At 40.9% G+C, this 143,530-nt stretch overlaps 3 protein-coding genes across 4 annotated transcripts; all 3 read left to right on the forward strand.

Moving 5' to 3' along the window:
- Positions 1-6,778: 6,778 nt before the first annotated feature.
- On the forward strand, positions 6,779-73,286 carry SMG1 (SMG1 nonsense mediated mRNA decay associated PI3K related kinase). Its single transcript, XM_034065245.1, has 63 exons — positions 6,779-6,880; positions 15,885-16,048; positions 19,933-20,088; positions 24,859-24,995; positions 27,160-27,218; positions 27,965-28,178; positions 28,940-29,065; positions 29,159-29,231; positions 29,875-29,972; positions 31,550-31,723; positions 32,768-32,992; positions 33,735-33,836; positions 34,262-34,531; positions 35,107-35,237; positions 35,953-36,114; positions 36,600-36,718; positions 37,426-37,513; positions 37,596-37,697; positions 38,917-39,057; positions 39,366-39,565; positions 39,853-40,049; positions 40,747-40,914; positions 41,745-41,899; positions 42,974-43,119; positions 43,893-44,094; positions 45,629-45,738; positions 46,163-46,310; positions 46,610-46,769; positions 47,449-47,569; positions 48,253-48,501; positions 48,809-49,093; positions 50,063-50,207; positions 50,491-50,629; positions 50,922-51,152; positions 51,250-51,427; positions 52,212-52,373; positions 52,679-52,896; positions 53,080-53,234; positions 54,170-54,392; positions 55,298-55,544; positions 56,128-56,357; positions 56,906-57,154; positions 57,545-57,683; positions 57,771-57,880; positions 58,234-58,452; positions 58,883-59,073; positions 59,693-59,865; positions 60,245-60,524; positions 61,225-61,497; positions 61,627-61,861; positions 63,329-63,555; positions 64,744-64,894; positions 64,981-65,170; positions 65,371-65,840; positions 66,835-66,972; positions 68,128-68,280; positions 68,642-68,821; positions 69,039-69,266; positions 69,710-69,921; positions 70,140-70,246; positions 70,941-71,120; positions 71,275-71,381; positions 72,035-73,286. The coding sequence occupies exons 1-63, from the start codon at positions 6,792-6,794 to the stop codon at positions 72,110-72,112; spliced, it is 10,989 nt and encodes a 3,662-aa protein (XP_033921136.1). The 5' UTR covers positions 6,779-6,791; the 3' UTR covers positions 72,113-73,286.
- A 6,060-nt stretch (positions 73,287-79,346) lies between these two features.
- On the forward strand, positions 79,347-86,263 carry ARL6IP1 (ARL6 interacting reticulophagy regulator 1). The gene is made up of 6 exons (XM_034065301.1): positions 79,347-79,454; positions 81,538-81,671; positions 83,344-83,463; positions 84,051-84,168; positions 84,822-84,906; positions 85,157-86,263. The coding sequence occupies exons 1-6, from the start codon at positions 79,407-79,409 to the stop codon at positions 85,273-85,275; spliced, it is 624 nt and encodes a 207-aa protein (XP_033921192.1). The 5' UTR covers positions 79,347-79,406; the 3' UTR covers positions 85,276-86,263.
- Positions 86,264-86,726: 463 nt separating this feature from the next.
- On the forward strand, positions 86,727-91,594 carry RPS15A (ribosomal protein S15a). Of its 2 annotated transcripts, none has more exons than XM_005143391.3 (5): positions 86,727-86,817; positions 87,927-88,064; positions 88,248-88,327; positions 89,946-90,031; positions 91,459-91,594. In XM_005143391.3, the coding sequence occupies exons 2-5, from the start codon at positions 87,932-87,934 to the stop codon at positions 91,550-91,552; spliced, it is 393 nt and encodes a 130-aa protein (XP_005143448.1). In that variant the 5' UTR covers positions 86,727-86,817; positions 87,927-87,931; the 3' UTR covers positions 91,553-91,594. The 2 variants fall into 2 exon arrangements, with proteins under 2 accessions (XP_005143448.1, XP_033921538.1); XM_034065647.1 differs by lacking the exon at positions 86,727-86,817 and adding an exon at positions 87,122-87,140.
- The last annotated feature ends 51,936 nt before the right edge of the window (positions 91,595-143,530 follow it).

Raw genomic sequence — 143,530 nt, forward strand, 5'->3', positions numbered from 1 at the left:
CGTGGTCTAAGGACAGCTGTGCAACAAGGAATCAGGCAAAAGTGTGGTGTAAACTGTGCTCTAGGAAATACAATGATAGAAGAGAGAGATGTGCTCTGTTAAAGGGCTCATCCTGCTTCAAATAATGAAGCTCCCACCAACTTCAAGCTCTTGAATTCTTCTATAGCAGAATTATTAGACTTAACATTATGTTGTGCTCCAAGATCCCAACTAGATCAAGGTCTTACTGTACTAAACATAAGGAAAGATGTCATTTCTGCCTAGAAAGCTTTACAATGTACAGAGTTTTATAGATTAACATGTTTTTTGCAGGACGAATCACAAGTATTGGGGACTAAAAAGTATCCATTATATGTAAATCACAAAAAAATGTAAAGGAACATGTCTGTACATCCTGATGAGATCTTCTGTCTTCCTTCTGTTATCTCTGATTAAATTCTGGGGTTTTCTCTGTAAACATGCAAAAACTGAATTAAAAGAACTTTATGAAGCCTGCAAAACCAAAATTCAGGTTGACTAGGAATAATGTATGCTTTTTATGCACAAGAATGCGTACTATTTTTTCATCCTGGCCTGGAGATGAGTCAAAGCTGCTTACTGAAGGAAGCTGTGGTTTGTGAGGCTGTTGTTAGAGAAACTGGCAATTGTAGTGATTTAGACAGGGTACAGGAAGATGATTTGATGGTTACGATGCATGTATGTTATTTGGGAAATCAGATACTCTTTTACATAATGCTAGACAGTCCTCCCACACCAAGCTTTTCAAAGGCTCAAATTAATACCAAGTCTTCATGCTGAATATATCTGAAAGTAGAAAGCAATTTATTCTCATTTGATTCAGCTGGAATTGTGTCATTATTTCAATAATGGACAAAGGCTTTCTCACAGAAATAACATGCAATAACAACTACGCAGGTGAAATTTCAGCCAAGTAGTGCCTGAGGCCTCAATTCCCCATATAGAGACTTTGAACCTTCCTGGGTTTGCTCTAGATAGTGCCAGGTGACTGCAGCCACAGGGATGCTCATCCTCTGCAGTGCCAAGCAGAATAGCCATGGCTGAGCTGGAGCAGAGCAACTCCTGCTGCTGCTGCCCGAGTTTACCCCAGATTTATCCATACACCATGAGTGAAGGAGTCCAACTCATGCTCTCATACTATGTTTTTTCTCATAAAGGCTGGTTATTGAGCTGTCACTTGAAATATGACCTAAGTGACATCTCTAATGATATCATCAAAATCTTTTCCAGAGACTTCAAGGAAAGATAAGAGAGGTAAGGATCTGGTAATGCTGAGACCTGAAACACTTTCAAAAACAGGTAGGGAAATAAGCCTAGAAAAAGCAGTTAAAATTAGTGGAGATTAAAGGATAAATACCCTGTGGGAGTTTACTCTATGTTTCACCTCCTAATTGTTAGACCTCTTAGACCAACCTTTCTTTTAATTTTCATAGCACTCCACTATCAGCAATAAACACCAAAATGAGATAAATTAGCAAGTTGGCTTGATTACACCATCCAAGCAAATTCTCCTGGGCTTATTATGCCTTAAGGGCTTGACACTTTCCTGGCAGCCTCTTTCAAGTTACCCCTTCAACAAACACCACATAAACTTGGGTTTGCAGAGCATGAAAATTTATGTGAGAGAGCAGCTATATTAAGAGATGGAAATTCTCAGATTCACCAGAAAGGTGAAGTATCAAGTACATGATTAATTTTTCAAAAGGACTTCACAGTATAATAGTCTACTGGCATCCACAATAAAAGATAACTGCTTCCTGCTTCCACTTTGTCTTTTTCTGCAGTGCAGTGAATGCCAGCTCCATTCCAGCACTGTGCAGCATTTCATAATATGCAATTGCTTGTGAGTCCTGATTCAGCTTTTGCTCTTGCAGGATGCAGTGCTTCTCATTAAGCTTCTGCCCAGGCTCTCCAGAAATAATGCAAGTAGCACAAATTTCCTAACAGATGCCAGTCAAAACAGGGAGCTCTTGCAACAATATGAACTAATCTGCAGCCATGCTCCTTGGCTTGCAGATAACAGAACATCTCGGGCAGGACCTTGGGTACTCATTGAGCAGAGGGAACTGCTGCTTGTGGCACACATTTTATTCAGTATGAGTAAAAGCATACTTGATTCTTGGCCAGCACTGTCTACCAATCAGACATACAACTGTTCCAGTCTGATTTTCAGAGATGTTGAGATTTTTTTTTAACTGAGTTGCTATGATGCTGTCACTTTAACTACGTAACACACTGCATGCAGACTGTGACTTTCCTCCAAGGCATTCTGTGTGGCTTCCAAAACTCATAAGAGGATTGCTATAATTTCTGCTCTCCTGAAGACCAGCATGGAAACTACTGCTTTGGGCTGTCTTGTCAGTTTTACTCTGGCTGAGATTTAACAAGTGTAATATGGCTGATATTATTGACAAAAGAACTTCACTTTTCTACCGTTTTTTCCTTGGACTTTTCAAGACCTAAATATTTAAAGACCTAAAACTGTTTTACACTATGTATTTGTCAGGTCAAAGTAACTTAAATGACTACGTGCTTAGGGACTAGTCACTTAAATGGACGTATTCAGTTTATATATTATATATAACTGTTGTTGGTAATACATAAATGTTTAGGACATTTAAGGAAGCACATAGTTACTAAACAGAAAATGAAAAAACAGCTTATACACACAACCAAGGACTTCTGTAGTCTATGATGTAATAACACTATAATGAATGTCTGTGCCAGGAACTCAAATATTTACTCATATACTGTACATAGTGCTACCTTACCTCGGAGATGTAAAATGTCTTAAAGATGCAATAGCCTTAAAGAAATTCAGTAGAGCAAAAAAACAAGTTCCCAGAAAGCTAGTGTATTTGTTGCACTGATGTAGGGGAATATTGTTCAGTAAAGTTATCCTCTAAAAGACCTTGAGGAAATGCAGCAGATGGTTCCATGTCCTATCCCACTTAAATTCAAAGTGGGTTTATAAACACTCAGAAAAAGCAAAATACTATTTCCCCCAGTCTTTTATGTAAAGAAAAGAAGATAAAAGATGTTTTCTGTTAGTATTCAAATCACAATGCATTTATTACGGAATTCCAAAATATCAGATTGACTTTTTTTTCATTAAAAAAGTTTTCAACACAAAACTGTAGAGTGATTCAATATGCCTTGCTATTAGGACTATTTCTAAGTTGTATTTCTGTACTGATACACCCCATAGGGTATGGAAAAATTCCAGTTTGGGATGAAATAAGGTAGACCCCTATATAGTCTGCAGCATTTGTCTATGATAGACAGTATCTGTGCTCCGCAGTACAGTCTCCATAGATCATTACACCTGCCGACATTTTTAATGAAGAAAACAGTAGGAGTCCTGCGGGACCTCCTGTGCGTGCACTGATGGCTGTGCCTGCACAAGTACAATATGTTCTGGACACCCTGGGCTCTCTATGCCTGCACAGATTGGCCATATATCACATGTGTTTTGAGTCTGCTGTGTCCAGAAAATAGTGTATGCAGCCACCTACCTGAAAATCTGGGAGGTTATTGATAAAAATAGGATTCTGCCATTCAAGCAGTAGAATTGGCAGGTATGGGGAATAACTGTTCTAGGAATCCTTTGTAGTTCTTAAGAGGTATCCATCTGCAATATACAAGCTACAGGATCTTGGCATCTGATACTTCTCTGTTCTAGTTAAATACTCTTTTGCTCCTTGGCTTCTAGAGGAAGAAATAGCATCCCTTTCCCTCTCGTGGTTGGTGATTGTTTTTCTCTCAATCTGTAGCTTTGTTTTGCATCAAAGCGAGCCAAGGGCCAAAAGTGATTTGTAATTCTCAGAACATGCTGTTTTTTCTAGATGTACTGCTTAGTAAGGAAATAAACTAGTAAGTGATAAAAAATGCAACATGGTGCTTACTGCCCTGTTTTAGCACATTAAATGTATACAATCTGCACTTCATTCCAAATAAAAATAATGCTCAGATTAATACAGCTTTCTTTCATATATTAAAAATAATCATTACCATGAAGTATAAAGAAGGAAAAGTGTGGTTCACAGTGTCTGTCACTCCAGAGTTCTGCATTAATATGGATGCGGACAGTTTGATGGAGTGGATTGAGCATACACCCATCAGTGAGAAGAGAGGCAGACCTCTGTTATTGTCATCGACTCATTCTGAGACGCAAAACTCGTTTTTCAAGTTCATATAGTTCTATTTTGAGAGGGCTCCAGATTTAGACATCTTATTTATTCATTTTTTAATAAGACTCAAGAATCTACAGCTCCAACTGATGTCAGTGCCAGCCACTGAGTATCCAAAACTGAAGTCCCAAACTTGAGGACAGAAAATTAGAAGGTAGTTTTGAAAACCCTGGCCTCACCTTCCCTGGGCTTCTTCATTCAGAGTGGAGTCTGAATAGCCTTATCCATCTTTGCGAAGTGGCTGTAACTGAGAAAGTGCTATATAAAGAATTATTGCCCTATCTCGGAAATCTTGATGAGCATTTTCACTATTAATAACATTCAAATTTCACGATATAATCATCCTTGTAGAAACAGATCAAGTATGTCTTCTCATTTGGCAACTATAGAATATTTTACAGTTTTAAGGCTGTGCACAACAGCAGTTTGGAAAGCCAAACATCACTGAGCCATTTTACAAAGAGACAACTGCACTCAAAAGAGGCATCTGCATTATACCACACAGACTGCACCAAATTCACGACTAGAATACAAGATTTCTGATACAGAATTTACAATACCAAACACTAAATCAGGCAGTTGTTTGTCATAGTTTGCCAGCTTTATTTCTTACTTTCCTTTGCTAAGTTAATATGAAAGGTAGTTAAAAATACATTCCTAGTATTACCTTGTCCCTCAAGTGATTTACATTGTTACTGTTGAGATACTACTCAGTCATCAAGTAAGAAAAATCACCGGATGCATCAACAAGGGCAGGGTCTGCTAGACTTTGTTGTAAATGGTGAGCAAATTTGTAGCAGGTATTTGCTGCATACTGTGTAATTCTGGATCTTGATTATAAAGAAAGGAAAAAGATCTATCATGGTTCGTGGAATTGATTGTTTTTGCAAAACTGAATCACTTAAGATTCACAAGCATGCGTCAGTTGAAACAGTCTGATGGGCACTGGGTCCTAGCACATTAAAATGGCATTACGTTGCAATGAAGAGCCTCAAGATACAATTCTTATTTGTCCTAGAGATGATTTTTAAATCCGTACATGTCTTGCACACATTGCTTATGGACTCTAAGCCAACAGGGGTGTACCAGCAGGATGGTGGCTGTCCAGCAGAATCCAAGGGAGGCGGCAGGATGCCATCTGTCTTAGCCAAGTCACCACAGGCCCATGGCACACAAGCACAGGGGAATTTTAAAAGTCCCCTCAGGTCTTTCAAGTGGTCTCAAATCTAGGATAATGTACTTAAAAAGAGGTTTTCTGCTCAGGTCTCTTTGCTGAGTATCTCACTAAACTATTCTAATTTTTCATAACTAAGGAAATATTCTGCAGTCAGGAATTGGATTTATCAAATCAGCTAATGTAAGTTTCTGGTGTTGCAGGAAAAAGTATGCCTGACACAGTCTTCACATTTTTGAAGGGGACCCCAAATTGAGGAGACTTAAAAGTAAACTCCCCTTACATTTCCTGACTTCCTTTTTACAGATAGGCTTTCCCCACAATGGACATCTAGCAATGTGGTGACTGCTTTACACAGAGAAGTTATCTGGGCTTAGAAAGACACTAGTTCACTATTCCGCTTTTGAAATGCATTTTATCAGCCGTGAGGAAGAAGGGAGGAAGGAGAACCCGTTGGGGTTTAGTTAGTGTCTAGCATGGGATTAGTCTGTTTTTTGCTGACCATTGCCAAACATCAGACTTCTCCTTGGCAGTCATATATAGGTGACACATTCCAGTGGTAAGAAACGTGGGGATGAAGATCCGATCTGAAGGATGCAGCTCCCCACGAACACCCTAGCAACATGTGGGGCAGCACAGACCCACATCCTCCTAGCAAAGAGAGATATTCCCTCATATCCTGGGGTCCTTGATCCCCTCAGCACCCAGGGGCCCAAGCTCCCCTCAGAACCCACTTCTGGGATCCTCTGGCTCCCCTCACAGCTGGAGCAATGGGAGCCCCCCTTTCCCTCATGCTCTGCACACGCTGGTCCCTTTCAGGGTGCAGGGATCCCCTCAGTGCGCGGGAACCCCCACACCCTTTCACGCTGGTCAGGCTGGGATCCCCTGGCCGCCCTCACGTCCAGGTTCCCCCCACAGCCGAGGGGTTGGGAGCCTGCCTGCTGTCACTGACAGCCCACAGCCTCAGGCTCTCCTCATGCCCGCAGGCTGGGAACCCCTGCTCCCCTCACGTCCCGGGGAGAGGTGACGATGAGACCGCCCGCTCCCCACCACCCCACACCGGGCAGGTCGCCGCCCGAACCCCGCGGTGCGGACAGCGGCGGGGAAACCCCTCCCGCGGCTGCCGGAGGCGGAGCGCCGTCACCCCCGCGCCCCGTCCCCCGCCCTCCCGGCGTGCCCTGCGGAGGGGGCGGGCGGCCCATGTCCGTGGTCCCGGCATGCCGTGCGCCCGGGCAGCAGCCGGAGCAGCCGCGGCGGCCGCTTCCCCTCCCTCCGGTGTGAGACAGCAGCCGCCTGCGGAGCGCGAGTGAGGAGCCGCCGCCCACGCCTCAGCTTCGCCGCTCGCCGCCGCCTTCTTCGCCCCTGCTGCGCGCCGCTGCCCGGCCGGCCATGCCGTCTCGGGCAAGGTAATGAGCCGCAGAGCCCCGGGGTCTCGGCTGAGCGGCACCGGCAGCAGGCAGCACTACCACCCGCGGGGCTGGAATGACTGGCAACCCAGGTGGGCAGGGCTGGGGCAGGGGGCGCGGCCTGGCCTCATGTGAGGCGTGGGGCTGCGGGGCTCCACGGCTGGCGGCTCGGCTCGGCCCGGCCCCGCCGCCGGGCCTGGGGAACGGAGCGGGGCTGTGCGGGCCACGGCGGCTCGGGGCGGCGGCGGAGACACTTCCTGGCTGTTGGGCCTAGTTTGGGGCGGGCCGGCCGCCGGGCCTAGGCGGCGGGGAAGGGGTCGGCTACGGCCGTGCCACGGAGGGGGATTTCCGGATCCGTGTTTGCCGGCGGGGCAGGGACCGGGGCAGGTCTGTCACCGCGCGGGGCTCGGCGGGACCCGGGCCGGGTTCCGAGCTGGCGGGTTCCCTTTCCTCCCCGCGCTGTCCCTTCGACCCCTCGGTCAGCCTCTGCTCGGGGCGGTGTAACGTACTGGGCTGATATCCGGTGTGTGCCCGCAGGCAGCGGCTTCCCTCTCTCTGCGTTTCACGGTGGGAGACACTTCCTTGGGAAGCTGAAACGCTGGGGGGCCTGCAGCGGGGTGGAGATCAGGGGGTGGGCTTGATAGCCGTGTTCCTTCAGTCTGGTTCCCAGCTGGCAGTTTATCAGAGAAGAACAGAGGCTGCAGGAGTACCCGTAGTCTTCTGAGGGTTAATAAAATAGTACGGGGTTATTAATGAGTTTGTGTTCACCTAGGGAAAGTCGTTGAGCTATAAGTAGGCTGGGGTGAGAGCTTATACAGTGTGTTAGCTTTTAAAGTGTGTTTATACGTGATACCTCTTAGTAAGTGACAGAGTCTGCTCACTTAAGTCGACTAGAGATAGTGTATTTCAGGTCCTGATCGATATCTGATTAATAAATCTGATGGCAATGTATTTTCTGTACTGCTCAGCTTTGTTACTTTAAGAGTCTAAATTGTCATATAGGAATTGTAAATAAATTTGGTATTTCTGGTGAAAGATTTGGCGCTTTTTTAGTGTTTTTGGAAGTTTAACATAATATGGCATCCTGCTTTAAAACTTCCCAGCGAAGAACAGAGTGGCATGTGTTTGGGAATGTATTTACAGATGACAGTCACTGTCACATGTAATTTAGGCTAGGAAAATTGGGTGGATGTGAAGGTAAATCTTCAGATGAAACAGATGTAACTGCAGTATTTACTGTGAAGCAAGCTTTCTTTTTGCTCAAACAGCAGCTCAGCCTCAAGGGTTAACACTAGAGGCTGTTCTGTTCTTAATGGTGTGTGGGGCATGGTTAAGTTCTAATTTCTTCCATTATTGAACTGCTTGGTTTAATAACTTACAACTTGAAAACCTCCATGGTGACGTTTCCTTACAACAGCTGGATTTTTGGTGGGGGAATTAAGAAGTCTGGTCTCTCTATTACTCCTTAAGTACTACCTTGCTTCAGATATGTGGGCTGCAGTCTAACTCTTGATCTTCCAACCTGGAAGAAATTGGATATACATCTTATGTCTTTGCAGTGGAGAGCTTCTATAAATGCTTTCTGGCTGGGTATATTAATTTGTCACATATTCTGTCCTTTAGCCTAAAAAAATACATCTTGAAGTGTCTAGGAAGTTCACCTTTTCCAATATAGCTTTGTCTTCAATAGGTTCAGTTGTGTTAGGGGGGAAAGGAGCAGTGTAGCTGCAGAAATGCTTTGCTTAGTGATAAGCCTGTTTTAAGAAGTTACTGTTAGTTCTATGTCTGACTCTGGTCCGTGCCCCATGATGTAGTTTGGTGCCTCCTTAGCTCCCAAGTACAGCTGCTGTAAGCTGGGCTGCTAAAACAGTTATCCCAAAAGCCACAGCAGGAAACAAAAATCTGAAAGCACTAGAGGAAGTGTGGCGGACAAGGGTACCTTCGTAGCATGGATGGGGCCTAGTTCTGTTTCCATCATGCTGTGTGTTAGAGCTCCTGCTAAGAAACAGGTAACACCTCTTTGCTGCTCCTGTCACTTGTAAGGATTTAACTTTGTCTTTTCCTTTAAATATTATTTTTTTAATCTGGTGAGAAAGCCCAGGAATCAGGAATGGTCACAAAGTCCCAAGCACAGAGCACATTTTTCCCTATATGCTATGCTCAGTTTTTTAAAATCTCAAAAAGATAGCTTTGGTGATACAGAACCTGTGAGTCGTCACTAAGATCTTACAGAACTACACAGAGATTAAATCAGTCTTTGTTGTTTTGGCGGCAACTAATTTTTTAGAAGTGATTCAAATGCAGGGTAGGAAGGAGCTCTGTTACGTAAAACTGGCAGTGAGTGTTTCTTTTTCATTGATTGTTTTGAATGTGCTCTTGGACAAACCCCACAACACAGAATATACCCACTTATTCTTCCCTTCCCCTTTCTTTTCTGTTAGTTTCATTTAACAAGGGTGATGTTGCTAGTAAATGCTTTCTTGCAGGGTGTGGAAGAAGGAATGCACGTGGCCAGAGTAATGAAAACTGCAGTAATGGTAGTTGTTTCAGGTTCCTGAAAGGGAAACAAGGAACTGCTGATGCACAGGTGTATCGTCAGATGAATTGTGTTTTCAAGCACGCATTTTTGTCTCTGTCAAGAGAACCAGATTGATTGTCATTACTAGGTCTAGATTCCTCTCAATTTTTAGTAATAGTAATCAGCACTGGGACTTGGGGGGGAAACACTGTGAAACTGAAAGTTGGAGCACACATTCTTCTTTAAGGGAGAGTAGTTTTTAATTGCAATCTGATTCTTTTTTTTTCTTTGTGCTTGCATGAATGCAGTAATATCTGTGAGATGCACATGGGCTGTTTTTCCTATAGGATGTGTATTGACAGTAGATTACAGAGGAAGATGTTGTCCTGATATGTATGGGCATATTAGTTTGTGTATTGAGGTGTACCGGACCCTAAATTAACATCAGCACAAAAACTTCTTGGGTAAATGTTGGATGTATATGATAACGAACAGTGAGGGGTTTTTTTGAGAAGGCTTGATAAGATCTTGTTCCCCCTTCTTCTAATCTTTATAGCTTTCTAGACTTTTACTTCTTTTCTTCTTTTCTTTTTGTTTGCTAAATTTCACTGCATTTTCCTTGATATGACTTCTGGGGGAAAAAATAAAATCATATCAGTGTGCAGAGTTAATTTGGTAGAGTACTGAAGGCAAATTACATACTGAAACAAGCAATACTTCCCTTTGATAGGAAATGCAAGTTTCACTTGTTTAGGTGCTACTAAGCAGGTGTGTGTGTGTGTGTTCAGGGTGGCAGGGTAGCAAGTGCAGGGTGCACTATGGCTTTCTTACTCTTAAGCAGAAGCGAGAAAAGGAAGATAAGATTTTAATTAACAGGACCTCTCTGTCTCTCTTGTCATAATGTAGGTTAGCAGGGGAGTATATGGAAAAGAGAAAATGGTTCACCTCTGAGAAGTTCCAGAAGTACCTTACTAAGTTCAGTACTGAAAATTGTTCCTGAAAATAAACTATTGTTCTCATGCAATGTGAGTGTTATGAATTACTAATTTCTGTTGGCATGGTGCCTACCAAGCCAAGTTACCGCCTAGGTCCCCGTGGGTCTAGACATGATGAGACAAGACAATGAAATATGTCTCCTCTTCCAGGTAGCTTACAACCTAAGCAAGAGAGTGGTATTGGCTAGCACTTCATAACTGAGGACAGGTACCCTGTCTTTAATTAAAGACAGGACAGGAGGCATTGGCAGAGAGCAGAGAAATTAATCAGAGCAAATGGGCTAAGAAAGTGATAGTTAGAACAGTTCTTTTTACATGGCTGTGAAGGGCAGAGATATATATTACAGAAGGCAAGCACTAGTTGTGGATATTGTCTGTTTATAATGCTGGATTAACACATTGAATGACAAGCAGAGTGATAGTAGTGTAGGAGACAGACTGTAATTCTTCCCCATTTGCATGTATAAGGAATGAAGAAAATGTTTGTTAGAAATTGGCTGAAATCTTAGTTTGAACAGGTCTGTAACTGAGAGATCTGAAAGTTGACAACATAGAGGTGTTTGAAGATGTCGCTGAAATTAGCTGAGAATGGGGGTAGTGTCATGAAGGATGGAAGTTTGTAAGACTTCTCCATGTTGTCAGGGATAGTTGAGAGGGGAGTGTGCAATGAGGAGGTGCATGGGGGCAGAGAGACAAAGAAATTATCTGTGATGTTGAAGGCAGTTTAGAAAATCAGATACAGTATTAGTTGTGAGGTGCCATTACGAAGAGGTCAATGGAAAGCTTGGGAAGAGATTCAGTGGACTGTGTGGGAGGTGCTGACAAGAATGGGGTCAGCTCTGAACTGGCAACAAGTAATATTTGATCTCCTTTCACATGTGAGTGTGTTGAATATGGTGATAAAGTTGGAAAGCTCTCTCAGATCAAAAAGTTTTTTGGGTAGAATGGGGGAGCCTAAGTTTGTAATGTGAAAGCCTTTGTTTTTCATGTGAAGACAGAGGAGAATGAGATGTGAGGAAGATGAAAGAAGTTGAAAGTGTATCAGTGGGAACCAGAAGGAACTTGGAGGATGAGGTCTTTTGTATAAGAGCTGTACTAGATAGGACCAATGATATAGCTAGCATATTATCTTGTATCCAGAAATGACTATCAGAAGATGGCAATGGAAAAACAAGGACAGGATGCATATATGTGGTACACTTCCTAACATTCCCTCCCAACCTCCACCACAGGACAGAAGGAAACTGGTGAGGTAATGTGTAAGAAGGGAGTGATGCAGAACTTAAACTGTGACTGCAGGTAGTTGTCCAGCAGTGGAGATGGCAGAACTGCAGTAGGAAAATAGTTGTTATTTTACTGGTGGAAAACACTAGTAGGCTACTTGCACTCTCACTGTGCTCTCTCAACACAGAAGTTGAAACAAAAGTAGGCTTTGGGGTGGGCTCAGCAGACATGGGTGGGCAAGATGGACCAAGTGTTGATAGAAGAGCATGGCAAAAGAAGGCTGTCATAGCTCTGTATGCCAGTGGAAGAAAGGTTGAAAACTTGATTGGAAGTTGTTAATTGTGTGGATACAGTGGCTCTTAAGTTTTAAGTGTTTTATTGATAAAGATTTTAAGTAATGAAGATTTTTTTTTCCTGCATTATAGCAAATAACCTTGTCAAATAGAGCAAATAAGCCAGTAAAATTGACTGGCTTGAACAATAATACAATTTATATGATGGTTTTCTCAGAATAAATCTCCCTGGTGATTCTGTACTTGGAAATAAAATTAAGTGATTTGTGTCTCAAAATAATATCCATATGGCAGGGTCACTCTGAAAGAGCTGCAGATAATGAGTAGTATATAGCAGATTGTTTGTAACAAGTTTCTTGGGTAAAAATTCTTAAGGCTTCCATTTAACAGAAAAAACAGGATATATTTTTGATTGACCTATATTTCTTAGAGACTTTTTTTAAGCCAGTTCCTCCATGCTTTCTTCAGTTATACAGGTTAGCTAATCAAAGCAGGCCAATGCTTCTGATGGAATGAGTAGACACTTATTTTTGAAAAGTCTAGCTTTCCTTTTGTATGTGTGTTCCCCACAGAAAGAAAAGGTTTGGGTTTAGGGAATTGTAGTGCCCATTTCTGCTTATTTACGTAGGTGAATTATTTTCTTTCTCTGATGCATAGAGGCATGTTAAAAACCACCCTGCAGAAAATGGAATGCAGTCTCTTCTGTGTAAATGATATTGCTAAACCAGCGTATGCAGGAAATTGGTGCCAGTGTTGGTTCCCACCTGGAACCAGGCACAGATGAAAACTGTCATGGGAGCTCTTGAAGTACTTTGTTTAGTCCCCATCAAGGAGCTTTTCAGGTGGAAATAAATCAGAGTAGCATCATGAAGTGGCAAATACACTTTTGCAGCTACAGTGTAAGGTAATCATAGACATGTTCATCCTTTCAGTATCCCATTCCCACTTTGTCTAATACCACATTTGTATTTCAGCTTATGTGTTGCTAACATTGTACCTTGTAGTTTTATTAGTATACAATGTTTGCTCAGGTTTGTGACAATGTCAATGTATGGAACTGACAGATTTGTTGTTACATAGACTTATTTTGAAAGATGATGCCTTAGGTCTGTGACATAACCTGCCATCTGCTTGGCACAATGTAATTAAGATGCAAATACTGCCATGTGAACAGATAAAGGCTCTCCTGAAATGCAGGCATGAGTTGGGGTAGCTGGGAGTACAGTTCTTCCCATCGGCATGTGGGATGGCTGCAGTGTACCTTAAAGGTATACTGGAGGGAAGCTGAAAAAGTAAGACTTTTTGACAAGTACCTGTCCGTAGAGTGGCTGCGTTTTGAGTTCTAAGTGGTAGTCTTTCAAAATCATGAGGACATTACTGACATGAAAAAAGGTGTGTTTTTCAGAAACACATCTGAAAATTCAATGTGACAGGTACTCAGGTTGTGTGCCCAAGTCTTGACAAGCCCGTACCACGAACCCCCAGCATGCTGAGGCAGGAGCCTGCAGTACAGTTTGCTTCCCACCTAAGACATGGTGTGCATCCCTGAACAGCTAGAAAGGCACAGGCCCAAGAGGGGTTCAGAATCCTTCTTCAAAGCTGTATGGGTTTAGCAGCCAGTTGGATCATGAAACATAATTCTCTGGAAACAGTATCTTTCTACAAAGCAGATTTTTTCTCTGCCTCAAAGAAGGGGTGTAAACTGCAGGATATCTAAGTTATACATTTATTATAGTGGGAGCAATGTTTTCATTGGGAACTATTGTGTCTTGTCTTGATACATAGGACAACAACTGTACATTTTTAATAAAATTGTGCTTCCCTTTTAGTCAGGTGATGAAGTGTGAACAGGTTAGCCTGCAGAAAGCTGTTGCCAAAGACAGAATGAAAAGAGCATGTGGATTTTCTCAGGGAAACAACAGGCTTATGTATTTTTACCACAATGGAGAATCTTCCTAACTGTTCAAAGGCTGTGCTGCAGGAAGGGAGGTTAGCTGAGAACACGTGTAGTCCTTCAGTTGATTGGGATATGCAGAACAGTCTTAAAAACTGTGCGTTTAATCAGTTTGCCTTCAGACTTAATGCTTGACAATTGGAGAAGGTACAGTCAACAGCACGTTGCCTTGAAAAAAGCAGTGTTCTTTGGGGAGGTACACTATTAACCCATCAGTTCTTAAATTTATCAATTGAAACCTTGTCAGTCTGTTTCATTGAAAGGCTAAAATAATTTGAATCCTCTGTAATAAACTCTGCTTCTCCTCAAAGTGAGCTGGAAGTCTGTTTTACGGCAGGGAGAAAATCGGGGGGCTCTAGCTGACTGGAAAATTTGCACATGGTTTAGGCACGTTTAAAGTCCGTATCGTTTGAAGGTACGGTGCAGAACTTTACCATTCAACATTACTTAGGTGAATGATGAAGGTCCAACTGCATAAGTGTTGCTGCAATCCTAGTTGACTGTCATAAGCAAAGACTTTTAGTAAGGCTTTGCGTCTTGAGTAGCATAGCCTATTTTATAAAATAGGCCAAGCAGTGCTCAGTGACAGTAGATACGATGCCACACGGAGTACTGAGCAAGAAAGGGTCCTATTGTGTATATCTAGAGATTAATTTGCTTATAGAGCAGAAAGGAATAATACCTGCCAAGCAAACCTGATGTCAACCTTTCACTGTAAGAAAGGGCAAAAGCACAATTTTCTTCTTTGGAACCTTGTTCCAAATTATAGTATATTGTCTTTTAATATTCGCATAAAATATGTGTGTGGGGGTGCTTTCTATCCCAGTTGGCTTTGCGAATATCAACCCTTATGGTATTACTCTTCCAATTTTACTGAGGGCAAAGTATTTGTGAAAATAGCAACTAAGTAGTATTCAACTCCTTTTCCCTGAATTTGTCTACCATGACATGTAGTCACAGTGTTCTTTTGAAACGTAAAAGTGAAAGACTTCTTCCCAAAAACATGTGGTGTTTGTCCTTACATGAGTTGTAGTTAATCTACAAGAATGAAAAGGAATAATGGTCTTTCCTGCTTTTTCTTAAATAATCAAATGAACTATCCAAAGACTAAAATAAAAATAGCAGATATTTAAAGTTTGCTTAAAGGAGAAGACCTCTGTAAATAATTTCAACAGTGTGATTCCAAATATATTTGAGTCAAACAAAATTCTGTGGATTTTTCTATTGGATGAGCATTGTTTTACTGGTTTCAACGTAAAACCTCCAGTAGTGCTTGTAAGAATGTGTTTAAAGCGATTGGTTGAATGTGGGTTCCAGATTTTCATGTGTGCAAGTTTCATGTACTAAAGTTACTCTATGTTTAAAAATGAAATTACATAGTATATCAGTGAGAGCTGGTTCCATAATTTTCACCTTTTTCCTTAGGAGCTTATTCTAGGCTATGAATCAGTTTTCTAAGATGAGTGATTTTAACTTAATATAGGTTGGGTTTTTTTAACTCAATTTTTATCTGCAAACATTTACTCTGAAGGATAACAACTCATAACTTACATTCCAGGTTTTGCCACAGTAAAGCCTGTTCTTTTGTTTTGCAACTTTTGTTTTACAAAACTTTAATGTGTGATTCCTATATTGATTACCAGTGATATGTTAGTGATACCTCCATCTAATAAGTGGGTATATTACTCAGTAAGGCCCATAGCATAGTACATAAATGTTCATGTGCGGATTAGTAATGACTCACAAATGGTAGACACTGTATTGCCTAGCTGTGATGTATACGTGTACATAGTTGTATTTGATTTTTCACTTTTGGGAAGTAATTTTTCCTTATGTAGGCCTCCAACTGGAAAGAGACTTGATAACATCCTGAGAAAAGGCATTGGCCCACTAGAATACGTTTCCTTTGCATGTTACTGTGATAATGAGTCAATTGAATAAATTCTCATCCCAGTGTGAATTTAGGGTCACTTTATAAGCAACAGGTTAGATGTATTTTCCTGTGTCAAAAAGCCCATTTGGGATTGTCATTTAAATATGTTGCATTTATAAATGAATGTGAATCCCACTCATGTTATACCCCTACATAAAAAAATATTTTTCTCTTTATAGAACTGACAGTGCATCAGCTGACCAGGACAATTTAAAATACTCTTCATCCAGAGATCGGGGCAGTTCTGCCTCCTATGGATTACAACCCTCAAATTCAGCTGTGGTGTCTCGACAAAGACACGATGATATCAGAGTCCACACTGACATACAGAATGAAGAAAAAGGTATACAGATTGCTGTTTCATGTGTAAATTGTGAGGGGATATTCAGAGAAAGGCAGTAAACTTGAAATGGTGGAGATTACTTCCTCCTCCCCCCCAAAGAAAAGAAAAGGACTATGAGCTGATAACAACTCATTGCCATAGTATCATTGTGCTGAGAGATTTATCAGGCACCAAAGAAATGTGGTTGATATGAATAGTGAGAAAAATATGCAATTGCAATAAGACAAGAATGTAAGAGAAGGCTTGATGCATTAACGGAATAAGCAGTCTTCCCCTAAAGAACAGGATTCTGGATGTGTCAGTCTCCAGGCTGTAATTTCTTCCTGAATACTGTCTAGTGCTTCTGGTGATGAAAATTGACTGCTTGACTAACCTGACACATTACCTACTGCAGCAAACTGGAATCTTTGTTTGGAATAAAATCTATAGTTTCTCATTAATGGGAATTTCTACTTTTATATGCCTTAGTCAGACCTCTAGAAATCATATGATGGAGGGTTAATACAGACTTTTTCCTTTTTTTTCCTTTTATTTTTTTAGTATGGAAATACTTTGTTTAGAAAATAGCTAAAATTCAGAATCATCTCTCTGCTTTATTAGAAAGGAGTCTATATTCTGATTTTTCTTTCTTTTTAAATTCCTTAATACGGGTATTAAATAGGAGCATTTTTTTGCGTGCAGAGTCACTTTTTTGACTATGTAAATCTTCAAGCAGACCAGACTCAAAAATCTCACAGGAATATCAGTGTGGGAGTCTTTGTTCAGGAACAAAAAAGGCATTTGCACTCAGTTCTGTCCTATAACTACCTGTAAAGAACTGTTACATCTTAAGGGAAGTTACCTTAAGGGAAGTGGGTGTACTGCTGTAAATTTATATTTTTGTAAGTAGGTGTTATTAGTAAGACACAAGAACATGAAACAGGTACTTGTTTATCTGCATACCTTGAGAACCTTAGGATTTGGTTAACTTTAACAGCGAAACTGCTTGAAAAGTGAGTGTATTTGTCAATGTGTCTGCTAACATGGAGAGTTTTACTGTTTCACAGACTAGCATAGTAGGTTAATCTTACGCTTTGAAGTAAGCTAGTATTTAAAGAATGTACTGGTAATACATAGTGAAATAGTAAGTTTCAGCTAAATTTAGCAAGGTAGTCTGTAAAGTTGCTGGGGAAGTGCCATTTGGAAAGAAAAATGCACCTATTTCTCCTTGAAATACTCTATCTTACAAGTGCTGAGCTAGCAGAGACATGCCCTGTAACTACGCTGTTTTGTTCAGGTGTGACTTTGAAAAGAGATGATTAGGGCATTCTGTACTATAAAACTAAATTCCAGATATTTCTAGTTCATTTTTATTTTTGGAAAAATGGATAAGCTTACAGATGCAGAATAGTTTCTTTGTTTACTAAGATTTTTCAATGAACCAGCTGGAGTCTGCTAGCATGAAATTTTCATTTTAAGAACTTCTGACTTTTCTGTCCTGGATAATCATGTGCTGTAAAGTGCCCAGAATCCTTGAGAAGAGGTTCCATCCCCTAACCCCCTCCCTCCGTTTCTGATATTGATAATAAAAATTACTTCTAACTTGCTAATTTCTAGAAGTTGTTCAGGTTTGAAAACCTCTAAGGAGGGAAGGCTCTATAAAACCTCCCTTAGCAGCCAGTCTAGGGCTTTGCAGCTCTGCTGGTAAATGTTTTCGCATACCCGTTTTGAATTTCCCTTGTTGTAGGTTGTGACTGTTGACTGCTGTCCTTTTGCTCTGCATCTGTAAGATCAGTCTGTCTGGTTTTCCCTTTTTTATTACTACGATTTTTAATAGCCCTTCACGTTAACTAGTGAAAGGGTAAAATTATACCTCTCCCATTTGTCTTCTCTCCTTTATAAAACAAGACAGAGGAGTTAAAAGATTTAAGTTTTTAAAACTAAATAGAAGGCTCTTGGGATTTTACTCCTCAATGAGATATTTGCCCTTCCTGTGACACTTTCTTCTCTTTAGATTTGTAACTGAAGTACTCAAGAGTCCTTACTGCTGAAAGGATACTGCACTAGTATTTGTATGCCATGGTATCTGCACTTTTATGCTAAAATTATTAACAGTGACATAGCTGATCATATCCTTATTTGGTCTCAGATTTGACACTTAAAGGGAAATTAATAGAATTTATATATATCAAGATTTTCGAAAACTTTTTATACCAGGAGATATCTGAAGAGAGTTATAACATTTACAGCCTTATTGCTGAAAAAAAACCCACTTTTTAAATTACTGTAAATGACAGTTTGTTTTACATTGTTGCTAAAGATGTACATTTACATGTCAAGTGAGAGAATATAGGTTTGTGTTCAGTTCATTTAAGAAAATGACAAATATGCTGTAGCAAATTCTACATGCCTTTGCAGATAACCAAAAAAGCTGGGATATTTTCTGTGCTAAAGTATAAAGTAATTTTTAAGAACTGCAGTAGTATATGCTAGTATGTACGATAGTCTGGTTTTGATAGTTGATGTCTGTGGTCTGAATGCATGAGTAGCTGATGTCTTCATTTAAACTGATTTCTTTGTTGCTTTGAATTTTAGTAATACACTTCTGTTCAGTCATAATTCTTGTTGTTAGAAATAATTTTCTTCATAGGACAATGTTGATAAAATAATGTTAAAGTATCATACATATTAGTTTATGTTTAAAAATTGGGTTTAATTTTGTAAATGCAAATAAACACAGGTTATCTTTACAGTATTTGTAACTAATTACAACTGAGACTTTGGATAGGATTTTCTGTAATGGTAGGATAGTTCTGTTTGTTTAGAAATGCAAACTTCTACCAGTAGCTCGCAGCTTCTTATCAGAAGTTTTGCTTTCAAGATGATGTTCTTTACTAAGATCCAGATTCACCCTGACATTTGAAATAGTTTCTTTTTAGCTATCCTGTAGGTTGCCTGTTTTTAGAGACTCTCCTTTTCTCTCCTTTTCCCCAGGCTTTCCTTTATAAACTGATGCAGGTGGAACTGTGGAAATACCTTTTCTGAAAGAAGCCTTGCATATCTTTTGTTGTTCTGGGTTGTATTTTACCAGCTGATTCTTCTCTGTCTCAGGCAGGGAGGCACTTTAGAAAGCTGCCTGCACAGCTGCCTCAAAAGTGAGCTGTAGTACATTGAGTGAGGACTTGGGCAGGCTCAGGGGATAGTTTTACTTCTCTACAGTACTGAACAGAAAGAACCTGCCCTCACAGTGGTGTGGCAGACTGGAAAAATCTTTGGTTTCAACATTTAAGCATATAAAATCTTGTGGATCTAGTTGTAAAAGTAATAGAATTGCTCAGAATGACACTTCTATTGCTGATTTGTATTGTAACCAAAGATATACTGTGTGTATTTCAAGCGGGAGAATGTAGGGTTGAGTTTAATTAAAGTATTAGTGTGTGAAAATATTGACCCTTGTATGTTTAGGGAGAGTTGTTCAATCTGTACAGAAAATGATCTGTGTTTTCTTTTAAAAGCTTTTTCCTTTTTTGTGTTGACCATTTTACTGACCCTGGGTGGTGGCTTTATAACAAAAGCGGAGTAAAAATTATTCTGCGCAAAGAGTTTGACAAGAAGGGCCCTGTAAAATACAGAGTCAGAAGTCATAATAAGAAAAGCCCAAATGCAAAAAAATCAGTGTTAAACTTCATTGTAATAGAGATTTTTTCATATGTTTCAAAAAAAGACTGATAGATTCTGAGTATCTGACCTGGAACCTTACAGGGTGTAACAAAAACATTTTTGCATGTGAGAGTGAGGAAGGTGGTAGAAGTTAGAGCTGCGAATTTGCATATGAATTGAATAACTTGTACTACTAAATATGTGGTCTGATTGCCTGTTTTAATCTCCTCTGTTTTTTTCCACAGGTGGCTACAGTGTCAATGGAGGATCTGGGGAAAATACTTATGGTCGGAAGTCGTTGGGGCAAGAGCTGAGAGTTAACAATGTGACCAATCCTGATTTTACCAGTGTTCCGCATGGGAATCGTGCTTTAGCCACAAAAGACATGAGGAAATCACAGGGTAAGGATACCACAGATTTTCAGGAAAGAAGGATCTCTTTTGGCAACATATCTTGTTCTGTAAAGAATAACTAGATGATCTTAAGGTCCTTTCCAATCTATGATCCTATGATTAGGCAATCTATATGGATTTTATTTTTTGTAATACATGATTAGATGATGTTGATGGAAACTGTCATCTTGTATTTACTGTTCCTGCATTGAGACTTCCTCCACACATTAGACAGATCTCTCAACTATATAGTTTATGCTGTCAATCTTTCAATTTTGCTTAAATAGCTTTTGAACCCTTACACAGGTTAGCCAAATTTGGCAAAGAGATCAAGGGCTTCAGGAAGGAGAAGGTACTCTTAGATTTGTTGAAAATCAATGCCTGAGTAAAAAGTTGTTAATTAACAAGTCCCTAGTGTGGGAAAACCTGCAGTGGTGAGGTCAAAAGTTATCTGTTCTCACTGGCCTGCAGGTCAACTAGTCATCACCTCATACCAGCTGATTAGTCAGTAGATGTGCACTCCTGAACCAGCTACAATTCATGCTCCCTCTTGCTCAGCTGCGGATTAGAGGCCAGGAAGGAACTGGAGGCATCATAAGAATGTGGGCAAGGTCTTGAGATGTAATGAGAGGAAATCTGGAGTTTCAAGAGGGTACAGGAATGCTGGGCACGTTTTTGAGAAAGAAGGCTTCACTTTATCCACTATTTGGGTTTAACTTACAGGGTTTTTTTTAAAAAGCAAAAGTTTTTCCAAGGGCTTTTGAATTGAAATAGAAACTTAGTTATGACTAAACACTGTCATTTATTACATCATTTAGTATAAGTGGTAGTTGAGCCACTGGCAAAAGCTGACTGCTTTATGCCATGCAAGTTATAAACATATGCAGACATGGTGTTTCATCTCAGGAATTTATGTTTCAGGAGATACAAGTGAAAGAAGAGTGAGTGTGCTTTGCAGGTAGAACTGAGGTGCAAATGGTGACATGACTGTTGCAAAAGCCTGATCCTTGGAATGGGTTAAACTCAAGATTTTGTAATCCCATTGTGGCATCCTGATATAAAAATTATTCAGTCCTTGTAGCACCCTGAATTACGTCTCCGTAGAAGAAGTAGAGAATTGTCTAATAGAGAATTATATGTAAATAATATTTCTGGTAGTGGGCTTGTGCATGAATTTACTATTGGTAGCGGCAGAAACTGTTCTCCTATGTATGAGAGCACCTCATTAAGCCTTAAAATGTTAGGAACTGTAATTTCAGATGATTGAAGCTGCTGCCTATGACTTTTGTTTTCTGTATGTGTTGCGTCCTCTGTCTGGATGTTGGTTTTTCAAGAGTTTCTCCTTTTTAACTGGGCTGTGTTTGTGATTGTTGGCTTTGGCAAGCCATTTTTATTTTTCATATTGTCCTCAAAATACAGTGGGATTATGTTACAACAGGATCTTTTGTATTTGTTTATATTTTCTTGATTGTTCAGTGTGAGCTTTGAGCAATTCTTGTAATGGTTGTCTGAGTTAGCACGTGGCTGAGACCTTGCTGATATTTCACAAATGGAAGTTAAACAGGTGTTTATTAGCTAGTGCTTTGATTTTAGTATAACATCAGTTGTGCTCTTGGTTGGCTTATTCTTTTATTTTTAGGTTATGATTATGGCTCAACAGACAGCTAACATTTACTCTCTTAGGGAGTAATGCCAATGTTCATCAGATATTAACTGGATGCTGCTTTTAGTAGAGAGCTTTGAACAGTATGTCTTGTTCTAGCAGCAGTTAATTGTGTGTTTCATACCAGTAGCCTTGGTAGTGGTAGCTTTATTTACGTAGTCCTGATTTTAGGATTTTTTTTCTATGTAGAACAGCACAACCATATTTCAAAATAAATTACAGCTTTCCATGAAGAGATTACAAACAAAAAGACAAACACTGAGAAGACAACACTAAAATGTTGCAAGTTACGGATTTAATGAATTCAAGGCTTTTATTTGTTGTTGACTTTTCATCTAACACTGAAGAGTCAACATTAGGCATAGGAGGGAAGACCTTACAAAGGGACCTTACAAAGATCTAGAATACCTTTATTAAAAGTTTAGTAAAACCAATTTTCAGTGTTTTCCAAACCACTGCATCCTGGTTTGCCCTTCAAGAGCAGTATGTAGTGACCTAACCCCACTGTGCCAGTGTAGCTTCCCATGTGCTTACTGACTGGCAGAGATCAGTGCAAACTGGAAGTGACAGAAGTGATGCATACTGTGCATTTCAGGTCACTGTTAGTGTTGGTAGAGTGCAGCTGTAGGAATATTGTAGAATAGATTTTTCTTACGAGGCACATCTCTTGTCTTGGAAAGGAGTATATTATGTTGTGGCAAATGCATTGAATTATTCAAGGACAGGTTCAGATTGCTGTTTTGAGAAGCTTCCTATAGAGACAGTCTAACAGTGAAATAAGTTCGTGTAGATTTGGATCAGCTTAAGCGTTCAAAATACATTCAGTAGTGTAGAACACGGTACTTGCCTAGGAGAAGAGTTTTCACAAGGAATTATTCATGAATAGCAGTTGCACTTTTTATTTTGTCTGCTGTAGTCTGTATTCATTTCCTTTGTAACCAAGCTTTAAAAGAACTTCTATTTTTATTTGCATATGTTTTGTTTCTGAACTATTAATTAGAACTTTCAAAAAAGAAAAATGTTTTTCCTGGTCTGGTGATCTGCTGCTGCCCAGGTTCTAAAGAGAATGGTAGCTACGGTACAGCCCCGCACAGGCTGCATTCTTCCTGGTAGTCCTTTTTCAGGGCTCGCCAAATTTTCTGGGTGGGTAACTGCACCAGGTCTGTCTTTCTGGAGCTTTGCTATGTATTGGCAGGCAAGCCTTGGACTACACCTTCTAGCTCAGCTCTGGGCAGAAATAAAAGGAGATCTTTAGATGCAAGTGATCATGTATCAGGGATTGTAGGCATTAGTCTGGTACCATCACTCGAGAAGATGTCAGATACTTGCTTTAGGTGTCTTTGCTGATCATGATTCCTTGTATGTTTCTCACCAGACACGTGGCTTCTTGTCCCCTACTTAAGACTGTGGTTTCCACATAAAGAAGCTTTATTCTTCCTAAATGGGCACATATGCCTTAGTCTCCTGTAAAATCCATAGCATCTTAAAAGAAGTGCTCTTAATACCTGTCACATAACATTTCAGCATGTCTTGTGTAGTTGTGCTAGCTAGGAACAAAATGTAGATTTGATCCTTCAGACTTACTGCTATTTTAATATTTGCTAAGCCTGCCTAGTTTTTCAGGATGTCAGATGTCTTCAAAACTAATTGCTTAAACTGATGGCTGGCAAGAAACAGATTATCAAAGCTATTTTACTCATACACTCTTTTAAAAAATAAAGATGTGAAAATAAGGTTGAGGATATTCTTCATTACTATAATACAGTAGATATGCTCTCTGTAGAAGATGTCATGACCTGTAAGAGTTACTGGCCTGTGTGTGGATTCACAGAATTCTGTAACATACAAGGACATAAAGGTTTTTGTTTCTTAAGTTTCTTTATTGCAACTTACTACAAATGACCACTAGTAAAGGAAGTATATACTTACAATTAATAGTTTTTATGCACACCTATACGTACTTTTCAGAGCCTTACTGGTACAGCACTTGCCAGATTTTTCCCAGGAGTGGGGTGAATTGGTGACAAAGTCTCACTTCAGAGATGATCTGCATCAGCCTGGAGTCAGTCAGGCATTCCCAGTCAGGGTCTGTTCTGTTCAGATCTTGCGTAGTGAAGTCTTTGCAGGGGAAGCTATTGGAGAGAAGCTTCATTTTGGGTAGAAAGGGAGTTATTTTTATCCTGTTGGAGACATAAGGGGGTGTAGGGTACAACTGCCTGGAGCCACCAGTAGCTTCTGCTGTTGTTTTTCACCTGGAAGCAGGCAATAGATGGTGCTGTTTCCTGTTTTCTCAGACTAATATTTGCTTTCTCAATCTGTTTTACCCATTTGAGCAGCCTGCTTTCTAAGGGTGTCTTCCACCATTGCTGTGTATTTTTCATGTCTCCAGACAGTAAGTTGTTGCTGTTTCTGGGTTTGTCCTTATTTAGGGTATGTTGGGATGTCTCAGGTTCCTAGGTACCCAGCTGCCCTTCAAGGATGCTCTAGGTTCCCAGGCCAGGTTCTTGGGCTGGCAGACATCCAGGCTGGCAGTCATCATCTTCTGTCAGTGTTTTTCCATTATAACCTTCCCATTATAAGCAGGTTGCCTTTATGGCTTTATCCCAGCATAAGATTGATGTGTAACATACTAGACAAAAGAACTGTCTGTAGTTGTCTTGAGTGTTCGTATAAGAGTCATGGTGACTAAGAAAACCTCATCATGTTCCATGAATCCTCTAATTTTAATCATCATGGAACATCTAATGTTAAACTTCCAACAGAAACTTTTTTCCTTTTTGCAAATTAGGGAAATGAATTATTCATATGAATTCATTGTAATTGGTACCTAAGGGAACTAAATCCAGGATTTTGTGTAGAAGTAAAACAGTTCTGCTTAGTTCTGGATATGTTCTACCCAGGTACTGGAGAGTCCACTGGAAGAAATTAAATATTATGGTAGGTAAATTAGATTTTTACATATAATTTTCCTCTTATTAGCTTTAAAATAAACCAGGTTTTATCTTTTTGCGTTTTTTCTCCTATTATGACTTTTCAAGTGCACAAATACATGTTTCAGACAATACAGATCTTACTGATCAAGTGCTGCAGACAAATAAATGCCTTTTCTTTTTCAGAGCGATCGTTGTCTTATTCTGACGAGTCTCGACTGTCAAATCTTCTTCGGAGGATTACTCGGGAAGATGACAGAGACCGAAGACTGGCTACTGTAAAGCAACTGAAAGAATTCATTCAGCAACCAGAAAACAAACTGGTAACTTCTACTTTCCCATAGCACTCATTTTATAAAGCTGTCTTGTCAAAAATCTGTATATTGGGATATGTTTGTGAGGAATATCATATACAAAGAATTTCCTTCCATAACAAAGCATATTCCTGGATTGCATGTCCTTTTTCTGACATTGAGGAAAGTTTTTTTTGCTTGATTACTTATGACATACTGCCTTAAAGCAAATTACTGAATGCATGAGCTGTAGGCATAAATATGTTATGCATGTGGGGTTTTTTGACTGGTCTTAGCGATATTCTCTGGATCCTTCAGCAAGGAAATAGAAAACTCATAAAATGTGTTGTCTTGTTCAAGAACTTTCTGTATTTCAATTTAAAAATATGCAGATATTTAAATAGTCTTGTGAATAGCTCATCTTAGAGTTATTCAGCTTTCTAGCTGAACACCTTTGTATGTGGACTCCCTTTTATGGGAGAGAACAAAATGAGTCTTTGTTTTCATTACATCTCTTTTTTTAATGGGTTGTTGAACTAATATCCTCAAGTGTTTCTTAAGGGTTGGGTGGGGGAGAGTATCCTGCTGTGGATATATGTTTTTACACTACTTAAATGAAGTATTTATTTTGTCTGACACATTTTACCCCCCACTGTTTTGGAGAGCTTAGGAATTCTGCAAGTATTGAAAAGGCAGGAAGTGATGGTTTAATACCCTGCCACTCATTTACTGGCAGTGCTGTGGTTTTTCATTTGTGGATAATGTGTCTATCCATATTTATAAGAAGTTGGTTCATTCTGTCATTATATATTAATTAACTAGTGTTAATTGTGCTTTTTTTTAAAAGGCATGGTAGTCAAATACTGAGACTTTTATATTCTGTGCACCTAGGTATAAGCAGACCATGTGCAAGCTTAGCTAATACTTCAGCTTTCCTCTGCAACAAATCCTTGTTAGTACTGTGGAGTATATTTGTTCCTCATTTTTCTTTTTATAACTGCATTTTATTTAGGTTTATTGGTATCTCAGATACTAGAATAGTAATTCCAGTATGTTGTAACTCAGTGGTGACAGTCTTTGTTAATGGTCAGAATGCTAGAAGTTTGTCACTGAGAAATTTTTCTTTAAACTTCTTCCAGTTTGGTAATGAGAATAAGATCAGATGCCAAGTAATAGCCATCATGTCAAGCCTAAAACTATAATGGACTATAATAGCAGTATAAAATAGCAGTAGCTCCTGCAGTTCTTGACACTATAAAGTGTAGTTTCATTCTCAGGGTTGAAATGAGTGTTCAATGAAGTGAAGTAGTAAAAGTCACTAGCCAGTGGCATTGTCATGTAACGGCATCGTGCTCCAGCTTCTAAATTGTGTAGGTACTTCTCTTACCTCTTTTGTGGATACCAGGCACATTTTTAAAACATCCTTGTGAGTTCTGAGGGGCCAAGCATGTGGACTTCTTTCCAATCTGCCCCTCCTACCCCTGCAGAAGAGTGATGTTGCTCAAAACTTAGCAACAAAAACTAGATATGAATCTTTAACACAGTAGATGTTATCTTGCTGAAGAAAATAGAACAAACCTTTTTATTAACTTGTCAAGAAAGCCTGTTGTTAATATCTTAAACAGTTGCAGCTAATGTATGATTTTGCAACTCAACTCACTAATGTGGAGAGGGTTTTTTTACTGTATGTTAGGAAAACAAGTATTTCTGGTTACCTTTGCTGAGAAACACTGGTTCATCAATAATGTTTCATCCCCTTAAATAATAGTCCATTTCACTGAAATTCAGGTTTGCCTAAGGAGAAATTTTACTACTTCAGATAGTATTATCTGATGAATTAAATATTTAGCTGACTCAATTGGCTATTAGGAGACTAGGTCTTCAATAGATGCTACTGATGAGCTGTATCATGAGTTCTGTATTTGTGGTGTAATGTTATCAGGAAGAACTAAACATAGAGCAAACCCTGAAAGCAGGCTGCCAGTGTATTTTTGTGGCTACTGTAAATGAATATAAAATACAACATGTAGGATAATATTGCAGTATTGCTTAATATAGTTCATCCTAGTCTGCAATGGCCATGGGAAACATAATAGCATTCTGTTAGCAAACCACTAACATGGATGTAAAGAGTACCTAGTTTGCAGAAGTTGTCATGCCATTATTATGCTTATGGCTTTTATGTATCTCATAGGTACTAGTTAAACAACTGGATAATATCCTGACTGCCATTCATGATGTACTCAATGAAAGGTAAGCTGGAAAAACTAAGGCTTTTCTGAAGAGGAAAAATAATGACAGTGTTAGGTTTGGATTTCAATATAGAAATGAAATGGAAGAAGGAAAGGTTGAAAGAAATTCATTCACTAACTTTGTGTGGATGTGACATTGCAGTAACAGGACAGAACTGCGGGAGAGTTAAGACTCTCTTAGGCATATCAGCAATACTGTTAAACTATCTAGAGTATACATAACACAAGAGAATTCGAATGCACACCTGAGGCTTTCATGTTGTAGGCAATACAAAGTCTGTCTCAGCTATGTTTAGTCACCTGGGTGTAGTAGTATGCTGCTGTGGTTGTCTAGCTGGCAAATTGAATCTCAGTTTTTTACAGCCTGATCTAATTGATTTATATGCAACTAAAAGCATATGTAGAGGGAGCTCAGGTGTTGGGGGGAGCTTTTTGCTGTTCACTGTTACTACCCAAAGTCATCTGTGTGTTAAGAATTTTCCTCTTTGGATAGTGTGTTTGGAGCAGAATAGCCTATTCATTGCATATTTTTATTCAAGTTGCTTCATTCCATACAAATAATTATTTGACAGGATTTTTCAGATTATTAATTTTTATTTTAGCTTCATTGCTGCTGCCATTAAGTATGAGAGAAGCAGTTTCATTCATGCATATATTTTTCTGCTTTAGAAATGTTCTAATTTGTTCATTGTTTATTCTGCTGTCATGCTTGGAGATTCCACTTGTTTTTTCTCTCCCAAAATGCAGTAGCAAATTGCTGCAAGAACTGAGACAGGAAGGAGCTTGCTGTCTTGGACTTCTTTGTGCTTCTCTGAGCTATGAGGCTGAGAAGATCTTTAAATGGATTTTTAGCAAATTCAGCTCATCCACAAAAGATGAAGTTAAACTTCTTTATTTGTGTGCAACCTACAAAGCACTAGAGACTGTAGGAGAAAAGAAAGCCTTTTCGTCTTTAATGCAGGTAAGACTACAAGTTAAAACAGGATTATTAATGGTTTTTCCAGTGCAAGGCTTGAATCAACTTTTTAATTGGAGTGAGTGATAAGTAATGCTATGTTGACATAATGCGTAAATATAATTACAGCTGGGAGGGAACTTTCTGACTGCATGGGATTCTTTGGTTCTGATAACATTACAAAGGAATGTCTGGTCTTTGTAGGACAACATATATTTTGATGAAATTTAAGGGGAAGAGTCTTGTTGAGACCAAAAAGAGAATTTGGGTAGAATGGTGCACAAACCCCAACCTGATAATTGCTTTGTACTACCTCTTATTTACAATTTAGAACTTGAATTGTGTTCAGATCTGAGAGGGAGTAGGATGTTTACAGACAAATCTGGTCCCCTGCTTCTAGTTCTAGGGTCTGTGATTTTGTGTGTAGAACAACTAGGCCCAGGTCTGCGCTCCAATTTAATAACTACTTTACAGAGCCAAAAAGCTTCAGCAAGAGAAGCAGGAACTTAGCTGGTTGGTCTGTGTCCCTAGCACTAGAACCTGGGTCTGCTGTATTTCAAGCAAATGCCCACTTTATTATTTTCATGCAGTATATGTTATGCTTTTTACATTTTTCTTCCTTCAGAGAGTATTACAGTGTTTCTGATGAATTGAAATAATTCACTAAAAAGTGTTCAACACTGAGTAAATCGGTGCCTAATACAGTAACTTTTTCACACATTGTTTTAAGGAAGTGAAATATATACTGGCTTTGCTTTACTTTTTAGCTTGTAATGACCAGCCTGCAGTCCATTCTAGAAAATGTGGATACACCAGAGTTATTGTGCAAATGTGTCAAGTGCATCCTTTTGGTGTCCCGATGCTACCCACACATTTTCAGCACCAATTTTAGGGTAAGCTTACTTCTTACTCTCTATCTTCTTTCTCACATGGAAATGTGGGTGCAGCAAATTGGGTAATTAATCTTTCTTCAAATTGTTTTCTAGGACACAGTGGACATACTGGTTGGGTGGCATATAGATCACACTCAGAAACCTTCCTTGACACAGCAGGTGTCTGGTAAGTTTGGCCAAGGAGTCACTAATGGTGATACGGATTTACTTACATGAGTCTGATCCTACTGACATAGAAGGTAACACAAAACCAAGATGACTTTCTGGCTACGTAACAATAGATTTTGTTCCTAATTTTTTATTACAATTGCATTTGCCATTTTATGCTAGAGCTGGAAAAATGGGATGCTTTATTCTGGCTAAAGTTATGCATTGTTAACTTCTTAACAGTTGTAAATAAGTTTACAGATCTTAACATATTCTCTGTGGAAGAATATATTTTCTCCTATGTACTGCTAGAAAATCTTTGTGATAGATACTGTACTGGCATTTAAGAAGTTGGGAAGTTTCTTCCTATAGCCAGAGCAGTTGTCTTTGAGTTGTTCACATCAAGTCTGTTCCCTTATCACAGCCCTAGATTCCATCATTAATGTTTAACTGCTGTGGGGCAGGACTGAACCTCAAAATGAATTTATCAAAGGGATGAATGAGGGAAATACGATTTACTTTAAAAACTACATTTTAACATTTTGATGCAGATGACCTTCTCTTACCTTAGCAGCTTTTACCGCAGCAATACGCAACTAAGATTTAGGTTTCATGTGTTACCTTGTTCTGCTGTTTTAGTTGCCCTGTTTTTTTTTATATAGGATGGCTGCAGAGCTTGGAGCCCTTTTGGGTGGCTGATCTTACTTTTTCCACCACGCTCTTGGGTCAGTTTTTAGAAGATATGGAAGCCTATGCTGAGGTAAACAAGAATTCATGGTATATACCGGAGTGAACTATTACAGATTTCCTAATAAATCTGTAACTGTGATTCTGATGGATGTATCACATTTGTGCAAAATAAAATTATATGGTTTTTCTGGGGAAAAGAGGATCAAATTACTGAGTATACTAAAGACATGTACAATAACAATTGTACACTAATCCTCATGAACTACTTACATAAGATCATAGCCAGGCTTTCAGCCATTATTTGTTGAGAAGAAGATGATATAATAAAACTGAAAACAACCAAGTAGGAATGCCTTAATTTTTAAATATCTGCAGTAAAGACATTTCCCAGTCTTTTGTTGGTGTTTTCTCCAATTGTCCAGCTGCAGAGTTTATCAGAAGTAGTGACTGCTGCTGGAGAGAGGGATTTTTGATGCTTCTGGAGATTAATGATAAATTTGTCTTTTTACTAAAGTAACAAATTATACTGTGCAGGAAATAATGAGGCAGGATCTGATAGAACACCAAAGTATATTGATGTAACATACTTTGTTTTGACTTTGTAACCTTTGCCTAGGTAACAAGAGTGTAAAGGTTATGTGACGCTGGCATTAAAGGAAGAGTTTTGGATTTTAGGGAGGAGTGTTGCTTTTTTCTGAAGGTGCTCATATATATATATATATGCTTCTAACTACGTCATGCTATATTATATGTGTTAGCATGCAGTTCCTATAGGTGAAATTGTACTTCCAGCTAATCTGTTTCATTCAAAGTAGGATAAATGATTTGATATTATTAATGTACTTATGTATACATAAGGCTTCTGATGATACAGCTTAAGATTCACAGACCTTTTTGGCATTGGCAAGCACACAGAAATGTGCGTGTGACTGTAGGCACAGAGTTGAAAGTGATTAGTCAGGGCAGTAAGTCGCTGCTTATCAACTTGTCTGCTGAACTGGACAACGTGTGTATTCTTAGTCATGGAAGAGTTTTAAGATAACACATTAACTTAAATCATGGAGGAGGTGGTTCCTCCATGTGTGTGTTTACCTCACACTGGGGTAGACCAAGGCTATATCTATACTAATGAGATCAGTACGTCTGGAATGTTCCCAGGCACTGATGCCAGCTGGCATGAAGTAGCCTGCCAGTAAACTCATGATCTCCAGATCAAGATAGCTACATGTAGACAGTGTGATGGGAATGGCCACTCAAAGGTTTTCACTCCAGTTTGTGGATGGGAATTGTTTGGCAGAGTGGTAAAAGTGTGCAGACACCTGTACATTCAGCAGTATGAATGATCATGTTCTAGGGGCCAGGAACATCATGAGTCTGTGCTTTAATTTACAAGATACAGCCTGAGTACCCCTTTTCAGTGGGTAAACTAATGAGCAGCATCTCATTACTGCTCTGTGGCTTGCTCAGTGTCATTGTGTGACTCTATCCCATCTTCACATATATATGTAAGGTTAGAGATACTGGATAAATGTATCTATAATATGTCTGTAAATAGATAAAATCTTTTCAGTCTCATACTTTGATCTTTTATATGTGTATTATAGCTGTTAATGATGTGTACTGAAATAGAAAACTTCTGTGCTATAGGACCTCAGCCATGTGGCTTCTGGGGAGTCTGTAGATGAAGATATTCCTCCTCCTTCAGTATCTCTACCTAAACTGGCTGCACTTCTTCGGGTTTTCAGTACTGTGGTGAGGAGTATTGGGGAACGCTTCAGCCCAATTAGAGGACCACCAATTACGGAAGCATATGTAACCGATGTAAGAATTCAAGATTTTCCTTCTGTTTTTTATTGCTGCTGACATGATTTATCACCATACAATGATGCTATTCACTGTTGAGTCTGTTAGGATTTTGTGACTCATATGTGAATATGTATATGCTCAGCTTTGAGCAAATGTATTTTTATTAGGTATTAAGGTATAGATTGTGGTATTGGTACATGGGAGGAGTATATAGCAGAAAGTAACATTTTTAGGCATTTTAACTTCACATAGCTAGGTTTATGCTTTTGTTATGTCTTTGTAACCATAATGTTACCTTTATTGAGATTGCTATGACGCTATAAAAGCTGAATTCGTGTTATGAGTTTGACTTTATAAAACGTAGGGGTCTTGTCCATGCTGAAATTGTATCCACCAGATCTGATGGCAAAGTCCTCCTGTGAAGTCCTTCCTATGTGAAGTATAGGATGGTGTAAACTTGGAATAAGTATTATATAATATTCTAAGTAGCTGCTATACTTCTGTAACAGAAACCATAAAGGGGTGGATGTTAAATGAGAGAAAATAAAATAAAAAGAAAAAAAAAGAAAAAAAAAGTAAAAATATTTGCAGTCAAATTCTTGTTGCTGCTGTGCTGCACAACAGGAACTTACGCCTTTGCAGAGTCTCGGGTAAGAAAGTGTGTGGATTTCCCAATTAAAGCCAAAAGAGTTATGTAACTTGTCTCTTAATCTGCAGGGAATTCTTGTGACAAAAGAAAACTAGTCTGTCTTTTACACGAGGAGTTCTGTTGACATCAGCTGCAACTGAACAGAACACTGAATAATTAATTTAGTTTTTCTAGGTCTTTTCAGGTCTTTAACTGAGTAGGAAACCAGACAACTGGAGGTTTGTTTTGCCTTATAATTCTGAAGTGTAGTGCCATGATGCATTGTTCAGAATATCGTATTGACAGAATTTACCAAGTTGCAGAGTAGGTTATGGGACAGGGTATCAGATAGATGTGAATGTAATAAAATAGAATGCAGCCTTTGTCTCTTTTTAATGGATCTTAATTTAGGTATGTTTTTAATTTACCAGGTTCTGTACAGAGTAATGAGATGTGTGACTGCAGCAAACCAAGTGTTCTTTTCTGAAGCCGTACTTACTGCTGCCAATGAGTGTGTTGGTGTTTTACTTGGCAGCCTAGATCCAAGCATGACCATACACTGTGACATGGTCATCACATATGGATTAGATCAAATGGAAAATTGTCAGACTTGTGGCACTGATTATATCATTTCAGTCCTGAATCTGTTGACACTGGTTTGTACATATTTTTATTATTGTGGGGTTTTTGCATTGGAAAATACAATTTTCTAAGCAACCTTGCTTTTCTTTTGTGTGTATTAGATAAATATTTAGAACTCTTCCTGACCACAGACAAGAAATTCCTCTTCTAAATGCTTGTACTCTCTTCTCTAAAGCTTATGCTACTAGCTCGTTTATGTGTTTGTCTTGTTGCTAAATTGTCATGTAGTTTTAGCCTGAGTATTGGGTTGGGTTTCTGGGGGGGTTTGGTTTGGTATGGGTTTGTTGGTTTTTTTTGTCTGGCGTGACTGTTAAACAGTGACACTCTCTGGCCTCTGCAGTTGACAATAGCACCTGATGAATTTCAGAATCTTAGTGCTTGGTATGTTCTATTTATCTACCTATGCCATGATCTGGAAAATCAGGCTTCTTCAAAACATAGATCTGGTTGTATAGGCCACAAACTCCTAAACCCACAAGGATCTAAATTAAAAGAGCAACTTTGTCTCAGGTGTGCCATTAAACCCTGAAAATAACTAATTCTCTGTGAACTAATGTTTGGAACTAAATTAGAGAATTAGTTCTAACTAATAAAAGTGAATTTGGGAAAGGAAATACTAGATATCTGTATTACTGGGAAGCAGTTTTTTTCCTAGATGTAGTGTATACAAGCTAGAAAAGCAGTATTTTATTTAGTCTTTAACAACCTAATAAAAATTCAGGTAAAGATATTTACAATTTTGATTTTTATCCCCAGATTGTTGAACAAATTAATACAAAGCTACCCTCATCATTTGTAGAGAAATTATTTATACCAGAGTCTAAACTACTTGTTCTTCGTTATCATAAGGAGAAAGAGGTAAGGTGACTTCTACAGGTGTGTTACAACAGCCTTTGTGTATTTCCTGGAATATTAAGCTGTTCAACTGTGTTCATTTTAAATGTTTTTTATCATAGCTAGATATCTGTGAAACTTTTGAAAAGGCAGATGTAGGTAGTTCTTGGTTTTGGCATTTAGATTTGATAAGGAATTGATAAGCTGGCCATCATACCACGTAGATAATTCCTTAGTTGATGTGGTTTTCATACTCAGTGTGTTATATGGATGATCCAGAAAGTAATTAATAGGTTTTTTTGAATAAGTATCTCTTAATTACAGAAAACTAAATCGGATTAGCCTATGTATAGGTAAAGAAGCATAACTTTAAATTCTACACTGGTGATAAATATATTTTAGGATTTTATGCTTACCACTTATTACTGTAATTATTTTATATTCTCAAGGTTGTTGCAGCAGCCCAGGCTGTGTACCAAGCTGTACTGAGCCTGAAGAACATTCCTGTTTTGGAGACTGCTTACAGGTTGATTCTGGGAGAAATGACCTGTGCTCTAAATAGTCTTCTCTATAGTTTACATCTTCCTGAGGCCTGTTCTGAAATCCAGCATGACTCTTTCAAGAAGCGTATACTCAATGTGGATAATGCAAAGTTTGTTGTTATATTTGACCTCAGTGCTCTAAGTACTATTGGAAATGCTAAAAACTCATTAATTGGGGTGAGTAAATCTACAGCTAAAGCTTGTGCAATTTTTACTTAAAATATACCATAATGTATTTCACCATGACTGCACATACGTGTAATTAAAATAATTGGGGTTTTTAGTCATAGAAAAACTTCCAATATTAAAACTTAGGTGAAACAAAATGCGTGGATTGTGTGAAACAAAATGCGTGGATTGTATGAAACAAAATGTGTGGATTGTATCTCTAACTGGTGCATAATGAAATGCAGTTTTTAGGGAAGAGCATCTTACTGGGGTGGTTAACGATTGAGTCTGATTGTCATAGTAATGTCTTTTTAAAAGCCAAGACAGATGAAAGCAGCTTTAGTGGTCCTTTGGTTGTATGAGCCATGTGAAAACATTTATTCCATATCTCTCCAAATAAAACAAACTGCTTTTAATGATGTTTAAAAAAGGGAAAGAATGGAGTTACAATAAAGGCCAGAAAATTAATAGAGTTAAATTATTTCCCATGGGAAGAGGCAAATCACAATAATTGTTATGGAAACTTCATTTAAAAATAGATCCTATTTATTATGTTTCTTGCTTATATTACAATTATTTTATAGATGTGGGCCCTTTCGCCGACTGTGTTTGCACTACTGAGTAAAAATCTGATGATTGTTCATGGTGACATAGCAGTTCATTTTCCTGCTGTCCAGTATGCAGTACTCTATACGTTATATTCACACTGTTCCAGGTATGAAGATCAATAATTCATCAGTATTTTAAAAGCAATAGGATGGACTGGTCTGAGTAGAATATATTGTTGGAGGGATTAACTTAAATAGGCTATTACAGTCAAGCTTTTGTCCAAACTTCCCTAATCAGTTTTTACTTTCATTAATTGCAGGGAGTCTGTATCTCAGCCAAGAAAGCATATCCTGGCTTAAAATTTGGCATTTTATTCAAAGGCAGATTAGAAGTCTTGTGTTTGAATAGAGATAACTGAGGGAGAACTCTGCTGAAAGTAAAGAAAGAAAGATTATTTACTATTTTGCTTACTGTGAGATCTAGGAGAGGTAATGAAATGTAAACAATAGATTTAAACACATTTTGAACCTTACTGCTACCAAACGTTGGCAAAGTAAGGGAACTAATTTAACTGTTACTCTGTACATTTCTTGGGGTTAATGATTTTTCATGAAGTTTTTGTTATCAGCCGGAGTTAAAACTGGGTTACTGGGCTGCATGGCGTGATGTAAAATTGTAGCTTTGTTCTTTTAGGCCAGTGATTAAAGTATTTGGGTTTTGACATGATGTGGTTACTGTGTGGGTGTACATTAACTTATATTGCTGGGATTTTGTTTGTTTTGGGGGGGGGTGTTGTTGTTTCCTTCCCTCCCCCCAATACTGTAAGGAAGTATCCCTAATCTGGGGGTGGGTTTATATTCTGTTTTTCCTTGCCTTTTCAGGCATGACCATTTCATATCCAGTAGCCTCAGTTCTTCTTCTCCCTCTCTGTTTGATGGAGCAGTTATAAGTACTGTAACCACAGCAACAAAAAAGCATTTCTCAATCATACTAAACCTTTTGGGGTTACTGCTTAAGAAGGATAACCTTACTCAAGACACCAGGTAACCAGCATTTTCTTACTAATCAGGAGTCTTCCTCCACAGTAGAATGCCTTAATTCAGTAATCAGGATAATTTTCATCTTGGCATAAATTTTAACCACTCCAGTATTTGGACTTCGTTTGTTTGTGGTTTTTTATCTTGGAAAAAAAAAATTGATAACAAAATACCTGTGGAAAAAGTAGCTGCTCATTATTATGTGTGAAGACTAGAAAAATTGAAACCATCATAAGATCTATACACTAAAAGCAGAGCTATTGGACTTTACTGCAAAAATGGGTTTACTCACTGAAAGTACCCTTTTACAATAGTTATAATCTTCTGTTACCTAAATGCTGTGAAAGTTAGGGACATTTTTAATGTTAAGAAACGTTTTGTTTAAAAAATGAGTGATATAATATTCATCTGAAAAGTGACATAGTTTAAGTTACATTGAAAGGTATCTTTCTGTAACTGTATGGAGTGATTAATACTTTTGTTTTTTGAAGGAAACTTCTTATGACGTGGGCTTTGGAAGTGGCTGTTCTGATGAAAAAATCAGAAACATATGCACCATTATTTTCTCTCCCATCTTTTCATAAGTTTTGTAAAGGACTTTTAGCAAACAGTAAGATATCACATCTTTTTACTTTACCATACTCGAACATGTCTTCTACATGGCATAATTAAGTACATAATCGACCTTGTCATATACCACTGATAGCTGTAGCTACTTGTTTCATTTACATTAGGGATGCTTTCAGTTTGTATAGTACAAAAACTTGCAATTTTTTTTTCTCTTAAAGCTTATGATTGTGAAATTAATTTACCAAAAATGTCAGTGATGTGCCGAATCTTACTTGTAAGATTGCATTTTATATTATCAAAAGCAGCAGAACCATTCCATAATGTGATGTGCTGTTCTGAATTTCAAAACTTGGAAATAGAGATATGGGAACTAATGCTTTTAGCAGGATACTACTAGCAAAAGCAGTAACTTCCCAAGGCCAGGAGTTACTAACTCTACCTTAGGGTTTATTTAAATGTATTGTGTATAATCTCCATGTATGAACCATAGAAGGATAAATACGTCAGCTGCCAGGAAAGGCCTACAAGTAACACATAGCACAAGTGACTTTTTGTCATTAAACATGTACTTGTTATAGTAAAACCAGTTAATGAAATCAATAGAAAAGTATTGCTTAAAGCCTCTGTTTCCTTCTACCAGATATGCTGTTAAAACATCTTTAGATGTTTTACCACAACCAGAATAATGCAGAAATTATCTAATTCTAGCAAAAATAACTTTTTTTTTCCTTCAACTCCTTAATTCAGCCCTTCTGGAAGATACAAACACCTGTCTTCAAGCATGTAGTAGTCTCCATGCCCTGTCTTCCTCCCTTCCAGATGACCTTTTACAAAGGTACTTGTGCTGAATTCTGTATTTTACTTTAGTTATGCTGTTAATGGAAATGTTATCACCTCTTTCTTTTTGATTGATGCAGGTGTGTTGATGTATGTCGTGTCCAACTAGTATATAGCGGTGCTCGTGTTAGGCAGACTTTTGGAAAACTTCTGAAGTCAATTCCTTTAGATGTTGTGTTGAGGTAAGTTGTTCAGATTAGCTTCAATATAGTGAATGGTTGGTTTCTTCAGTGACAGTTACTTAAAAACTAATGCCATTTGAATGTCATTACACTGTCTTAAAAGCATGAAGTGTATTGCTATCTGTTCTACTGTGTTACAGGTTTAAGAGTGGTAGGTAGTACACAAAGTAATTAACAAGTGTGATACAACACTTCTTGCAGCAAATATGAAATGAAGTTTAACCACAACAAGTGCAAGGTCCTACACCTGGGTTGGAGCAATCCCAGACACAGCTACAGGATGGGCAGAGAAGAGATTCAGAGCAGCCCTGCAGAGAAGGACTTGGGGGTGTTGGTTGATGAGAAAATGAACATGAGCTGGCTTCAGTGTGCACTCACAGCCCAGAAAGCCAACTGTATCCTGGGCTGCATCAAAAGGAGCATGACCAGCATGTCAAAGGACATGTTCCTGCCCCTCTACTCTGCTCTCATGAGACCTCACTTGGAGTATTGTGTGTAGTTCTGGTGTCCTCAACATAAAAAGGACATGGAACTGTTAGAACAAGTCCAGAGGAGGCCATGAAGATGATCAGGGAACTGGAGCACCTCCCGTATGAAGACAGGCTGAGAAAGTTGTGGCTGTTCAGCCTGGAGAAGAGAAGGCTGCGTGGAGACCTCGTAGCAGCCTTCCAGTATCTGAAGGGGGGCTATAGGGGTGCTGGAGAGGGACTCTTCATTAGGGACTGTAGTGATAGGACAAGGGGTAATGGGTTAAAACTTAAACAGGGGAAGTTTAGATTGGATATAAGGAAGAAATTATTTACTGTGAGGGTGGTGAGGTGCTGGAATGTTTTGCCCAGGGAAGCTGTGAATGCTCAATCCCTGGCAGTGTTCAGGGCCATGTTGGACGAAGCCTTGGGTGACATGGTTTAGTGTGAGGTGTCCCTGCCCATGGCAGTGGAGTTGGAACTTGATGATCTTAAGGTCCTTTCCAACTCTAACTATTCTGTGGTTCTATGAAATATGAATTCTTGCAAGTTCCGTGTTATCAGTATTGTGTTTTGCAGTTTGTCTCAAAGACGTGAACTCTTAAAGCACTTGTCTTGATCCTAAAAAGTACACTTATTTCCAGTCATTGTGCATGTACATGTATGTGTGCATGTGTAACTTCTTGCACAACTTTTTTATTCAAGTACATTACAGCATGATTTGGTTTCTTTTTTTCCCCTTGTCCCTGCAGTAACCGTACTCACACAGAAATACAAGAAATTTCTTTGGCTTTAAGAAGTCATATGAGTAAAGCTCCAAGTAATACATTCCACCCACAGGATTTCTCTGATGTCATTAGTTTTATTTTGTATGGAAACTCTCACCGAACTGGGTAAGAACTTCTTTTAAAACTGAAAATCACGGATGTTGAAATCATAGTAAACAATTTCAAGCTGTATTTATTTTAGAACTTTTGAGATTATGTGGCTTTACATTCAGTAATTTTTTTCTTAATACTTCATAAGTATTTATAAATATCTTTAAATACACAGCTTTTTGCATATTGTACTTTGCCTATGTACATTGCTGCTTGGAAATAATCCTGTGAGATTTGTTGGAGAGCAATAGGGAGCTGAAGTGTGTGCAGTATAAACTTGTTTCCACATGAACTTGTGTTGATATACTCATGTTTTCTTTCAGGAAGGATAATTGGTTAGAAAGATTATTCTATAGCTGTCAAAGACTAGATAAAAGAGATCAACCAACCATCCCTCGCAATCTGTTGAAGACTGATGCTGTTCTTTGGCAATGGGCTGTTTGGGAAGCAGCCCAGTTTACTGTTCTTTCAAAGTTACGAACTCCTCTGGGTAGAGCCCAGGATACATTTCAAACAATTGAAGGTAATATAAAAGCTACGGTTTATTTTCATGGGACTTTTTTTGTGTAAGGTTGCTCAGCGATGAAATTCATGTCCAAGACAAGGAGCACAATGATGTTATTTTTCACTGAGTTTAGATTTTAGCATGTTCTTGACTAAGGCATCAAGACATGTAATGGCAGAAGAGTGGTTGTATAATTACTATAAACTTTTGAGACGTTTTCAGATAGCATTGCTATACCTTGACATATTTATACAAAATACTGTCTGGTAACTCTTTTTTTCCCCATGTTTTGGTAAAATGTGTAGGTATTATTAGGAGTCTTGCAGCTCACACATTGAACCCCGACCAAGATGTTAGCCAGTGGACTACTGCAGACAATGACGAAGGACACAGTAGCAACCAGCTTAGGCTTGTTCTCCTTCTACAGTATCTGGAGAACTTGGAAAAATTGATGTACAATGCTTATGAAGGATGTGCCAATGCCCTTACCTCTCCACCCAAGGTTGGTTTGTCTTACAGTGCTGATGTTACTTGAAACAGTCTACTGAATGAGCAGTGTTTTTGAGGCTTGTTTGGTTCTTAACCATGGAACTTCAGCAGAACTTCTCAAACAAAGTTTGAGACTCTTAATTCATCTGGCTTTGGTTTTTGCCTAGAGAAAATGTGAAAACCAGGATTTACTTCTGGACTACCAGCTTGTATAGTGATGTGAATTAAGCAAGTCTGTAGTACCTCTAATTTGTAGCGGTCACTTACTTGCAGATTGTCAACAGTCTTGTTAAAGTAACTCAATTATTTGAGGCTTTAAATTGCTTTCTGAGGTATATAGTAATTATTTATGACCACCATACCCTTTTGTGTAGTTCTCACTGCAAAACATTCTTCACTGTTGAAATAAGCTGTTATATTACTGCCATGTCAATGCCTGGTAATTACATAATTATAGTTGGTTCATTTCAAGATCTTTAACTTGCTGTTAAGCCTGGACAGTTGCATGCTACACATCATTTCAGACTATCTGCATTAATAAAATTAAAGATGCAGAATTTTACCTCTTTCTTGATCTCCCAGTCTTTTCTCAATGGGAGAAAAGACACATGTCCTGAGTTTGATTGTTACAAATACTAAGTACTTAATGTAACTATCTGGATTCACACAGAAGAATGGTATTGTAAACTTTACCTTTTCTGTCTTTAAAGGTTATCAGGACGTTCTTTTATACTAATCGTCAGACGTGTCAAGATTGGCTAACGCGGATTAGGCTTTCCATCATGAGAGTTGGATTGCTGGCTGGCCAGCCTGCTGTGACAGTCAGGCATGGCTTTGATTTACTCACAGAAATGAAAACTAATAATAGTCTCTCTCAGGTACTCTTTTCAAACTCTTTGTTTGTAAAAATTGTAAACTGTTGTAAAATACTCCCAGGGTATTTCAGAAGAACTAAGCAAGGCAATCAACAGTTACTAAAACAACTGGTCTGTAAAAGACTGTGTAATGTAAAGCCATGTTTTAAACTCTCACTTCAGTGTTCACAAACTTTTGTGATTAAGTGCTACTGTAGGTTGGAGATTAGGATGCACTTTGTGTGTGTATGGTGAAGTATTACATGAAGGCTATAGTTCACTCACAAGTTGTGTTTAACAATTTCTTAAGTAGAAGGTTCTGCTTAAACTTACGAAACTGCTGTTGTATTAGTGTGAGGCCTTCCCAAGCTTGTAGTAGCGTAATGTCTTTCCTTAGCTGTGTATGAGCAGAAGGGGGACGTGTTGTGAAGGTATCCTTCCTCTAAGTAGCCAGCAGATACGTGCAGGGGTGGGTTGAGTGGATAAAGTGGTTAAACCTACTTAAAAAGGCTGAATAGTTTCTTCAGTACATTACTTGACTTGCTTAAATATTTTAACAGAAGAGGTTTGATGGGTAATTGTTATTTCCTGCCTCTTTATGAATTCTCATACTTACACAGGTATAGACCATCATGTAGTGGTAGCTACCTATTGACATTCAGGCTGTGGATTCACAGCATAGACTCTTCCCTTAGCTCCCCTGCTATTCCGAAAGCAGTTTAATGGATGGATATGCAGAGCATTTGACTTGTAGATGCATATAATAAAATTCTACTTTACCATATCCAATTACTTAACTATGTATATAACTGTTATATGAGATTTGTTGAATAAAGGTTTTGGTTTGATTCTAGGGAAATGAATTGGAAGTGACAATTATGATGCTGGTAGAAGCATTATGTGAACTTCATTGTCCTGAGGCTATTCAGGGTATTGCTGTGTGGTCTTCTGCTGTAGTTGGGAAGAGTCTTGCCTGGATCAGTTCTGTAGCTCAGCAAGCAGAAGGACGGTAAGTTTTCTCAGCTAACTGGGTGTTACTAACTTGGGTACTTTTTCCTTTTTGCATGTAGTTCTACATCTGAATCTTTTACATTGTGGTGTGAATGAAGGCTATTGATCTGATTTCTTTTTCAGTTAGTCACTGTGTCTTCCAGAGATACCCAGTGCATCCAGCATTTCTGTTTTAACTTTTAGTTTAAATTAGCAGGATTTGAATATAAATGATGTTCCTAAGCTGGTTTTCCCTTAGTTTTTCATACACAACAGTACTATTTTCATATTGTGTTTAGTTTTCCATTGCAAAATATTAATAATTTAAATATTTTCTAATGAAGTTTCTGACCAACTTTGTGATCTGATACCTGCCACAGTTTGCCAAGAGAGGGACTCTGAGGGAGATGCTTTGCAGTTTTAGTTCAGCTTTGAAAAAGTGGCTTCTACATCTACTTAAAGTAGAATCTTTGCTGCAGATACAAATAAGTGGGTCAATGTTCCAGATAGGGTATGCATTCATTTTAGTGTTTTCATCTTCTTAAAGGAATGCATCCTTTCTTTCATGTGAAATGAAAAAGGGATACCTTTCATTATTTACCTATCATGTAAAAATCCCTAAATAAAACAAAAAAGTAGGGTTTTGTATTTATAATTATCTTTCCCTCATTTTTGTAAGACTCTTAAAATAATATGCAGCTTTATAATATGTGAGAAGCTTCTCACAAATGTCAAGTTAAAGGTGTGAATTGTTGCCCTAGACCCTGTTATACAATCGTCTATTAAAGGATGTGTAGTTAATCGGCATTCAGCTTTGCTCATCCATGTAAAAGTTGACAGGATATAAAACTATCTCCTTCAGTCTATACTTGGTTTGAAGTTGGCATTAAAACCTCAATAAAAAACCTCTTATATTCTGCTGTAACTGAAAATTTAGCTGGTAAACTTGTATTCAATACTACTCCCTTTCTTTTGCTGAAGGTGATGTGAACTTTTTGGGTATGGTGCTAAAGGAATGTTTAAGATACAGTCTGTTTACCAAAAAAAGAAAAGATTCTGTGAAATGCTGACTAAAATATTAAAACCATTTAAGGTTTGAAAAAGCAACTGCGGAATACCAGGAGCACCTGTGCTCTATGACAGGAGTGGATTGCTGCATAACAGGCTTCGACAAAACTGTTCTGAAGTTGGCCAATTCAAACAGTGTGAATAATGCCAGTCCAAAGCATTCCTTGAATGGTCAGTATTCCTTTTTATGAGAAATACAATCTTGTAACTGTATATAATTAGAACGTCCAGTGATACAGCCATGGTAATGATAGTGTCTAATTCTTAAATCTGAAAACCTGTTTCTAGTTAACTGAACCACTTAATGTCACTTAATCACAGAATCATAGAATGGTTTGGGTTGGAAAGGACCTTAAGCTCATCTAGTTCCAACCCCCCTGCCATGGGCAGGAATGCCTCACTCTAGAACATGCCATCCAAGACTGTCCAGCCTGGCCTTAATGGCATGGAAGCCAATGTTAGGTGTAAGTATGAGGGTTTGCAGTATTGAGGTCTAGCTGAATGAAACTAAGAATATTAGGTAAAATATTCTGTATCTTACTGATTTGGTTCTAAATTATTTTAGCTCATCATAAATTGAGGCTTAGTGTGTATGATTGTATCATAAATTCATTGGTGACTTGGACTTTTTTAACTACTGAGACTTTTGTTTCCTCTTTGAAAAGGGACTTTCTTTGTTCCTAATTTAGTTCTTCTGTTTTCCTGCTTTGATACTTCTTTACAAATATGGACTATTTCCAAAACCTCATTTGAAAAATTTGGTTTTTTTTATAAGAAAGATAAGTGGAATAAGAATACTGCAAATGTTGCTTAACTATTTGAGGAAACTATTGAGGAAACTATTGAGAAAATACATGGAAATTACATTTGAGTGATAGAATAGCTATTTGAAAATACATAAGTATAAATGTATATTGAAGCATATATACTTTTTTGTTTCACAGGAGAAACTAGAAAAACTGTTCTGACTAAGCCAAGTGACTCTTCACCTGAAGTTATAAACTACTTGGGTAACAAAGCATGTGAATGCTACATTTCCATTGCTGACTGGTCTGCTGTTCAGGAATGGCAAAATATGGTCCATGACTTGAAGAAAAGCAATAGTAATACCTCAATTAATCTGAAAGCAGATTTTAACTACATAAAGTAAGGATATAATTAATTTTTTCAACAGTATCTTAGAGTTTAGTATCTTAGAACTGGAATATTACAGTTGTTACGGATTGTTAGAAGCTAGATGTCTGAAATAGAGGGGTGATAAGAAGACAGTTGTGTTTTTGGAAGGCAGGGGGAATGTTTTCCTTTATTAATGTAAAAAGCATATTAAGGAGGTGGTCTTGGCTGCTTTAAATTTATATTTTTTAATAGTGTTTAGAATTTTAGCTTTTGTGTGTATTTCCTAACCCTTGATATTTGTCTAGTTCATGAAAAAGTATCTGTCCTTGAAACAGAAACCTTCAAGGTGTAAGGGTCCTTTCTGTTTCATTTGGCAACTCTGTTACCTTCCACCCCTGTGCTATTGTGGTAAAAATTGTAAAATCCTTTTTGCTGAATTTCATTACTTGACAGTGAAAGCATAAAAGGAAGTATTTGAAATTTAGTCTTCCAGGTCTGAAAATGTGACTACTTCTGATAGAGAATAGGGCAGCCTTTTGCCTACTGCATAACCCAGAGTGCTGTGCGGTTAATTGTTAAGAAAGTGAGTGCTTGTTATGGATGTGAAAATGTGTCATTTCTGAATGTTCATGTTTTTGTAAAGTGAAGCTGCTGCACTTTTGATAAGCATCACTGTTGCTGGTTTGAGTTATTTTTCATCCAGATAATTTCTGGAAGAAAGATACTATATCATCAGAAAAGTCCTGTAAAGAGCCTTTGGGGATGCATAGCACTTGGACTTTTACATCCCTGACCAGGCTGTGCAGAGACTCTGTAGTAATGAGGATCAAAATAATTCATCAGAAAGGGGAGTTTTCACACGCTGAATAGATTTGTTTGGGTTTTCTGGTTTGTTTTGATTTTTTTTCTTCTTCCTTTTCTAATGCAGATACTTGGGTTCAGTGAATAGTAACAAGAATATAGAATCTTTGAGCCTTCTAAGCCATGAAGGCTCTTAACCTTCCAGTACTTTCTTGTGTAGTTCTGTAAAAGTCTACGATGCCCAAATTACTTCCAGTGGGAAAAGAAAAGTTAAATTTGCAGCTTTGGTCTGTTAAGCAATGTAATTTTGTAAAATCTGTGACCTGTATGATATGTCAATCTGTAATTTCATGTAAACTGAAGAGTTGAAACCATGGCCTCCTGAAATTCTGCCCCAGAAATTGCCTTTCTGTGCATGGTGGGGAGGGCAAAGTTTGGGGGGGTTCTTTGCTTGTTTTTAAACTCTTCCAGTCAACATTTTTCTTCCTGACTATGGTAGAAGAGTATTATATATATAGTATAATGATAATATGAAAAGCTTCATACCTGAAGAGGTATTTTCCTTTCTCTTTGATATTGAATGTATTCTTTTGGTGCAGTAATATTGCCTTTTATTGATCTATGTGAAAATTGGTATTTTTTGCTTAGTATTAATGATAAGCATTCTGTAGGATTTTAAGTAGGCTCAAGTCTTTCTTCTATGTAAGATTTAGCAACTGGAATGAAGAAACATTAAAATAAAACTGTAAACATTGAATTGCAGATCTTTGAGCAGCTTTGAGTCTGGACAACTTGCTGAATGCACTGAACAACTAGAATTATTACCAGGAGAAAATATCAACCTACTTGCAGGGGGATCCAAAGAAAAAATAGGTATAAATGCTTAAGTTAACATTGCTTCAAATAAAAAGTAAATATTTCTTCATGTGTCTGTATCTGTGAATGACAGACTGAAACTTCTTCCTGAATGCAGTGTACTGTGTTCAGTGAATTGATCATAACCTTTATGAATCGAGCTTCAATATAGATCTTCAAATTGAGCTTTAAGAATAACCACTTGGCAGTGGTCATTCTGTATGTTGATACAAGTGTGTTTTCTGGAACTAATGTGTTTGTTTATAAGTAGTCTTATCATCAATTTCTAATAAGAATGAATACAGAAATACATATTAAATACATATGTTTTAAAAGTTCTTTTTCCAAACTTTCTTGCTCTTCAAAAATACATTCTGAGATGATGATGCTTTGGTAAAATTTGGCTGTTCCAATTGGTTTCAATTGTTTTATTCCCATATAGACATGAAGAAACTCCTTCCTAATATGTTAAGTCCTGATCCAAGAGAACTTCAAAAAGCAGTTGAAGTACAGCTTTTGAGAAGTTCAGTATGTCTGGCAACAGCTGTAAACCACATAGAACAGGAGCAAAAGTGGCAGTCAATATCTGAGTAAGTTGAAGTGGTCTATGAATGAATGAGTGTTCTGTACTGTGAAAAGTTGTTCTAGTTTGTTAAAAACGTTGCGTACCCTACTTTGCAGATTATGAACTTCTTTAATAAAGTACTGCTTCTGGTCAGTTTAACAATAAAATATCATACTGCAACTTGTGTGTGATGTTGCAAGATTTTTCTCGTAATATCTTTTGAAGATGGTGAATTTGCTTTTTATTCAGCAATTTTGAGATCACTGTTTACTCTTTTAAGTCTAGATTTAAACAAAAATGACTGTTGTGATTCTTCTATTTCAGAAATGTTATTAAGTACTTAAAGCAAACATCACGAATTGCTATTGGACCTTTAAGACTTTCCACACTCACTGTGTCTCAGTCTCTACCAGTGTTGAGCACTCTTCAGTTGTATTGTTCTTCTGCTTTGGAAAACACTGTGTCCAACAGGCTGACATCAGAGGTATCTCTCTGTTCAAAACCTAAATTGGAGTAATGTCTTTCTCCATGTCATAAAGTATTGAAAACAGAACATACATTAATTGCTTTGACAGTTATTAATAATACTGTAAAAAGACATTTTTCTGATGGGCCTTGACCCAATTTTTTTTTAGATTTAAATCTCAGTTGGATTTCTTTCTATAGTTACAAATATTGTTTATAGTTTATATAGTAATATAGCTATATATAATTATAAATATACCATATCTTTCAATTAACAATACATTAGTATTTCTGAAGTTTTACTGATAGTTGCTTTTTAGAGAAGTGTTGATATATCTTCTCCAAATACATTGTAAAACTTATTCCTACAACGCACACTTGTAAGTTATTTGAAAATAACTTTAAATATTTATCAAAAGACAATCACTGCAGCAGTTAAAAACTCCATGTCAAACTTCAACCAGCATCAATGATCTAGTTCTAATTTCTAATCACATAGTTCAGAAAACAGTTCTGCTTGAGTTTGAGCTGTTCTTGGCGTTGTTCTTTGAAATATAACTTGACCATATAGAGTTGTGTAACATATTTGAAATGATGCTTACTCTGCACTAAAATGGTCTTTGGCTTTAAGAAGTGAAAAATACATTTCAGTAAAGATGTCTCTGATGACAACTATGTGACTTCCATGCCTCTTTCAGGACTGTCTGATACCTCTCTTCAATGATGCTTTGAGGTCATGCAAACAGCATGATGTAAGGCCATGGATGCATGCACTGAGATACACGGTGTACCAGAATCAATTGATGGAAAAACTTAAAGGTATATAAGCTTTCATTTTAGTGTTATGAAAGGTAAATGCAGAACTTGAACTAAAATCTGCTCTTGAGAGCAGCAGTTGTCTTTTTTCTATTAGATGGTTTAAAAGATGGTTTAAAGCCAAGTTTGAGTTACTTAGCTGTCTTGCTCTACAAACAGGGGTCTTGATTGCTACTGTAACATAGACAGTGTTAAAAGGAAAAAAACACTCCAAAAAGATTAGCAGTTCTATACTAACTCTTCTAATTGCCCTTTACTTGCTCATCTCTTCATACTTTAAATTCTTTCCCTTTTGAACACTTCAGGACTATTAAGTATGGGTCTTTTAAAAATAATCCTGAAAGCCACGTAAATGTGTGGTATGGTAAGAGATAATTGGGAAAAAGAAGTATCAGGGGACAAGTAGATTTCTTAGTAAAGAATAATATTTATGAAGAAAAAATCACTATTTTGCCCAGCAGATAATCTATGGATATAACTTTTTTCATTTCAGGCAGGTTATATAAATATTCTAGGCAGAAATGAAGTAATCTAAACTTGAGGAAGGTGTTAGGAAATATAAAAGAGCTGAGCAATTTTTTACTGATGACCATGTGCAAAATATGTTGGGCAGAAATCATTTGTGTAGCCCAGGTGCAATTATTGTTTGTTTAATAATTTTGTTTATGATGTCTTGCTTTCTTCAGAGCCAACAGTCCCAATTAAAAGTCATCTAATGGAGTTAGGCTTAACAGCAGCAAAATTTGCACGGAAGCGAGGAAATATTGCCCTAGCTACGCGACTGCTTGCCCAATGCAGTGAAGTTCAGCTAGGAAAAACCACCACTGCACAAGACTTAGTCCAGCACTTTAAGAAATTGTCTGCACCAGGTCAGATAGATGAAAAATGGGGTCCTGAACTTGATATTGAGAAAACAAAATTGCTATATACAGCAGGTGAGTATTTGCTAATTGTGTTGTAGATCCTTGAGCTTCCTGTTTTTGTAACTAGACCAGTTCCCCTGACCTTAAAAATATTGTTATAGGACAGTACGAGTAGGAACTGGTGTCATCCTATTAACTGTTGTCTCAGTCTGAAAGTGTTTTCACAAATCTTTGTTTGCTTGTAATTTTTAACTTCAAAAGAGAATATACTTTGTAAAAATATATTGTTACAAGCTGTATCTAAACATGCTGAAGTTCAGGAGAGGTGTTTTGAATAAAATTAATCTTCTAATGAAGATACGCTTTTCATAATACGCAGGTCAGTCAACACATGCCATGGAAATGCTGAGTTCTTGTGCCATATCCTTTTGCAAATCTGCCAAAGCTGAATATGCAGTTGCAAAATCTATTCTCACACTGGCTAAATGGATTCAAGCAGAATGGAAAGAGATTTCGGGACAATTAAAACAAGTATATAGAGCGCGACAGCAGCAGAATCACACTGGTCTCTCTACTTTGTCTAAAAACATATATAATTTGATTGATCTCCCAGCTGTCAATACACTAGAAGAAGAATATCCTAGGATTGAAAGTGAATCTACAGGTAGATTTGTTCTCCTTATTTTTTTGTTGTTAAATTAGTTAGTGATGATCCCCCCTGAAGGATAGGACCAGTTACATTGATAAGAGTAAGAGCTCCATTACTCGTGTATTTGTTTTCCTAAATGTATGAACAGTCTGGTTTGTGCAATAGGTAGCTGCAGTTAAAAACCCCAAACACCTTAATAGTGATATTTCGTGGGGTTTTTTTCACATTTTTTCTCATTCAGGTGATGGTGCCCTGGAAAAAAAATAAACATATTCCAGTTTTCTATGAGGAGGATAATAAATTTTGCCTTGCTTTTGTCTGCTTTCAGCTCCTGTATTTGCTGAAGCTTGAATGAGATCTTTCAGATCAAGCATTGACAAGATTTTTATTTTGAAGGCCCTGATCTGTGTGAAAAGCAGTTACCTTAGTTCTTCTCATGATCTTTATACAATATTTGAACACTTCTGTTGACACAAAATGTACTTGAATTCCTAATTTTCTGCTGACTTTCTTCAGATGTCAAAGTTCTTTGCTTAAATATGCATTTTATAAGAAAACTTTATTCCTCTCATGCAGAGTCAGAATTCTGTTAGATCTGATAACGGATATTAAGCAATAGGTGCTTCCTGACTTGATGGTGAAGAAAACAAACACTAATGCCCTCCCCTAGATGCTTCATAAGTCTGGTCTCTGAAGCATCTTGCTCTTTTAGACATCGTGAGTCCTTGCCTAAGTTACATCTTTCTGTGAAAGCAAAAACAATTGTAGACTGTAAGCAGTGATTGTTAGCAAATGAAAAGTATTCTTTGTTTTGCAGCCACTGTTAGAACTGAAAAATACTTGCATTTACGAAAATTTTATACTTTTGGCCATTAACTTGACTGAAAAAACTACATACTTAAAATGTTTTGGTGTTATTTTCTGTTAGGGAAATCAGAAGTAGGTTTTACATCATAACTTATTGCTCTATTTCTCCCATTACAGTAAATATTGGAGTTGGAGAACCTGACTTCATCTTGGGACAGCTATATCACTTGTCTTCAGTACAGGCACCTGAAGTAGCCAAGTCTTGGGCAGCCCTGGCTAGTTGGGCTTATAGATGGGGCCGGAAAGTAGTTGATAATGCCAGGTAAATTCATCCTAATGTTTTAAATCTATACACCACAATGAGTTTTCTTGAGATAAACCATAGTTTTCTATTTATGATTACTGTTCTTTGTGGTCTGAAGTCACATGTGAGCAGAGGACTGAGTATTTTCTTTATTACTTGCCCTCTGTAAAAAGTGATTTTAATTCTGAGATAAGAATGAAGATTTCTTTCTTCAAGAAGTTTTATATATACAGTCTTACTACATTCAGTAGCTCTACAAATACTAATTTATTTGGGATCAATAATTCATTAAATGTTACAGTCAGGGAGAAGGTGTTCGTCTGCTGCCCCGGGAAAAATCAGAGGTTCAGAACTTGCTTCCCGACAACATTGCAGAGGAAGATAAAGAGAAAATCTATGGGATTCTTGGGCAGGCAGTGTGTCGTCCAGCTGGCATTCAAGTAAGTGTATATTTGCCTGCTTGAAAAATGTTCAGCCTCAGAGTGAACCTTACTTTTCCTCTACTTGTGATTCATATTAACTCTTATAAGTGTTTTGAGGTTAAAATTCGTACAGTACAAGAGTTCTCTGAGAAACCATCTGTTAGCTAAATGGTAATACATCTGTTCTATGGACTGTGAGAATATTATCAAGTAAAGCAGTTGCATGACAAAAACCGCATTAGGAACTAATGTGGGTTGTGGAAATGGTTGGAGGACTTGATCAAATTGTTTTCGCTTTATTTGCATGTAGGATGAAGATATGACTCTACAAATCACTGAAAATGAAGACAATGAAGAAGATGATATGGTGGATGTTATATGGCGTCAATTATTAACAAGTTGTCCCTGGCTTTCAGATCTTGATGAAAATGCAACAGAAGGGTTAATTAAAGTGTGGAGGAAAGTTGTAGACAGAATCTTCAGCCTGTATAAACTCTCCTGCAGTGCATACTTTACTTTTCTCAAACTCAATGCTGGTCAGGTTAGTGTTTGTACTGATGAGGAAATCCAGTTAAAACTTTTCTAAATGATTATATGAACTATAAACTTAGCTTAGAGGAGTAATTCTTTCTTTCAAGGTTCCACTTGATGAAGATGATCCCAGGCTACATTTAAGAAATACTTCTGAGCAAAGCACCGATGATGTTATTGTGATGGCAACCCTCAGACTGTTACGATTGCTTGTAAAACATGCCGGAGAGCTTAGACAGTATCTAGAGCATGGGTTAGAAACTACACCTACTGCTCCTTGGAGAGGTATGTGTTTACGTAGTTGTTAAAATTAATCTTGGTGCATTTACTCTAAATAAAAGCAGAAAGCATTGCATTTTCATAAAACTTTAATTTAAGCCTGATGGAAAGAGAGCCTGTCTTGTGTTAAATAATAAGTGTTGAAGACTGCTATGCGTTCTGATCCTAGACAGTAAAGTAGAAAAATGCTGGTCCCCTTCCTCCCCTGCCTTAAGACATTGAAAGGAGAAAGGATATACACTTTGTGGAGTATTATGTTATATTACCACCTTAAAGTGGGGTACAGGGTGTACTGGGGAAGGGTGTTTCCTAGCTGTGTTTTAAAATGAAGTTAAGAGAAAGATATATGGCTAAAGCCAGATATCTCAGAAGTATGTGTTTGTCACTACACTACTGGTTCTGGTTTCTCAGGGGTTTTCCCACAGAAGGTTATTGAGTGAAAATGTGGGAGGGAGAGAAGGGGCTGACTGATGCATAATTGTTCTTTCTTTTGAAACATTGTTACTAACTTCAGGAACTATTAACAAGACTTTCTTCGTTTTGAAAAATGATACAACAGGTACAGTGTGCAAAACTCAATTCCTAGTGCTTGGCTAAAGGATTTATATGTTACGTCTGATGTTATCTATATCTGAATAATAGAAGGAAATAAACTATTGCCTGTGCCTAAAAAAAAGAGACTTATATTCTCTCAGAGCAAACCCAGCAGACTTTTAAAGATAAAATATAAAATTTCTGCATCATTTGAGGTGAAATGAAACGGGTCCACTTTCTTTTCCTGTTTATGAAGGTATTATACCTCAGCTTTTCTCCCGCCTGAATCACCCCGAAGTGTACGTTCGTCAGAGTATTTGCAACTTACTATGTCGAGTGGCTCAAGATTCTCCTCATCTCATCCTGTATCCTGCAATAGTGGGCACCATTTCCCTTAGCAGTGAATCCCAGACTTCAGGTATGGAGGAAAAATAAATATTCAAGTACACTTTAGCTAATACATTTTTACATACTAGATAAAAGGATATTGAATTCCTTTTGCTTTCCCCAGTAACTCTGATACATTCTGTCTTACGTGGGACCTCAGTGATACCTTTCATTTGATTTACCAGTTTGGCAAATAAGTGTTTTCAGTTTCATCATCATATACTTTGCTGGTACTTACTGTAATATGGGGACCTGATGTGAAATGAAGTGTTGATTGATACATCTTTCAAGGCCAGAACAGCATAGCTGATATTTTAACATCTGTTCTTAATTTAGGAAACAAGCTGCCTTCTGCCATCCCTACTTTGCTAGGTAATATTCAAGGAGAGGAGCTGTTGGGTGGTGAATGTGATGGAGGGAGCCCCCCAGCTTCTCAAGAAAGCACTAAAGATGACACAAAAGTTGGATTAAATGAAGATCAGGCAATGATGCAAGATTGTTACAGCAAAATTGTGGAGAAACTGTCTGCTGCAAATCCAACAATGGTATTGCAGGTAAATAATCCAAATGTATGCTACTTGCACAGTTATTTGAACCACAAAATACATTATTTGTGGGTAGACCTATTGAAAGCTTGGTGCCTCTTGCTGTTAGGCAGTCATCTTTTTTCATGTTGTACATCTACAATAAGTCTTAATACTCCTAGAAGTGGGTGAATCGTGATTTATTTTATACAGGTTCAGATGCTGGTGGCTGAGCTGCGCAGAGTTACCGTTCTTTGGGATGAACTGTGGTTGGGAGTTTTACTGCAGCAGCATATGTATGTCCTCAGAAGGATTCAACAGCTGGAAGATGAAGTCAAGAGGGTCCAAAACAACAACACTTTACGGAAGTATGTCTTTTTTTATTAGTTCAAGTGATATTTGTAACAAATATATGTTTTTAGGGAAGCATAGACTCAACCACTCAGTAGTGGTGTTGCTCCTGAATTCATACTGTCCTAGCTGCTTCATGTAAGCCAATGACTTTATTTCAAGAACATTATGATGCTACAGCTAATACTGTAATCAGATGAAAACCAGCAGCAATCTACCTGTGAATCCATGGTGGAATTTCCTTAGCAATAATATGTTGGGAACCAATGCATATTTAGTTGTGGGTTAGGAGATCCTGTAGTTCTCATTTCCAAGGTCTTCCTGCAAGTCAGCTGAAATGAGAACAAGCACATTGAAGAGTGTAATCCATTTGGAGTGAACAGAATGTCTTAATCTGCTTTTGAGTTTCAGTGTTCAGCAAGTCTTTTTCTTCTTCACCTGGGTTCTCCTGTGTGAATGTATTTGTGGAAGAGGGAAGCCATTCACTGTGGTCTTGGCTAAGCTTAAGAGTGCCTCTTGAATTCTTATAGTCAGGACTGCCATGGAATGGGAGAGCAGCATGATCTGAGTATCTCGCTTCTTTATAGTGTGGTACATCTTCAGGCAGTAGTAGTAAAGAGCTCTTTAATAAAAGGAAAACAGTTTGTTAGAGTAGTTTGAGCTCTGAGCTTCTCCTCAGGGTTTCCACTGGTGAAGAACCCAGTTAAAATGTTTCAGTTATTAAAAAACCTGAAAGGGGGTGAGGTGTGGGGAGTGTGGCTCAGAGGAACATGCGTTCAGTGTGGAATGAAATACTCTTAATTTTAGTACATTTATCCTTGAAGACCTCATTTTAGAGATGTAATAAGTTTTGTGAATTCTTAAATGTCTCATTTGCAGTGTTATTTTATTGCTTTGCTTATAAAGTGACATGGTTTTTATGGAATTTAGAGGAAATTTTTGTTTTTACTAGAGAGGAGAAAATAGCAATCATGCGTGAAAAGCATACAGCTCTGATGAAGCCCATTGTATTTGCTCTGGAACATGTACGGAGCATCACTGCAGCTCCTGCAGAAACTCCTCACGAGAAGTGGTTTCAGGATAACTATGGAGAAGCAATTGAAAATGCGCTGGAGAAACTTAGGAATCCTTTGAATCCTGCTAAACCTGGAAGCAGCTGGCTCCCGTTTAAAGAGGTACTATACACACAGACAGTACGATGTAGACATGCTCAGCACTCCTGCTGCACCATGTGCTTGACCTTTCTCCTTAGTATTCTCTTGCCACATCAAAATTACAGTCTGAAACTTTCTCTGCAGTCACTGCAGGCCTGCTAGATTGGCCTCTGTAGGAAGGCCTGTTGACTGCCTGCAGTTTTGCATTTCTGCCCAATGAAATTGTTCTGTTTTCTTCAAATCTTGCATCTTCTGCTGTCTGGGATGCTGTCAGTTTTGGGGACAGAGGGCTTTATGGTTTTAAAGTGTTGTCTTTCTGAAACTCTGTATGCCATTTGAGTTTAGTGGATTTAAATTTTAACATGTTTAGTGTAGTTCTCTGGCTATGCAGCAAGCTTCAAGTGATCAACCCTACCCAAAGATACTTTGTTTTTCAGTGATTTGATCTTGTCCTAGTTCTTAATTTGTCTGAGGACAACCAAAATATATATTTACTTGGATATCTGGGGCCACACTGGTGGTTTTAAAAAGTCTTGCTAGACATAACCTACGTTTTATGTGCAAATAGATGTTTTTTGCAGTTTCCTTTCTGCCTTGCAGAACAAGCAGATTTGTAAACAGGAGGTTGCTGAATGCTGCTGTTTTGACCACAGCTCAAATATTTATAAACGCAGGAGCAACCCTCCTAAGGAATCATTGTGACTTTGGTGCTTATCACCTGCAGGGTAGATTTGCTGCATAAAGGATGGGGTTTTGTTTTTTATTTTTAGTTTTTGTCATCTTCATCCTTAACAATAGCTGGATTCATAGGGTGGCAAGGATGCTTTCTGGAAGGTGATCACTATTACATTTCTTTTGGTGACGGTTCTTTTCTACTGCTACCTCTTAATGTGAACATCTGCCTAAATTAAACTTCTTTGGAACAGGTTATGCTAAGTTTGCAGCAGAGAGCACAGAAACGGGCTAGTTACCTTTTACGCCTTGAAGAAATTAGTCCTTGGTTGGCTGCCATGATGAACACTGAAATAGCACTTCCTGGAGAGGTATCGACCAGAGACACAGTCACAATTCATAGTGTGGGCAGCACCATCACAATCCTGCCTACTAAAACCAAACCTAAAAAGCTACTTTTCCTGGGCTCAGATGGGAAGAACTATCCCTATCTCTTCAAAGGTAAGAAATTGAAGTTTTCTCTTGCAAGTTACTGTCTCTTGTTTTAAATGAAACTGCAATAAAGCTAGGAATCCACATGCTTGCAGCTTGTGTTTTATCTGCCTGCCTGATACAGAAAAAGGGTTGTTTTGAGCCATCTGCTCCCTCTCTTCCCCACCACCCACTTCACTATACATTTTCAAGGAATTTTGCCTTGTGAAGCTAAAAGTCGGGTGTTTTGTATCTTCAGCAGGGTTGTATCAGAAACAGTTATTTTACTTGCACACTGATAGGATTACCTGGATGCACTTTTCCAGGAGTTCAAGGTAGCACCCAGAAGAGAACTTCAGAGACTTTATGCCTTTTCTAAATGGAAAGACCTATTCATTATGTTAGCAACCTCGTCTGTACTGCTCACAGAGTGAGCTGTCATAAACTGGTGATTCTAGTAGGCAAATGCTACATAAACACTTAAGTTTAGGCTGAACAACTCATCCTTAATCTACATAATTTATAAAGCTGTTCATAATCTGAAATGAAGTAGGACTTCAGAAAAGAACGAATTTTTATCTAGAAATTAAATTTTAAACAAAACTTACCACAGGTTTGGAAGACTTGCATCTGGATGAAAGAATCATGCAGTTCTTATCAATTGTGAACACAATGTTTGCTACTATTAACCGTCAAGAAACACCAAGGTTCCACGCGAGGCATTACTCTGTGACACCTCTGGGAACAAGATCAGGCTTGATCCAGTGGGTGGATGGAGCTACACCTTTGTTTGGTCTTTACAAGCGGTGGCAACAGCGAGAAGCTGCTTTACAAGCACAAAAGGTAACAACTATGTTTTATGCCAGCTTGAACAATTCAGAGTAAAACATTTATTCTGATGTGCTTTGCAATTCTCCATAACATTGTCTTAAAAAGATTGTGGGTTTTTATACTAACACAGAATGGTTCTGTATATTCTTATCTCTTGGGATTTCACCATATATATATATATATATATACACAGTATATGTTACATAAATATACTCTCGTATGATAATTCAGGGAGAATTGGGTTTGAACAAGTAGAGTTAACCATGATTAAAGTTTATTTTAGTTCAGTATCTCATTCTCATTCTCATTTGATTCTAAATGTGGGGTTTACAGATATATTTTTTAAATTTTCCTTCATAAATTGTACAGTTAAGCCAAAACAATGTGTTTTGTTCATTTAGGCCTTTTAACTATTGAATTTTGAAAGAATTCTGAGTTTTAAATCATCCTCAGTAGAGGAGTTGATTTTTTTAGATTTTATTCTCACCAAAACTGAATTTGAGATACTTCCCTGTAGTAATGAGTTGTAATAGTTAAATTACAACTTTTATCTCTTCTAGGCTCAGGACTCTTACCAGACTCCTCAGAATCCTGGAATAGTTCCTAGACCAAGTGAACTTTACTACAGTAAAATTGGACCCGCTTTGAAGGCAGTTGGGCTTAGTCTTGATGTGTCACGTCGTGACTGGCCCTTGAATGTAATGAGGGCTGTTTTGGAAGAACTGATGGAAGCAACTCCCCCAAATCTCTTAGCTAAGGAGCTCTGGTCATCATGTACTACACCAGATGAATGGTGGAGAGTTACACAGGTGAGTTATAACAGATATCTTCCCTTTGAAGGGCCATGTTTTTAATGGGGTATGGGGCATCAAATGCCTGGGATGTGTTCAAGCAATGATACTCTTGAGTTAGGTGAGCTGGCACTGCTGAAGTTTCATGTAATACAAAATATTGGCAATTGTACCATCTCAAATAAGAAATGGGTATACACCTGATAGCTGTATATTATTATACTGGAATTATCAGCCTACAACATGAGAACTCTTGTAAGATATCAAGCAAATAGAAAACAGCTTGGAATAAGTTGGGTTTGAATTGTCTTACACTTACACTTAAGATAATGTTTTAAGATGGTAGTCAGTCCAGTGTGTTGGCAGAGGATTCCCACAAATAATTTTTTCCTGAAACTCTCTTTAAAGTCGTATGCAAGATCCACTGCAGTTATGTCCATGGTTGGCTACATCATTGGTCTTGGAGACAGACATCTGGATAATGTTCTTATAGATATGACTACAGGAGAAGTTGTCCACATAGATTATAATGTTTGCTTTGAAAAAGGTAATTTAAAAAATGCTATATGTTATTCAAATAAAAGGTTTTCTTTCTTGCTAGTTAAGAGAAACAACTTAAATTTTTGTCTTAAAGGGAAAAGCCTTAGGGTACCAGAGAAGGTTCCATTCCGGATGACGCACAATATTGAAACAGCACTTGGAGTGACAGGTGTAGAAGGGGTTTTCAGGCTTTCTTGTGAACAGGTAAGTTAGGAAACATGCAGAAACCTGAAGGCTGTCATTTGCCAAATACTATCCTAAAAGTTTTCTGTTAAATATTCTGATACTGATTTATTTATAAAGCCTTTGCCTTTTATACTGTGATTTTAATAGGACTTTGTGTGGAAGGCTAGCTAGAATGCAGTCTTTAGTTTTAGTGGTGTTACTACAGGCTAGCTGCATTTGTGCATACTGTGGTGTGCTTCCTGTGTTTATAGTGGGTAGAGCAAAGTTACGGATTTCTGTACCTACTCAAGTATAGTATTTTGCTTTTAAAATTCCACTATTCTGTAAGGGTAATTTAAGATCAGAATGAGTCTGTTTAAAATACGATGCAGGTCCTTCATATTATGCGGCGTGGGAGAGAGACTTTGCTCACGTTGCTTGAAGCTTTTGTTTATGATCCTCTGGTGGACTGGACAGCAGGAGGCGAGGCAGGATTCGCTGGAGCTGTCTATGGTGGTGGCGGCCAGCAGGCTGAGAACAAACAAAGCAAACGAGAAATGGAAAGAGATATTACACGTAGTTTGTTTTCTTCAAGAGTGGCTGAGATAAAGGTGAGCTTACTACAACAGTTTTCTATAACCAAAGTAGGCTCTATGTTTTCCTTTCATTTATTTGCATCTTCAGGTACTGGAAAACCCCAAATTCATTGATGATCATTTATTGCAGCTTTTATTGAGCTGAATTAAGTTTGTATCAAGGAAAGTGCTTATATAGAACTTGCAAATACTTAGTTTTCGTTTTCTGTGTGCTTAATACTAAAACTTGTTATAATATTTTGCCTGAATCTAAGCTAGAGGAATAAAAATACAGGTTTAGAGAGCAGTCTACATGTCTGTTAAGCTTTAGTGCTTGTGACACTTGTAACACTGGAAGTAGCCCTAGATTAACAAGATAATTGAAGGATTAAGTGCTGCCATATATTACTTTCTCTTACCTGTTTGATTTAAGTCCAGTTGTATAACGTCTGTGTCTTGGTTATAGGTTAACTGGTTCAAGAACAGAGATGAAATGCTTGCTGTACTGCCAAAATTGGACAGTAGTTTAGAAGAATATCTGAACCTGCAAGAGCAGTTGACAGATATAGAAAAGTTACAAGGAAAACTACTGGAGGAGATAGAATTTCTGGAAGGTGCAGAAGGAGTGGATCATCCCTCCCACACACTTCAGCACAGGTACAGAGGAGCCAGGAATCCTGTCAGAAATCTCACAGTCCAATACAGTTGATGATTTAGTAATGTACTTACGAGTTAAATGTTCAAAATACATATATATGGGGGTGATTAATAGCTGGGTAGAAGCTATTCTTAAGTAAGCAAGTCACTTCCTGTACAGAAGTATTATTGAAACTGTTTTCCTACTGAATAATCTTATTTATGTCCTATGCCTCATATTCCATCAGTATAACCTGTGCTAGTCTTATGTTCTACACTTGATCCCCAAGACGAGACAGCATGTGCTGTATGTAGTGTAACATAAAATTAATCCACATAATGCAGCTATTGATAAATACCACAAAAATGTTCTCATCCAGGCTTCTAGTTCTTTTAACTTATTTTTGAGTTTATTTGAAATTGATCAAAGATTTCAGAATTGCATGACTATGCACATGCATTATTCTGTAGGAAAATTAACTATTAACACAACACTGTTGAAGTTTTATGTAATTGGTGAAAACGTGTTTATTTTCTGGTCAACAAAGTAGTTGTATTGTTCAGTATTGTTTTCTATTCAATATAGTTATGTATTTTTTCCTTCTAGTACTTACTTAATTCTGTGGCTTTAATAATTCAGGTATTCTGAGCACACACAGTTGCAGTCTCAACAAAGAGCTGTCCAGGAAGCAATCCAGGTGAAGCTGAATGAGTTTGAGCAGTGGATAACACATTACCAAACTGCTTTCAGCAATTTAGAGGCAACGCAACTTGCAAGTCTTCTTCAAGAAATTAGCACGCAAATGGACCTAGGTATAAAACAGTATTTATGGGTTTTCTTAATGGTGTGAAAATATCTAGAGTTTAGTATCAGGAGACATTATGAGTATCCTCCAATTTAAAGGCAAGGACCTGTATAGTAAATTAAAAGAAAGGTTAGCCTTCAAAGGGTAATTCATAACTTTAAAGGCTTCTGTGCCAAGCTATCTGAAGGCACTTGTCTATCTTACCCTAGCTGAGCATGAAGATTATTCTCTTACCTTGTGCTCAGAGTTCTCAGTGTGAATTCTCAATGTTTTCTTTATCACAAGTAAAAGAATACCTTTTAAAATGCGTCAGCACTCAGTATTTGTATATTATTAAATGCGTGTTTCAGAGATGCATCTTCATTTTTAACCATCTTTCTTAAAAGGTCCTCCAAGCTATGTACCAGCAACAGCATTTCTGCAAAATGCAGGCCAGGCACATCTCATCAGTCAGTGTGAACAACTGGAAGGTGAAGTTGGTGCTCTTCTCCAGCAGAGAAGATCTGTGTTACGTGGTTGTCTTGAACAACTGCACAACTATGCAACAGTAGCTCTTCAGTATCCAAAAGCTGTATTTCAGAAACACCGAATAGAACAGTGGAAAACTTGGATGGAAGAACTCATCTGTAACATGACAATAGAGCGTTGTCAGGATATCTTCAGGAAGTAAGTTGACAAAATAATGGATTGTTTGAAGAACTTAATTTTCAAGCTACTTTGGGATTTTAATTTTCTAAATAAAACAAATACTTTTGTGAGGACTGATCTAATTAGAAAGCAAGACAAGACTAAGTTGTAATTCCAGAAGTTTGGGAAAAAAAATGAAAGATGAAAAACTGCTTTAAAAATACTGTTCTGGAGTTTAATCTGTGTACTTAAAAAGAAAGCCAAGTAACATTGGCATGAAGAACCATGCTTGTAGCTTTAGGGTAGTGATGTTTAGGGGTTTTAAAAAGTTATAGTATTTACAAATCAGTAAAGATTTTTTAATTTGTTAAAGCAGAATTTCAAGCAATTATTTTTTCTTTTTCTAAAGTCAAAGCATTGGCATTACTACTGCTTGGCTTACAAAATCTAGATTATATTTGAGCATTTACACCAAAACCCATTTTCTTCCTATTCTATTCATTTGTTGCCCAAGGACCACTGATTGCCTTCTGTACTTGCAAATATTTATGAAATACAGTGCATTCTAGGGCTTCATGAAAGTTTCATTAGGGTGGCCATCAGCTGCTGTGCTATTGAGGGTTGATATGGAGTAGGTAATGTGGCAACTGTTCAAGGCAGGTATTTTCCAAAATACAGAGCAGAAAGCAATTTGCTAGCACTTGAGAAGGGAGAATTTTGTTGTATTTTTGCATTACAGGTATGAGATGCAATATGCTCCTCAGCCACCTCCAAGTATGTGCCAGTTCATAACTGCTACGGAAATGACTCTACAGCGTTATGCAGCAGATATAAATAACAGACTTATCAGGCAGGTGGAGCGTTTGAAACAGGAGGCAGTTACTGTACCTGTTTGTGAAGAGCAGCTGAAGGAAATCGAACGTTGCATAAAAGTTTTCCTTCATGAAAATGGGGAGGAGGGCTCCCTGAGCTTAGCAAGCGTTATCATCTCTGCTCTTTGTACGCTGACGAGGTGAGTTGCCTCTTGTGAAATTTTTTGGTATGTGCTCATATTTGAGACCACATAAAAGGAATGTTCAAGTGATGGTTTTGTGGGGAATGCAATAGCAGGCAGGTTGTCTAAGTGTCATAATTCACCTAGGCGAAATCTGATGATGGAAGGTGCGGCATCTAGTGCTGGAGAGCAACTGGTTGATTTGACTTCAAGAGATGGAGCCTGGTTCTTGGAGGAGCTCTGCAGCATGAGTGGGAATGTCACATGCCTTGTGCAGTTGCTGAAGCAGTGTCATCTTGTACCCCAGGATTTGGATATTCCTAATCCACTTGAAGCATCAGAAGCTGTTCACTTAGCAAATGGAGTATACATCTCACTTCAGGTGATACTTTTGTGTTACTTTTCCTTTCCTAATCCCTGAACTTCTAAGGCTTCACCTAAGCCATTCTTAACATCTTCTTCCTTAAATGGCCAAATGTTTGCTTATGGTGCTGCTGAGATTTTTATTTTGTTGAAGCTTAGTCATCTTCATTGCTGTATTTGGCTGAGCTGAATAGGCTTTGCTACTGCCATTTATGTTGGTTGAAAGAAACAATTTTGATCTATACATGACAAATTGTAAAAACTGCTGTCAAATAACCATAATAATTGTTAGTATCAGATTTATAGACACATCAGCTTTGTTTTGCTTTCATTCTTTTATTCTATTGCTGGCAGTCCAGAACAATTTCCAAGTGGTTTAATCTATACTCTGTCTGTTTTCTGCTCCTATTAAGTCTTACTTATTTTCACCTAAAAGAAGTGGTTTGAAACAAATTCTGAAAGTCTGTTTTATAGGCCCCTGTCTCCAAGATTGGGAAGGAGAAAACTGGGTTTATAATTTTGTGGTTTAGAAATGTTTCCACCTTAACCAACTAAACAAACAAAAAGACATTAGTGATAGATTGAGTGAAATACCTGCTGAAGACTCAAATGGTTTATAAACTGTGGCTGGTGGAAATAGCTTATTGAGGCTCTAGGTTCCACTGTATTGTGTTTCAAAAATGTTTTCCTACCAACCTGTGTAAGCACACTGAGATTTTTGTCCCATTGGTTTTTCACTCCTCAAAGTAGTAACACTTCAGAATCATGCCTGCAATTTCATTGCATTGCAGCTGAGATCTTTCACCCACATTGTTTTCCTCCCTGTGAGCTCTTAGGTAAGATGTGTAGCTCACTGAGCAGCCAGGATAACTCATCTTTTTTCCTTTTGTGTCTTGTCTCATTTTGGAGACAGAACATATTGATTGGTTCTTTCTATAGCTACCTTTAGCCCTCTGGTGCATTCTGCTTGCAGAAAATTGCTTTATGCTATTGCAGGTACTATTCTTACCTGCATTGATTTCTGTGGCGTGAGTAGGACTCTAATAAAATAATCACTGGCAAGTTTTTTGATTATTTTCCTTGTATAGTGCAATTAGTTTAACAAATCATAAATTCTGTAAATAATTTAACCTAATCTTTTAAAGTTATGTAATGGAAGGAAAAGCTACCTAATTTGATTAAATTGATTTGGAAAGTGTGATGTCTGTACCACCAATGCTCTACTGAGAATTGCTGTATGGTATTGCTGATGATGCAGTTAAGGTAGTTGTTGGTATATTATGCAAATGTCAAACCTTTGGGTTTGTACAGAGTGTAATGAATTCCTGATTTTTTTCAACTTAAAAAAAAGTTGGTTTTGACCCTTGGATGACCACCATCTTGTTATCTTTCAGAGAACATCTACTACCAAAATGAGAAAGATGCTGTATATGATACTTCTTGAGAGGGGAAAATTTCTAATGTTTTCATGCCTACTTTCCAACAGGAACTGAACTCAAACTTCCGACAGATCATTTTTCCTGAAGCACTTAGGTGCTTAATGAAAGGGGAGTATACTTTAGAGAGTATGCTCCATGAATTAGATAATCTCATTGAACAAACAACTGATGGAGTCCCTTTGCAAACTTTGGTTGAATCTCTCCAAGCCTACTTACGAAATGCCGCCATGGGGCTAGAGGAAGAAACACATACTCATTACATTGATGTTGCAAGGTAAATCACTTTTTAGTTAAGGTGTGAGAGAATGAAGACTGCACAACATTCGTTTGTGTGAATATTGTTTGCAGTACAGGCTTTTCTTGTCCAAGAAACCTTAAGCAGAGTGCAGTGTCTAAAGTGCACATTTCCTCTCTGTGTTTGTGCATTTATTCACATGCATGCATAGACGTACAGAGCTATGGCAAGTTACATTTACATTTGCCTGAAGTTGACTTTTAGTAGTCAACTTCATTCAAAACATATAGTTGCGGTTTTATGCTTGAAGTTAAGGGATGCTTGAAATAGAAACTGGTCCATTAGTTTGTGGGAGGAAGCTGGGAAAGGGAGAGCTTGTAATTATGGAACTTCTCCATCAAGAGGTTTGATGAGCAGCTTTTGCATGATGAATTGGTGACTTCATTAAAAAAACCAAAATATAAATAAACAAAATCCCAGCCAAACAAAAAGACTTGTGCATCTTGTAATGTGGGACAGTACCTTAGTATGGAAGTTCTTGGTAGACAGCTGAGCCAATTCAAAAGCTTCCTGCAATGTGGAAGTGATCTTGATGCTTCCCTTGTGCCAGTTATGGTGGCTCCATCAGTGCTGCAAAGAAGGCTGCTATATCAGTTGAAAGCGATTTACTTTTTTCTCTTAGGTTACTTTTCTTCCTGGTTTACCCCTGGGCAAGCCTACTCAGGCTGTTAGTTAAGGATCAAAAGTGATATAAGGGAGGGAGAGGATAAGACCACCTTTCAGGAGCAGTAAGCTCAACTGTAACTGAGACCTCATCCTCCACTTTTTTACCCTGTGGTGCACTCAGGCATTTACATGTATTATGTTTTAAAACCAGTACTTGATTTTAATGAAGGGAAGATATTTACATCACTTATTATTCATAATTTTAACATGGTCATAGGAAATATAGTTCGTATCCTCTACCTGCATTTTAAGTTAGCTTTGTTAGCTGGTCCTTTAATACACTCCTGTCTTATATGGTATCTTTAGCTGTTCTTATGAGACCAGCATTAAGATTTATGTGGTAAGTAGAGGAAGAGGTGTAAGAAGAGCATGCATAAATTTCACCTTGTTCAGATGCATCTTCATTCCCATCTGCTCTGGCTGTGGGAATCAAATCAGTTTAAGAAAATCCTATTTATTTCTTGTAGACTAACCAAAACTGTGTAAATTTTCTTTTTTAAGAGTGCTTCATGCTCAGTATGGTGAGCTGATTCAGCCAAGAAATGGTTCAGTGGATGAAACTCCCAAAATGTCAGCTGGGCAGATGCTTCTGGTAGCCTTTGATGGAATGTTTGCTCAAGTGGAAACTGCATTTGGTTTATTGATTGAAAAGGTATGGATTTGTTCTTTACAGAGTACTTTGAGTCAGGAATATGAAAGCTTTACAAAAACAAGCTATATTTCCTTTACATTTCTCAGCTAAACAAGATGGAAATACCTGTTGCTTGGCGTAAGATTGACATAATCAGGGAAGCCCGCAGCACCCAAGTTAACTTCTTTGATGATGACAATAATCGGCAAGTTCTAGAGGAAATTTTCTTTCTGAAGAGACTGCAGACAATTAAGGAATTTTTCAGACTCTGTGGTACCTTCTCTAAAACATTGTCAGGTAAAGAAATGTTACAAATATTCAGTATCACTTTGTCCACTTCTCGTACAGTGATAGAATAGTGCCTTTTGAGAAGAATGTAAAATGATCACTTCTGCTGTAACTTACCTTTCATATATGGCAAGCATGCAGAAATTTAAACTTAGTTCCTCTAATCTTGCTATGTTTATAACAAAAATATTATGTATTTCCTTTAAAAGGCATCAGTTCACTTGAAGAGCAGAATGCAGTAAATGGACCTGTTCAGATTGTCAATGTGAAAGCCCTTTACAGAAACTCTTGTTTTAGCGAAGACCAAATGGCCAAACCAATCAAGGCTTTTACAGCTGACTTTGTGAGACAGCTTTTAATTGGACTTCCAAATCAAGCTTTGGGACTTACTTTGTGCAGCTTCATCAGTGCTTTGGGTGTTGATATCATTGCTCAGGTAGAAGCTAAAGACTTTGGAGCAGAAAGCAAAGTTTCTGTGGATGACCTGTGCAAGAAAGCTGTGGAGCACAATATCCAAATTGGCAAGTTCTCGCAGCTGGTCATGAACAGGGCAACAGTATTAGCTAGTTCATATGATACAGCATGGAAGAAGCATGATCTAGTGCGCAGACTTGAAACCAGTATTTCATCTTGCAAGACCAGTCTTCAGAGAGTACAGTTGCATATTGCCATGTTCCAGGTAAGGCCACAATGAACAAAACACGTTTCTCTCCAAATTGTGTCTGTGGAAAGTGAGCTTAAATTACTGTGAGTACAAGAGCTTCTTTATTTTGTTGAATGAGCTGTAGAGTATTTTAATGGACTTGAAGTATTTTGGTTTTAAATTACTCTGCCAGTGTGTAAGGAAAAGAGGTGTTACAGCTTAGCTTCTTTTAAAGACTAGCTGCTTTATAAGGTTCAAGTGTGGAAAGGTGTACCTTTGGAGTCAATGAAAAAATTGCAGGTATTAAGTCATTTACTAGAAAAGAAGTTGTTCACTGGCTTCTTACTAGCAATGTTCCCCCATTCTCCTTTTTTCAAATAGACTATGACTTGAGGAGATTGCTTAAAACAGAGGTTATGCATTGCTGAACATCGTCTTACACCTTTCCCTCTAAGTTCTAATGCAGTAACTGTCCTCTTGCTCCACTGTTTGCCTTGTGACAAAATATAAATAGTAGTTGTATCAATTCTAAAAATGTTCCTCTGAGGCTTTAGTAAATGCCATTGTGCAACTTGAGCTCTATGCTGGTATCTAGTTGTATTATAGTATCATCGATCTTCATTTTGTAGTGATTTGGAGGTTAAGGGAAAGACTTTCTCCATGTCAGTTAATGAACCAGTTAACAGATTGGTAAGCAAAATGGTGTTTTAGTGCATCACAAAGGAATTATTTCTGATGATTGATGGATTTTCCTTTAGATAGGGAAGTGTGTGTAAATCACTCATAGTAAGTTAATGACTGATTAGTGGTATAGATATCCAAGCCAGCAAAGCATAGTTTACAGCTACTTATATAATTTAACACTTAACCATTTAAGAGTTCTAAGCATGCTGGTGTTGTCTCACATTTAGCCCTTTTAAAATGCCCTTACTTATCAAGTATACCAGAGTACTACAGTTACTGTTTGTAAAGCAGAGTATTTTGTGCTGAGAAATATGACTGATCAGGTGTTCCCATTATTTCCTTAAAGTGGCAGCACGAAGATCTTCTCATCAGTCGCCCACAAGCTATTTCTGTTACTCCTCCACCTCGTTCTGCAATTTTAGCCAGCATGAAAAAGAAACTTCACACACTCAGTCAGATTGAAGCTTCAATTGCAACAGTCCAGGTACTATTACCTTTGGGAGGTTTCTTCAGCAGTGTATTGGAATGTGACTTAACACAAATGGCAAAATTATCTCCCACCTCTGGATTATGTTCTCTCTCTTGCTATCGAACCACAAATTCAGTGTCATTTTCACTGATCTCTTATAAGCCTGTCTGATGTATACTGGTACATTGCTTGGTTTTTGCCATCTCACACAAAATATTCTTTCTGGAATATCACTGTTTCACAAGTGAAAATACGAGTATGTGAAAGTACTTTTCCTTCTGAAGGCTGATCATGCTCCTATTCTTTTTGTCTGATCTAGATCATCATTATTATCTTACTAAGTGTCAGAAGCTCCCTTTGTAGATCCAGGCTAATCAGTTATTTTGTGTGTTAAGGTTTCTGTGTGCTTTGGCTTGGCTCAGCTTTTTAGGCTTTTGGTTACCAGTAATATAGTATGCTTAATTGTTTAAATAATGCTTAGCTTCTTTAATTTTTATTTCCTTTTTAGTTGTCCATGCCTGTCCCCTGTTGCTTCCCAGCACACCCCATCACTACCCTCAGGCTTTCCTCCTGCCTCTTCCCTGGTGTACGTCCCTTCAGGAGCACAGTCCACTTTGGCAATAACCAAGCAGAGGGTTTTGCTAAGTCATCACCCCTGTTTTAGGGATGAGGAGCTGAGATACAGATGTACTCTAGTTTTCCCTGCTCTTGCAGGGGGGTTGGCCTAGATGATCTTTTGAGGTCCCTTCCAACCCTTGGGATTCTGTGAAGTTACTGTTTGTAATAGTTTTTGAAGATTATTTGTAAAATAATTCAGGACTCCTATGATTTTATGTAATTTTTAGTCTAGAAATGTGATTACTTTCTACCTGCTTTTGGTTTGGGGGAGGGGGGATGGGTTCTGATGTGTTATAACCTAGACAGGTGACTTTATTTCCATAACAATCAAATCCAGTTGTGAAGTGTGCTGAAAATAGACCTTTAAAGAGTGTAAGATAACATTTGTCAGTCATGAGTGCCACATTCTTTTCTATATATGGGTGTAAGAGCGTGCCTGCATGTGATACATGCATAATCTTTTTTTTTGAGGTTAGGCAGTTAGGCTTAAGATTATGTATATCTGTATGGTTTATCTATATCTGTGTGTGTGTGTTTTGGTCACCAACACAGGAGAAACTAGCAGCACTTGAAGCAAGTATTGAGCAGCGTTTAAAATGGGCAGGAGGTGCTAATCCTGCACTGGCACCAGTCTTGCAAGATTTTGATGCCACTATTGCTGAAAGAAGAAACCTTGTACTGAAAGAAAGTCAAAGAGCAAGCCAGGTACTGTACAGCAGTATGGTACTATTGACTTTTTAAGTGTGTTTATTCTGTATTTCCTACTGGAGATTTATGTAGAAGACATTCTTCCTCCTCAGCATCTAAAGAGCAGACATAAATAACCTAATACTTCTGGGAATTTCACTTAAACCATTATGAATAACCTCTGGGGGGGTTGCTGCAGGGTTGGATGACCCTGAAATGATACTGCTACTGTAACAGAATAGCTTTACTGTTGTATTTAAAATTGTCCCTTCTAAGGGCATGTGTTTAAAATTGTCCCTTCTAAGGGCATGGAACAAATGCAATTTGTGTAATAGCAAGTTTAAATGGAATAATTTTTCTCACTTGCTTTGATTTTCAGGTCACTTTCCTCTGCAGTAATATCATTCATTTTGAAAGTTTACGTACTAGAACAGCAGAAGCCTTAAATCTTGATGCTGCATTATTTGAACTTCTCAAACGTTGTCAACAGATGTGTTCTTTTGCATCACAGTTCAACAGTTCAGTCTCTGAACTGGAACTTCGACTGCTTCAGAGAGTGGTAAGTAAAGGTCAAAGCAAAATATATAACATTACAGAATCATTATAATCACGAGTTCCCAATTTTGACTTTCATTCTAAATGTTATGTATCCCTTCTAATGGGTCATGCATTACAGAGTTTATTCCATCAGCTGCTAAACGCTTGGCAGTAGCATTCAGACAGTAATTGAATTTTATCTTTGAATACAGATACAAAGGTGTTTCTGCTATTTTTAGGGCACTGGTCTTGAACATCCTATTGGCAGCTCTGAATGGCTTCACTCAGCTCACAAGCAGTTGACCCAGGAAATATCTACACAGAGGACAGTGCAAACAGAAAGAGAACAGCAAATAGAAACAGTTTGTGAAACAATTCAGAATCTGGTGGATAGTATTAAAACTGTGCTCACAGGTCATAACAGACAACTTGGAGATGTCAAACATCTACTGAAAGCTATGGCAAAGGTATGCCTAAAACTTCGTTAAAGTTATCCCTCAAACCTCTATAGTTCAAGGAAAAATAACACTTTAATGATGTACTTTTTAGAGTGTCTAGAAACAGGGAAACGTGTTTATGGAGTTCAAGACAAAATTCATTTCACCTCTAAGAATTTATAAAGCTTTATTTCTAGAGTTAGGCTGATCAGGCTTTGGCTGAATTAAACCTTTTCTCTCATCCAGGAGTTGAAACAGTTTCTTTTGCATTTACAAATCCTCTTGGGTTTTAATCAGCAAAACATTTGATCTTTTACAGATTTTTTACAAATTTCTTGAAGTGTAACTACTGAAAATTGTGGATCTTTGTAGTCAAATAACAGAGGGGCTGCAGAGGTTAAGAAATGCTCAGCTTTATTCTCTTAGCCAAAATATAACAAACAGTTAACCTTTTTTACATGTCTTTGTTACAGGATGAAGAAGCAGCTTTGGCAGATGGTGAAGATGTTCCCTATGAGAATAGTGTTAGGCAGTTCTTGGGCGAATATAAATCGTGGCAAGATAATATTCAGACAGTTTTGTTTACATTAGTTCAGGTTATGGGTCAAGTCCGCAGTCAGGAACATGTTGAAATGCTGCAGGAAATAACTCCCACCTTGAAAGAACTAAAAACACAGAGCCAAAGGTAAGAAAGTCATCTTCTGGGAAAAGGCATGCTGCTTGCCTATCTACCTGTACATGGCAGAAACACAGCCAGCACAGGGGTACCTACTTGGTACCCTGTCTGTCTTAGAATTCATTCCGAGTCTTAGAATGCAGGAGTCTTTTTGCAGAATTTGACTTTTTGAGTTTTCAGTAAGGCAGATAGTTGCATGAATATTTATCAACTCCATTGTTTCCTAGTGTCTACAATAATCTGGTGGGGTTTGCATCACCCTTAGTCACGGATACATCAAATGAATGCTCAAGCCCAACGTCAGCTGCTGCATATCAGCCAACCTTTGCTGCAGGTAATACTTGAAAAAGTACAAGCATTCAAATACCAGGAATTTATATAGCGAGGGGGTCATAACTTTTAAATCTTGAAATACAGACAATCTCTATAAGATTATAAAAGCCTGTAAAATTAAAGCTATTGACCATGCAGTAGTGAATTGAGTGGCTGTTCTAGCCTTTGAATAGCCTTTTGAGAACTGGATTCACTCCACAAAGCCCAGAACACATGGAACACATTGTCACGTATATCAACTGAATGGTGATTTCTGTTGAAATCAATACTAAAATGTATGGTGGCCTTGAAATCAATCCAGAAATCCTGCAAGGTCATTCAAGCAAAATGTTCATGACTTTACAGTTAAAACCACAAATTTTCTCATGAGCATGGATTTCTTTCTATTTAAGGATTATTCTACTGTCCATATTTGGGCTAAGCACAAGTTCCTGATTTCTATCAGGAGCAAGAACTGCATTTTCTAAGTGCCATACAGAATGACAGAATTAAATGTTTTGCAGTGGAACAAAATGTCTTGTTTATTAAGTGAAGGAAATCAGGAAACGGGAAGATTTAAGAGAGAAGAACTGGTGCAGAGTTTAAAGTACAATTTAAAATGCATTTGTACACAAGTCCCAATAGCTGCATTTGATACACTTTTATTTGTGCTTTTTCTTGCATCTATAATATATTCTTGAATAACTTCTTCACAGCTGTACGTAGCAACACAGGGCAGAAAACTCAGCCAGAGGTGATGTCGCAGAATGCAAGAAAGCTAATTCAGAAAAATCTTGCCACGTCAGCAGATACTCCTCCGAGCACAGTCCCAGGAACTGGCAGAAGTGCTGCCTGTAGTCCCAAAAAGACAGCCAGGGACCCTAAAACAGGAAAAGGTAAATACAGGGCTAAAAAAACCCCAAACAAATAAAAAAATTCAAAGCTTTAGCTAAAAAACCCCATCACTGACAACAGTGAAAATCCCCAAACACCTCAGTGGGTTTCTGTGCAGGAATGTAAAATTGAATAGATTTTATTTTGTACCTTTAGCCGTGCAGGAAAGGAATTCATATGCAGTTAGCGTGTGGAAGCGGGTCAAAGCCAAGTTAGAGGGCCGAGATGTGGATCCCAACAGGAGAATGTCTGTTGCTGAACAGGTGAGTTCAAAATAGTGAAATTCCAGTACTGGTCTTCACTTTAAATGTTTGGTAGAAAGCACATGTGTGTGGATGCTGAAGTATGCAGATTAAAATCCTACTGTGAATGGGGCATCCCTTCCAAGGTATGTGATTTATATTCCAGTACAAATCAAGGTATGCTGCTGCTTTCTTTTATTTATATAAATCTATGATACAGAAAACAAAAGCATTTGATAAACTTAAGAATTTAATAAAATTGCCTTTTGTATGTCAGTAAGCTAACAAATGTTACACAGCTGTTGATATCCAGGCAGAACAGGCGATCTGTACCGCTGTCTAAAAGACAGAACTTATCTGTGCTTTTTGGCATAACACAGCCACACTCGTGACTCTGGGAGGCTGAGTCAGGGGACCCAGATGCCTATGTGAATTTGAGAACATTGTGACTATCTTCAAGATAGGGGCAGTGAATGAGATGTGTGATCTTGGTCTGCCCCTGCAGTATAAATTCCTGTTTCTTATGTGGACTACACAGTTATGCGAGATTTACAGTTACTATAGATCTCTTCTCGCTGAAATTCTGTATTTGCAGATGACTCAAATTTTAAGATCACTGAAACACTTTAAAAAATCTGGCTTATTTATAATTACTTGTTTGACCTTCTTAATAGGTTGACTTTGTGATTAAGGAAGCAACTAATCTAGATAACTTGGCTCAGCTGTATGAAGGTTGGACTGCCTGGGTATGAGTAGGGAGAAAGCAGATCAGTCTGGTTCAGCGAGGTCAGACATCCACCAGAATCAACTCGGCCTCAGGCATCCATAGCCGCACCACAGTCGGTGGTGATGCATACTGGGGCTTAATCTGAGGAAACCTAGGAAATCTCGGTGCACTGGGAAGTGAATCCTGCAGGATAGCTGCACTCAGGGATACGCTAAACACAATGGTCTGCAACCCCCACAGTCAAGGGTGAAAGCTCACCGCTTGAGCAACACGGTTTGTCTTTCTGCTACGGAAGAACTGCAAACGTGTCTGGGGGTTAGCTGCAGAAAGAAATCGGGATGCTACAAACCGCAGAGTGATTTGGAACTCAATTCCACCTGACCCTGTGAACACTTCAGGAAACACCGAACCCTGGTCAAAGAAAAACAGAAAAAATGGGCCATGAAGAAATCACAGCAAGGGAAGATTTGATGCATTCAGATTCTTGTTACTCTTGTTGCGTGGCAACAGTGCTGGTTGAGTTGACCAGTTAGTACGGGAAAAGGCTACAAATGTACACTTCAGAAATGGACTGAAAGCGAAGAGCTGTACATCAGATACACGCCGCATTGGAAGAACTTCTGAGATAGAAGAAAAAGCCTTTCTTCTCTTCTCCCTTTCCTCTTTCCTTTCTTTCCTCCCTCCCAGCCTTCTCTTGCATATACCCCTCTTGGCTTATTCTTGTAGGTTAGGCGTACTTCCAATATACTTTTCATTTCAATCCTTCTACTTCACAGTTTAGTCAAATTTACCAACTTAAATTTCATTTGGTAAACAAATTTTCCAAAAGCACTGAAAATATGGAACATCAATGATTACTTATGAGTTGGATGGTCAAATGCAAAGTGTAGTTTTGGTTATTTTGAAGTCATCTCTGTGATTCTATTATGTACAGTTTCTCCAAATTGTCGCTGTGCATTTAAAAGTAATGAATCCTACAGGCATTTGATTTAATGTGCACTTCCCTCTGCTTGCAGTGTACACTTTTTTTGTAATTCAAATTGTCCCTCCAATCTCATTCTACTGTGATTGCTGTAGTTTCTTTCGTACAACATAGCTAATCCAATGTAATCTTTACCTTTTTAAAAACCAGGATAGAGTATCTAGTAGAGTTTTACATTGTTGATGACAGATAAACAATAAAGTGATGTTCTGGTGGAGGTAGAGTGATACGCTTTTTACTTCACTTTCCTAATACTTTTAGGTCACACTTGTAAATTACAACACTTCAGTTCCCAGGGGTATATGTATAATCCAAGAAATGAAGGACTCTCCAATTTTTGTTCAACTAGATCTGTAAAGATATCTGCAAAGCAATTTTCCTTTGCCATATTACTTCTGTAGATGGTTGTTCAATAATGCATCCACAGTGACTCTTCCACCAGTTTTCTGCTTGGTTGGGTGTTTCAGTCAATTCTGCACTCAAAGTGTGATTATGGTCAGAAAAGTCTCTCTAAAAATGGCATCTCCTTACTTAGATCAATGTCCTGCTTGTCTGCCAGTTGTTTTCAAGTGGGACGTGTAGGAGAAGGCAGCTTCCTTTTCTTAGAGCAAACCAACCTACCACAACTCAGTAACAACCGCAGAATCTTACGGGTGCTGATAGCTAAAGAAGCGCACACTGGTGTTCTCAACCCAGGTAACTTTGTGTAGCTGCATATAAAATGTTTCTCTTTTGTAAACTTGGGGAGTTCATTATGCACAGTTGTTGAAAAAACGATAGACATGGGAAGATTCTTTATGCCATTTTAGTCACTTTTCAGAGTAAAACACACTTTAAATACAGCATTTTTTCAATCAGAATACAGGTATTAAAGGATTTGAGCCAAGCCCTCTACTGACGTAAAACTAATTTAACTGAATGGATTTGCAGCAGTTCATCTGAGTAGAAAGCTTGGCTAGTAATTTTCGGATGACATAAAGTAACACCAGGCAGAAATAATAGCCAAACTTGTATTATTTTCAGTATTTGCACTATGCTGACTGTTCTGCCTCCTCAGTAGGTCTTAGAATTCACTTTCTCCTCTGTTGCCAATTTTTTGTGGACATGCACTTTGAAGTGTGAGGATTTCCAGCAGACACATGGCCTTTTTTGCATTCTGATTGCCTGATTAACTCTATGGAAGTCACAGGCTTCATATCTAATGATACCCATGCAAATGCATTCCACTGCCATTGCTTCCTGAACCCTCTGCCATCCACGTGCTGCGAGAAAGAAGGTGTTTGCATGTTGCATTGAAGAACATTCATATGCAGGACAGGACACTTGACACTGTCAGTTCTTTTTACTTTTCTCTAGTTGATAACCTTACGAGCAATCTGTTTGGAGCACCATAGACAAGAGTGTATTCTACATGCTGTTTTATGTCTTGGAAGCTGGGGGGAAGGGAGGGGTAATGCACTCACCTGTGGCTCATGTATTATACCTCTGCTATCCAGAAATGAAACACTTGTGTGGAGATGGGTTCTTACTGCATAATTTAATAAAGTTTAAAAAAAAAGAATATGTATCCATAATTTCCTTGTATGCAAAACTACTGTGGTTGAGAAAATTATGGGGGAGATTGAAGTGCCTAACACAAACGAATACAAAATAAAGCCCAAACTGAGTGCGCCCTCAGCAAGTTAGCCGATGACACCAAGCTGTGTGGTTCCGTTGATACGCTGGAGGGAAGGAATGCCATCCAGAGGGACCTTGACACACTTGTGAGGTGGGCTTATGCCAACCTTATAAAGTTTAACCATGCCAAGTGCAAGGTCCTACACCAGGGTTGGAGCAATCCCAGGCACAGCTAAAGGGTGAGCAAAAAGGAAATTCAGTGCAGCCCTGCAGAGAAGGACTTGGGGGTGTTGGTTGATGAGAAAATGAACATGAGCCGGCTTCAGTGTGTGCTTGCAGCCCATAAAGCCAACTGTATCCTGGGCTGTATCAAAAGGAGTGTGACCAGCAGGTCAAAGGAGATGATCCTGCCCCTCTACTCTGCTCTCATGAGACCTCACTTGAAGTATTGTGTGCAGTTCTGGTGTTCTCAGCATAAAAAGGACATGGAACTGTTAGAACAAGTCCAGAGGAGGCCACGAGGATGATCAGGGGACTGGAGCACCTCCCATATGAAGACAGGCTGAGAAAGTTGTGGCTGTTCAGCCTGGAGAAGAGAAGGCTGTGTGGAGACCTCGTAGCAGCCTTCCAGTATCTGAAGGGGGGCTGTAGGGGTGCTGGAGAGGGACTCTTCATTAGGGACTGTAGTGACAGGACAAGGGGTAATGGGTTAAAACTTAAACAGGGATTAGATTGGATATAAGGAAGAAATTCTTTACTGTGAGGGTGGTGAGGTGCTGGAATGTTTTGCCCAGGGAAGCTGTGAATGCTCCATCCCTGGCGGTGTTCAAGGCCAGGTTGGATGAAGCCTTGGGTGATATGGTTTAGTGTGAGGTGTCCCTGCCCATGACAGTGGGGTTGGAACTAGATGATCTTAAGGTCCTTTCCAAGCCTAACTATTCTATGATTCTAAATTGGAGCAGGATTCTACAGATTTCTAAATCTGCATAGCTAATGTTGAAGCAAGAGCTTACCTGCTGAGGCAGTAGCAGGACCATTGGCTTTTGTGTGCTGACAAGTTTTTTCCTCATAGATGTTGACAATGTGGTCAATTGGCACAGTCTTGGTTAAACCTAAGATGCAGGTTCTGTGCATGGATCTTGTGTATTAAATTAGATTGCATTAGTTAATGGTATTTTTTAAAAGATAGTGTGTTTCTTCTAAAGGTAAGGTTACTTTTTTTTTTAAACTGAGTCATTTTCATTTTTTCTGCAGTAATAGGGAATTCTCTAAAACAACATAAATCTAGAATCAGATCTTTGTCAAACCATTCGCTTAATGCCCAGTTTGCACCTGATGTTTGCCTGCCGTGAATGCCAACCCAGGGACCATGCTATAAACTCATGTCTCAAAGTCACATTCCAAGTATGCTCATCAGTTTTAAGCTGTTTTCTTCTCCCAAGTATACAGGCTAGTGGTTGACATACTCTTAACCCTTTGAAAATCCAGTTACTGCTTTACCTTCTCTTCCCGCTCCCCTTTTGTAATGCCTAGGAGTGAGCACTGCTCTACCAAACACGTTGCTGGGATGTGCTAAGTGGAAGTCCTTATGTTACTTTGCTGGAATTGTGGCAGTATCAAGTTATTATAACTAAATTGGAATGTGTACAGTTAAGAGAAATTATCTTGGTACTTTGCAGGGGCTCCATGATCTGTATTTGCTTTGCAAAAGTTGGTTCTGCCTTCAGAATTAGTGTATTTAGGTTGAAAAAATAGACAGGATGTTACTAATAGCTGTAAGAGACTCGAGTCTCCTTTATAAATCAGTCAAAAGTCAGAGGGAGATAGTTCTTCAAGGAAGAATGAGATGTCTGTAAAAGGCCGTGCAAGGTTACCATGCACAGGCAGAGGAGTATTTAATTGCACAGACCCTGTGGGTGACACCACGCAGCACTCTCCACCCTTCAATAAACTGATCGATAACATTTATTCTGTTGCTAACTGTGGGATGTCCGAATGGAAAGCACTGCACAAAAACATCCCATACTGGAGGGGACTGGAGACGTTAAAGCTCCATCTTTCTAAATGCTACATTCCTGAAGGTTTATCTGCTTCAAATATTCATCAGTGCCCTGTGTCAGGTACATTTGGCGATTCTGTTTTAGCTCACTGAAATACTTCAAAGGTTTTGGGTTTTTTTTTTCCTCTTTTTTTTTTTGCAAAATTTTCCTAAAATTAACAGACATCCCCCTTTGTACATTAAAGAATTGGACTAGCAAAGAAGTTTCAAGATGATACCTGCCACCCATCTTTTTCTTTCTTAACACAATTCCTAGTTATGTGCATATATTTTTATTTAGTGGAAAATAATTATTTCTCAGTAGACTCTTAGCATTTTAAAGAATTTAATTGAAAATACAGATATTACATAAAACTACTGTTGTACGTACTTAAATGCATAACTGATCAGAACAATTTTGCCATTCATCAGACTAATGTTTTGTGAATGGCATAAGAAAGTTTGACATGCATTTGTTATATTAGGTGTGATGAATGGGTGGAGGTTTAATGTGAAATCTGTGTCTCTAACTGCACACAGCGATTAAACTGCTCCTTTTAGAGGTGCTTTGAAGTTAGCTTGGTCATTTACATTTCTGTGCAACTGCTAAGTGAAAATCTCAGCAAAGAAAGAATGCATCACACTAGCATGACCCGTGTCATACATTAAAACATACAGAAAACAATTGGATTTCGCAGCTCAGGTAATGTATGGGAGGTGATGAATAGGTTTTTCCACACTCTTTAGTTACTGTGATTACCATTCTCTGCCCTCCACATTAGGGCTCTGATTTTAACAACCAAATTTATAAACATATACATGCATATGTGTGCCACACAGCTTTTATCCACACTGTGCTGCAAACGGCCTGGCTGCCCAGCAAGCGAGGAGCCCTGCGCTGCCCTGTTCTCGGCAATGCAACCATCCGTCTCCACTGATATTTCTGGGAGGAGGAGGCATCCTGTAGTGCACGCTCTTCCCTCTGCCCCTCCAAGTTATGGAGGAACACTTAACATGAAGGAACTGCACCTCTGTGGACCCTCTAGGGTAGCAGATGCCATAATTGGTAGGCTGGTTAGGGAGCTGGCATTTGAAAGAAGATCATGAATCTGACCATGGCTCAGGGTGATGGAAATACCTGCTGTTTTCATGGGTAAGTGCTTCTGGGTTTGTGGTCACACAAACGGATGAAGCCAGGAGCTGGCTGGTCATATTGAATAGCCAGAGAAGTGGCTTCTGCCGGATGTTGCAGATACCCCTAGAAACAGCAGTGCATCATGCTTCTATGTCCATGCTTCCTTAAGTCTAATTGGAGTTATTGCTGGCATCACTTTCTTATGAAATTAGCTTTTTTTCAGCTTTGCTGTGGTAAACTTACAGATTTCAAGGGTGGCCTCCACCATTTTTAAGTACAAAATGGTACACAAAACTACTCTGAACAACATGTAAATGAATTTGGAAGCTGTTCAGTAAGCTATCTTATAAAATCTTATACGAGTGTGAAAAGCACCTTATAAAAGGTCAGGCTCCTCAGTCCAGACATGGTTTTGCTTTTACAGTGTCATCCTTAGTCCTTTTTTACCTCTCCATCAAGCTGGTGAGCTGGGTTGGAAGAGTATCGCACTTTTGGTGCCAGAAATGATAAGGCATTTTCTTTGTCCTCAGCTGGGAATCGCATGCATGACATCCTGGGGGCTGTGATGAAGCTCATTGACATGTCTGCCTGAAACATTTAGAAAGCTGAGTCAGGAAACATTTATATCCTGGTGCTTTCCTCCTGTGTCTATCCCTGTGCTGCTGCTGCTGCTTCTGTAATAAGCAAGCGAGCTATGGACAGACGGTAATTATCAGGGTAGGTCAGGCAGCGGTTGGGGCTGGAGAACCTTCCTCTGGAGTCATCTCACCCTTTTCCTGTGTGCTAATCTGGAAACCTTGTACCCAGATTCTTGTCTGCAGCTGACTCCTCAGTCATGTGTAATACAGCAATACTTGTGCTGGAAAACCAGGTATTTTTAAGGAAAAGGGGTTTAAGCAAAACCTCACGTCAAAGAAAGGTTGCTGGTGAGGGCCTCCGGTGCTGTTACTTCAGCAATAACGGGCTGTTGGTTAGCCTTAAAACACTCTCGACCTGAAGGTTCAGTCTCGTTTGTAGGACACGTACACTTACAATGCATGCCAAGAAAAGGGAACATATTTTTAGACAGCACATCTTCTACTTATTTTCAACCCAATAATCACACGTTCGGTTATATGCGTCAGGTTTATTTTTACATAAAAGCATTATCCGTTCATGTCCCGGCGGGGAGGTGACTGTTACCGCCGCTGTCAACGGCCGGCTGCTGGCCCGCTCCCCTCGGCCGAGGCGGCGGGTGGGCTTCCCCACGGCTCCACAGGTAACGCCCGGCCCGGCCCCGCCTCAGCCAGGCCCCAACGTCCGCTCCAGTCGCATTGCGACGGAGGGAGGGGGAGGAAGCGTGGAAACCCCGCGCTGATTGGACATTTGTCGCTATTTGAATCCCACCAGCCAACCGGCTGCCGAAATGGCGCGGTTGGAGCTCTGCGATTGGCTCGTGATGAGTTTAAAGAAAACCAATCAGGATGCGGAGAAGAGCCGTGGAGGATATAAAAGGCTGCTGCGCGCAGCGGCGCAGGAGGGCGCGGTCGGTTTGTGGGGTTGTTTGGATGATGAGCAAGATGGCGGAGGATAGCAACAACAGCGTCTACCAGCTGGTGAGGGCGGGCGGTGCCGGCAACACTCGTCCCTTTTGCGGCGGGGAACGTGCCCTGCCTTCTGGTGGCTGGGCAAGGGTTGGCGGCCGCTCGGCCCTCCTGGTGCTGGGGGAGGTGGGGGAGCTTGGCCTACCTGCGCCGTAGCTGCCGGTGGCCGCCTCGGCTCCCGAGCTAGAGAATCGCAGGGGAGCTGCCTCACGGCGCTCGGGTTTGCTTCTCACAGCTCTCGCAAGGGATCGGTTTGTGCCCTAGGGCCTGGCGGGGGCTGGGGTTGCCTAGGTTGCACTGTGCGTGTGCTTGGGAGCTGGACGGAGCTCATCGTAACACCTGGCTCTACCTGATGTGCAAGGCTTGCGCTAAATATTCATGTCTCTATGTTTTAGCATTCTTTGGCAGCTTTACAGATGTTTAGGTGGTGCAGGAGACTCGTGGGAGTTGGATTATTAGCTTCAATACGTCAGGGTGGGCTTGAATACTTCAGTGCTTAAATAAATACAAGGGTATGTGTATTGGTTGCTGTTATGGTAAACCGCTACCATGGGACAATGACTACGAAGGCATCTGAAGGGTTGGAGAGGGGCAGCTTTTGATGGCGTTATTGGTGGGTGCCGCACTCTGCAGTCTGGAAGATGACCAGGAACCTGCCAGGAGCAGGGGGGTCGAAGAAAGGTTCGAATTTAAACAGAAACAGTGTGCAGAGCTGTATTGTCAAAAAAAAAAACATAAAGGGATGCCCTTTTCGAGGTCTATTGAGTTCATATTCTCAGAGGCTTTTATGTTGTTTGATTAATGAAAAAGCACTTTTCGTAGCTGGGCCCTGGAACAAAGGTGGTGTTGGCAAAAGCTGATAAGTTTTCTCTGTGTGGCCCAGTGGGAACTTATAATTGTGGTCTTTTAGGCAGGCAGACGCTGCTGTTAATAATGTTGTTATATTCCAGCCTGTTTTCCATTAAGTTTTCTGTTAGTTGTGATGTTAAAAACGGACACACAGAGGTAATAAATAAAGAAAAAGTTTGTTGTAAAATGTTTTCTGGAGAAATGCAGCTCCCCCTGCCCCATGTGACAGTTTGTGTCAGTAACATGAATGAGACAGGAGAACTGGAAGGTGTTCAGCAGGATGTCAAATAGTTTTCTACTTTTTCTTTTGTCCTCAACTGAAATTTCAAATAGTTTCCAGTAGTGTCACACAAGAAAACTGCTTTAACATGATAGCTGCACTCAGCTGTCCTTGTTATTCTAGTGGAGTCAGGCTTCTTATCTGGGTTAAGTGACAATGAAACCTGTTCTAGCTCTGTACAGCACATGTGCAGGTCTTAGGCAGTGATGGGTTCTGTTCATGATTACCTGAGTCTTTTAATTCCTGAGATACACCTTTTTACCCTGAGGGGAGACTATTAAGCTATGTTAAATGTGGAGCACCTCAGGTGAGCTGCTTAGCAAGCTGATGCCAGAGCAGATAGGGCCTCCTTGCAGATGTCTGGGAAGGACTAATTTATGAAGGGGGTTTAAAGGCTGCCTGGTCTTAGGCAACATATGGAAAAACTTTTGTGCAGTCCACTTGCATTCAGTTGGATAAAAACTCAGAATCCACAGTTAAGTTACCCATCTTCTACATAATAAAAAATTGCTGTTGGATAGCAACTAGAAAGCTTCAGTTTAATGTGGTAGAGTTGGCTTTAAAAATGCATACATTTAAAGTAGTTTTCATGTTGTAATTTTCCAGATGCTGACTCTGAAAACTTGAGAGGTTTTTATATAGACCTTAAAACTTTCTGCTAATCAAGGAGGAGAGGAGGGAGTACAGTAAATGGGAGACTAGGGGAGAAAACACGTTGGCAAAATCTGGGTGGAGGTATCATTTGGTCTAATAACATGCTGCTGCTTTGTTAGGGTCTTGACTATTTTAAAGAATCACTGCTGTGATGTAATAACTTAGTGCAAAACTTAGAACCTTATTAGTAATAAAGTTATTCAGAAAAGTTTGTGACTTGGGTCTTTAATTATGACTTTTTAAGTTACTTGGAGTGTGGGAATTAATATGATACTCTGATTAGCAGTAATTGAGTTTTCTCTTTCTGTGTAGGCTGCTGAAACGGCCAGCTTGGAAGAGCAGTTGCAAGGATGGGGAGAAGTGATTTTGATGACTGATAAAGTTCTTCGCTGGGAGAGAGCCTGGTTCCCTCTGGCGCTGATGAGTGTTGTTTCCTTCTCTTTTCTGTAAGTAGCTTGTGAAGAGAGCCTAGAACACCATTGCACTTTCATGGCTGGCAGCAAGCCTACTAAGTAAATTAGTAAGACAGTTTTAAAGCCTGAATAGGAAGGCTTTTACTCCACACACATTCAGAAACAGAATCTGAACTTTGTTAAAAAAAAAAAAAAAAAAAAAAAAACTTAAATATTGAGACCAGGAAGTAAAACGAATCCCATCCAGCTCAGAGGGAGGGGAGTGCTTTCTGTGAAAGCTGTTTGCCAGCAAAGGTTGCTCTAGTTTTTACCACACTCAGCTGTATGTCCTTCCTCAGTGAGTTCATATTCCTGCTTCTTAGTGAAATCTTGTTTCCTCCTTTGGCTTTTTCCCAAAACCAATGGCAATATCATCATGGAGAACTTATTTCCATAAGGCAAGCACAGGTTTGTTTACATTCTCTGTCCTGTCCTTTGAGAAAGGAGGAAAAGGAAGGACTGCAGGTAACTTTAAGTCAACAGTATGGGGGGATTCTCCATCCACGGATTGGAGATATAGAACTGGCTTGCTGGAGGCACTTGTACGTGCTTTTACATTACATGGTAGTAGTCAGGCTGAACTCAATCTGCCTTGTACAAATAAGTGTCCATGCCAGCTGTGCAATTTGCGAGTTAAGTGTGGCTTTGGAGTAAGAAGAGGGGACCTGCAGAAATAAATGCTGAACCAGGTGAGGCAAGGGATAATCAGTCTTCAATCTAATCAATCTTCAAGCTAATCAAAATTTATGGTCTTCAAGGGTGGTGAGGAGGATAGAAATCAAATGAAATGGAAAATTGCATGAACTTCAGGATATCATGTTACAAATGCTGTGATTATAGCAGGAAAGATCACATGTTGAGTAATACTTTGAGGAAATAGAACTAATTTATATTCTGAGTTGGTACTTCATCAAAAATAAACTTGAACATTCAGCACATTTAGCACTGTGCAAAATGTATAGAAAGGCTATCCCTACAATGGAATGTGTTGTTTCTTTTTTTACTCCAGTGTTCAGAAAGCTCTGTTAAGTGCAAATAAGTAGCATAGGGCACAGTTGAGCATTCAGAGACACTTGTGAGATGAGCTGGTTCTTGTCCACTATACATACTGCTGTATTTGAGTGATGCATACTTAATACATGACAGCACAACACTGTCCTAATTGGAGATTTATGGCTGCCTGTCCAGAACAGGTTTGGTTAGCTCTCACAGGTGAGACAGAGCAAATGACAACCTGTAGTGGATCTGATTTCTGTGACTTACTTAAGAACCAGCAAGATGGGAGGTTTCATTCTACCTGGTTATTTTATACGTTCACGCACTCATCGCCCAGTCAGTGTTGACTTCACTAGATGTCAGCTTCTGAGAGAGCAATGGTGATGAATTTTTGCTTGTACCAAACTTCATACTGTTCTTGCTGTATTGCAGCATTTTTTTACCTAACACTTAAAAAAAATGAATCTGCTTTTCATCTATATTTCTCTGTAATAGTGCTGAAATACTTGAACATCTTTTTATTAGAGATAAACAGAAAATTTGCTTCTATGTTGGGAAAGAGGGTAGGTCTGCTGTTTGCAGTCCTGAGCCAGTCTGAGGAGGTGACTAAATGTGTCTTGCATTTAGCAGTCTGAGATTTAAGAAATCATTTGTTATCATCTTTCTGTAGGATGATCTACTACGTGGACCCGTCAGTTCTTTCAGGAGTCTCCTGTTTTGTTATGTTTCTCTGTTTGGCTGATTATCTTGTTCCTGCTCTTGCACCTAGAATCTTTGGCTCTAACAAGTGGTGAGGAAATAAATGAATTTAAACAGCTTCTTGAGTGTAAATAAATTATGAACTTCATAAAATTGGATGTCTGACTTACAAATACCAAATAAATACTTTGTAGAGTCATGGTAGTAAGAAATCTGCAATCTCTATAAAGTATGAAGTGAGAACACTAGTAAAATGTTCATTCTTATGTGCTGTAACTAAACTTTGAGTTAGAATTAAGTTAGAATTTTACTATATTTGCTTTAAGATGTCTCGTGGATAAATGTTCTTGTCTAATAATGACCTAACATAAAAGCCATAGTGATACAGACTGGTGTCAGGTGTGCATCACACTGGTATCAGTTTTAGATCAATGATCTATTGGTTTGAATGGGGTCGATCCTGGGGAGTTGATTTGAGCATCAGTGTGCAGAAGAATTACGTGGGCAATTGCATTATAATCCTCAATATAGATGCATATAAAACTAAGCAAAGCAAATGCCAGGATATGTACTAGGTAACTTTTTTACTGATTGAAAAATACCATGGGAGATTTTTTAAATTTCAGGTGAGATCTTAAATTCTTATTTTGGCTTTTTTTTTTTTTTCCTTAACAAAAGGACTACAGAACAGCAGCAAAGATTTCATGAAATCTGCAGCAGTTTGGTGAAATCTCGTCGCCGAATTGTTGGCTGGTGGAAACGTCTCTTCACACTGAAGGAAGAGAAGCCTAAAATGGTATTGAGTGCCAGGAGTTCATCTCTCTTGTTTCAAGGTTTTGCTTTTCCTAAGTGTGGCAAGGGACATGATTTGAATTACCAGTTTATTCAGATAAGAACTGGTATGACTTGATGCCAGTCACACAGCTTATTCAAACCTGGAGTGGCAAGATACATGACTTTAAACTTGCAATACTGTGCAGTTAGGTGCATGCCCTTGATATATTAAGATAAAGCTGAACTGTGCTGCTTTGGATAGGTTAATTTTTGGAAACACAGCTTGATTCCAGCGTACACAGGCTGTCAAAAAAAAAATCAGATCTTGCTGATGTTTCATTTTAGGTACATGAACTCTATTTAGTTTACTGTCCTGAAAGCACCTTCAGGTACTATGTGAGGCTGAGGTTGTGTCAAAGAGGGTGGCATAGTCTGACTCTTAAGGGATGTGTGGACAGAAAAGAACTGCCATGCCTTAAAACTGATGATCTGAAAATAATGAGACCATACAACTGTAGACTCTGTAATGTCAGTTTTAACAAGCCTGTGCATAGCATCGCATGTGGAAGAGTCGAACTTCGTTAGTTTTATATGTTGAAGTGTTGCTGAATACTGAAGGGAAAAGCACAGAATTCCCAGCAGGTCTGTGATGACTGTTCCCTTTTCACTTTTTAGTACTTCATGACCATGCTTTTTTCTCTTGCTGTGGTTGCCTGGATTGGACAGCAAGTTCACAATCTCTTCCTGACCTATCTTATTGGTAAGTGTGCAGCATGCAAAACAGAAATAACTTTTGCTGGCTAACTGAAATGGTGTGAGGTGGGTAGAAGCAGTTTTTGATTGAGTATGGTGATTTTGTGTGGGGGGTCTTACTTACTTTTTTTTTTTTAGGGTCATATTTTTCCATTTAATGGTTTAAGGGAATCACAGGAATTGCAGGTAACAGAAGCTTGTTAAAGGACTTAAGTAATTCCCTTTTTTGTTTTTGGGTTTTTTTTCCCCCTCTCTAGTAAGTTTCCTGTTGCTTTTTCCTGGACTGAACCAGCATGGAATCATCACAAAGTATGTTGGAATGGCAAAAAGGGAGATTAACAAACTTCTCAAGCACAAGGAAAAGAAAAATGAATGAAGACTTAACTGCTGTTCACTCTTGTGAAAGGTTTCCTGGGGAACAGTTTTGGGAGTTAATGTATAATTTCAGTAATAATTGTATTGCTCACTGGCTTCTGTTTTTTTTTTTACTGGCTCCCTGATGAAGTGAAAATGTCACTGTAGCAACTGCTGTGGGTTTGTGTCTCTTGCTGTTCTGGTGGGGTTCTGCAGCCTGTGGTTGATCTTGTGTGAAAGATCCTGTCTGTTGATGTACAGAGCCTGTTCAGTGTCTTCACCAAACTAGGAAGCCCCGTGAATAAACACCCCACTTGGCAAACAGCTGAATTGTAATGTGTGATAGCATTTCTGTAGCTGTCTTCAGTTCACTGATCATTAATCTGTGGCTACAAGAACTATGAAAGACTTAAAGTTCTGAAAGTTAACTTTTGTTGGGAGGTTATGACTACTGATCCTTGTGGAAGGGGGGACCATTAGCTGAGAAAGGCTGATAGCTGAGGGTGTGTACTCAAAATTGGTGCAAGAAGGTGATCCTATTGTCTCACTGAACCTGCTTGCTTTTTTTTTGGCTGCATATACCGAATGTGTTGAACAGGAGTCTGGAATATAGAAATCTGTAATTCAGTTGTTTAGCTGTAGTGTAAATTTCAACCTGTTGCACTGAGACTGTAGGAAAATGAGTTAAGGTGTGTGTTGCTTTAACAGCTGATTGTTTGAAAACCTGCTGTTGTTATGGAGCCATGTAGCATGTTTGGTTTTATGAATGTTGATGTCTGTAAACAAAATCAGTTGAATATGCTAGGGTTGTCTCTGTAAATAAGCCTGTCTGAACCATTTGTGCTTTTCTATGACCTCTCTCTCCTTTTTTAAAAAACTGAACTTTTTTTCTTTAAACTGCTCCAACCCGTGTTAATATTTTAAAAGTTTACTGTTCTAAAATGAACTCTTCTCAGTGTCCATTGTAACTGTTCAATAGGTAAATACAGATTAAAGAGAAACTTCTTTAAGTACTTTGTGCTTTTCGTGAAAAATACTTCTTTCGTTCATGTGGTGTTTTAGTACTGTAAGGCACTGCACACACCTTGTGCTTGAAATCGTTCTCTGTGAAGAGCAGAGCTACTGTCAGCTGTGGCAGGAGGCTGGCAGCTCCTGCTGCAGAGGGGGAGGGCTCTAATGTCACCCGTGGCTGACTGACACCGGTACCAGGGGTGGGTGTGAGCACGTTGGACCAAACGGGTGAACCTTGCGGTGGATCAGGACCGCGGGAGGTGCAATCCTGTTCCTCCAGCTGGAGCCTGCGGCCCCCCCCGACCCCGCTGCGTCCAGCAGCCGCCAAGCGTCCTGGTTGCTATAGGAACCCGGGCAGTGGCGTCGCTCCGGAAGTGCGATTCGCAGCTCTCGGCCAATGAGGATGACCGCACCCGGTGAGAGCTGCCACCGGACTGGGAAGCCAAGTCTCGCGATAGCTCGCGTCGCTCCGCGCGCCACCCCGCGCCCATGGCTCTCCCATAATCCCGCGCGGGTTCCCGGCCTCTTCCTTTTCCGCCATCTTGCTGCACCGGTGAGTGGGGGGTGGTGCTGGGTCCCGGTTGCTATCCGCCGCCTCCCGGCCCCATCCGAGCCTCGCGGCCGCCTCTGACCGCCTCGTCCGGGCCGTGAGGGTGCGCCCGACCGGTCCCACCCGTTTTGAGCCGCCGGCGCCTTCCCTTTCGCGCTCTAGAGCCCGCCGAGTGGAGAGGGGGGGGAAGTATCTTCTTGCCTGTGGCTCCGCTCTCCGCAGAGATGAGGGGCGGGAGCAGTGGGGCGGGGGCTGGCGTGGCAGCCAGACCCGGGCCGGGCTGGGCAGGGCTCGGGGGAACTTGACTGTGGAGTCTGTGGACCTCGGTGAGTGAGGACCGTGCTGCCTGGGAGGAGGTAGCGGCGGGCTTGGGGAGCGGGCGGCGTGCGGGGCCCTGGGAGAGGAGGCGGCCCTCAGGGCCGGGGTCTGGCTGCACTCGGGCCCTGGGCAGCAGTTAGCGAGGTCTGGGAGTCCTTGGGTCAGTGGTGAAAGCTTCATGTGCTGCAGGACTTGGCCATCTCTGTAATGGCCCTGTGGCCCCTGTGAGGAGCACCGTCATGGCTAGGTCTGGCAGTGCTCAGGCTCTCTGGCAGGGCGACAGTACCAGGGCATGGCGTGGCCTGTGGTAGTCTGGGGGCTCTTGGCTTTATCACGAAAATTAAAGAGTTGAATCCCGGTTTCCCTTCTCAGAGTGCTGTATTGTGTATGCATCCTGCAGGGTTATTGCAGATAAGCAAGCTGAGCAGTATCTGTTTAATAACAGCTATGAACGAGTTTTAGGGCTAATATTACATAGCTGGCTTTTAAAGTCCCAAACGATTCACCTGTTAAAGGTGTCATACCCAAAAATGTTGTTTGGATGATGGTTTTTAAATGTTTGTGCATGCTCATAAAGCCAAGTAGGTGTGTTAGATTCCCTGACTTGTCATGATAGTAGCAAATCCTCTTGAGCAGACCTGAGTGTGTGGTTTAACCTGCTTTTTAGCCTAAGAGAGCTTTTTAAGGTTTAATGTAACTTCCTGTCAGTGTTACATGTTTTAGGTCTAAAATTAGACTTTTAAGAGTTGTGCTGGAAGGCTGATGTCCATAACTGCCTCTTCTCTTCCCTGTAGGCACCATGGTGCGCATGAACGTTCTAGCCGATGCTCTCAAAAGCATCAACAATGCAGAGAAACGTGGGAAACGCCAAGTTCTCATTAGGCCGTGCTCCAAAGTAATCGTCCGGTTTTTAACTGTGATGATGAAGCACGGTAAGTGCGGAGTGTGCAGCGCTGGCTTCTGTCATGGTTTCTGCAGGTGCTGTTGTGTTAAGGGGATTTCTGGCTAAAAGGTCGAGATGCTTGAACTAGTTTTGTACAACACAGTTACATTAATGAGTTGTATTAACGTAGCTGAATGTTACATGTTTGATTTATCTGTTTCATCTTTTGTAGGTTACATTGGCGAATTTGAGATAATTGATGACCACAGAGCTGGGAAGATTGTTGTCAATCTCACAGGCAGACTCAACAAGGTAGGATTTGTCTTTGTGAATTCAGTTCTCTAGAAATGTGTCTTTATTTTAATTGCCTGTGTGCTCCAGTTCTGAAAGGGAGGTCATATTTATGGGATCCATATAAATTAGAGTAATCTGGGTGTTACCAGTGATTACCAGATGCTTGTTAATTTTTCTGGATTCATAATGGTACGGGTGACTAGTTAAATTTCTTTTAAACGCTGAATATGCAGATATATTGTCAGGGAAGTTTGCTTGCAAGTGTGCTGTGTTTCTCTCTCTTTAAGGGCTTTCTGGCTACCTAGTGAGTTCTCACTTTCTTTGATGTTTAAGGTGTCTAGAAGACTCTCTTTAAGAGATAGGAACTGAGCTGCTTTCCGATTGATGTTTGATACCTGTAAGTGCTGAGGATTCAAGCCTTTCTCCTGCCACTAGATGGGCTTTGCTTGTAGTTGAGGGAAAGTTGAATGTTGTGTTAATGTTTGCTTTTTAAGTTCTGGGGCATCTGAAGTATTCGTGTATGTTTTGGATTTATTTTTCTTTTTAATGCTTTTGTCTCAAACTACTGAGCTGTCTAGTTCTGTGGTGACTTGCTGTGCACTGTGGTGTCTAGTTAAGCTATTCAAGTTAGAGATGGCTCTTCAGGGAAGAAATAAGCAAGATTAGATATTGGGTAAAAATTCCTTACTTTGAGGGTGGTGAGGCCCTGGCACAGGTTGCTCAGAGAAGCTGTGGCTGCCCTGTCCCTGGCAGTGTTTAAGGCCAGGTTGGAAGGGGCTTGGAGCAACCTGGTCTAGTGGAAGGTGTCCTTGCTCATGACAGGGGTTTGGAACTGAATGAGCTTTAGGGTCCCTTCTGACCCAAACCAGTTCCATGAAAACTAATTGGTCAGGGCATGTTGGGGGCTATCTCCATGACAAAGTTGCAGGTGAACATTGCTTGACTGTACTATGCAGAATTCTGATGCCACTGAACTTCCTAGTGGTGTGTGTCTGTAAAATAAAATATGTCATTTGAGCATCCTGTTGCCTGAACTCCTGGGATAATTTGTAACAGATCTTCTGGAGTGCAGCTGGATAGAATGTTTCTCTCAAAAGCTGCAATAAGGGAGCAGTTGTTTGGTTCAGAAAAATGTTCCTCAGTGCAGGAAGGTGTGCTGCTGTTCTGTTTTTGGGGAGTTCCTAAGATAGCTGGAGCCCGCAAGGTTACTGGAGGCAGTAGGAGCGGTTGATTAGAATATCCCTGAGCAGTTGCAGGATTTCTGATGATACAGGATGCTTAATAATCCTCAGTGATTTGTAATATGCTTTTGTGCTCTCCCAGGTTTAGCCATTATTAGTTTAGCTTCAGCAGTGTAAGCGTAAGTCACTCTTAAGTGAAGAGGAGGAGGTTGTAAGGAGTTAGGGCTGTTAAGGAAGTAACAGCTGAGTAATTGTGAGAGAGTCTTGACTTACCTGAGTGGAAGTGCCTGTGTGTATTGCGGGTAATGGAGCAGACTTCTTAGTACTCTGATCTTCTGCTACCAAAAATATTTTAATTGCAGTTGTTAAATTCATTTATCCAGTGAATGGGAATGACAAATGTGCAAATCCAGTTCATAAAGTTCTTCAGTTTGTAATGGCGTTCTGTTTTACAGTGTGGTGTAATCAGTCCCAGATTTGATGTTCAGCTGAAGGATTTGGAAAAGTGGCAGAACAACCTGCTGCCTTCACGTCAGTTTGGGTATGGAGAAGAATTAAATCCCTGTTGTACATAAAAATAATGTGTGTTTTTTCTTGTGCTTTAATACTGTGTGAATGAGACCTGCCTGACACCTTTCCTCTCTCATCAGTCTGGAGGTAGATACCAGTACAAAAATCAGTCTTCCATATAAATGCTTTTTTCAACCCCTTTTAAAGGGCACTAAAACTAAGCAAGGCCCTGTTTTTGCTTGGCTTTGGTAAATCCTGGTCTCACCAGTTTTGTAGTTCAGTGGGAAAATGGGACTTCTCTTACACATTCCAGTATCAGAAAGGAGCCTAGAAGGATGCAGAAGAGGGACTCTTCATCAGGAACTGTATTGATAGGACAAGGAGGAATGGGTTTAAACTTAAGCAGGGAAAGTTCAGCTTAGATATAAGGAAGAAATTTTTTACTGTTAGGGTGGTGAGGTACTGGAATGGGTTGCCCAGAGAAGTGGTGTATTGCTCCATCCCTGGCAGTGTTCACGGCCAGGCTGGACAGAGCATTGGGTAGCATGGTTTAGTGTGAGGTGTCCCTGCCCATGGCAGGGGGGTGGAACTAGATGATCTTAAGGTCCTTTCCAACCCTAACTAATCTATGATTCTATGATTTTAATTGTAATAACGGCCATATACAGAAGGTGGGAGGAGTTAATGTAAGTTACCAGGTCTGTGGAAGTAAGTTTCATACTAGTTCAAATTAAACTTCCTGATTGTGTATAAATGGATATCAGGTGATGAGAGACTCTGAGCCTCTGTTAAACAAACCTCCACAACATAGAAAATCCTCCTGTTGTGCAGTGTATTTTGCTTTCCCAAAATTCACCTGAGTCAAATACTGGGAAAGCAGAATAGTGTTTGTAGTGGTGGGACAAGAGGTTCTCGGACCTGAAGCAATATGGGTGAAGTAGGCTGGTAATCCGGATGTTGGTGTTAGCAGTGGCAAAGGCTGCTTCACATGTCAGTCCTGATCCAGGTACTCATCTTTGCTCAGAACATGGAGAGGCATCGTGTTCTGAGTTGAGGAGCTGTCTGCTACAATGGCAGCTCTACCTACTCTGAAGAAAAATGTCTTTGTAAAATAGAATTAGATTTTGTCTAGAAACTGTAGAGTTGTTGCTACTGCAAGAGCTGAATACAGTGGGAATGTGCAAGAAAACATCTTGCGGAGACACAAATACTTGGAGAACAAAAGGCTATAGGTATTTCTTACACACTGCAGAGTTGTACTTGTGAGAGGAATTTCTTTGTTATTGTCTGATAACCTGACCTTACTTCCATTAGTCCCTTTCTTAGAGAAACAGATGTTGCTGTTGTGTAATGAAAATTATAGACATGACTATACATACAGAAATGAAGTTAGTGTTGTCAGCTCAATATGAGCGTAGGACAGAACCATAAACTGAACATTTTGTTCTTTGTTCACAGGTACATTGTTCTGACAACCTCAGCTGGCATCATGGACCATGAGGAGGCTAGGCGAAAACACACAGGAGGCAAAATCCTGGGATTCTTTTTCTAAAACTTGTAAAAAAAGAGGATACTAATAAATTGTTCAAAAGGACTCTGGTGTTTCCAGTCGGTATTTTAATGACTTCAGACACTACCTGTGCTAGTGTTTGTAACAGACAGCTCTTCAGTAGTGCTCAAGTTCCAGCTTCAGAGGACGTTTGGGTTCCATACCATCCCTGGTCACAACTTTTATTTCTGTTAACGGTATAACCTACTTCTAATAGTTACAACTTGTGGCTCAGTTACAGGTTGCTGTGCAGAATGGCCTCCACAGGGGAGCTCTTGTCCTAAGCTATGTACTCACTGTTATGCTGTGGGGTAACCTCTCAGGTGCTAGGTATGTGTGACTCCAGCTACATATGTGAGACTCTGTAGTTTCACCTGTTGGCGATAATAGAAGATGCCTTGCCAGAAGGTATTTCCTGGTTACATTTGAAAAGGTTATGAGATGTAGGACTTTAGGATAATTAAGATGGTTGAAGCTTGAATTCAGATCACAAACTGCAGCTAAGGAGTACTGGAGAGGTGGATTTTTTTCTCAAGATTTCTGCTTTGAAAGTCCTTTGAAGCAGGCATAATGGGGTAGTTGCTGTGCAGCTGCTTTGCATGTTGAATGAAGGTGTCACTGTTAAGTTTCTGGAGTGGGACAGTAAGGATGCCTGAGCTTGCATGTATTGAGTATTTAGTATTGAATGAGTTGCTCTTTGTTTCAGGCAGCTGATGCATAAGAGTGTAATGTACTCAATACAGAAAAATCAACACCTTTCAAAGCAATACAAGAGCAGGTGACGGGCTGAAGAGCTGCATGCAGATGGTGTGGAATGGGGAGCGAGCTTCTGAGCGATTGCATTGTCCTTTAACAGCAGCTGGAAATACCTTGCCTTGCTTTTGTTTGGAGTCTGTTGGGAAGGAGCCTATGGAAATGTATTTCACCATACTGTGAAACAGCTGTTGAATTGGTGCTTCTCATGATACAAACAGTTGGAAACAATTTTCCTTCTTGGCAGTATGCCCTGACTGTTGATACCTCTAGCTGCTCAAGTCAGAGGGGCTGTGCTGGGAAGGTGACACAGAGAGCCTTGGGGTGAAAGTGGCTGTCTTCAGGCACTAAGTATTCATAACTATGTAACCTGTTTGCAGGGCAGTCTGTTACTTGTTACGGAGAAAAGGGGAAGATGCTGCCCCTGGGCAAACAGGTGCTGACTCTTTGTAGACAAGCAGCATAGTCTCACCTGCCATGGCTCTTCACTGAGGAGCAAGGAGCCAGCAGCAGAGCTGTGCAAGTGCTCACACTTTGTGTTCTGGGGTGCATGCCAGCATCTTGTAACATGGACTTGTACTATGACCAAGAAGATAGAGGAATAATAGAAAGAGCCACTTTACCTGTTTTGTCTTGGTCACCTACTGTTTAAGGTCACAGTATGTGGATTGCAGATGGCAGCAGAACATTCAAATGTGATCAGTACAGTTCTCAGTTTGATTTGAAACAAATTTGCTTAACTGAAGAAAAGGATCTGTACATTGGATTACAAAGAGTAATTGCAAAGTCAGAAGTCTGCCTTGACTCCTTTTTCTTGTCAAATGAGCTCTTTTGTTACAGGGTTGTGGGATTTTTTTGTATTATTAGTGGAGATAATTCTGCAGTACTAAGTGCTGATGCAAACCTGAGCTTTTGTATTTCTTGCTCAGAGTAACCTTGAAGATCACATCAAGATTCCACTGTTCCATCTTGACTCAGTCCAGAACACAGCACAAGTTTCTGATACATGGTGGAAGAAGATCAGTGACACTTTAAGGCTTCCTTTAGATGAATTTACTAGGGCTTCAAGGTCCCTGCTGGTCCACCATTGATGTTTTAAACCAGTTTTATACAGGACACATGTCAGTTCTTCTGAACCAGTTACCTGTGTATGTCCTGCACCACAGAGACTTCGAGGTGACAGGATTCCTGATACTCTGAGTTGAAGGAGCACTTGGGAATAGACTCTGTTAATTTACTTCACAAGCCAGCCCGAAGACTTTTGTAGGATTATTACATGGAAATTAGAGCTCCAATGTAGAAAGAATTACTTGGAGCATGCAGCAGCAGATGCACTTTCTTCACAGCACAGCTAAAAATGTGACTACTTGCTCACTAGAGGTGATGTGAATTCATAAAGTCATCTCTGAGCTTGTGCCTCACTGAAGAGAGCTTTAATCCTGGGCAACTGCTGCTGAGATCCTGGGAACTTCTGAAGTAGGATTTGGGAGCTGACACACAGGATTAGGATTAGGATGTGTGCCCTGCAACACAGCTACTTTAAATCTTTGCAGAAATATGGGATTTTCAGACATGTTTAAATCTGAAAGTGGTTTGTCAGGGGTTTTGAAGCCCCAGTGCTGTTTTGTGAGCTGCAGGATATGCCTTGGGAAAGCAGTATGTAGGTAAAAGTTAACTGTCATTTTGGGTAATAAAAAGATTAATGGGGAGAGGTAAGAGGGAAAGCTGAAAGAGCAGTACAGGTTGCAACTGGCAATGAAGACAGGATGTTAGTTGGGAAACCTGTGGGGGTGGGTGGCTCCTCAGGAGAGCATCTGTGCTACAAACAACCACTGGAATTACCAAGCTTTCTCTCTGGTGCTATCCTGGATACCTGCAATCTGACACTGAATGAGTCTGGAAGTGATGTCACCTCCATACCCTTTCAGGTGTAGAGAGAAGCCTCGGCCTTTAGGCTGGAGGTTTGCTTCTGCGTGTTAAGTCACACCTCAACACCTAGGTTGTGTGAGCACAGCTGCTTGCCTGGCTGTTGTGCTGTGGGGAGGCTTGTGTTACAGTGTGGATAGTGCATGGTGATGCTGAGCTGCCTGTAGTCCCTCTGTACCCACATGACTGATCACAAGAAGGTAAGTGTCAGTAGTCCTAGTCACAAGTGGTGAAATGGGGTCAGAACTTGGTTTGAGTTACGAAAAGTAGTAAGTTAGAAGTAGCTGGGAAAGGGTTGCTGACCCATCTGTGGGGTACAGCCTGCTCTCACTTCTTCTGTCAGATACATGATCAGTACTTCCAGATACCTATTGCTCCTTATGCCACTGTTTAGGAGCAGGATGAAACATTGTTCAAACAGCATTGAGTTATCTATTTATTGTTGCAGTGAGAAGTTGTCAGCAGATGGCAGCATCTGACTTCGAGGGCGATCTGAGGGAGAGGCGTCCAGAGAGGCTTTGGAGTTGCTGCTGGTCTCCCTGCTCCCTGCTAACCATCCGACTTCTCCCGTACTCTGGCTCACAGAGACTTTTTTTCTGTCTTTGATGCAACAGAACCTGGTTTAAGATAATATGGGAGGTGAAGTAACTGTGGATCTTCAAAATACTCCAACAGGGTAAGAAACCTGGTGCATAACAGTGGCTTCACAGGAAATACACTTTCTCCTTCTCATCCTTTTGTTTGTTTTCCACAACGGGTAATCAATTACCCGTCAGCTCCATTCCCCTGACTGGAGCGTGTGTTTTGTTTCTCAAACTCATGCACCAATTACTTGCACCAGATATGCAACCAGGAATTACACCTGGATCTCCAGTGTCCAAACAGTTATCTTCTTATCTCTTTTTGCCTACCAGACTCTAGATGAAAACCAGCAGCAATAGACAAGGATGTGTGCAGTGATGTGGCAGAAAGCAGGGAGAGAAAACAGGCTGAAGTGGTAAGCGAGGCTTTAGAACTTGCACAAGCGGATTTTGCACCAAGTAATTATTTCACAGCAGTGAAAGAATGAAGAGATGCTCATGGCTGGTGTGGGGTTCTGCTTGCAGGATGTAGGAACAGGGAGCAGGTGATGTGCAGGTCAGGATGTGTGGATGAGGCTGATGGTAGAGGACAGAAGACACCATTTGTTTGTAAAGGATTTGGGACTGCCCAAGCCATTATTTTGGGGTTTTTAATTAAAATTGCAAGCTCTGAAATAACAAGATGTTTTGTCTTGTCTAATGCTATTTAATTAATTTAGATTTAAGACAAGGCTATTGTTTCAGTGTCTTACTGAAAATTAATACAAATATCAGGCTCCCAGTAAATATCTGGGTGGATTTAACCACAGTTTAGTCCATAGGACTATTCTAGTAGAGCCAAGGAGTTTCAGCAGCTGGTAGCCTCTGCTCTTGCTCCTGCCTCTGATGCTTTCTCTGCTCAAGAACTGCCACTTAACTCACAAAAAAGAGAAGTATCTGGTTTTCTGTTCACCATCTCCTTGCTCTGGTACGTTGTATTTTGACTCCAGCTCATGACCTGGATTAACCTGGTCTTGTTTACAACTATTTATACAAAGAGAAAAGTGCTGCCATACCAAGTGATAAGAATTACCGAGCAGACTTTATTGCTTGATACACGAAGGTGCATCTTCTGCTGGGGGAGAAAAAAATCCACTGACCTTGTCCTGTTCTCAGGCAAAGCAGATGAGGATGTCTGGAGGCACAAAGCTTTCTGTTTAGTTTCCAGTTGATCCAGTTTCATTTACTGTGTGAGATACATAAGGATAATCTCATAAAAGCACTAGAAACAGATGAGAACATGTACAAGGAAATGTTGTGGTTCTGGTGAAGGTAATGAGAGTTTCAGGCTTTGCTAGGACCACTCTTACTGTAATCAGGTTGTACTGGTACCCACCATTACCTTGTTGTACCCATAGTTTTGAAAGCTGTCCTGCTGTTCTTGATCTGACTACGCTGGGTTTAGCAACCTTCCTGCCCACTGTGTGGCTGCTAACATGGACCTGTATGTATTTATATAGGGAGCACAAAATCCATACTGTTGGCGCACTATGAAGCACGGCACACCCCATCTCACCATTCTTGTGACTGGTTTGAGAATAGTGATGCTGTTGGTGCAGGTGTGCTGGTGGGTTGTACTTGTGCCTTTGATTTGGGATTAAAAGCGCAGCATTCAAGTGCCAGGTCTAGCTTAGTTTCATTTTATTGGAAGTTTTATCTGCTAGTGCTGCAGTTAATCATTATGCATGCATTCCGGTAGCATTGTCTGCTTTTGGACAGGCTGCCCTAGCCAGGTATGTGACTCATCCCAGAAGTTCTGTCTTCCAAGGAGGTGCTTTTTTTCACAGTTTGGGGATGGTGTGTGAGGGCAAGCCACAGAAACAGACTGTGTTCCTGCGACTCTGTAATCCATTACTGTTCCCTCTTGGGCCTTACTTATTTATAACCAAGAGTTGATGTGTTTTGTATTTCACTCATTTTATTCATTGTTCCCACTCTGTGAACACATCATGCTACACAGAAAACTGTTTTTCCAGAAGCTTGCAATCCCCTGCCTATGATCTCTAGATGTCTCTCTTGCCCTAATATAAGAAAATAAGAAAAAGGCAGGAGTAGCAAAATACTTGGTACGTGATCTTGGATAGAAATGTGTGTGTACAACACCCTGCCGTTTTCATCTTCCCAGCTAGATTAGAGCGGGATTTGCCCCTTCTATTGTGGGGAAGAAATGTGGCATAACCATTCTTGTTGTTTTCCACTGATGCAAATAAATTGTGCTTTCAGGCTGTAAGCAGGAAGGAACAAGGATTATATCTGGGAGCAGGAGAAAAGCAGGTGACGAGTGAGGTCAAAAGAAAAGCTGCTGCTGAAACCCACCTCTGGGGTACTTTCCCAGTCTCATTAGCTCTATGGATGGAGCCTAATTGGTGTTTGGTCCACTGTTCTATGAAGTTCTAAAGAGCACAGTCCAGGGACATCAATGAGAACTTTAGGTTTTCAGTATCTTTACAAACCAGGCCCTTAACTGTACAAATGAAAAAGAGAGAAAATGGAAGGATTTTCTTTTCCTTTTCTCCCCACACCTCTGCAATTCACATGGATGGCTGTCTCCTCACTTGCTATAACATGCCCAGCTGTATTCTTGCATAACAGGATCCTCGACATATAATCCACAAGTCTGTGTGGGCTGGTAATTAGCTCTGGCCCTCGTTCAGCCTTTTGGATTCATTCCTTAGTGCAGGAACATCAGCCTTAGTGAAGCATCAGTGCTTCTCAGACTTGAAACCATTTTTACCTGAGCCAAGTGGGTTGTGGGTCATTGCTTCTGTTTACGTGGTGTGAATGGGCAGGCAGACCTGTCCCTCTTGGGCAGCAGTCAAAGCCTTACTTGTTTCCCACCACCGGTGGAGGATTTCTGACTCAGTCCTATTTCCAGTTTAATGTGAAAAATTATTCTAGTTAAGCCCAGGTAGCGGGAGTTTGAGCTTGGTGTGATGCCTTACTGTGTGTGTGAAGCGCTGTCAGGTGGATGATGAGACGTGTGTCATAGGACCACTAGATTCATCTGCTACCTGCCAAGCAGACGTTTGCTCTGGGAAGGAAGCAGAAATCGTGAGAGTATTTTTAGCTTCGAAATACTTTTCTTGAATGACATTTAGTCCTCGCCAGCCTTTGATGAGCACAGAAATAATCCCTCAAGGGAGCGACTGAAGGTGCCTGGATCGGCTGCCATCAGGTCCCAGTGTGGGTGTGGGAGCACTGGGGCAGCTCATGGTGCAAGTCTCCCACAGATATCAAGTAACACAGGTGCTGGGTGAACGCAAAATGCATGTGGGGTGTCAGGGAGCTGGGGTACAGGAATGTGTCTGAGCATGGATGAAAATTACTCTGAGCCTGTTTCCTCATAGAGACCCAGTCCTACATTGCACGGCATGGAGCTGGGGAACCACAAGCCCATTGCTTGCCAGGAGTCAGCCCTGTTTCCATGCTCATGTGGGAGAACCCATCTTGCAAACTGGTGAAGTACGAGCCCAGTGCTGCTAGGTGATGGCTCCAGAAATAGAAAGGTACAGTGATAGCAGATAACGCTCCCTGATAGCTGAAATTAAAAGAATTAAATTGTACAAAAGTGGGCTTTAATTGCTAACTCTCTCCTGTCTGCTTAAATCACTAGAAATAAAGGTCTCCTCTTTAGTGATGAGCAATTCCAGGCAGAACAGACATGATGGGGGAAACATGTTTGGAATAAATACTGATGTGAATGACACTTATTAGCTACAGTGTGGCATATTTATTTCTCTGTAGTTAGCATAATAGCACAGCTTGAAATGAGAAGGGTTCCTTACTCGTGTCTGTGTGTGCGTGCGTAAAAATAACAATGGATTGTTATGGGCAGAATGCAGATGATTTTCTTCTCTCTGCAATTAGCCCTGGCATTTGGATGGCATCATTTGTTGTGGGAGATGAGAGAGTGGCCGAAGCACGGCTGTGCTTTGAGAGAACCCTTCCCTTCCTTGCATCAACCAGGAGACAAGTGAGACAACAGCACAAGAGGCTGACTCCCCCTTCTTCATGCCCAGCAGTTGCCTGCAGTGGTGGCTCTGCTCTACTTTTGGGTGCCTCAGTGAGCTGTGGCTGCAGTGGGAGGGGAGTGGAAACATCCCAATTATCTCACAGGAATTCAGTTGCAGATGTGTGGGTGGTGGGGTGAAAGCTTTATTGTCTTGTGAGGAGTTGGGTGCTCCAAGTGGAGATTGGCAGTGGAGGATAAGGTTCAACATGCAAGTTCCCTGCCTTTCTGCTGGTAGGAACCTGCTCCTCATCTTCTTGTTCTGCTTTTCTGTGCTTGTGTGCCCAGTGCTCTCAGGTGCTCCCGTGCCTGGTGCTTTTAGCTGGGAGTGGTGGTGGAAGCTCTGCAGGGAGGAGCTTTTGCTCACTTGCCCAAAGCCTGCTCCATCATGCTGGCTTTGTCAGGGTCTGGCAGCCCCACTGCTGCCCTGCCCCTTCCCATTTTGTGGGGCTTGGGGTTTCTCACCCTTAGAGAATTGCTTCCCACTTTGAGTGCCATTTCTTCCCCAAGTCTCAAGAGGGAGGGAAGGAAGGAGTGAAAGCTTTGCTGAGGGTCTGAGTGTTGGGCAGACACTAGCTGCCAGGTGGCACAGGGTGAAGGGTCCCCTTGCAACAGCTTCTGGACTTGAATGGTTCAGCAGGTATCATCTTTGAGTTGTTGCTGTGCAACAGCAGTAATATCTCTCGTCTTTTATGCATATATTTTAATATAAGAACATTTAGAAAGAGATGATCCTGGACCTTAACTGTCCAGTTTATGCCTTGAGTGAAGCTGGCTGATGGATTTCAGAGCTGTCTGGGGAACTGGGAGGACAAAATAAGGGACTGTCTGAGCTCTGTTTCCTTAAGAAAAATCATGAGACATTTCAAATGAGGAGCCAAGAGGTTCTCAGGTCGGCTGTGAATACCGAGTACTGTCTCAGAAGCTGTCTTGGAAGCCTTTCCATTGAGGGGAATAATTATGTTGCGGCAAAAGTATTTACTTGCCAGGTATTTGCCTGCCTTATTTGTACTGTATTCTTCCATTGCTGAAATAGAAGATGAAAAACCTTAAGACATATGCCTGGGAGTAACAAACTTTCCATTCTTTCTAAGTTCAATTGATTGAGTGCTTGATTTAGAAATACCATAAAAGTGCCAGCCCATAGCTTGAAATATCTCATTACCAGGTGTCAGGCTGCTTATGACTTTCACTCAGGGATTGTTGAGGGCTTTTTTTCCTGTTGGTCTTCTAAAGAAAATGCCCAATGGGGGAAAACTATTACAAAAAATAAAAAATGCTGCTTTGATTGAAAATAAAAGTGCTGAGCCGGCAGTGGCTCTCGATAGTGCTTGCTCTGTTGTAGTGACCTGACTATATATTATTTCACAAGCCTGTGGGATGTTGTATAGTGTGAAGGTCTTGTATGGGCATGGACCTGCTTGGAGGTATTGTGGAGCTGAGAGATGAGCAACAGAGGAACCTGACAAGTAGGCAGGGAGGAAAGAACTCAGATGCTGAGGTTACAGCACTGACTTGGCTGAAGCCAGACAAGTGTCCCTTGTAGGGCATGTGCATCAGGGTCAGCTGAGGGAACAAGAACCTTGTTGCACTTTTTGTGGTTGCTGTGACAATGTGGGGACAGTGTTTTAATGTTCTTGCCTTTACAGTGTTGTCTGCTCCATTAGCTTTGAGTACTAGTGCAGTAAGTGATGTGACAGAGCTTATTGTATACCCTATGTAAAATGTGTGTAGGACCAGCGACGCCACTGTGGATCCGTAAAGGTGGCTGAAGAAACAGCTGAGAACTGGTGGTCCAACACATGAGTAGGCAGCAATGGTGCTGGGAAGGAAATGTGGGGAAGGCTAATGATGGAGAGGCTGGGGAATGTGTATATCCTCTGTCTGAAAGGAGAAGGAAGGTGTTTTCCTGAAGATGTTATTCATGGTTGGAGATTCATGTGGCATCTTCAGGAGCTTCCTGTCCTGGAGAAAAAGATGCTCTGGAGGACAGTCTTGGCCAGGTCCAGCTCATACTTTTAGTGGCATCAGGATTTGTTTTTAATCCTGGTCTTCAGCAGTGCTTCCCTGCTCCCCAACCATCTCCCAGTGCTGGCAGCAGAAGTGATGGCTTGAGGATCTCCATGTCATGCTGGATAATGTGCTGGTAAGGATGAAGGTGTCATGGCTTGTGTACCAGCACTCAAATGTGCTGGCTGTAGGGAAGCCTGTGATCTCATTGCTGTTTCTCAGGGAGCTGTGCCCTGGCACAGGAATGTCCCCACTGCCTGGGGCACACAGACAGAAGTGCTCAAAGATACTGTGGTACCAACCGGGGAGGTCACAGTGCCCCAGAGCTGCTTGCATTTGTGGGAAGTTTCTGTGGTTCTCTCCAAGATTCATCTGATTGCTTCTTCAGGCCTGCCAGAGGCTGCAGTCCCCTCCTTACAGCAATGCTGGCACTTTCCACAGCAGAGAAAGGGAAACTTGGAGACGTGGCAACCAATTTGCAAATAATAAAACACTTAAAGCTATATGAAAAGCATCTTGCATGGAAAATCAGACAGGGCAGGAAAAACAGCACCATCAACATAATGCAGCTGAGAACTCTTTCTGAGAGATAATCATCTCTGACTCCAGCAGTAAAAATAAAGGACAAAAGCTGGAAGATGCCAGAAAGCACAGTCATGGGAGTGAATCTTGGTGTAATGAAAATTAAAAACACAATGAAAGGCATAGAATCGCCTTAAGTAAAAACAGAGCTGTCTGCCTAGAACAACAACTGAGATTATATGGGCAGCACATGGGGGTGTGGGGAGCTGGGCTGAGCGTGGGGCTGCAACAGGGTTGGTGCTGTGCCAGTGCTCAGCTGTGAAGGAGGGGAGGGGAAAGAGCCCCTGGCTACACCTGAGAAAGATCCAGGTTTCAGGTGTCCCTCACAGTCTAGGAGACATTCAGGTTCTTGCTTTTAACACCCAATCTGAAGGATAAAGTAATTTATGGTCTGTCTGAAGGATAATGGCTGATCCTGGCCAGTGCCTGTTTCTGCCTGGTGAAGCTCATTGTTGAACTGCTGACCTTTAAATGGACAGCATGTGCTGAACTGGCCTTCAGCAAATCTCAGCGAGGCTCACATTTAAAGGTCTGTGCAAGTCAGTCCTCATCCAAAACTCAAACAATTGAAGGGAAGATTTCCACTGGCACAGATCCAACTCCCACCAGGCTGTGATGGCTCAAGAGGCAGTGCTGCCAGCTGGACTTGGTTGGGAGCAGCCCATGGAGTTCATTATTGCCCCTGCTATGTGAGAGAATGGTCTTACACAAATCAGAGCCACAAAACTAGGCTCTAAATGCTGTTTCCCACTGCAAAACATCATTTGGAGACCTACATTTAAAAATAGGTACTGCTTTTTAAGTGCTGCAGGAGATGCACAGCCTTTTATCAAAGGATGCCAACATATGGTGTGAATACCTGTCTTGTGACTATTTCTGGATGACCTTGATGGATTTGTTATGCTAAGTATCATAAATATCAAACTGTTCAATGAACTGTCTGCTTTTTTCCACACCAAGAAAGCACCTGGGGCCCTTTTGCTCCCTGTGGACAATGGCACACAGGGGCTTATGTACCTTGTCTGCTCTACTGCTGGCTGCTCTCTTCCAGAGATGCAGAAGAGTGTCTCCTAACTATATGCTAATCACATTTTCAAATCTTCAGCTGATGTTGAAGTGATTCAGCCACTGCTGAACTCACATACTTATGTTTGTTGCCTTTTGCGTGCTGTGTGTAGCTTTCCATATGACTGTGCCTATTTTCTACCAAAATCATGGTTTGGGAGCTGCTGTACAACAGCTGGTTTTATCCTTTCTGAAGACCTTTTGAGTTATCCTTGGCCCCAGCCACCTGAAACACAGATGAGTGCACTGTATTTCTGTCTGCCGGCAAAGAACAGAGGCTGGAATAGATTTTACAACTGTGGTTCTTAACATTTATTAGTCAAAGGGCTGCGTGACCTTCTGGGGGGAAAAAAGAGCTGGGAACCATCACAGCTGATGCTTCCACCCTGGTGTCCATTTATGACCAAATGACTGCTTTACAGGGTATTTTTTTTAATTAGTTTTGCTTACCCATTTGTTTACTTGTTTGTCTGATGGGAATGTGCTTAGTAAATGTCTTTGTCTCTCTTCATGGCTCCCTGGTGTCTCACACAGCACCCTTGGGTCTATACTGAATGTGGGTTTTCAGCCCTTGTGGCCTCTGTCTCATCAGTCTTACGTGGAGCTGAGGAGAATGGTCATTTCTCTGCAGATGGTGTGAAATTAGTCCTTTTCTTAGTAAAAAGATGCTGCATGCTCAGCCCAGTGTGTTATCTGCTACTGAAGAAAAGTTCTCAAATTCTATCACAGAATAAAGTCACTATATATTTTTATGAACAGGGAACACAACAAGTGATTGAGTTAGCTTTTCCTGGTTTACCAGGCACTGGTGAGGACCCCAGCTTGGAGCACGGTCCTGCCTGGTGGGGTTCATTGGGAATGAAGGGGAAGAGATGGGGAGACCCAGCTGGGTGTTGCTGGTGTTCCTAGACCCACAGTGCTGCTCACGCAGCTGACCAGGGCTGCCAGCTGCGGCAGACCAGGGTAATCTCTCTGCAGAGGAAAGTGGGGTTTTGGGGATCCCAGTGTAGGAACTCGTGCTTCCAAAGCCAGGCCTATCGGTGGCAAAGCAACACCCAAGTTTGCTGCTCCCAAAGGCAATGGAACAGCAAGGCCTGGTGTGGAGGAGCCAGGCTGGGGGGCACTGGGCTGCCATCCCAGGCATTTTGGGATCTCTCCCTTTGCCAAGCTCGTCTCCTGGTGCCTTGTCCTAGATAGACCAGGCATCTGTGTGCTTCCCTGAGTGGCACTTGGACACGGACAGAGGCTCTGCCTGCCCATGGGCTCTCTTTTAAAAGGTTTTCTGTGGCACACATGGGAAGGGAATGGCCTCCTGTGGTACATCCAGCAAGCATCACATTGGCACACCATGCTCCTCAAACTGCCTCACTGTCCATTTCTCTCTCAGCCTCTTAGGCCTCCTGTAAGCGGTCGGGCCCCTGGCAGGGCTCAGCTCCTGGGCCACTGAGTCTGTTGAAGCCACACAGCCACCACCCGGACAGGAGGGCAGCTCTCTGTGGGGATCCCGCCTGTCACCACCGCCTGGCCATGCAGGGCTGCCGGCGGCCACGGCCCCACAGGCCCGGCTCACTCTATGGCTGCAGCCATGCCCCCGGTGCCGCTGGCCCGCAGCTGCGACGGGTTTGGCCCGGCCCCTCCCGAGGGGCGGTGGAAAGCGGTTATGGGGGCGGCTGTGGGGGTTACAGCTTCCCCGGGCTCTTTCTGCTGGGTGGTCTTTTGGTTTTGAGCTGCCCTGTCAGTCTCCTCTTTGCCTTCTCCCCATCTGTGAGGGCTGCTCGGCCTGAGACCGCCGGCCCTGAGTGGGAGCAGCACCCCTGGAGAGCAGTGAACAGCTCCGGGCTGGGCTCTGGCGCGGTCCCTGCGCTGAGGTGAGGCACAGCCGACATCTTGTGCAGGTCTAGCACCGGAGGGAGCGGTGCGCGCTGGTGGAGGGTTTGTTCTGTGCCCCCTCTCTTCCCTGTGCTGCTTTTTTACCATCCTGTGCCTTCTTTAATCCCCACCTTTCTTGGATTTAGCTTTTAATCTTGATCTTCGAAGATCAGTGCAAAATGCTCCCACAGCTCAGGAAGCTGACCAGATTCGCACTTAACTTATGTAAATATTTAGGGCTGAAATTAAAGCAAAGGGAGACAGAATTGGGAACAGGCCAATAAGTGTATGTGTGTGTATGAAGGGATAAAGGCGATGCTTACAGATACACAGGGAAAATAAAACATGGGGAAGAAGAGAGAGCCCAGTCCTTCATTGTTGTATCAAACACACTGTGACTAATAGTGATAATTCCCCCCCCCATCAGTAACATAATAGAAGAATAAAACTAATTGTCATCTGCCACCCACTGTTTGTAACACAGCTTCTCTTAAATAGTTCTTATGTATCGAGTTCAGCTGTCAAAAGGAGCTGCTTTCTTTATGGTCTGCAAAATGCGTTTCAGTATGAATACAGCTCCATGCAAAGGTCACCCCATCAAAAATGTTTTCCCTCAGCAGTGAATATAACAGCATTTTGCATTCTATTCTCACCATTTTACTTGATATTTCTTTCATGGTAGACAGCTGGAAATTAAATTCCCTTTGATGGGCAGAATTTGAGGGAGAGTGTTTTGCAGTGTGCTTTGGGTTTCCTCCTCCCGTCTTCCATGCTGCAGTATGGGCTCTTTAATAGCTACTTATGACAGGTAGTATGAGCCTTAAAAAGAGCTGGAGACAGAAGAAAATTACCTGTTGTTTTTCAGATTGGCTGTTGTTCCTTAGGTTATTAGTGTGTGTTCCTGTATGTGCTAGTGTTTTAATGGTAGTTTGGTTCCTGGATGCTTAAATTACTCTCTCTGTCAATGTTTCCATTTACTTGACACATTCCAAATATGAAAAGACTTTGGGAGCCAGCCTACAGGGCAAGAGAGACCACAAGGACAGTAAATGTTGGTACAGAGGATAGGCGGAGGCCAGACAGCAGCAGGAGGGAGGGTTCCTGCTAGCACTTCCACAGGAGAATCAGGGTAAGGTGGTTTGAAGTTATAATTACAGGTGTATTCATGCAGAGGTGCCCACTCCCCACGTGTGCTCCTAGACCTGCCTGTAGTGTAAGCTGGTGGGGGAAAGAAGAGAAAGGTCTGACCTTCTCCTGCCAGGCATCTGAAAGTGGCTGTTACCTCTTCAGAGATATAACTGGCATATTTCACACACGGTTTTACTATAACTTTGCTGTGTTTTGGAGTTGCAGAGAAGAACTTTGGAGAAAGCTTTATTGGCCTCCAGAGGGAATGGTTTCCTCTGTTGTGCTGCCTGGGTTAATCCATGGTGACCCTTGCCCAAAGGACCGTGTGTAGACAATGGAAACAGTGGCTCTGCATCAGCTCCTTCCAAGTGCATGTGGAGTGATCTTCAAGCAATGGCAAAGGGAAGCTCAGGATAGCTGAAAATGTAACGCCAGGTGTTCTGCCTCTCCTAGAAGGAGGAACCTGTCTTGCAAAGAAACATTTTTTATAATTTCATCTGTAGTTCAGTTGTGTGCATTGATTTAGACATCACTTTGCTGATGTGCATGGAGATCTTAAAAAATTAAAGAAAATGGCAGGGAGAAATGGTGCTAAGCTTTGAGATTTAGGACCTGCATTAAAGGCAGTCCTCAGGAGAAGTTCATGTTGTGACAGTGATTAGTGATCAAGTTGTCCTGGAAAGTTCAGTGGTGGTGGTAGGTCACCTCAGCAGACAGGAGGTTGTACTGCCTTGAGAATAGATGGGTGGTGATGATCGGCAGGGAGAGCCAGGGCTTGCATCAGTGAAAGTAATGTAGTGTCCCAGTAGTATCCTTGTATAGTGGCATGGGCAGACCACATCCTTGACTTTGTGTGAAAACAGTCAGGGCATAACAACAGTTTGGAGTTCCTAAATATCAGCCTTCAGCTGGGGCCCTGGATGCAGATTGAACCTGGAGTGTCTGATTGATTAAGCCTGGGCTGTTAGTGTTTGATGTATTATTGAGTAGTAGTACTGGATGGAAATTTCTGTTGGACCAGCTTCTGAGACAGCAAAGGGCAGCTGGGATAATGTAGACCACACCTTACCTGCAGGAAGGTACTCTCCAGTAAACCTTGAGCAACTTCTCTGGTGGTAGGTGTGTTGCTTTTTCTCAAGCTATCCATCAGCACAGAAAACTTCCAAGTCTCTCCAGGCCTTATTCTTTTCTTGAATGTGAGAGTTCTCTTTTTTAAAGAGCAACTGTACCACATGTAATAGGTTTTAGTTACAAGTGTGCTCTGAATGCAGCAGAACCTGCTTTGATCTATTGTGCTAGTAAAAATGACTTGACAGGGATGGGTGTCAAAGCCCTGGGCTGAATTAAGTGGCCTAGAACTAGGGGATGTTTTGCAAGGGTGTTCCAGCCAGGGAAAACCACATGGTCTCGTCTCTTCTTGTTTCTATGCTGCTGTGCGGTCCAGAGAGCTCCTTTAAGTTGTACTGTTGATGGCAGAGTAACAAGGGAGAAAGTCCGTACTTTGTCTGTGGGCCCTTCTGTGGGTGACAGTGCCACGAGGTGGCAGTGGCCACCAAATAATGTCTGGCCAGAAGTACAAGGTCCAGGCAGTGCATTTGTTCGGCTCTTTGCAGTCTGATGTGGGAACACAGTCCAGTGCCTAAATGCCAGCCAAGGCACTGTTCTGGCTTATACTTGTCGTTTGACTTTCAAGTAGACAGATTCCCATGTCTCAATTTTCATGTTGTCTGAGCACCTCAGTAAAGTGAGGGTGAGCAATGACTGAATTCTTGATGAATGCTGCATTGCTTCACGGTGTGCACACTTCCCCAAGCTTACAGCCCCCGGAGGGCTTGCTCCTATTCAGGCTGCACCATCCCTGCAGGATCATCTCAGGCATTTTGTGTAGTGGTTCTGTCTCTTTTCCAGCTATTTAGTTTTTGGGTGACATTTTGTTCTTCTATGCCTGGCTACATGGAATAGACGGCAGGAATTGCAGCCTGAATAAAAGCCAAGTCACTTGAGGTTCTCCGGGCTTGGCCAGTTCAAGAACCAAACCAGAGGCAGATAAAAATGTCTGTATGATGCATCTGATGGCTTTTTGCTGTCTCTGGTGTAAACAGTGTAAAGTAAGAGCCAATCTTTCTAAGGAGAATGACCACGAAAGACAGGATGGCTTTTGTGTTCTGCAGTCAAGTTGTTGGAGAATCTAAAGGCAGGCCAGGAAGATGGAAAGAAAGCAGAATCCTTCTACTGATAAATGATAAAGCACAACAGCACAAAATGTAATAATGTGACATTTTAGGTGTAACATTGCACATGAGTGAAATATGCTGCCTACCTGTGATGTAAAACCTCACTTTCCAGCAAGGGTCTCCATTGCTGACACATTAATGAGGCTGGTAGATACCATGAGCCATAGATTTCTGTAGGCAAACCTCTCATTTCAGGTTCTTCTCTGTAAAATGGTTCACCCATTCAGGGGTAATGTGAGGATATGTTTGTAAATATTCTTGAGGTCCTCATCTATTTTTGGGAGAGCACTATGAAATGCTTGAAAGGGAAATTCTTTCTGTCAAAGCATACCCATAATTAAACTGTTCTGTTTATTCGTGAGTTCAGGCAGGCTTATTACTGTTTTTTTCTGACCTTGATCTAACAAATTGTGCAATGTGGTCTGCCATGCATCTGCTGTTCTATGTATGCTGGGGAGGGTGGACACCTGGTGTCAGTGGAGGGAGAATAGTGGAGTGAAAACAGTGGCCTCACTGGCAATTTCCTTCTAAGATAAAACCCCTGCATGGCTATTTGTGAAACGTTGCTCTTGAAGCAGCAGCATGGGTAGGGTTGTTACAAGCAGGAGACTTTATAAAAGCAAATAACTGCCAAGTGTTTAATGAGGGTCTGTGGGTTCTGACGGCTGAACCCTTCTGACAGCAACACTGGCTGCATTGCTGGTCACACACTGGTGGTTGCCCTTGAAAGACAAATCTGTGTAGGGTACGTGGTGCATGTGTTGCTCCTCCTTGGTGTAAGACACAAGCTGTTTCCATCGTGTTTTATTGTGGGTCTGATAGGCAAAGTACTCATGTAGTCACATGCAAGGACCATGACTGGTTCTGCACTCTTAAGCTAGAGGAGGCAGAGAGAGGAGTGTCCCCTTGCGGACAGTTTGGTAGGAAGGGAAGGAACCTGCTGGAGAGTGGTGGATGCCTGGGCACTACATCTGCCAGCGTGGACTCTTGAGTCTTTGCAATATATGTCATGAGAAATGTGTGTGCTTTTCTCATTGTGTCAAAGCCAGAAAACCCTGGCCCAGCTGGAGGAAAATAAGAATTTGAACAGAGATCTCATCAAGCAAGATGTTCCAGCTTGTTACAAAACAACTTGCTGTATGCTTGAAAGGCACCTGCAATGCATAAAAAGAAATGGCTCAACCTTGCACTGGAAAATCTAAAGTAGAATAGGCAGGTATGACCTCATCTTTTCATGCTGGAAAATTACTGCCACTTAACTTGCTGCTCTTGCCATCTTAAAGTGGTTACTGGGGAGTCAGTGATTTGGGAGCAAGTGTAAATGTGGCTCAGTTGCTTATCAAGTTGCAGCAAAGTCTCTTGGTTGGAAATATGTTTAATGAATTGAAAACCAAATGAGTAAGCAATATTGTCTAGCTTGTAATTGTCTTATTCAAGGTATCTGGAAGGCTTGAGAGGGAAGAATTTAAAGTGAAATGTGATGCCTGACCCTTGCATTGAAGGTAACTGTGGTTTTGCTAGTCACAGTACAGATTTCTGGTCTGGTGCCCCACCATTTCATTCAGGAAGCATGGTCCCAGTGACAAACACTGCCACAGTGTTTGGGAAAATGAGCTGGTTCCATGATGCAGGTGCAGTGTGCAGTTTGGGGAGGCTCTAAGTGGGCTAACAATAGGTGGCATAGATGGTTGTATCAATCTGTTCATTCCTTATGCCAGTTCAGAGTACTGGGCTTTCATTGTGCTTGCACAGATGGGAGAACCCTTTCAGGTAGGCTTGGAGGTGAGGTCTGCTCACAGGCTATGTTCTACTGGGAGGGGAGATGTGCCCTCTGTGGTGGGCTGCCATGTTAGAGATCTTTAGAATGTGACCTTTGGGAGATGAGTGTTTTATGAGCAAAAAGTGGTTAGGCCCAGAATCTCTGGTACTACAGCCATTTCCAGAAAGTGCACCCAATGAGAGAGAAGTTCCTAAGAAAGGGAAAGAGTGGTGGCAGTGGCTGGAGAGACCTGCAGTCTGCATTACTAGTTGTGTGCTTCACTCACAAGCATTCAGCATTTTTTTTCAGCAAATTACATTACTCTAAAAAAATAAATAGGTCTGTTTCTGAGTACAGCAGCTCAGGAGCTCTGAGCCTGGTGTTTTCTGGAGGTCCCCAGGCTCCTATAGGCCCTGCCAGGGGAGTGAGAGCCAAGTTCAGGCTAGGGAAGGTGCTCCTTGGCTTTAGGCTCTTGTTTCACAGCAGGACACATGTAAGCCAAAAAGGCCTTTAGTCTTGAGGCAGGCCATGTGGGATGGGACCAATGCAATATGTCTGTTTGGCACATGTGAATGTGTTGGGATAGACAAATCAGATTAAAGTATATCACCCAGCAGTGCTATACTTCCCAGTGGGGAAGTCTGACACTTCCCCAGGGAAGCCATTCCAATGGTTTAATTGCTCTCAGTGCTGGGAAACAAGCTTTTATTTCAAAGCTGAATTTGTTTGACTTCAGTTTCTGCCCATTGGGTCTTATTTTGATGTAGGTTACTTTTGGCTAGCTCTTCCTTTTGCAAGTACCTGTGAGTATTAACTCAGTTGTCCCTTTGTTTTATTCAGACATATTAAATTCCTTATGTCTGTCTCTGCAGGAATTGTTCTCCAAGCCCTGGTTTCCTTTCAGCTCTCATTTAAACTCATTTCCATGTCTTCCTGTTCTCTGAAAGCTGACCCTTTGGTCTGGAGACAGTTCTTCAGATTTAGGTCTATGTACAAAGTTAAGGTAGCTCTCATGCTGCCAGGCTCTTCAGTCACACAAGAATGACATCAGCACTGCAGAGATCATTACTTTCTTCTCTGAATCCTTGTTTTCTCTCCTGTAAGCACGTTGTCTTTTTGGTTCCCAAATCTCCAGCCTTGCATTGTATTCTGCAGTGTTAATCCAGCAAAGCCTGTGCTTACCTCTGCAGACAGTACAGCAGGTGTGGTTGGGATCTGGGGCTATATGACACTCGTGGATATTGACACAGCCTGCCAGGTTGCTGTTTTCTATCAGGTCAGTTGTCTGTGTGTTACTAGCACTCATGGAAATGGGAAAGTTCTCCCTTTGAGCTCCATTTCACAACAATTTGCTTTGCAACTTAATTGTTGTTTGTCAACATTAGAAAACGTCTTCAGGTTTGGCTAGGCTTCAGAAAAGTGGGGAATGGGTACTGCTCTTGCTTCTGTTGGGGTTTTGCTGTCTATCAAGGGAGAGGTGGGGATGGGAATGTGGCAGGGAAACTGGGTCTACTGTCAACCATGGAGGTATTAGGGTACCACTGTGATGGCTCTGTTTAGGCATATGAGCTTTTATAGGCAGTTGCAGTGAGGAGCTACTGAATATTGTTCAAAACAGCCATCTGGGCAGGCTGTGCTGCTGTCCAGAAGAGCCATCTCTGTTTATGATTAATATTTTTCTTTACTATGAACTCTCTGTTACTTGGCCGCTTTCCACAAGAGTTGGTTAACCCCTTGAAAACTCTCAGGAAGTGAGTGACATTGCCTGGATTTGATGTTAAATTAAAGGTTAAATGGTATGTCTGCCCCCCTGTACATTGCAACCCACATTAGCAAAATCTAGAAGGACCAGAGAAGGACAGATATTGCCTGCAAGACCCAGTTTGCACATCAGAATAGTAAATGTCTGACAGTAATGAAACAGTGCTGGAAGGAATAACAGGTCTCATACTTCCCACCTGTTCTGCATCTCTGCCTTCTGCAGTGTCTTTCTAATGCTGCTGGGATTTCAAAGCAGTGCTTGAGCATGTACTTAGTTTCTAATTTCTAAGATTTAAGAGGGACTAAAATGTGTTTTAAATGCTTTGGTGAATGGCGATATTTTGCCAGAAGAAAAACAATATGGAAATCTGAACCAGAGGGCAGGGTATCTTTTTTTGGTTTTGTTTTTCAGGGTTTGTTTTTCTGTTTAAACACAAATATTTCTCCTTGACACCCTGCTTGAGAACAAATAAGGTGATTGCTCCTTATGGCTATGCAGGTTTCCTCATCTGAGTCTGCTTAATGACAGTCAGATTAAAAACAATAAATGGCAGACGGTTGGGCGGAGATGGGATGTTAAACGTTGTGGAGAGCATGGAAACCCTGTGTCAGCCCAGAGCTTGTAAAGAGAAAACCATCACTTGGCAGAGACAGCTTAATAAGCTTGTAAAATCTGGCACCATCAAAACCATAATCTGGGTTTTATCAAAGCATGGCAGTGAAGCCCTGAGAAACGACAGCTGTATTATCCATCTTCAAATCATTCTGAGAGTAACATCAGGAGCAGGCTGAAAACAGTTCAGAAAATAATTCCATATAGAGAGTTTGCTGAGGGCAGAAATGTACAGGTAAAGTTGAAATGAAAGAATAGCAGTATCAATAAACTTCCTACAGCAGCTATCAGGCATGACATGAAAATGACTTGAAAGTTGTCACCTACTGTGTATTTTATTCCCATCAGGAAGGTTTGAGGGATGAGAGGAGAATCCAAACAAGGCAATTAGAAGACTAGAGTGTGTTGGGGAAAGGAGTTACGGCTGATGTATAGAATCTTTCAATGCAATTTTCCCTACCAAACATAGGGGCTGGGCCAAATGCTGATATAGTGGAGCAGATATTGGATTGAGCAGGTTTCTGGAGTGATTGCAGTGTCAGATGGTGGGCACAAAAGCGGTCCATGCAAGATGCTGGTTGTTGCAGCAAATGACACAATGCAGCTCTTCCTAAAAGAGTGTCCTAGAGGCAGAAGACTCTAGCTGGGGTTTCTCACTCACTGCCAAAACCTGTGAGCCTTTGAGCATGATTCAGATTCACTCAAGTCATTGCCAGGATTTCCAGTACTTTTTCTGGGCTGTGGACCAACCCTGCTTAGTCAAATCCAGGTAGTACGGATGTAGAGGATAGTAAATTGTCCTTTTTTTTTTCCTGTCAGTGTGTGCTGGCTCTGAGCCATTTGTACTCGTACTTTTTCTCCAGGATGACTTGAATCACAGCCAGGAGTTCACTGTACTTGCTTTGGGACTCTGGGCCCAAACTGGAACTGGCCATAGCTACTGGAAAAGAGAGCCCAGCAAGTAGGTTAAACCACTTATGAATGATGGCATGGCTGAGGCAAACAAACTCTATTTTTGAAAGTGACTTAGTCACCTAAGAAATGAAACCACACTGAAAATGTTCCCCTTCCCAAGGTCCAACTGCTTTTCAGACATTACCTAAGCCATCAGGCTGTGATTGGGACACAATACTGTGATCCCAATTTGCCAGTTTCAGGTCATTAATGTCCAGAGAAGGGACTTGATTTTCAGACTTTCCCAGACACGGCAAGTTTCTATTGCAGTTTATGTTCAGCTTGCACATTTCATCCAAAATTGACATTGTTTTTTTGACCTGTATTTAGCTATATTTTAGCCACATAGCTGGCCAAACTTGCAGTGTTTCCAAGGGAAAAAGGAAGAAGTGAAGGTTGCAGTCTCTATTTTCTGAATTAACGATTGTATGTCTGAGAGGTTCAGAGTCCTGATCAGAGAAGCTAGCAAGGAAGAGAAACTACTTGCATGAACACGTGGTGAATGCTGAGGCACAGGCTCAGTTGCACAGGGCTGAGAATACTGTAGTGTTTATATACAGGGGAAAAAAATGGTATGAGAAGAGCAAGCTAGTAATTTTAGAAAGCTGGTCATTACTTTCTCTTTTGCTCTCAGCAGTCTCTCTGAAATTAATTGGTTACTCTTTTGTACTGGAGATAGATATAAATAAAGAGGTTTATGCTTTTGAATGGAACACAGGCACTGAGCTGAAGAGCAGGTACTGCCTCTGCTGCATGAGATAGGCTGAGGTCTGCCAAGCAGCTGGAAGTTGCTGGGGAGGCAGGGGAGTAGTTTGATAGCTGGAGTGTGGTCTGTCTACAGGTTCGTCCCATGCTGCACTCATGACAGGACTGTATGCTGTTCAATCCCAGGCCTGTGGTTCACATTGGAAAGCCTCTGATATGCTGGTGCTCAGAGCTGCAATGTGCACAGACCATGGTTCCTGAAGCCAGAGGGCATTTGTGCTGCTGGAGAGTGGGGGTCGTAGGGTGGGTTCACTTATAGGGTCAGAACATGACATAAGCAAAACAGGGCTTTCTCCATGTCCATTCCTGTAAGCTTGGTACAGAAGGAGAAAATGCCTTTTCAAGGGAAAAAAGTCAGTGAATTCACTGATTACAGTGTTCAGTGGGTTTATTTGCCAAAATAACCTATGTGCCCCCAGAATAAGAAAAGACCTCCATGGCACTGAGTCTGTGATTCTAGATCCTTTCTCCCTTTGAACATTTGCTTTTCTTCTGCAATATGTAGTTATTCAAAGGTAGCTTCAACAGATCAAAGTTAGATCCTGTCTTTATAGCATTCATGCCCCTGCCATTCAGTTTATGCAGATATTAATGAGGTGCATTTTGTATGGCCTGACATTCATGTCTTCTGTTTACCCTAATGAGATTGTTCTGCTGTCCTTGTTTTAATAAGCAACAGAGTCTCCATGATCATGTTCTACAAAGATGTTTTTCCACTTTAGGCTTATCAGGAGCAAAACTAGAAATGATAATTTTAACAGGTATAAAACATCAGGATCTTGCGTCTGATGCCTTCAAAGCAGTGCTTTCTCCTCTGCTTTGCCTACTCGGTATTATCAGAGTTTTCAGGCTAACACGTACATTTCTTGCCCTTTTATCTCTCTAATTGTTTTCACAAGTTCATTAATGATTTTGCAAAAGCTGTAGTGAAACTAAATGACATGCCCATAAACCTTTAAAGGAGAATATACCCGGTCGGTGATGAGAAAAGTCTCATTAGTCTTTTCAAATCGCTCCCAGCAGGTTTTTCTGCAGCTTCGAACTTGTTAGGCACATAAATAAGCTTCTCTTGTTGGCTGTGCTGATTGTGTGACAACTAAAGTTTGCTCTGCTTTTAAGTAGCTGCTAAAATCACCTTTCTAAAGCAGATGTTCTGAGAGTTAGGAGGCTGAATTCTGCTTTTTTTGTTTTCTGTTTGTTTGCAGTCTGTGGAATGTCTTGGGCTACTGATGTCACCTATGCTTTGTTGCCAAGAAAATCCTGTGGTAGCTCTTTGGAAAATTACTGTATTTTTCTCTGAACTGGGAATATTGAGGTGATGATGATACAACATCTACAATATATCATCAGGCCAAGGCTTAAGATGGTGTGGGATTTTTGCTGGGACAAAAACTTAAATTCTGTATGATTAACCATAAAGTGATAAGTAAGCTCTTTTGTGTTCTCTACAGATGGTATGTCCTGACACATGCCTGGGGCAGGGAGAAGAGCTGGGTAAAATGAAGGCAGCTGCAGCATCTGTAGGACAGAGCATGTCCTGTGGGAGGTGGTCCAGCAGTGGGAGGTAGAGCCTCATAAAACAGCATTTCAGTCCAGCAGGATGTGGGGGCAAGTGTGGAGGGCTGACCTTGGCGCTGAAGCAGCCATGGAGGAAGAGCAGGAGGGCTGGAGGCTGGGCACGGCAGGAGTCCAGGAGTGGAGGAGCCAAGGGGAACTGAGTCCAGAAAGTTCACCACTTCTGCCTGGGACATCCCGAACTGCTAGAGCAGCACATTTCCATTCCCCCTCATCTCAAAGCTGTTCCTTCTATGCTGAGATAAATATGGAAAATGATTTTCCGAGTCTTGAGGGTGCTTTCCTTTGAGCTCATCTAGATGAGGATATTTCTACTACAGAAACCTTAACTGAAGTATTTGATTTCACTTTTGTATGTGAAATTAATTTGTATAACAATTAAAACACATTTTATTTATACAATAGAAACTTAGAACTAGAGTGATTAAAACAACTGAACAGCCTCTCCTGAAATTTTAACTTTGCTAGAAGCATAATGATCTTTTGACATGATTTTCTAATCAAGCATTTCTGAAAGTAAGTTAAATACAGGAATGCATTTTAGAGAAGTACTTTACCGTGCAAGCTCTATTTTATGCCTGACACTAAAGATTCTGGAGGAGTTTTGATTGGACTAGGAAGGGAATACTAATATGTGTTTTAGGGCTTATTTCTCAAAGTTGCCCAAATGAAGTTGAACTGTCTGGTAGTTTTACTTCAAAGGGTTAAAAATCCCTTCTGGCTGTGTTTATTGTGTGCTATGTTGTCACCTCTCCATGTAAAGCTACTCAGCACCAAACTGGCATTCTCACATTAGAAAGTGAGTAGTCCTTGGTGACACAGAGGAAAATCAAACCTCTTTCCCCAGGGAAGCAAAATAAGCATATTAAAACTCAACATTGAACTGAACTAACTGAGTCAGGTTTGTATCACTACCCAGTGATCAACAACTAGCTCTGCGAAGCACTTCACATATAGCACAGAACTGAGACATCTCTTTTATCTGTGATTACAAATGTTATCTACTTGTCTTGTACAGGCCTCTCTTGGAAAGGGGATTCAGCTGTAACCATTATTAAGGCCTTGCTTTGTCTGAGACTTTGCTCAAGCTGTAAATGGCTATTTTTAGTTGTTATAACTGACAGCTGTCGTAACCTGCACTTTTCACACAGCGCTGCATGGATCACAGTAAAGTGCAGCCGTCAGCCCTGGCCAGCCCAGAAAACAAGACATGCATCTGCTGATGTTTAACCTTGACTTTACTGGAAAGAGCAAAGCCCTTCCGGGAGTTAACTGCTCTGCTGAAATGTCTTGGGTGAGCTGCTGCACATGTAGGACTCTCCTGACCATAGCAAGTATTTGCTGAGCATGGCTGAGGGCCGTAGGTGTCCCACACACCTAACTTTGTACACCTAATCCTGCACACCTACCTGCAGTGTCTGTACCTTCTGCAGGGTGTCAGGAGCAGGAAGCTGGGCAGGCTGTGCTCTGAACTCAGCCGGGCATCTTCCTGCCCCAGGGCCCACCTTTTAACATTCATGCTGCTCCCAGCTGCTGGCCTGAGAGGGACAGATAGCTGTGGCTGTGCTCAGGGTTGCACATCCCTCTGTTAGTTTTATTGGCTAGATGGTCTCTGGGATCAGTTTCCCTGGGATCAGAGACTGAGCTCAGTATTTTTCAGAAAGGGAGGTCACAGGGAAGTACTGGTTTCTGCAGGTTTTCCAAACTGGATTTTGCTGGGTATCATCTGAAACTGTAAAAACAGGATTCTAAGTTTCTATTTTAAAATGTTTGGCAAACCTCCTTGATTCTGCCGAAAACAGTTCAGGATAACAGATGAGACTCCTCAAAGCTGATTGTTTGTTTGTTGCTGTTTGTTTATGAAAATGTCAAAATCTTGACCTGACCTCTTGGGATTGACTGAGGAAGGGCAAATCTCTTTCCCTTCCCCCTGCCTCTGCCCAGGACGAAAAAAAAAAGGTTTTTCACACAAATCTTTTGAGCCCTCATTATGTGAAAGTCACAATTTCCAGTCTCTCTTCACTTTGGCTATTTTAATCGCTTTTTTAGTGCCCAGCTTCCATTCACTTTTCTCACTTTCTATAACAGAGCAAATTTCTCCTTTCTGAGAGCATAGTTGTACTGCTGCATTACAGTGTACAAAACTTTCTGAAGCCTTTGGATAGGAGCTACAGTTCAATGAAAAGTCCTTCCACTGCACAAGAGAAAATAACTTGCAATTAATTAAGTTATTGGATGAATTCCTCTTTTGTTCTGTCTGAAAATGGCCTGTGAGCACATTGCTAAATTCTCAAACAATTCACTACATAGTTTGTGAGTTTCTTCATGAAATAATTCCTGATTTGACCAGAACAAATAGTTCACAATGTGCGAATGGAATTAATAATCTCTTAGTTTCTTCATTGGCTAATGTATAGAGAGAGGTTCCCCATTCAATGTGAGCTGCAGGCAGAAGAAGACGTGACTCAAAACTTGCAAATGAAAAGTGCTTGTGGCTGGGATATGAGGGATTAAGCAGCCCACAAGTGAGGAGCTGGATACAAGGATGGGAAACCAGGACAGATTGGCCATGTAGCTTGTGTCTGGTAGTGCTGGTAGAGGTTGTATGGCAAAGCACTTGATTGCCACATCATCACCCAGCCTGTCCAGCTAGTAAATATTAGAGGAGCTGAAAAGATGAATGGGAGCAGAACAGAAAATGTCACTGACGGTGCCAGCAACTGCAAAGGGCTGGGCTAGCAGGGTGACACTGGCAGCCCTTTCTGTCACTGCTGCAGGGCCAACTCCTCTGTGCTGCTTACAGGCAGCTGTCGGATATCTCTCTCGATCTGAATTCCTCTCTTCTTGGTATTTGGAAACAGCACAGGATGCAAAAAAGAGAGATGCCAGTTTTTGTTTTATTGCATTCTGTTGCTTTCTGCCTGTGGTGGTTTTATTGCCTGACTTGGTATAAAAGCTGGCTGGAGTATTTTCTCTTCTGTAAGCTAAATCTTTTTTTTATAGTCTTCTTGTTGCAAAGAGTTGCATATGGCCCTTCTGATGTCTGCCTGTGCTGGCTCATGATCAGCCATTAAAACAAAAGTGAGCACTGGCTTATGAAGATGGAAGTGCTGGCATTCAGATTGGTGCTGATTTGCTAGTCTCTGGTCTCGATATCTTTGCCCCCCATTAAAACCACCTATGTGCAGCATATGCCACAATGTTCACTTTGTCAAAACATTGGCTGTCTTTCTAGATTAGTGCAGCTCACAGACCAACTGCACTGGCATCAGAAATTAGTTCATTCTACCTCTATTAATTAAAATAAGCTAAGATTATCTCATGTTGTTGTGGCTTTAAGAGCATACTTGTATCTATCACTGTTTCCATGGCTGAAGTTTGACTGATTTGTGTTGTGACTGTGTAATGGTGGCTAAATCTGGAGTGAAACGGGAGCAGCATTTAGTGAAACCCAAAAGATTTCTTGCTTCTCAGCTGTCTTTGGCTCAGTGGCAGCTTATATCTCTACCATCTTTCTTTTGAAGAATTAAAATTGAAGAATTGTCCCTTGCTACTTCGGTGGTGGAGTGAAATCTGCCGAAGCAGCAGTCAGTAGATGGCACTGTTAGACCTGCTTGAGAGGTTATGTGGCAGGTGAACAGTGCAGGTACAGCTCTGAAAGGTGTTTTGGTATTTGTACTTGGCTTCTCTCCTGGGCACATTTGTTGTAAGTGGCAGGTAGACCTTTTCCCCCAGCTTAATCTCTTGTGCCAGTGTCTGGTGATCAGACTTGGGGAGCACATCACCATTGTTTTGACATGGTTCCGGCTGGAAGGGTTCAACCCCTGAAGATGTTTTGTGACCTCTGCTCAGGCACCAAGTCATACAAGGCAGTTGGCATTAGCTCCACAGACATCTTTCTCCATGCAAGATAACTGACAGCTTCACAAACACACGGGGTGATGTTTCAGTTTTGATTTCCTTGAAGGTCATTGGGGCATTTCTAAGCAGTGGGGAGCACTGGAGCTGCTGGGGGAACCAGCATGGAGGCAGTATGCTGTGGAGATCAGTACAGTGCTTTTCTGTGCAAGCTTGGCTTGTTCTGTGTGGCAGTAGCTCTCTAATACTTCAAAATTGCAATATGGCCTTAAAAGAATAGCCAGTTCTGCACTGCTGATGAGAGAGCCTCATTTCCTAGGGGACGATTCCTAGAAAACTAACTAGCATTGCTGTAAAATGAGGATTTGTGATTTAATAGTTATCATGGGAGCAGCTCCAGGAATCCCTCTGCTGCACAGTCACCATTCTGCACAGACTTCTGTTCTCTGATCAATGCCTTTCTTCCAGCTTCTGGAGCAGACACTGAGCTTGACATCATGTTCATCTGTCCGTGCTCTGTAATATTGTCAATGACATTCAGTACTTTAGGGATTTTGACTGCTGACTTTCAATGACATTTGGAGCAATCTCCATGGCCAATGTGAGGTACTCCTCTGTGCTAAAGAATATAAAAGAGACTATTGCATTTAATATATTGAAGGGCATGAGACACAGCAGCAGTTTGTGTGATTTATTGGGAAAAGCAACAATGTGCCATAGCATATTCTGTAGATACAAGCACAAACAAATCGTGCTATTTCCTGCTGTAAATTTTGTTTACTGCTAAAGTGTCTAAATTAATAAATGCAGCAATAATGGATTAATTCAAACAACAGGTTCCATCACAAGCTACTTGGTCATTAAGATGGGGATGCACTCTCGTGCCCTCACAAGGATGCAGGACTTCAGATGATGGTGACATGGGACAAAACAACATGTCATTTAGGGCATGGCCCAATGCTCTTGACTCTGCAGGAAGTGTTTAGGGTAGACTGGGGAAAGGGGCTGTCTCAATTTCTGTGCTGTAGACCACCCTCTCTGAACCACTTTTGCATCTTACATGAAGGCTAACCTGCATCTCATTGGCTGCCTGTCCTTGACCTCACTTTTTAAATGGGTATCAAGCACAAGACAGGTGATTTCTGTGTTTTAGTGTCTGAATCCCTCTCGCATTGGATTCTTACTCACTTTTGCTCTCTTTGTGTCTGGAGGGTGGGTGCAGGGAGAATTGCTGTTGGTTTCTTTGGACAGATTCCCAAAAAAGAAGAAACAAATAAGTAAGTACATACATGATTTTTTTTTGAAACAGTATTAATTTTTACTTGTGATAAGGCTGACAGAAGAGAGAAGCTGGCTGATGGGAGGCAGTGTGGCATGTCTGCTATCACATCTCATGCAAAGTTTGATGTAGCCAGCTGGCAAATACCAGCGACTCTCCTGAGTTCATCGCTCACCCTGTTTGTGTTGACATTTCTGGCAAGGAAAGGGAAAGAGTTATCCCAGCTGCAATAATCTGTGAGGTCTCACTCTGGGTTTCTCTTAATTTGCCTGAAATTAAAGTCTCATTCAGCAAGAGCAATTCACATGCTAGTGTTTGCCATCATTACTACTTGATGGAGGACCTGTAGTAGGAGATGGGTAGAGGACCTGTGGGAGATGGAGCCTGTAGTGATGCAGTCCCAGCTCTGTAACTGCACACCAGTAACCACACAGCTTACACCTTCCTTTCCTCCCTCTTAAAACCTGACTTTGTTTTAACCTGGCTCCCTTCAAATGCAGTACACATCCTGCTACATCAGGATGGTGTGAGGTGCTGCAGTCCTGAAATGAGCAGTAGGCTGAGCCTTGCCATGTTGGTGGAGAGGCAGGTGTAGGCAGCTGTAGTCTTCAGTAGCTCCTGAAGAAAACCCTTCAAATGAGTATCTTGACCATGTGTCCTTGTACGGGGACTTGCCATTTTATCAGGGAAGGTTCCGAGCTCCCATGGCTAAGTCACCCTTCTTGTACTGTTCACAGCATGCCAAGCTTGTGCTGTTTGCAATTGGTATCAGTTAGGATTGGGTTTTATTACTTGTTTGATATTAACTGCTAGATAACATAAGGAAGCTTTATCTGAATTCTTGCCCAAGCATGTGAGATGCTGCTGATGGGCAAAGACTGTGTAAAGACACCATTAACTCTAAAGAAGAAGCTAATGCTGACAGTAGGCTTCCTTTGAACTATCAGAGTCCATTTCAGCTTCGAATGCCTTTGCATAGAACCCTTGACTTAATCAGTAATATTGAAGTCTTTGGACCTCATTCTCTTCTCCTGCCCAACTTACCCTGAGGTGGCACTGGAATAATTTTCCTCTTGATTCTGATATATCAGAGTGAGACAAAAATCTGACTTCTAACATGAACCTAGATATATATCAAAACAAAAAAGAAATGACAAGCCAGAACTGACAGGCCTTTTGCAATATAGTGGAAACACAAGGTACATTTGATATGTTGGTTGAAGGTATTGAGAAACTTTACTTGCATTGCAGTGGTTTTTGGTCTTGGAGTATAATGGCATGGCATTTTGTCTTAGTATGTGAACACTTACTAAAAGTAAACAGTGGATGTGGGATACTGGACTGGTATTTTAAATAATAATAAAAGAAAGAGTGCTGATGTGTGAAGAACGTTTTATTTAATTTTAAATAGTTGCTATTTTAGTAATCTGAATTTTCCTGCTGTACTTTAGATGGAATATGTCAAGTAGTTTTGTCGTTATCTGGTGTTCTTTAATAGACTTAACTGGAATCTTATTTACAGATCAAATCTATGGACCAAATAACAGTAAGAAATCCCTTTTCTTTCTGAGAAGATGATGTATGTACCCTAAGAAAAGCAGTGGTGGCATGCTCCTCCAGCTCACATTCTCCTCTTGCTAGAGATCTCTGTGATGTATGCAGACAGAAAAATAAATACAAGGGGATGTTGGCTTGGTGGAATTCATCAGTCATTAGGTGAACTAGGTTCTGTCTCCCAGTAAGTTTTTCTTGCAAACTTTCATGTCCTAATCATTATTCTCCCAGTAAGGAGAGAATGACTAGGATTTAGGAAAATGTAAGGTACAATAGAATTCCAAGAGTCTTAGCAAGGAAGCCTGATGTCTTCAACTTCCTTTTAAAAATACTTCTAAGTCTCTGCTCAGGTTCTAAACCTCCTAGCACCTTTCACTGAGAAGAGGCAGCAACATATTTGACCTTTAATTGTCCTCTTCCATTTCCCCTACCCCAAGAAAGGAAAGGGTACCCATTCTTCCTGCAGTGTTAAACGTACTCTAGAGGTTATTGGGCAGTAAACTTGCTCTCACACACGCACTCTAGTAATGTCATGATAGCACTAGTTAAAAAGTCCACAATTAAAAGTCAACAAGAAGAAAATGCTTAAACAGTGGCGATAAAACTGTGACTGAGCCAGAGCTCATTTTTAAACCAATGCAGCAAAAGCGCCAAGGCTCTGGGAAGGAAAGTTCTATCTTAACTCTTGGGCCTTTTTAGCCTTTTGCACAAGCAGATGTTTGGGGATGGCAGCTCTTCCTGAAAACTTATTGATAGGACCAGCTAAATAAACATGTAGAGTTTAAAAGTCACTTTCTCTGTGCCTTTCTCCATCTCCTCTACCAAAATAGTTCTTGTTGACATTTCTCCTCTTAACCAAGATTTTCAGGAGATTAAATTCAACACGGTAGTTAATTGCCAACTTTATTAAATGTTAAGGCACTAGTTATGTGAAAAATAAGTTCTCTAGACAACTATTAAGGTCTGGAGAAGGTATTTCCTCATTGCATAGGAGCTAAACTTCAATTTGAATCAATATTTACTGTTCTGTGGCAGGGTCCCAGGTGGTATGTGAGTTACTGACATATTTAGATGGTTTTGTTTAAAGTGTCTTGTTATTTATATCTGAGAGTCGCGGTGTCCTGTCCCTCTGTCTCATTCCGCCTCCTTTCCCCCCCCCCCCCCCCCCCCCCAAGAAGTAAATTGTCAGACTTGGTTTAAGTATTAGTAGTTCTACTGTCAAATCTTAGTGAATCAGGTTGTACAGCTCCTACTTGAAAACCTTTGCACCTTCATGTGGTGTTGCTTGGAGCCTTTGTCAAAACCAACATTTTCTGATTTGGTATTGAAATTACAGTTGTGAAAGAGAAAAAATATCTTTTAATGCTGACTGCATGGGAAGCTGTGATGCTGAAGTGATGGACTTGCAAACCAAATTCCAGTGAGGCAGAAAAAGTCTATACTGAGAAAAAACAAATGCTGTTCTCATTGCAGTTTTAAGCAGGTTTGGGACATGCTGGAACACAGAGATTAGGGCAAATAAGAATATGCATCTCCAGCCTCTCTGTAGATGTCAAATGGTGTTTAGGACAGGCACTGACTGGCTATGATCCAAATCCTGGTAAAACAAGGGAGTATTTTTGATGATGTTGGTTGGCTATGGCTTAGGACTGTGGTGAGTAATGGAGGAGGGGGCCGATTTTGTGAGCCTAATGCTCTCTCAAGTGGGTGACCTGGGCTGGCAGGGAGTGTGGTCTGAAGGCTTCATTTTGGAGCACTTTTCTATTCTTGGTTCTCAACTCCTGACCCACTAGCCTTTGGCTAACTGGCTCTGGTGATGAAGTCCACAGGGGACACCACAGTGATGAAGACCTCTGAAACAACCTCTTCCTTCAAGTAACGCAAATGGGAGACACCACTGAGACTTTGCTCTCCATGGGCAGACCTGTGTGGTTCTACTTCTTTGGGTGAGGTTCTGTGTAAATCATATTGCAGCTGAATTTCCTTTGTGTGGATCAGTTCTTGTTGCTACCCTGGGTGTGATGGTGCTTTGGGTTGTACATTAATGTCCCCTTAAATGTTCCCTTAAAAAGCTGATTTCTGTCAGTGCCTCCTGGCACTCCCCTGTCCACCAACAGAAAAATTGGTGTTATTAACTGCTGTTACCATACTGATTGCTCTCTGGGGGAATGACCCTCATGTCAAGATTTCTGCTGAGTACAGGATGTTCGCTGCCCCAGCTGCTGCAACCCCCAAGTCTTAATTTAAAAAACAACAGATCTTTCCTTCTGTCATCACCCCAGCTGTGCTGTCAGCTCCACTCATGAAGGCACTCTGAACAATTGATTTCTGCCTTCTGCAAAACCAAAGGCCAAGGAAAGTATCACCCACACTGGTAGATAATTTGTTGCAAAATCCTTCATGAGGCAGTGACCTGGGATAACTGAGAGGGCAGAAGATGAGGGCCACCAACTCTGTTGTCCCTATGATCTTGTCAGCATGTGAAAGCTACTGGGGGGCAGGTACTAACTAAATCTGTGCACACACTCTTGAGCTAGATTACACCAGTGCAAGAGTTAAGGAGGGACAGATCTACATGTAAACAAGTCATTAATGGACTATGCAGAGAGTTGAGCTTAACCACTGCTGGACAAATGTCTTGTGAAGCCTTCTTTCTCTCTGTTTTGAGAAGCAAACAAAAGTACTTTCTTGTCCTTAAGAGCCAACAATTTACCTTCACAGAGAGGAGAGGAAATTAAAACCTAAAGGGAACCCACATGATGTGACTCTGTTGCCAGCATCCTCTGCTTCTTTAGGCTTTGTTCCAGTGCTTGCATTGTCTGTACTATTAATAAGACTGTTTTCCCATGAAAGACAGCTACTTATATATTCTTGCTTCTCTTTAAAAATGTGACCCTTTAGCTTTTGAGATTTCATAATTGCTATTAATCTGTTCCATAAGGAAAAAATGAGGACATAGAAACATAGAATAGTTAGTATTGGAAAGGACCTCAAGATCATCTAGTTCCAACCCCCCTGCCATGGGCAGGGACACCTCTCACAAAACCATATCACCCAAGGCTTCATCCAACCTGGCCTTGAACACTGCCAGGGATGGAGCATTCACTACCTCCCTGGGTAACCCATTCCAGTACCTCACCACCCTAACAGTAAAGAATTTCTTCCTTATATCCAGTCTAAACCTCTGCTGTTTAAGTTTCAACCCGTTACCCCTTGTCCTATCACTACAGTCCCTAATGCATAGTCCCTCCCCAGCATCTCTGTAGGCCCCCTTCAGGTACTGGAAGGCTGCTATGAGGTCTCCACGCAGCCTTCTCTTCTCCAGGCTGAACAGCCCCAACTTTCTCAGCCTGTCTTCATATGGGAGGTGCTCCAGTCCCCTGATCATCCTCGTGGCCCTCCTCTGGACTTGTTCTAACAGTACCATGTCCTTTTTATGTTGAGGACACCAGAACTGCACACAATACTCCAAGTGAGGTCTGACGAGAGCAGAGTAGAGGGGCAGGATCACCTCCTTCGACCTGCTGGTCACACTCCTTTTGATGCAGCCCAGGATACAGTTGGCTTTCTGGGCTGTGAGTGCACACTGCTGGCTCATGTTCATTTTCTCATTGACCAACACCCCCAAGTCCTTCTCCGCAGGACTACCATGAATTTCCTTTTTGCTCAACCTGTAGCTGTGCCCAGGATTGCTCTGACCCAGGTGTAGGACCTTGCACTTGGCATGGTTAAACTTCATGAGGCTGGCATCAGCCCACCTCACAAGTGTGTCAAGGTCCCTCTGGATGACATTCCTTCCCTCTAGTGTATCAACAGAACCACACAGCTTGGTGTCATCGGCAGACTTGCTGAGGGCACACTCAATTCCATTGTCCATGTCAGCGACAAAGATATTAAACAAGACCGGTCCCAACACCGATCCCTGAGGGACACCACTCGTTACTGATCTCCAGCCGGACATTGAACCGTTGACCACAACTCTTTGAGTGCGACCATCCAGCCAGTTCTTTATCCACCGAGTGCTCCACCTATCAAATTGATGACACTCCAATTTAGAGACAAGGATGTCATGTGGGACAGTGTCGAACGCTTTGCACAAGTCCAGGTAGATGACGTCAACTGCTCCACCCCTGTCCATCACTTTTGTAGCCCTGTCATAGAAGGCCACCAAATTGCTCAGGCAGGATTTTCCCCTAGTAAAGCCATGCTGGCTGTCACCAAGCACCTTTCTCTTTTTCATGTGCCCTAGCATGCCTTCCAGGAGAATCTGCTCCCAGATTTTGCCAGGCACAGAGGTGAGACTGACTGGTCTGTAATTCCCTGGGTCACCCATTTTCCCCTTCTTGAAAATGGGGGTTATATTTCCCTTTTTCCAGTTATCAGGTACTTCACCTGTCTGCCATGATTTTTCAAATATGATGGCCAGTGGCTTTGCAACTTCATTCACCAGCTCCTTCAGGACCCGCGGATGGATTTCATCAGGGCCCATGGACTTGTGTACATCCAGGTTCTTAAGATGGTCTTGAACCAGATCCTCATGTACAGTGGGCCCAAGGTCTAGGTATTCACAGTCCCTGCGTCTGCCTTCCAAGACTCGGGTGCTGCGGTCAGAGCCTTTGCCAGTGAAGACGAAGGCAAAGAAGCCATTTAGAACCTCAGCCTTCTCCAAGTCCTGTGTAGCCAGTTCTCCCGAAAGTTTCCAGAGGGGACCTACATTGTCCTTAGTCTATTTTTTAGCCGCTACATACCTATAAAATCCCTTCCTATTATCTTTAACATCCCTTGCCAAGTTTAGCTCCAATTGGGCCTTACCTTTCCTAACTTGGTTCCTAACTACCCTGACAACATCCCTGTATTCATCCCAGGCCACCTGTCCTTGTTTCCACCTTTTATAAGCCTCTTCTTTCCTGTGAATTTTTCTCAGCAGCTCCTTATCCATCCAAGGAGGTCTCGTGCCCCTCCTGCTGCACTTCCTTCTAGTCGGGATGCAACACTCCTGAGCTTGTGGCAGGTGATCCTTGAATATTAACCAAGAGTCTTGGGCTCCCTTGCCCTCTAGGGTTATATCCCATGGAACCTTGCTAAGCAGGTTCCTGAAGAGCCCAAAGTCTGCTCTCTTGAAGTCCAGGGCAGTGAGCTTACTGCACGCTCTTCTCACCGTCTTGAGGACCTCAAATTTGACCATCTCGTGATCACTGCATCCAAGACTTCCCTAGAGAGTCACATTTCCAATGAGCCCTTCCCTGTTGGTGAGCACAAGGTCAAGCAGGGCACCTCTCCTCGTTGGCTCCTTTATTGCTTGCAGAAGGAAGTTGTCTTCCACACAATTGAGAAACCTGGATTGCTTGTGCCAGGCCGTGCTGTCGCTCCAACAGATGTCAGGGTGGTTGAAGTCCCCCATGAGAACAAGGGCCTGTGAGCATGAGGCTTTTCCTATTTGTCTGTAGAGTTCTTCATCCACAGGTTCCTCTTGATCAGGTGGTCTGTAACATATCCCCACAGTAATGTGTCCCATCACCAATTTCCCTTTAACCCTGACCCACAAACTTTCTGTTAACTGATCACCTGTCCCCAGACAGAGTTCCATACGCTCCAGCCTATCCCTAACATAAAGGGCAACTTCCCCTCCCCTCCTACCGGGCCTGTCTTTTCTAAAAAGCCTATAACCCTGCATTCCAACAGTCCAGTCAAAGGAGCCATCCCACCATGTTTCGGTGATGCCTATTATATCATAGCCCCGTAGATGTGCCCACATCTCTAATTCCTCTTATTTATTCGCCATGCTACGGGCATTTGTGTAGAGGCATCTGATCCGAGCTCCAAATGAAGCCAGCTCAGTGGCTGGAGCAGCGAGAATATTACTACATTGCTCAGAGTATTTATTATAGGTGCTGGCAACTGACTGGGTGTGTTGGGATGGAATGATGCTCCCCTCTCCCAACACAACTAGTTTAAAGCATCCTTGACAAGTCTGGCAAGCCTCCCAGCAAAGCCACTCTTCCCTTTCTTTATCAGAGCAGTTCCACCAGCCCCCAGTAGGCCTGGCCTACAGATGTGGGCCCTATGTCCAAGACACCCAAACCCTTGACTATGACACCACCCTTTTAACCATTTATTAACCTGTCCAATCCTCCTTGCCTTTGGAAGGTCCTTCCCTGTGTCTTGGAGAATTGTCGAAAAGACTGAGCTCCAGAACCCCTGACCACCTCTCCCAGAGCTCTGTAGTCCTTCTTTATACTCCTCAGGCTACTACTATCTACATCCCTAGCACCCACATATATCACTAGAAGCGGGTAATAGTCCGTGGGACTTACTAGAGCAGGCAGCCTCTCCACAACATCCCTGATCCGTGCCCCAGGTAGGCAACACACCTCCCTTGCGACCAGGTCAGGATGACAGATGAGCGCTTCTGTCCCTTTCAAGGCAGAGTCCCCTACTACTACAACCCACCGCTTTTTCCTGGCGGCACCAGTAGAGATCTTCTGTACCAGTGCACCAGCCGACTGTTTCTGATGCAAGTGCATTTCCTCATCAGCCCCATTCAGAACAGCAAAGCCATTCTGGGTGGGTACAGCAGATTTAGGAGGAAGCCCCTTGCTTTTAATTGCCCTCTTCCTCCTTTGGTTGTTTTTTTTTGTTACTAATTCCCAGCTTCCCTGATCAACAGCCCCCTTCTTTCCTCCATGAGTTAGAGGGGAATCTTGAGGCCCCTGTGCTTTTTGGTCCTGGAGCAAGCAGTCCTGCTTCCTCTCAGCTTCCCTGACATCTTGCAGCTTCCTGACAGCATCCCATAGCTCAGCCACCTGCTGGAGGAGGACCTCCATCAGGGAGCAGCGAGCGCAGCCCTGCCCATTCTGCACCTTTCCCTCACCAGACCACTGCAGGCACTCTCTACACTCCAAGCTCTGCACCGCAACCTCCCCACTTACCGGCTCTGTCTGGGTGCCTACGCTGGCCACCACCGGGGCGGCCAGGGCAGAGCTCCCAGACCAGACCCTGGTCATACGGTGAATGCTCACCATCCCGCTTGCCTGCCCGCGCGAACTGCCGCGCAAACTGCCTCGACCCGCTCTGTTTGCCCGCTCTGTTCGCCGCGCTCCTGGTCGCCGTGCTCCCTGGGTAGATTTTTAACCACTCACAGTTGGTGCCACTCCTCCTGTCTCCGCCCCTGGTGAGTCACCTCCTTGCGGTAGCTGAGCTCTTTGCCAGTCCTGTCGAGGACTTGAGGCTCCCTCCTCAGTGGCTCTTGTCACTCTGTGGTGAGGCTTCTGGACGCTGATCTCCCCCGGCTCCGCTCCGGTGCCACAGGCGTCCTTTCATAAAATATAATCTATTTGTCTGACTTCAGTCTTCAACCCCAGCATTTGCTCTTTTATATATGTCTTCCCAACCCTTGGGAATGCTAACCCCTGCCTGGGGGATGGCGGCTGAGAGCACAGAGCTCCTCCTGAGTGCATCCACTGCAGCCTTGTGTAGAAGCAAACAGGCTGCCTCTTGTTTCTGATTAGGCCTTCATGTCCTGCCCTCCCTACTGCCTTTTTGACCTGCTCTTTTTATTCAGTAGCTATAGTCATCTTGTGGCTCAGCCTCCGGTGCCCAGGAGGCCTCTTGGTGTTATGCATTCTCTGGAGCTGTGCCTCGGTTGTAGGTTTATATTCAAAACCTCAGGCTTGGTCAATGTAAGATGATAGTCTTGTGATCAGAGCTGCCCTAAACTTCCTTATACTTTCTTATATGCCTTGCAACTTCAGAGCAAACATACTTTTAAACTACAGATATTTGAGTGATGGGAAGTTATTTTTTCAACCATTTTCAAGGGTTGAATCTCACTCTGTCACTGTACTTCTCCCAAGTAGGATCCAGACTAAACTCTGTCCACTGAGTGCCCCCTTCAGAAACAGTTCATATTGTAGCACAGCACGAAGTGAACAAATACCGAAAAGAAAGCTGGAGGTCAGAAGAATATTCCTTTCCTCTCTTCTTACCCATGTATACCATGAAAGCACCTTTGAAGTACCTAATGTTTGAATAATTATTCTCTTTAATGCCTGAAAGCTCTGCTCACCTCCGCTTTGCTGGCTGACTGAACTCACACTGCCTGTGTCTCCTTCCAGGATGACAGCCAGGAAATTATTACAGTGCAATCTAAAGACCATAATATACAGGATGAGCAGATGGCAGGTCACGTCTCCTTCACACGAATAGCCTATGTCACCGTGGCACTGCCTCAGCACATGCTGAGCCACACTCACAAGGTCTAAACAAGAAGCATTACCAGTGGAGGAGATGTCTGTCAAGGCAACATCCCAGCAGCACAGACCTTACGACTGTGACAAAGAATTTGGGCATTGGCAAGAAGCTTAAGTGACAATGAGCTTTAAATACCTGCTGCTAAAATAATCACAATAATCTGTCTGCCAGCTTTTTCCTAATGTGCATTTTCTAATTCATTGTGGGAGGCAAAAATCCTTTGACTGGTGGAATGAAGACGTGGCACTGTGACTATAATTTACATTGTTAAATAACTGGAAGGAGCAGCTATCAAAAGCTGGAAAACCTACCCAAAGCAGAACATCTGCCTTCGTCGATTAATTTTAAAAAAAGATGAGAAATTAGTGTTTTCATAGAAAGGAATTCCTGATGCAAGAGATCCTCAGTTCTGTGAAAGGTATTAAAAAGCAAAATGTCTTGGTTGCAGGATTTACTGTGGTTCTGCTGTTCTTCTGATCTCTTTGAGTCTACCCTTGGACTACTTGGAGTAGGGGATCTTACCCTCTACCTCTCACTGCTCTGTGCACTATTGTGCTTTGTGGGGACAAGATGCTGGAATAGCCATTTTGATTGTGCCTGGTGTCCTGGACAGGATGTTATTGAGCAAATTTTCTCTTCTCTCTAAGTGGGAAACTCAAACAAAGCTCTGTCACAAATTGGCCCTTGGTGCAGCAGTCAAGATGATCCCGCTTATCCTTTCAGTGTTAATTGCAAAACACCTCTGCTCCTATGAGCAGCACTTTGCTGAAGAAGGCTGTATGTTACCTATCAATCAGCAGCACAGTTGGGTATACTTGATGCATCGGGATACACCGTGCTGTAGAAATTGTCATTGTTCCTTTACTACTAGAACAAATGAAAGATCTGGGATTCACAAATTTCTTGGTAGAATGGGGTTGTTAGTTTGATAGGAAAGTATCTTCTCAAGAAAATGAGGAAAACATTACATCTAAATGAGCCACTGAGCTCTAACAGCAGGGCCAGCAGGTGAGTAATGTGTACTGAGAGAGGCACAGCTATCCAGAAATCATTTCTTATGCAGTTTGTTTTCAATTAATGAAGATGACTGTTTTTCTTCCTTTCACACTCTACAGCCTCCTTTTCACCCCTATCCTAAGGTAAATGGGGTGAGAGGGACCAAGAAGCAACTTGTCAACCTAGGTGGCAGCTCAGGACCTCAGTCTACGAGCACTGCCTGGCTAGCATGAGATCTTTTCATGTATATTTGGATAGTGTATAAAAACCACCTTTTCTTGGTCTGCTCAAGGTGAAATGAGCTGTACCATGTGAGTATGTCCATGCCCTGCAGAGGCTGCACTGGACACCTGAGACCTTTGCTAGCAAATGGGTGTGAGAGGCAGATGTTCATGGAGCTGGGACTTGCAACTCGCTGCTCACCTCTGGAAAGGGCCCTTTCAAGGACATTTTCAAGGCATGTTTGCAGAGGCTTGCATTGCTGCTCACTGTTCATGCCGAGGAATAAATTGGATTTGACTATCTCCAGCTGCTTTTGGCACCTTTCACTAGTGCAGAAATTCCCATTGTGATCTATGAAAAAAAAAACCACCAAAAATCCTTCATTTTCTGAGAAATATTCCTGAGCAAAATGTCACCTTTCATATAGCCCAGCTGAACATAGCCAACTGTACTGTTTAGTCAATAGGGAGCGTTCTAGTTTGCACTTTGCATTTCTAAAACTTGAATTTGCTAAATGGAGCACTTCCTACTGACAGAGCTGAGGTTGTGCTGTGCTTTTTTGTCCCCCCCTTTTTGCAGCTGGAAGCCATTTTTCTTTGTATCGTAGAGCTTCTTAGCCCTGTTGAATCTGGCTTAGTGTTTCTCAAGGGACAGAGGAAGATTTGCTAATAGCTTTCCAATTCGTTTTAGTCTCTCTCTTCATAACGCAAGTGCTCAGCAAAACAGACTTGAGCAAGGTCTTTGTCCTGGATGACTTTTTGCTAAATAAGTTAGCAATGCTCTACTTAGCAAAATCTCATATCCCCTGTGGATGCATTCAAACTTACTGGTACACTACAGTGGGGCTGTGACAAAGATGATATGAGAAATGCTAAGAGAGGAGTTGTGTTCACATTTAAACCTTAATGCAGCCAATACCCAACATGGGTACTTGCACATGCCAAGGAGATAAAGAAATATTTTGACCTGAATCAGAAAAATCTGTCCTTTTTGCACAGAGAATCTGGAACTGGTCCCTCTCTCTCACAGATGAATAGCCAGAGTAAGCTGTCCACCTTCAGAGAATTAGTTGACTTTGCCTTTCGAGAGCATTTGTTTCTTCTATATGAACTATATTAATGTGTGCTTTTTACAGCAATCTTAGTTCCTAAAAATATGTATCCTGGAGTTTTAGATTTTTATTTTTCTCAGACTTGTGTGGAAGTTGTATGCTGTAGGGCCTCTTTTTTTTTTTAATGCTTTTTCTTATTCCTGTCATACAGTGAAGTGAATTTTTAGGTGACAGATACTGGACTCTGACAGGCATCTCGTCTTGTATTGAGGCTAGTGACAGCCTGAAAGAAATTGCTCATCTGAGTCAACAGCCAGCTTCTCCAGTTGTGTTTGTCTTCAGTGCTAATTCCATTTCTTTGCTCAGTTTTCCTGGAATCTGAGCACACACACACTGACCTGATAAATAACTGAAGCCAGCAATAAAGATAAAGAAAAGTTCTACACTTCAGAGGTCAAGCTAGCCTCCAAATCATATTTGCCCTAACGGAGAACAAATTCAACACTACCAAAAGTCAAATGAATGTTTAGTCACCTGAGAAAATACCATTATAAACTGAAATGAGCTCTCATTATTTTTTCCATTTTATTTCTCTAATTTCTCCTTGGCTTCTGCTACAAAACTAAATATAGGGGCATTAGTCATGGGGTACTTCAGAGGCACCCTCAAGGCAGAAGCAAGGTTCAGAGCTGGTGGCTCTTACAATGGATGCAATCGCTTGCATTAGGCCTGCAGGATGCAGATTTTCATTTACTTGATTTATTCCTATTGTTTAAGCTGTGAAGTGGCACAGGCGCAATGGAGCCAGGCTGATGAGGGACTTTATACTGAGCTGTCAGGGCAGAAAATCCCATTGTGCAGGGACTCTTTCCTCAGGGCTGTTTGTGAGGATGGTGCAGCAGCAAGCTAAGTGAATGATTTAAAAGGGTAAAGGAAAAAAAAGGCACATGGGTAAATAGGAGGTTAATTATCTGACATGCTGTTAGGCATCAAGGTGTTGGACTGCCTGGTGCAAACAGCTGCAGACCTGGGCAGAATCAGACCTCTTTCTGGGGGTGAGGTGGTGATCCCTTTCTGGAGGTGAGGAAGATATCTCAGCCCCTCATCCTGCTCTGCGCAACAGCTGGTTTGTCTCTTCCCCTTCCCACAGGAGCTGGTCCCTTTCTTCTCCATCCAGCATGAGAGATGCTGGTAACCTGTATCCTAATCATTCCCGTAAGCCTCCCTCCATCTTGTTACATGCTTAGAGTGTGTGACTGCAAAAGCTGATAGCTGTCTAATGCAATATTTCTGACAGCCAAACTTGTTTGTTTTGGAGCTCAAAAGGTGATAAGTGAATCAGTTTTTTCTGTCATTGCTGATGTCATCAGATCATGTTCCCACTTTATTGTATCACCAGCATCCTAGAAAGAACATCCTGGGTAAGACATCTTGGCAATAACAAGGTGTTTTATTGATAGGTATGTTGCCTTCTGGAGAAATAATGGAACCATCAGAGCCAAATACCACTTTAATAGCATGTTCAAGACTTCCTCTTGCAATTTATGTCTTGGAAATTCCATAAACCACATTTATTTTGCAAAGTATTGGAAGATAGTAAGGAATTACTGTGGAGGTAGATATTAACATGGGCTGGGGAAAAGTGTAGAACCTTTTATGTATCCCTCTGTGTCCCTGTAAAATCTCAGCTCTGTCTTACCTCATTTGATATATGTTTGTTACTATGGGCATATGAGTCTTAATTGGTTACAGGAACTTTTCTACTTAGTCTAAGTGCAGTTGTGGAGTTCATTAAGGGCAGCTACATAGCTATGGTCTACCTACAAAGGATGCAACATTTTCTGGTCTGTGGGTCTCAATTATTTATTATAGAAATCTGTTTGTAATTTAATTTCATTTGATTTGTGTTGATGATGACAAAATAATTCTGACCAATTGACTCGCATGTAGTACATGGAAAAGGGTGGACATCAGTAATGCCTTTGAATTTCTGTGCTGTAGGAACATCATAACAGAGCTGTCAGCAAGCTGACTTACCACTTAAACTGATTTTTTTTCACCTATGTAAGATAGTGTGTGCATTTTATAGTAAGTTACATTGAACGAGCTTACTGAAGGATGTCTTTCTGATTTTGTGGCTTTTGTTTATCCGCTTGCGCTGTATTTGTAATGGGAATTCATATGGTTCAAGTTTCCTGTAAATATCAAATGCTTCCCCTCCCAATATCCCCAAGCAACAACTTGCTCCTCTTCCCACACAATCAAAATATTTTCAGAAGAAAATTCTGATTTTTGTCAAAACAATTTTCTTTTCAGAAAAAGAACCCAGGCAGTATCATGATTCATTTCAATATTAACATGACCTGCTTGAGGTGATCTGTTTGTAGTGATAGCTGTGTCCTTCTCTTCCATTGACCAGGTTTCCAGCTTGCCAGTGGCTGCCCTGGTACTGGGACATTTCTCTTCTTGTGGAGCTGGGGGATTTCTGTGTCAGTGATGTGCCTGGGAGATGTAACCCAGTGCCAGAGGCTGGACTGAGGAGTAGAATGAGAGCAGGAGGTATGCAGCTGTGTGGGCACACATACAATCAGATATGTCAGTATCTTTTTTTAAGTGAAGTCTTCTGAATTATTCTTTTAAGGCATATCCCTTTCTTTCTTTGAGTTTGGAATGATAACAGTTATCAGTTTATCAAACATCTTAATTTTTGACCAGCTATAGACAGAGCTCAGTGCGTTTTGTCTTTTTCACTGTTCCTTCTCTCAAGGGGTCAAAGCCAGCTCCATGAAAGCGTGTTACTTTCTAGCACAAAATACCCAGTTTTAAGGACAAAAGGACAAATCTTTTTTGGAGGAGGCAGGTTTGATGATTCGCAATTGTAATGACATATTTATTCCAGGGCTAAACTTGTCCAACTATTTATAAGTGCACACAATATAACAGCTGTATATGCTGTATATATTGTTTGGCTGTGGGAGAATGAGTGCTGCTCCTGGCATAAAAACAACAAAGTGGATGAATCTGAGAGCTAATATGATATCCTAGGCACTCCTCCATATATCAGTAGAAGGAATAGTACTAAAAAGGCTGCTTCTCAGATTTTAATAAGATGGTGTCTGTGAAGATTACATTTTGGCTTATAGTACAATATTTCATTTTCTTCAGTTCTTTAGAATCTTTTTTAATAATGCGTCTGTGTGTACATTTTGTGGTTGCAAGCATATTTTAGGTCACTCAGTCAAGTGATATTAAAAAAACGTGCTAACAGTGAATTTCAAATGCTGCTGGTAGATGGGTGCAGTAGCTCATCTGGTAAACAAGCTGTTCCAGAAAAAAAGTTACTCATACTGTGTATGACAATTATGGCAACTGAAAATGTTAGTTCAGCTCCATGTCACCAATGCCATCAGCAGGCAGATGGCTTCGAGATAACCCCAGTTGGACTGGCCATGTCTGTTCCAATAGCAAAGATAAAGATGTTTTTTCTGTCCCTATATTTAGCGTAGCCCGTACCACTCCAGTATCACATTGGGTAACTCATAATAAATCTGCAGAAATCAACCATTCAAAGGAAACCTGTAGTTTTCACTCAGAACTCTTCCTTGTTCTTATAATTTGATATATGTTTAACGGGGCTGCATTATTCTATATATACTATATATACTGGGCTCTTATTCCAGCCACACCTTATAATCAGATTTCCTGGAAGTTGAAGACAAGAGAAATTCTGAAATGTTGATTTTATTTGTCTTGCCGATATTTAGATCCTGGCTGATCAAGTATGCATGACACTAGCATTGTGTTTACTGAAAAGCAAACAACATTTGCACTGGTGGGAAAACTGTCTATCTATACCTCATCTTAGATTCAACACCTGTGTCAGCACTCCCACTTGTATCAGAATGGTATATTCTCTACTAGTAGGCAGCAGTCTAGGCAACCCAGAAAGTATTAACTGCATCCCTGAAAATTCCTGTTGCTGTTACAGGGGCGGCAAAGAGTGACATTAGTCTTTTGAGCTGAAAGCTCAGATCTGGACATTGCTGCTTTGACTCAAAGTGTGCAGAATGGAGCAGAAAATGTCATTACTTTTAATGTTAAGTGAGCAAAAATGTGCAAATCGTGGAATGTGCAGCAGTTTTTTAACTCTCTTGAGGACAAAATAGATTTGTAGAAGCTTTGCTGTAACTTATTTGCAGGTGAGGCCAAATTTCATTAAAAAATATAGCTCACAAAATTATTTGTTAATTTAAACTCCTCTAAAGGGTCTCACTGTCTGATGTTCTTGTGCTGGCACATTTGCAATAAACAGTTCCTTGGAAGGGTAGCTCAGAGTAAAACTTGTTGGTGGGTAGAATTATGTATTTAATATGTTCAACCCCATTAATTGTACCTGCTATTTACATAGTGTATTACAGGGTCAAATTGTCATCCTAACTGATTTATGCAACAGTCAAGATCTTTTACACATTCTAACCTTGAATCAGGATGGTAAAATGATATGCCTCATGTCACCCAGAAAGTCAGTGGCAGCATTAAGGTTGGTCCTATAGTTGCCAGACACACCTAGATGCTTGTTCCTCCTCCATTTATTGTTCAAGGACACCTCTATGGCTGAAGTTTAATTTAGGTAGTTTCTCAAGGAAAAGCAAATTCTTTCAGTGGTCTGATGAAACAGGATGTGTATAAAGAACAACTGAAAATTATTTGAGGAATAATCAGAAATGTTTAATCCAGATGGGAGAATCAACACCCAATAGCCACTGACAGACAAAGCTTAACACAGAGTACCAAATAACCACCAACAATTTAAGTTCTCTTTGTGGCCACCTTGTGAGCAGTTTTCACTCTTGAATATATTAAGCAGCTGTGAGTAATGAACAAACCTGTAAAAATTAATATGTTTTGGGGGGGGACAGTCAATGAACTGAGGAAGAGCAAAATTTATTGAACAAGTCATTTATTTAATGAACAGTTCGACTCAAAAGTATGGTGCCTCCATTGCAGCTCATAGCTGGACCTAAGGGGCCCATATAAGTTATTCTGGTTTAAACTGTCTCCTGTATATTTTAGTGCTAAGGTAGAGTTCTGGCCTTTCCAGCAGAATGTGAACAGTTAGATAATGACAGCAAGCAGTATGGAAACAGTGGAGTTAAGTCCTGGAGGAGCATCACTGCAGTCAAGATACAGCAAGATTAAAAAGAGGATTGGACTTGTAATTGAACTAGCAAAAAACATCCTGAAGGCTGATGTTAGCAGATTTGGGAAGGTAACTGGTATGTCATCCTTCAGGTTGTAAGGGTAAATTTTATTAGTAGCTTGGATGAAACTTCTTTGGAATAAGACAATTATCTCCTGTGTCCCTACTGCAGCCTCTCTCTGATGGATCTGCAGTTGCTTGGTGTCCTGCGGCAGGACCTATGCAAGCCAGAAGCTTGATCCATTTTGGCAGTTCTCATGCATCTTTTAAATCTTGTAGACACTTCCAGCCATGGTGTTGACATATATAACAGAGTATGATGAAGAGGCCACTTGCGTGTTCCCATGGCAGGTTGTTAATCAGTTTTTCATGATATGTCTGGGACTGGTCACTAGATGCTTGACTCAGCGGCTGATCCAATACAGCAATTCTTATACTCTTTTCAGCTTTACTCTGCTTAAAGCTAGATCAGTCTCAGAGAAGCATTTGGTTTTCTGTATATTTGCTGGTTTTTGAAAGGAAATGGCTGACTACAGCTCTCACATGCAAACCAGGCAGTACAAATCAACAAATAAGCTGTGTAATACCATGCCAAGGAAGCCACTTCCCTGCACCTGCAGTATGTGAAAGGAGGTATAGTATGGCTATTTTATAGCCATGTGAATACTTGGCTGTAAGTTGGTAGAGAGGATTAATGAGTGATTGTTTTGTTGATGAAAAACACAAAGCATTTGTGCACTCTTGAGGGAATCAGGTGCCAAGACGAAAACATACTAAACCACTGCTTTTAGCCCTGAGTGGAGATGCAGCCCTCGGAACTGGGAAAGGGTATGTTAAAGAGTAGAAAACAGATCGATAAGTGGTTCTTAGAGAGGAATGTTTGGTGCTGCTTAAATGGGTATGCTGCAGGGAGCTAGAGAAGGAAAAGCTGTATGAGGAAGGATGAGAAAAGCTACTGCAAAAAAAGGGCATTAGTTATTAAAAACAGGGCCATACCCAAATCACATTTTTTTTATATAAAGAAAAAAAAACCCACACCAAAACCCAAACCTAACCTTGAGTGAATAAAGCATCAATTTTCCTACATTTTAAATGAGATCTAAAAAGAACTCAGTAATGGCATTGGTTGCCATGGTGTTTAAAGGTGAAGCTCCACAGACACTTCAAATAACAGGAGATGCTTTTATCTGTCTATGTGGCTGAGTTAATTTTCATCTGCTGGAATTATTCATTTAGTTTGCTTTAATTATTCTATATTGGCAGTATCATAAAAGGGCCTGATCCTGCCATCTTAATACTGACAGAGCTCTTCTTGAGTCCAGAGGAAAAAAGATTAGATTCAAGCTGAACTAGTCAGGAGATGCAAATTGGAATGCTGAGGCTTTGGGCTTGCAGAGATGTATGCAGAGATACTGCTAATGGCACAGAAGTCCATTTAAATAGGCATCAGGGCAGAACTGGGCAGAGACACACTCACCAGGCTCTGAGATGTTAGGGTGCATGGAAAATCCACAGAAGGGGTGCTGTGTCCTGTTAATACAGGCATTCATGCTCTCCCACATCTGTTTGGAGGGACTTTGGAGGTTGAAAGACTCGGTCTTGTGTCCTTTCAGGTTTTGCCCTCCTTTTGTCAGGGCAGTAATGTCTCCAGCTGGGCTAGCGGATGTTGGTGAAGCAGACAATGCCTGTCCCCTTGATTAGTACACCTCTAAACTGCTGGCATGTTGGACTGCCCCATGCCAAACAAGCTTTTGGGCTTGCTTCTTTTACGTGTCTTTTGTGGCACCGGGAATGGTTGACCAAGTGAAAGACTACTAAGTAATTGGGACTTGCAATTAGATTCCCAGATCCTTACCACACACTTTGGTCTGACATTTGAAGTGCTGAACACTTGGCTTCTCCCATGGCCTTCAGTGGTACCTGCTGGGTGTTTGCTGCTTCTGATAGCGATGCCTACTTTGGTGAATGCTAAAATCCCTGCTCCTGCGCTTTATTTGCAGTAGCATCCCTGTGGCCATGAAGAGCCTGGAACTTGTCTCAGTTCTTTTCTTATATGCACACTTTATTGATCCTGTGCCTTATTACTTTTGTATCTCACCAGCTTAGCTCCATCTTACCCTTGTATTTTGGCTAAAAACACAGCCATCAATATTGGCATTGCATCTCTAAACACAAATATCTCTTTGCTGTATTTGACTTTACTTAAAACACAGGAATGACCTGAAAGAGGAAAAATTAGAAACTGATGATGCAGCCTTGTGTAAATATACTATGGCTGTCATTTGAAGCAGGTGATCAATAAATATATTTATCATGGTTTTTGTCCAGATGTTAGTTGTCACATAATCCACAGTGAATCAGCACTCACAGTCTCAAGAGCTTTTCCAGCGCCCTCGGTATGTTATAGTTTATTGATTTTCATCTTTTTCCCCTTAGATGCATAAGTCATGAACCCTCTGTTATTAAGAGGAGTCCCAGTTGCACATACCTTTTGTTTCCTCTGGATTGCATTAATTGCCTGACATCTAAAAGTGATCTGGGCTTTTCAGTCTTCAGCACTGGACCACAAGAAATATTTACCAGCTACAGCTGATTTATAAAGATGCCACCGAGATGCCTTGAGACTAGCAATCAGAAAACACAGCAGCAAAACAACACTATTTTTTAAGGTTAAATGCTCAGAATGCTAAAAAGGAATAGCACATAATAATGCCAAACAAAGGCTTGTATTCAGCCCATTTTTTCATCCGCTTGTCTCGCATAAAAGGAAGGTACTGGTGGTTTAAAAATGATTGCACAGCATCGCATGACAATTAGAAATTTTAAAAGGTAGCTTTAATTTTAATTTGGTGTTGGGTCTTCTTCTTTAGTTCAGATATCTGTTAGATTCAACCTTCTACCTCTATTGCACAGTTGTTTTCTTGCATGCCTTGCCTCCCTGTCTTTGTAAGACTCAGCTGAGAATGGCTGGATGGTACTCTATAAAGAGCAGCTAAGGTGAAGAAGGGATTTTCCACACTGATGTTAACAATCTAGAACTCAGACATGTTCTTCACAGAATCATAGAATCTTTTAGGTTGGAAAAGACCTTTATGATTGAGTCCAACTGTTAAAAACACCATTAAACAACAGTTAAAACTGATACACTGTACTGTAAAGCTGATGAGAATACAACAGTACTTCAGTATAATATTTGCATGACTTCGAACAAGTCATTTAGCCTCCCTGCACCCTGTTTCCCAGGTATAAAGTGAAGATAATTGCGCTTCTCTCTCACTGAGGGCTGTGAGGATAACTGCTGTAGGAGGTGCTCAGGTACTATGGCAACCAGACCAGGAAAGGAGCTTTCACAGAGGAAATATCCTGTAGATGTGTAGTGGGAAAGAAATGATACAAAATGTGCAGTCTTAAACACATCAAAAACTTTGCAGCTTTGTTTCAGTGACAAAATTAATAGGCCTGATTCTCATTCAGCCACAGTCACCACTGCTTGTGTCTAGTAAGATCTGTCCTAAGGCCCTACATCACTAGCAGAGATGCTACCCTTTCACCTATACAGGTACTGGGGTCTTTTTCACTGCCTTGAGGAAGTGACTGAGGTCCACACATATGATATGAAGATATTCCTGCTTTACACTGACTTCAGGTCTGCAAGTAAAAAAAAAAACAACTTCAAGAAATAGAACTTTTACACTGATCTTGGTGTAATTTATAATTCAAAATGCAATGTTCTATGTACAAACTCAATGGAATTGAACCATTTAAAACTTGGCAAAGTTGGCAAAGGCAGTAATAACCATTCTTTAACGATATGCAGTGAGAAAAGGTAATGCAAAATATTAGTAATTCTCACCCAAGTGTCCTTGTAGCAATTGTTTGTGTTTGTCTGGGTTTTAGATAAATGCTGTACACTTACATATTTATAAATCATTTTCTTTCAGAGGGGAAGGACTTGTTCACAGGGGATGACACTTCAGCAACACACCTGACCTGTCCTGAGGTTCTGAGAGCCAAGGGGGAGCAAACCACGTTCCATGGTGAGTGGGGATTTTAAATAACAGAGGTGCCTGCTGTGGTGGGTGTACTGGCCTCATCTGGGAGGCCATCAGAAAATATTTGCAGCAGCAGGAAAAGGCTGGAATTGGTAGTCTTTTTCTTCTCTCAGTGCCTCAATGTGAACTTGAGAGATGCTGTTATGCCCCGCTAAGTTGGTGAAGTGAGCCATCTTCCTGGGGGTAGCCAGAACTGCCTCCAAAAGCAGCTTAAACTCCCTCAGTGGTGAGGAAACTGTTGAGCCCTTTGCTACCCTCTGAACTACATCTTTGTAGTACCACAAGTTTGTGCTGGGAGCAGGTTTGAAAAACACCTTAAACAGAATAAAAGAGACAAGAAAAGTTCCACAGTGGTATAGCCTTCCATTAATAACAATTGAGACATTATTGGCAGGCACTGTTGTCTTTCCAAGCCTTCTTTGAGATTTTAATTTCCCTTGGGAGGTGGATTAGATTTAGTCCATTTATCTGTAGTTTTTCTGAAAGGTGCTATTGCTGCAATGGGACATGCTGATGGAGGTGAGCAGCAAAGCTGCTGTTGCAGGTGACCTAGACAACTCAGTTTGGATGACTGGTTAGTTAGCAGCTTCCTCAAATTAGTTTGCAATAGGTAGGTGACCTAGGTACTTTGAGCAGACCAGAAGCTGAGGTGATAGTGAACACTGCAGGTTGCTAGCAATTTAGCACAGCAGGGTGCCTGGTGCCAGCAGTGTTTGGAGCAGGGTCAGCCCTTGCACTGTACCTTCTCCATTACACAGAACAGAGTGGTTGGTGGCAAGAAGTTTTGCACACTGATTAACATACACATTAGCTATGTGTGTGTGTAAGGCTGAGGTATATAGCCTAGCTATTTTAGGGAAATGCATTGTTATTATGTATTAGAATACCTATAGGGGCTTGAAAGTTTGGATTAATCTCCTATACAGACTCTGTTGACAAGTACCCTGATTTCAGTTTCTCAATCTATTACCAAAGTGAGTTAATTAAATAAAAATAGTCTTAAATAATTTTGATGAACTCAGTGGTGTAATATGGTTTTAACTAGTCTTGTATAAATTAATATCTTTAATGTACATTGTTCTTTCTGAGAGCCCTTTGATAGATGAGGTCTAAACATAGACTTTAAAATCTTCAATTGTTTTATACTTAGCAGCAACTGGAAATACTTGTTTTGAGTTCCCATCTTTGTGACTGGTTTAACAAGCTGATTTTGTTTTTCCAAATGTGTATAAGCTATTTTCCAAATGGAATCCTTCTTTGAGAAATAGTAGGATTTTTTTTCACAAGCAGGTACTTGGTATTTCTCAGTTATTTTATGTGCCTGACCCTCTTTGCCAACATGGCATTGAAGGAGCTGTTTCATTTTTTCAGCCCCTGAAGTACTGGATGGCAGGTATTATTAATTTTGTGTGGTTATATCACATTGTGACTCCAGGTTTATTCTTCTGCAATGAAAAAGGAAAGATTTTCAGTTTGCAGTGCATTAGAACATCACATTTGTTATTCTTTCTTATTTTCTTCCCTCTGTCATTCAAGTTGGAAGGAACTCCTCTACCTTGGAAATGTGTCTCTTTCTCTGTGGGCCTTCAAATCTTTCAAAGCCTAAGACTGGCTGCAGTAATCCTGCTTTATCCATTTTTTTAACCCTTAAACAGAATTAATCATGTGAATTGTTACTCATGTGAACCTGCAGTACTCATTTTATTATTGTTCTCAGTCTTAACTTTGACTGCTTTTGATGATTCAACTGGAACTGTTATCATATATTCGCTTTCAGGAAAAGGCTGTGGGGACTTAAATTCCTCTTTAATCCTACCTCTAGCTCTGAACTTTTGGAACAGAGAACATGTGCGTGTGTGTGTGTGTATGTCTGCATAGGTTGATCTACTTGAGTGA

The sequence above is a fragment of the Melopsittacus undulatus genome, chromosome 8, assembly GCF_012275295.1.
Source record: "Melopsittacus undulatus isolate bMelUnd1 chromosome 8, bMelUnd1.mat.Z, whole genome shotgun sequence".
NCBI lineage: Eukaryota > Metazoa > Chordata > Aves > Psittaciformes > Psittaculidae > Melopsittacus > Melopsittacus undulatus.

What these genes read in the sequence shown, in the direction of transcription:
- RPS15A (XM_005143391.3), top strand. Translation starts at nt 87,932, where the DNA reads ATGGTGCGCATGAACGTTCTAGCCGATGCTCTCAAAAGCATCAACAAT. An exon ending in AACTGTGATGATGAAGCACG is followed by an intron (nt 88,065 to 88,247) that starts GTAAGTGCGGAG and finishes CATCTTTTGTAG; the next exon opens with GTTACATTGGCGAATTTGAG. An exon ending in TCACAGGCAGACTCAACAAG is followed by an intron (nt 88,328 to 89,945) that starts GTAGGATTTGTC and finishes TCTGTTTTACAG; the next exon opens with TGTGGTGTAATCAGTCCCAG.
- ARL6IP1 (XM_034065301.1), top strand. Translation starts at nt 79,407, where the DNA reads ATGATGAGCAAGATGGCGGAGGATAGCAACAACAGCGTCTACCAGCTG. An exon ending in ATCTTTGGCTCTAACAAGTG is followed by an intron (nt 83,464 to 84,050) that starts GTGAGGAAATAA and finishes CCTTAACAAAAG; the next exon opens with GACTACAGAACAGCAGCAAA. An exon ending in CTTCCTGACCTATCTTATTG is followed by an intron (nt 84,907 to 85,156) that starts GTAAGTGTGCAG and finishes CCCCCTCTCTAG; the next exon opens with TAAGTTTCCTGTTGCTTTTT.
- SMG1 (XM_034065245.1), top strand. Translation starts at nt 6,792, where the DNA reads ATGAGCCGCAGAGCCCCGGGGTCTCGGCTGAGCGGCACCGGCAGCAGG. An exon ending in CCAGATGACCTTTTACAAAG is followed by an intron (nt 37,514 to 37,595) that starts GTACTTGTGCTG and finishes TGATTGATGCAG; the next exon opens with GTGTGTTGATGTATGTCGTG. An exon ending in TCCAAAGCATTCCTTGAATG is followed by an intron (nt 43,120 to 43,892) that starts GTCAGTATTCCT and finishes TTTGTTTCACAG; the next exon opens with GAGAAACTAGAAAAACTGTT.